Raw genomic sequence first — 144179 nt, forward strand, 5'->3', positions numbered from 1 at the left:
AGTATAGAATATTTAAAAGCATTTTTGAGAAGGGCGTGATAGAATCGGAACAATACACAAGTGGGCTTCGTGGCCGAGCGGTTAGCGGCGTCAGTCGTTTAGGTGTCTCGTAAGCCTCGGAGTGTGGGTTCGATTCCCGCTCCAGTCGGGGAAAACTTTTCGTCGGACGAAAAATTCTCCACTGGGCCACTGGCCACTGGGTGTTATATGTGTTGTCCGTTGCCAAATGTTAGTATTGTTCAGTCTGTAGAGGTCGCAAGATCGAAGACGGTGTAATTGTCTTTTTTTTTAAATACTGTACCATATTTGTAACGCCACACTTCCTCCACTCATAGAATACCATATTTTGTTTTCTCTCATTCTTGAGAACTAGTAAAGGTAATAATAGGCTCCTAAAGTCCTATCGGGATTCTTGTTTTAAACCACAATATATGGTTCAAGAGTACATATTTACTCAATTTTTAACGTTTTTATTAACCGTAGTTGAAAATATATATTTTTTATTTTGTTAGCCTTTTGTCTCGTCCCTAGCTTATAACACATACTTTGAGTGATTTTTTTCACCATGTATGTCAGATAGGAACATTTTTGAAATCCCAGTGCGAAAAATGTCGAGCTCAGTCACACAAGGTTGACCTCAAATGTCAAAGTAGAACTATTTACCATTTTACTTATTTCAAATTTTCTCATTATTCCTTTGTTTTTCAAGTTCGAGTAAAGCACAATTCCGATTAGAATACCATGCTTGATCGTATTGTTCAATATAAGCGAGATTTCGTCTTTAATTTTAGGACCCTATTTGCGGTATTTATAAGTATACTTATCTTTAAATATTCTTCTTTCAAATTTGTACAGTTCGTCACCATGAGTGTCGACTTGAAGCATAACTTGACAAATATGTTAGTTAAATGGTGATGCTAAAATATCCTTGAAGTTTCAGGCCGTCCGCACTAAAACCGTTTTTATAGTTTTGGGCCTAGGTTGGAACAAGATTGGAGGGCAATAACTAACGAAAAATGCACATATTTCAAATGTCATGTCATATTATAATAGAATATGTTTCTGTACATTCGGGGAAGGGATCATTATACTTTTTTCTCGTTTCAAAGAGCGCTTAAGCCTTGGCTTTGAAGCCAGGACACATGGAGAAACACCTGTGCCCCAGCCCAGGAAGAGAAGCGCCAACTATAACGGAGTGTGCCTTAACCTTCTTAGCAGCACCACTCCCAATGATTTTGTTCAAACACCATTCCCCTAAATGAAACGGTTGGTACGGTTGTCCCCGTTTTTTCCTTCATTCAATTAAAAAACGATTGTCAATCATGTTATTCATAAGTGGATAACCTGATTGCCTTGAATTTTTGAATTATCTACCAACCCATTAGTCTGCACAGTGGGCCTGGCCATTTTAATATTTGTGCCACATCTCTGATATGCTGCAAATATTAATGTTGACAAGAAAATATCAGAAGAAATTTTGATATTTCCAGGATGCTTTTCAATACTGGCTGTGCAAGCACTAGAATAGAATAGAATAGAATTATGGACCTCCGGGTACTCGAGCGGAGTTTTCTAGTCACTAACAGCTGGGAGTGAAGCTCTGTCCTGCTGGACGGGCGATGCGACTCAGGGTGATATCAGAGAGGACAAATTTTTGAAAGCTCCACGGTAATCCTCGCGACCTGCTTCCTCCAGTTCAGCTGTATTCCGGTACGATTTGACCGACTTTTGTTTCTCAGGCGACTGTTCTTCCGCCTGTTCCATCTCGCTTGCCAACTTTCTTACCTCATTGTTTCCTCCTTTTCCGCTTCCAGATGCACCTCCTTCCTTCAGTTCCGCTACATATTTTCTCACCGAAACAGCTTTTCCAGAAAATAATTCGATCAAATGCTATAAAAAATACAGGTGGTAGGGTAGTGGAGGTATTTTGGCCCGGGGCATGTATTTTGGCCCACCCTGGGGTTTTTATTACATTTATTATATAATCTCTACCAAATCTTGGCAAATGATTATTGGAACTTCCAATAGTCCATTTTACGAGCCGATTTTATGAATGAATTTTGACAGGAGCTAGTTAGCGTTAGCGTAGGTACGGTATACTTCGTAGATTGGATACTAACAACATTCATGTACCTTTTGCTAATCTTGCTCGGATTGCTATTCGGAACAAGGCCGGGGAGTTAACTTTGCTCCAATCTTATGCAAGAATACCAAAAGCACAAATGTCATTATTCCCAGCCACGCCCATCTTTACCGTAACTTGGGATAGGGGAAGGAAATGTTGATGAAGCACTTATTTAAGAGGCCTCCGACTCAGTGACACTCCCATAAGTACTACGGAGTGGGTGGTTGGGAGATGTATTATGTAGGGTAAAAGGGTATAATGCGCCCCACCGGGGCAAAACGCCCCCTTCATTTTCTAGCGATTCAAGCGCTTTTTGCATGCGTGAACGATTAGAAATCTCAAATATTGAAGAATAATTGCCATCAAGCAGGTCAGTTAGCGGATTGGTACAGAAAAGCAATGAAAATATCAAAAAGTCTGAAATCGAGGCTTTTGGCGTAATATTTTACCTCTTGTAAGCTGACTTAATTGTAAACGAAGCTAGTTCTGTTCGCTTGTATTACTTTGCAACTTTTATGCAGTTAAACACTTGTTGAAAGACCCTCCTAGGATAAGCATGTGGTGGAATTATCCCCTGGGACAGTTTTATCACGGGGCTGGACGTTTTTCTTTTGATGGGGCGTATTGCCCCGTTTGTTTTGAATAGGCAAATTGTGGAACGTTTTCAAAAAACGTTTCAAAGCTTCCATAGCCACCTCTCCAAAGGCAAAGTTCGCATGCAACACTTCAATAACTTTAGTAACAACGATTTGCAGTAAACAATAGATGGAATAAGGCGCCAGTTTCAGATATATTGCCATTTCTGCTAAGGGGGGGCATATTATACCTGTTTACCCTAGGTCAAGGATTCGCCTGAAAAGCTGGCGATGGGCCCACGGCATTGGTTGTTTACTTGGTTAAAATTTAATCTTTTGAAAGCCGGCAATCAAAAGAGATTTTTTTCTATTTATTGTTTAAATAATTATGTTTCTGCTCAGTGAGAGGCCCAAGCAGAACCGATCCCTCCAGGGTCATCAGAACTTTACAATAAATGTTTGAAACGCGCAATCGAAAGAAAAAAAGTTAGCTATCCAAGAAAAAAAAACACTCAATTCACATAAAAAACGCGAAAACAAAGAAAAAAACATCTCAATTTATTAAAAAAAATCACGTAAAACGAGTTGAACGAAAATGAATCAGAAGATATTTTTTTTCTATTTTTTGTATAAATAAGTATGTTTTTCCTCAGTGCGAGGCCCAAGCAGAAAAAAAAAGATAAAAAAATAGCGACCCGAGTGATAAGAACATCTTAATCTACATTTGAAAATAAACAAAAAAATGTGTTAAACAACAAAAACATCTTAATTTATCTAATAAAAATAATCGCGTGAAACGAGTTAAATGAAAAAACGCGCGAAAAAAAAAAGTTGGCAATAAAAAAAGAAAAACACATCCCCACCCGCGACATTACGAAACTCGGCTCAAAGAAAAACGACGCGGACAACGTGGTCTACCCGCCACCGAATGACATGGCGATCTTGATCCTTCAAAAAAAATAAAAAAAAAAAAAAAATAAAATAAAAAGGGATGTTTCCACGTCCCGACTGCAAGGTTGCCCGCTTGTACATCTGAAATAGAAAATAATATTGAGTGGGTAACAGGCTCACGACAGTTACATAATTTTTGGCAATAAATCTCTTAAGACAGAGCCAAAAATTACCTAATTCCTCCTGAAACAAATGGTGTATTAATAAAAACAAAATACAAAAAATAATAATAAATAAAAACATAAAATACAAACAAGAGTAGACCAAATTTTGATCTTGGAATCTTCCTGCATTTGAATTAACAAAGCTAGAATATTACAAGATCAAATATTTGTCACGGTAGATCTTACGCCGTAACGCACCATTATAAGGTGATCTACCCACGTTACGGGACCCTGAAATGTCATGGTAACTCATACCCAAAACACGAAAAATATTGTCACATTATCCAAATCTTCCTAATTTTTACAACGTGGTCATGAAGAAAGGTCATAAAATAAAGACAATAAACACTAGTAAAGAACCACACAAAACCTCAACTTTGAAAAAATCTACAAGAGTCAATTTTTGACCAAATGACTTGAAAATTTGGGTTTTTCTTAGTTGAAGTATCTATAATGGAAGAAAAATATTAGAAAAAAAATGAAGTAGATTTTTGAGGTTTTGTCCGGTTTCCGGCCACTGTGCTATGAACAGAAATGAAACAGTTATTAACCATCACTATAAGGCGACGAAAACGCTATGCCAAAGACACCGCCCGGATGAGCTTCAGAGAACCCTTAACCCCAGTCCTTTCCAAGTCCATCCTTAAAACATTGTGACTTACTAACCTTGAGCTGCCACGAGTACCCTGGATCCGACCCATACTAACTATGGTACATATATAAGATTGCATTTGTACATATCATACAAAAATTGAACTTTGGCTCCGAAAAGCGTTAAACGCGAATGAGCCGCAAATAAATGAACTAGATAAAAAAAGAAACAGCTATTAAACTTTCAACTTAAAGCTCCCTAACGAACCAAACGAGTATGCTCTATAGAGGTCCGAAACTGGTCCGCTCCTGTGACAACACTCACCGAAACTTTACAGCCGGTACACGGTGTCAAAATATCGATTATTATCGAACTTTCATGTACCTCGGATTTTTCTTCATAGAATGTCAGAACTTTGGCTAAATAGTATAAATGCAAAGTTTGAATATATTCCATCGGGGAAATTTTGATTTAGCTCTGTTTTTGGCTTTTTTTCATACTAAAGCTCAATAAATACTATTTTAGCCTAAAATATATCCCATACAAAATGTATGGAAAAATTTTCGTCGATGAAATATTTTCCAATCTTCCGATGGGCTGAAAGTCTCCTAAATAAAGACAAATCAATCAATAGTCTTCCGATTATGAATATAAAGCCTAAATACTAATCATTTTTGAAGAAAAATACGAGGTACATGAAAGTTCGATAATAATCCAGATTTTGACACCCTGCGGTACGAACGAACAGATAACAACTGAACTCTAAAAAAGCTGCAACTCAATCCAAACCTATGGGGATTATTTTTTATTATCGTACAAAGCGGACCGAAGGGTCTCAGATTTTCATGAATCTTTTTCCAAAGGCAGGGCCCATGGATATATGAACAAAAAAATAATTGAGAAAAATTCAGGGTCGACTATTTTCCCGGAGAACTCAGGTGATTTTTTTTTGTTTTATCCTGACACTACTAACTTTGAAACATTATAACTCAAGAACGAAGCATCGTAGAAACAAAGTTTTTTTTCTAGAAAATGAAAGCAAATGCAGAAAAATATGAATTAGAAAAGTTTTCCACAAAATTTTCCACAGTTGAGAAAATTCGTAAAGAAAAGCCGGAAAAAGTATACCCGAACTCGTAGAAAATAAAAAAAAATTATGAGAACTTTTTTCATAATTTTTGAAATGCACTTTTTTTGTTTTTGAGTTATGGCCAATTTTGATGAATAATGAATAAAAAAATTCCACGATGCTTCGTTCTTGAGTTATGATTTTTCAAAGAAAGCGATAATATGGCACACTTGAACATTTTTGAACAAAATTGGCCATAACTCAAAAACCAAAAAAAAAAAATGCTTTCCAAAAGTTCAGCGATTAAAACTTATGAAATAACCTTCTGATTTTTTTTTTAATTTTCCACGAGTTCGGGCATATATTTTCCGGCTTTTCTTTACGAATTTTCTTAACTGTGGAAAATTTTGTAGAAAACTTTTTCCAGATCATACTTTTTTTCGGATTTCTGAAAAGTAAGTAGTTTCAGGGAAAAACAAAAAATTCCACCTGAGTTTTCCGGAAAAATAGGCGACCCTAATTTTTTCTCAATTTTTGCCTTTCTCGTACACTAAGTGTACTGGAAAGGCTATATGTTCACTCCAAAAATGACTTTTTGATAGAAGGCTCAGAGGGACGTGACACATATACCAATCGACTCAGCTCGACGAATTGGGGTGATGTCTGTATGTGTGTATGTGTGTGTATGTGTGTGTGTGTGTGTGTGTGTGTGTGTGTGTGTGTGTGTGTGTGTGTGTGTGTGTGTGTGTATGTGTGAGTGTGTACAAAAAACTCACATCACTTTTTGGCAGTAAACCTCAACCGATTTTAATGACCGACGGATCATTCGACGCAGAATCTGATCCCATTGTTTCCTATTGAAAATGGTTCGGATCGGTCCAGCCGTTCCGGAGTTATGGTCATTTAGGTGTTCCGGACCGGTACCCCAGGAAGGGGCCGGATATGAAAGCGCTACAAACCCATCCATGCGACACATCACCATTTTCGATAATTTGATGAACGGTAAGCAGAAAAATAGTCTCGGCCATATCTGAACCGGTAGTGTCCCGGAACCGGTTTCGGGTGTCCAGCCGGAAGTGGCCAAACATGAAAGTGGACTAAACCCATGCTAGCGACGATAACCTGATGAGCGGTTAGCAGGAAAACGTTCTCAGACCGTATTGGAACCGGTAGAGTTCCGGAACCGGTTGCAGATGTCCCGCCGGAGGTGGCCAAGTATAATAGTTAACCAAACCCCTGCATGTGACAAATAATGGCTTTTTTGATATCCTGATGAACAGTAAGCAGGAAAATATTCTCAGACCATATCTGAACCGGTTGTGTTTCGGAACCGGTTCCGGGTGTCTGCCGGAAGTGGCCAAATATACAATTAAACCAAAACCATACATGCGACATATCAAACCGCGGCTTTTTAGATAATCTGATTACTGTTGCAGGAAAGCATTCTTAAACCATATCGGAACCGGTAGTGTTCCGGAACCGGTTCCAGATGTCCCGTCGGAGGTGGCCAAGTACAAAAATTAACCAAACCCATACATGCGACATATCAAATAAAGGCTTTTTTGTTATTTTGATGAACAGTAAGCAGGAAAATATTCTCAGAACATATCTGAACCGGTAGTGTCCGGACCCGGTTCTGGGTGTTCCGCCGGACATGGCCAAATATAAAAGTGAACCACACCTATGCATGCAACATATGAAATCGCGGATTTTTAGGTATCTCGATTTGTCAAAAAATAAAAAGTTTCCGGCCATATTTGGGGCAACTGATAGTGTTCCGCAACCGATTACGGGTGCGCCATGACTTTTTAGGTAACCTGATGTAACCGTTCATGAAAAAAAAATCATAGACTGGAATACCAATAGTGTGCCGAAACCGGTTCGAGGTGCCCCAACGAAAGTGGTCAAATGTAGAACGGAACCACAAAAAATACACGCAGCATATTAAATAACGGCTTCACCGATAACGCGAAGCACGGTCAGCAAGAAAATAGTCTCAGGTCCCATTTAAGACTAACGGTAGTGTTCCGGAACCAGTTTCGAGTGTCTCGCAGGAACCGACGAAATGCACAAATGAACCACAACCCATGCATGCATATCATCAATTCGCGACTTTTTAGGAAAACTGATTAACAACTGGCATGAAACTAGTCTAAGACCACTTCAGGGACAAACGGTGAGTGGTAAAATGTGAACCGAAAATGGTTTGGAAATGTGAAATTGAACCACACCCCAGAGATGCATTTTGAACGCACATGTTCTGTGAGCGTGCCGAAAATGTTCACTGATTGCTCTTAAGAGCGTGTTCACATTTCTGAACATAGTCTAGGTAACTTGATTGCTCACGCAACTGTGTGCAAACTAGACAGTCCAGACGGTCCACACTGGGGCAGAACTGAAAATACATGGAAAAAACCTCTAGCTCGTCGAGATGTTGAGATACTCATTTGGTGTCTTCAGAGAAAATATTTCTATGAACATGGTCGATATTCTGAGCGGTAGTCAACTTTTCTTACGTTATTCGCATAAAAGTCCTATAAGTCATTTTGGCCAAATTACATTTTAGCGATATGGTGTCTTCGGCAAAGTTGTTCGGCTATTTATGTTGACAAAGTTTGCTGAAGACATCAAATTTCCAAAGCCTACTATTCTTGAGATATTAACCGATTTATAAAATACCTACCTAAAATCGATTTTTTTCATTAAAATACGTTTTTAAACAAATTTAATGTCCGTTTACGAGTTATAATAATGAAAAATAGTAAAATAAAACATATATTGAGGAAATTTGTTGGAAAAAATAAAATATGCATTGATTTTATATAGAAAGTTCCCGAAAATCAAGCAAAATGTATATAGGACGTTTTTGCTGTCGGGCAACTTCGGGCAAGTTTTTTCATCGGCAATCACCAAAACAATACATTAGCTTTCATGTAAAAAATTTTCACAGACATGATATTAAAGATTTTTTTCTAACATGGGTTTAAAGTTTACTGTTTTGGGTAAATTAGTACACAATTTATGCTAAAAAAATACTACGTTTCAAGATGCCAAGTGAACCATGAAAAGAATAGATGCAATTCAGTCACAGGTTTAGTTGTTTCTAATCTCCAAACAAATTGTAAAGCACAACAATGTCTCAAACGCCAGTGAAAGCATGCTTTGGTTTAATCATTCGTCAATGCGTTATACAGTCACACATCATGAATATGTTTTGATTGTATGATTATTATCTTATTTAATAGAGATATTAAAAAAAAATGTGGAGAGTTATAAGTATAAATTAATGTATTCAATGATCTAAAAACTGAAAAGCATATGATAAAAAAATTTAGAAAAGCTTTTTAATTATTTAAACCTAGTCGTACGTACTAAATAAATAAATATTTTGCGTACTAAGCAAAATTAATAACAATTCATCAGAAATATACCAGTAAATAACTATTCTTTGTTATTTGATTCCTCTATTATTTAGCTGTCTTTCAAATTAGTGGCCATCAAAGGAAGCAAACATATGTCTAGATCTCTACAAAATCTGGATGTGTTGTAAAATAGTCGTTGAATCATCACGCAAATACACCATTACGTGTGAATAAATCATTAACGAATGATAAAATCAAGGCATGCTTTTATTGGCGGCATTTGGGACATTTTTGTGTTTTACAATTTGTTTGGAGATTAGAAACAACTAAATCTATGACTAGATTGTATTTATACCTTTTATGGTTCACTTGGCATCTTAAAACGTAGTATTTTGTGAATATAAATTTTGTACTAATTTACCCAAAACAGTACACTTTGAACTCAATTTATAAAAAACCATTAAATATCATGTCTGTGAAAATTTTTTACATGAAAGCTAATGTATTTTTTAGGTGATTGCAGATGAAAAAACTTGCCCGAACTTGCCCGACTGCAAGAACGTCCTATATACATTTTTCGTGGTTTTTGGGAAACCTTCTATATAAAATCAATGCATATTTTATTTTTTCCAACAAATTTCCTCGATATATGTTTTATTTTAGTATTTTTCATTACTATAACTCGAAAACGAACATTAAATTTGTTTAAAAACGTATTTTAATGAAAAAAAAAACGATTTTAGGTAGGTATTTTATACATCGGTGAATATCTCAAGAATAGTAGGCTTTGGTAATTTGACGTCTTCAGCAAACTTTGTCAGCATAAATAGCCGAACATCTTTGCCGAAGACACCATATCGCTAAAATGTAATTTGGCCAAAATGACTTATAGGATTTTATGCGAATAACGTAAGAAAAATTGACTACCGCTCAGAATATCGACCATGTTCATAAAAATATTTTCTCTGAAGACACCAAATGAGTATCACGACATCTCGACGAGCTAGAGGTTTTTCCATGTATTTTCAGTTCTGCCCCAGTGTGCGGTCCAGACCTAGGGCCAAATATTTCGTCTGTCGTCAGCCGTCCAATTTCTATTTTGTCGATGAGTGCCTAATGGAACCCCCTGCTGGATAGTTACTTAAATGCATCATTTTAATTGATTACCCACCGCATTCATTCGTAATTTTCCAACCGGTTCAACAAACTTTGAGTTGGATGTTGAATTGTTGGGTGTACGACATCGGTGGCCGACAAAAGGACTATCCTTGGGACTATCCCCATTACACCGAGTCGGGAACGGACCAAGTCTCGGACATGGATTTCTTTCCAACGCTGCCAGATGGGCATCACTCGAACAAGCAAAAAGCGTTTCCGGCCCGGGAACTGATTAAGGTTCTACCAAGAATAATGTACCCTACGCCCCTACGTGTTTAGAGATGTATGGAAAGTCAGCGGAAACCTCTAATAAGAGACCAATCCTGACTGCATCCAATCATGGCAGATAGTTTCGTAAAATCAGCAAATATATCGTATCCAACCTATCCGAAAATGCTGCAAACACCTTGTAAAAATCTCGATCGAAAGGCGCTTCTCAGCGATGATGACCGAGAGACAACAAAGTTTTCTGTTGCTATTAGCTACACAGTGCACTGCGTTCACACGTCCATCATTGTTTGAACTTGAACACGGCTCACGTGAGCATAGTTTTTGACTTTTTGACCAGAACGCGTTCAAATGGCACACCCATGCGTGTGGTACCATAAAACCACGCTAGTTCGACAATGATTGCTGTCAAATTACCTGGGTAAACTTTTAATTCGATAAACTAACTATATTTTAATTTTTGGTTAGATTGTAAGATTTGATTTTGAATGCAAATCCTACAGATAGTGTGGTGGTACGAATTGATAGCTTGTTCCTTTTACGATTGTTGGCTTCCGAAGTTCACTGCGGTTGATCACAAAACGGATCAGGTGTAGGAAAGCACCAAACTTGCAACTTGGGGGCCGTACACAAATTACGTCACGCTCTTAGGGGAGAGGGGGGGGGGGGTTTGCTGAACGTGACGACCCTTACAAAAAATATTGAAGTCCCATACAAAAAGTGTGACATAGGGGGGAGGGCGAGTTGGAAAAGGTCGATTTAAGCGTGACATAATTTGTGTATCACCCCTTGGAAGTAGCAGCTGCACGAGGAGCCACTGCGGGTGTGAGCAGCACAATAACGGATCATTCGTATTTACAGTGTATTATTGTGACATTGTCGAATTGAAAATTGTCGTATTAAAGAGTGATCAATACGCAGGGTTTGACATTACATGAAACAGCAGCTTTTTTTGATAACACAATGATCGATTTGTAAGAACATAGCCTCAGATCATATTTTAGACAACCGGTAGAGTCCCGAAACCAGTTCTGGGTGTCCCACTGGAAGTGGTCAAATGTAGAAGTGATCTATGCTCATGTATGAGATAAAGCTAATCGTGTTTTTAGGTAACCGAATGCTCGTTAGCAATGAAATAGTCTCAGACTATATTTGGGAGACCCGGTAGTGCTCCGGAACCTGTTCCGGTACCGCATCGAAAGTTACTAAGTGTACCATGCGATACATTACATCACGGCTTATTTAATACCCTGAGGAACGGTTAACCCTCGAGCAGTCGCATTTTCGACTACGTGCAGCGACACCGCGCTCACGCTGTGTACCACAGGCGTGCATTTTTCATGGTGCGTGTACTCAATACACAACGCGACCGCTCCCGGGTTAACTAGAAAATAGGCTCATACCACATTAGAGACTGCCGGTAGAGTTGCACAACCTGCGTTTGGTACTTGGCCGGAACTACGAAAGTAAATAAAATCAATGGAAGCGATAAATATGTGTAAGAGAACAAATTCTTGACAAATTAAACCCACATACAAACAGACGCCTCACTATACTTACTACCTATCGTTCTTGTTATCAACAGTCAATAAAATATAGCCTAAAATGTACAGAAAAAACTTTATCGAAGACCGCAAAGTGATCTGTTATTATGTAAAAAGTTATATCTTAGCTTGTTAGTATCGTCTTGATATAGATCAGATATAGATGTTGGTAAAGGTGCTCAAGCAGTCAACTGAGAAGTCTGCTATTATGTATTCAGCTCTGCTTATACGTTGAACATAACGTCGGACTATGTGCCATCAATAAGTTTTAAGACAATTCAATGATGGCTTTGATGAAATGCTTGCTTTTTTAAAAAAAAATATCAGGATTCAGGAACACTTTGACTTACGTCGACGGAAAGATCGTGAGAACATATTCGACGAGAAAGGTACTATCACCACTAGGTGGATTAATTTGGGTTTTTTTATTTATCAAGGTCACTAGTAAACCTAGCTAGATCGCCGTACAATTTTTTTTTGCGAATTCCACGATTTTGTGGACGCAGGAGCTGATTTTGTGAATGTGCAAGGGTTACACATTTTTGGTGTAGTCTGGAAATTATGCAGTTTAGTGCTGATCGGTTTTCGGGTGTACATGTACTACACCCATCATCGTGAGAAAATTACGTTTCAATCAAATGTCCAAATAGCAGAAGCGAACACATTATATTAGAACTGTTTTAAAACTGTACCTCAATTCAAACGTATCTTACATTCGAGCCACTGCGTCCCTCCACGAGACAATGCCTATACGGACGATTCTTTTGCCACTTCCCTACTAGGTCAAACAGACCGGTTCTTCTGTTGGTATTGGTGCATCCGGATGTGCTTGCTTGTTTATTCCGCAAAAAGGCGACGCACTTGTGCCGCTTGGATTCGCCTCTCCTTCTCTAGGACACCGCAGGCTACTATTCAATACCATAGAAAAACCAACCACCGACAACGACGACGACGGCGGTGACGCCGGTCGCTGCCGATGCCGACGACTGACTGTCGGTCCTATGAATCGAGGATATCCCCCGATTGATGGGAAAGGAGAGGGCGAAGGATGAGACCAGACAACTGGGATCCAACGGCGAAGCGGCGAAGCGGCAGCTTCGTAAAGCTCCCCATATCGTCCGTCGAGGGATTGCATTCTGTGGGGTTTCCGATCAACAGCTTGCCAACGCTGGATTCAGTTCAGTCCGTGAGCTCGACGCGTTCGGTTTCGTCGTCCCTTTTCTCTGGGGTCTCTTGCTCCCTGTGTCTCTCGGTGGTAGTCCCCAGTATCCAAGCCGCGTGCGTGCGGTGTGGTCTGCCAATCTGTGTCGCGCCACATCGGTTCGGTTGATTTGTGGTCCATTTGAAGGTGGGCGCCCATCGCGACGCCCGAGTTTACTACCTGTGGCTGCGGCGATTACGGTGGCGGCGGTGGTGAGTGAAATAGACCGTTCCTGACTGATTTGAGGTCCATAAATTTGTGTTTCGAGTTGAAAAAAAATATTGCTTACAATTGCTACTGGTTTAAGTTATCAATCCAATTTATCCTTGATCTCTTATATAATTTTTTTTTATATTAACTTAATATATGTTACAGTAAAAATCCACAGTTCGAAAACCTATAAGATTTCTGATGTTTTCTGAATACCATCATAAAACCTCAATTATTTCAAAATGGTTTCTGAAAAGCTTTAAGATGTTTTATTTTTTACTTTTTAAATATTTTTCAACTCATTATATTAACATTCTAAACAACAATCCAAATTTGATTAAGATTTATGTTACGTTCTGAGTACTGTCATAAAACCTATTTTAAACGGTTTTATGATGGTTTATCATTTTTCACGAAACAACTCAAGAGATCCGATTTGGCGGGAACGATCTATTCCAGTAGTCCGACGACTGAAGTGATTCCAGCAGTGGATTTGGCTGTCACTCTGTCTCTGGAGGTGGCAACGCAACAACGAACGGTGCGTGGTGAATCTAGTGGATTAACATATCGGCAGTAGTAGCAGCAGCAGCGGTGGTGGCCACATCAGGTTATTAAAGTTCAATTTTGATAGGCTGTTGGCGTTGAGAGGTATGTACCTAATTTTTTGGGGCCGGGTAAGGGGGGTTTAATTGGAAAAATTTATAATAATTGATGGGGCGGCTCATTGAAAAGCCGGGTACTCGTCGTCGCAAATTAACGGAAAACTGATTTGGTGGTGTTTCTGTCGGGTGTTTGTGCGTGGTATATGGAGTCGCATGGTTGTTCGTTTCATTAGGGAATCCGATACTTTGAACTAGACGAGATTGATGGATACCGTGTTTAATGGTAATTGGGTTCGTCGAATTATCGAATCGGCTCTTCTTTATAACGAATATGTATTTTTGCAGGTCCATCATTTAAATTTTTATTTGATTAATATTTTTTTTTCATTATTACAAAGGTTTCTAAAAGGCCGTGTAGCTGTCAGCTCAGAATAGCACTATGAAGCACCTGTTGCGGGGGTAAAAGTGCACTAAACTATGAACCCGATCCCAAGGTTTAACGGACTCGTGCTGGAAGATAAATAGTTGAGGGGACTTAAAAGATGTTCTATCGTGAACGAAACCCGTAACGTGAGTAAATTACCTTTTCATGTTACGTTAGGTGCCGTCCACAAATTACGTAATGCTCTAGGAGGAGAGGAGGTGAGTATGACCAAGCATTACGGCTCATACAAAAATATTAGGATTTTCATACAAAAAAGGGTTACGTTGGAGGGAGGGGGGTCCAAAATTTAAGCGTTGCGTAATAAATGGGTGCTGAGCTTCTTTCTCTTTCTTCTTATTCTTCTTCTGAGGGAAAGTTTGCTTATCAGATTAGCTACCTATGAGCACTTCCATAGTTGTCATTTTTTGTCCTTTCCAAACCAACTGGAAGTTACAATATTGAAAATGCTTTGACAATCATGTGCACACAACAGAAACATGTGCTCCATGAACAAATTGAGATTAGACTTATGAAAAAGAAATCCACGTACTCCGGAGCGAATCAGACCCACGACTCCGAATTAACCAGACTGGCGCTTCTATTCTTTCAAGCTACGGAGTCAATTGACCATCTCCGTCGCCGTCAAAAGAATAGTCGAAAAATCTGAAAATGTAATTGCCGAATCCATTTCCAAAAGAATTCTAGCAGGAACTGTCACAGAATAAAAATGTAGAAATTTGCATAATGTACCTGAGCAATTGCCAATAGAATTGCCGAAGGAATTTGCATAGAAGTTGCCAAAGAAAATTTCAAAGAAATTACCAAAGGAATTTCTTTGAGAATTAACAGAAGAATTCCTAAAGCAATTGCTGAAACAGATTCCTGTAGAGTTGACGAAGACATTTAAACAGAATTTTTTGCAAGAATCACCAAATAAATTACCGAAGAACTTCTCAAAAAGTATGCTGAAGGAATTCCCAAAATAATTGCTTGAGAAATTTCCGAAAGAATAACTGAATATCTTCCATCGACAATGCCAGAGGAAATCCTATAGAATTTCATGAGTGATTCCTCGAAGGAATTCCGGGTAAAAACTCAAAGGAATAGCCAAAGGTATTGCTTAAGGAATTGTGAAACGAATTCTGAAAAAATTGCTGAAAATTTTCTCTAAGAAATTCCCGAAAAAACCTCAAAGATATTTGCCTGAGAAGCTGTCAAAAACATTTCTAACGATTCCCGCTAATTTTTGAACGGTTCACGCCGGAAATCAAATTTTAAAATTATCTGTTACAAATTTTTCAAATTTCTATTTTTATGTCTCAAGAGAGTTTTATACAGGTTCCGAAGGGATTATGAGGTGTACCAGGGGTTCATTAGGGCTTCTAAGCGATTTTCAAGGGTGTTTAAGAGCACTTTCAAGGATTTTGATGGGGTTTCTGGATGGGTTTACGGGGTTTCATGGAGAATTTATATATATATATATATATATATATATATATATATATATATATATATATATATATATATATATATATATACAGTGTGGGACAAAACAATAAGACCACCAGCCATTTTTCATACAAAATAGCCAAGTTTAACGATGTGATGCTCGGTTTCTAGTGGATCGATTTGGCTGAAATTTTGGCAGTCGCCATGGAGTTACGTGAATTTCGATATGTATTTAATTGACTCAGTTCTGTTCACTACATCAAAAGTTACTGATATACGAAACGGCAAAATAATAGGACCATTTTCAGATTGCCATGATCAAAGGACATATGAGATTATCTGATACTTGATGATTGATAAACAAGTACTAACATTAAGGATGCCTTTTAAATTTGGGGACATTTTTATTGATTTGACCACAAATAATCATCATGAAAATCTGGTATTAGAATTTTGTCGCCCCGTATATCTGTAACTTTGGAAGTAGTGAACAGAACTCAATCAATTTGATACAAATTAAAATTCCGGTTATTCAAAGTCGGCTGTCAAAATTTCAGCCAAATCGGTTTACTAGGAACCGAGTACCATATCTTCAAACTTAACCATTTTGTATGAAATAGGACCGGTGGTCTAATTGTTTTGTCCGACACTGTATATATCTAAACTAGCATTACCAAGGCATAACAATCATTTTGAATTTCTGCATCACAAGCATCCTTCTGAGCGTATGTCCCATTATTCGTGTAATCTCTGACCAGGAACAGGTAGAGCAGACTCCTCTCTATCTGATAAAAAGCTGAGTTTGCATATATAAATTGAAATACGCCTAGGAGGCACGAAAGAAGTTGAGGGGTGCAAAGGTTGTTCCGTCCTTTTCACATGTTGGTCTAGATCCCTTGCAATGCCTTTGAAACCCCATGAACAATTCTAGGACGTTCCTGAAACCCCATGAAGCACAGTCAAAACCCTGAAAGGTGCCTGAAACCCCATGAATCATCCCTGAAACCCTCGCAACCCTCTGGTATGTCCCTGGAATTCCTTTGGGACTCCCTGAAACCCTTAGGAACAGCCCTGAAACTCCCAGGAATGTCCCTGAAACCTCTTGAATACCACTGTAACTTTCATGAAATTCGCTGAAACACTCTGGAAATACCCTGAAATTCCATGGACCGTTCCTGCCACCCCCCCTGCAATCCTTAGAAACCTCCAGAACCCCCTAAAATTACTCTGAAACCTCCCAGAAACTCTCTGGAATACCCCTGAAATCCTTTCAAAGTTTCTGGAACGCACCTGACCCGCTGGAATACCCTGGAAGTCTCTGCAACCTCCTTGAATGCCCCTGAAACATCTTGAACGCCGTTAGAATGCTCATGAAACTCCCTAAAATCCACTGAAACACTTTGAAACGTCCCTGAAACACCATGAAACGCCCCTGAAGACCCCTGGAAAGCCTCTGAACGCCCCAGAAACCCCCTTAAGCCCCTTAACACATTTGAAACTTTCTGAAACGCTGCTGAAACCCCTTAAACCCCCTAAAACGCTCTTGAAAGCGCAGAAACTCACCGGAACACTTTGGGACGCCCCTGATATATCATGGAACGAAACTGCAACACCCCTGGAACGCCCCTGAATTCTCACGAACGCTCCTGAATACATTTGAAACCTCTTGGAATGCTTATGAAATCCCCTGAAAAACGCTGGAACACCTCTGTCAATTTATGAATTTCCATGGAACACCCCTGAACCCCCTTCAACATCCATGAAACTCCCTAGAATGCTACCAATTCTCCCTTCAATACACATGAAATGCTACGAAATCCGCTGAAACTCGCTGGAACATCCATGAAACGCCCATAAAACCCTATGGGATGCTCCTGAAACCCTCTGGAATACCTCTGGAACGTCTCAGGGACTCTCAAAACCTCTTGAAACATCCCTGGAACACCTCTGAAAGTTCTGTTTATTTTCATTGAATATAAGAGTGACGCATATGAAACTTTCATTGCTCGGAACGACGACGCTCTCAAGAATGGCACACTTCCTGTAATGTTCAATCTCCCGGAACGTGATTTTGATATGTTGGCAAAGAAGGACATGTTTTCTCATTTTAGGAAGGCTTTCCTTCGAGAGTATCGTCTGAGATTCCTCTTCTCTTCATGGATTGCTTTAGAAGTTTCCTCTGGAATACTTATTAGGAAATCTTGTGAAATTTGTCTATGCAATCACTTGAAGCTTTACAGAATTACTTTTAGTATTCCCAAAGATGTTCCTTCTGGGATTCCTCTGGTTATTTCGTATCTTTATGTTTTTTTTAGATTTGAGAATTTTTCGAAGAAAGAGCTTCTGATCTCCGGGGTTCTCTCAGGAATTTCTTCTTGGATTAACCACAGATGTCTCTTTTTAAATTTCTTCTGGAGTTTTATTGGGAATTCCTGCAGCAATTCCACCATTTAGAAAATGATTCACTGTTTCAACCAAAACATCCTCTTAAAATAGCCCCAAGAGTTGCTTTTATGATTCACCAAGATCTAGGAACGCACTTCTGGAATTCCTTCAGGAGTTCCACCAAGAATTCCATCAATTTTTTAATGTCTTACGGGAATTCTACCATGGTTGTTTGCTGAAATCCCTCTAGAAATTGTTTTTTATATCCCTTTAGCAAGAGGAATGCTGTAGCTCCCCATACTTTTTTTTTATCTTGAATTCCTTCTTAAGCATTCCTAGAATTTCAGGTAATTCCGTCTGGGATTCTTTGAAGAGGTTTTTCTGATACTGTTTCTAAAAACGTATCCAAAAATTTCTCCAGGAGTTCTTTGTAGGATTTCTGCAGGAGTTATTTTTGGTATGTAGAACTTAGTTTTTTTTTCGAAGGAAAGTGAGCTTTTTCAAACGTGTTTCAAAGCATACAACAGCGCGACTACTTACTGAAGGCATGACTGAAGGGTTAAGGGTTTTCAGGAGGTTAGTCATAATATCATTAAAAAAAAACAATTAATTTGTGCGAAAGCACTCGAGGATTTGAGCCATTTTTTGTTAGTGAAATATTGTTTCCTGTTCTAAAATGATGTTCCAAGTTTCGTGAGAATTGACTTATTTTCTTCCGATCCTTGGTGTGGAATCAGATGCAAGTGGAAAACTAGGTGCAACACAATTAATACTGTTACACTTTGCGTCCTGCTCAAGCTAAACGTTTTATATAAACTTTTGGAAACTGCTTTGGAAGTATTTCCACTTCGATACACTTGTTGCACCCTTTTCCTATCCAGTTACTCAAGTCCATGGCTCCAAATCTGATGCTCGTAAATTTATTCATTATCCTTTCCATCATCAACGCTGATCCCATGGCATGTCCTCAGAAATCCCCAATAAACTCGTTGCTTTATGGGGCGACGTCAGGCATGCAAGGAAGAAAGGAAGGAAAGGTGAAAGTGAGCTGCTGTAACTTACGAAAATCGAACGAGACGAAAATTTATTCACAAAATTGGAAGTGAAGCACTTGCCGAGTATAAAACATACTTCATGTCTCACAGCCCCCTATATACAGGTTAGCGTTGCGTTGCTCCTAACCGTATTACACCGATCATGATGGGGGGAGTGATACATTTTTAGATCCTGGCATCTAATAATAATGGATGAGGGGATGGAGATGTAAGGGCGAGAAAAAATTATCTTTCGTCTTTTGTTGTGTGTGAACGACCACCTGTTACAGGTAGGTTTAGAAAACAAGAGCTATTGTGTCGGTCGTTGGGGGTGATAAATCGTTCATAATCGCCGAGTTGCTTTCGAAGCAGTGATGCCAGATGCTTTTCCTAATGTTTTCACTTAGTGGAAAAACTTGTAATTAGATTCGTGCCTTCTAATTGGTAATTGACAAATTGAGAGATGAAATTTGTGAAAAAAAACGCTTTCTGGTGGGATTTGAACCGACGACTGCGTATTCGCTAGACCAGCGCTTTAACCAACTAAGCCACAGAACAAGTAATGATACAGCGGAATAGAAAGCCAAATTGAGATCTATTCGGAGTGCAAGAGTAAGTCTTGGCTTCATAAAAATTAATCGCTGTCATTTGTAGTTAGTGGGCACAAACGGGATTGTGTTATGGATTGGCATCTATGCCAAAAGAGTGATAAGTTTGTGAAATAGGAGTGTTCACGGTGCGGATTCGGAGTCAGTTTGGCTTTCTATTCCGCAGAATCATTACTTGTTCTGTGGCTTAGTTGGTTGACGCGCCGGTCTAGCGAATACAGAGTCGTGGGTTCGAATCCCACCAGGAAGCGTTTTTTCACAAATTTCATCTCCCAATTTGTCAATTAGCAACATTTTGTGACTTCTAATTAAAAGTTTTTCCAGTATGTTTCAGACATACCAGCAAATCTGGTAAAATGCCAGTAAAATAGGCAATATGTGTCATTGTTTTCGCTTACGTTAGCGGGATTGGCCGTTCCATGACTTGTCTCAAAACGGTCATAACTATTAAGATTAACATTCTTCAATTTGTCAAGAAAGGTTCTACAACTTTATTGAAGATTCCATAACACTAAAACATAGTTACCCAGGTCCTAGCAGACATGGAATGGAAGGAATGTTAGTTCAACCCATAACAACATAAGGAAGAAAGGAATGAAGGAGGGGGCAAGTGCAAGCATTTAGGTTCAACGCTGGTCATAACATCTTCTACAAGACTAATTGGATTTGAAATAGTTTCATAGGATTATATCTGGCAACTCTGGCACCAACGTGTTCCTCTACAGTGGCAGCAGCAGCAGCCGACAGCCACACCGCTGACTACACCACTATCCACATCCTTTATCATCAATTATTCTGATTAAATTAATATTGATCATAATAATCATCTCTCAGTTACCTGGTCGGGGTGCTGTGGAGCGATGCCGCGACGGACGGTTAAGTTACATGACGGTCTCGTCCAATGTATGTACTTGGGACTATGCTCTATCTACAGCCTGATGGATTGCCCCTTCCGCCGGAGAAGACGCAGTCTCACTTCTCGATATATTATACCGCAATATATGTACTTGCGCCATTAGCGCAATGAACTCTGCAAAATTTATGGATATTATTCAGAAACAGTCAGAAATTTCCTAGAAGCTGCTGATTTAGGAATAACTTTGGTTGCACTAGCGCGCGTGGCCCGCCGCAGTGATTCGAAATGTAGGTAGGCATCCTTGAACAGTTTAAGATTGCGATGCAATCTTCTTATGGCTCGCGTCCCGCATAAACGCCACAATGCTTACGCAATGTTTACAGTCTGCCGGCCGACGCCATCCGAGCCGAACGTAAATCAATCATTCTGCGCCACCCCGGCGATGGTTGTCATATTTCTACGTCTCAGGCACAGAGCTTGGCGTTGTTGAAACTTTTCTCGCTTGTAAAAACGATAGGTATTTACCGTCCGGGTGTTGTCGCCGCCGCCGGCGGCCGGTATCAAAGCAAACAACCACCGAATCGAATGGCTTCGCATGTGGAAAAACGGTTTTCACATTTTCCACACTCGTACATGATACCTTCCTACACTCAGGCGAATAAACCTAAGATTATCATAAGGTCTAACTTATGAAATGGCCTTTTAACAATTCATAATGGCTAGAACGATTTTTATAAGGTCGGTCTATGACGCAGAATCTACTCACAGTTTGGCTTTTATACACATTTAGCAACACGATATTCTCAAGCGTCGATAGCCGCGTGGGTTGGGCACGAGCTCAGTGATCTCGACGTTCATGGATCGATTCCAGTCTGCATCATTTTGTGATTTTTCTGCTCTTTTCATAAGCTTATCTTATGTAATTAGGTCATAATAAGCATGTTCAATTTTCATAAGGTATTCTTATGGCATCCATACTTTACAGTTATGGCTAAATTTCACAAGGTATTTTGATGAATTTCGGTAGTTTACTTCGCTGAGTGTACGTTTCCGCCTACGCTCTACGCTCCAGCAGGATATAGTGCTCCCGGGTGGATCGTACATAGATATTTGCATACAGCACCACGCATGGATAGGATAACAACAAGTGTACCTACAAGTGTCGGTCCCATGCAGCAGATCCTTTCAGTAGTGGAACTCTCGTCTTCTCGGCAGTACGACACAATACGTAATCGCATCAAACAACAACGAGAGGTATCGCTATCGGACGTTACGTAATATCAAGAACGTTTATGAATTGGAGTACAAAGCTACTTGACAACTGTATTTATGAAAGTGGTGAGGAAGATGTTTTGAAACGGATGAATGGATTTACATTGATGTTGTTTGTGAACAGCAGTTAAGTATGTATAGTTTTCATGTTGGATGTCTGTAAACAGGATTCCAAAGAATGCTCCAATGAGTGTCATAATGTGTTTTCCTTTTTCCACACAGATTGCTTGCTTACTTTACTTCCAGTCCTGGGCACCCACGGTGGTGCAGAGGGCCAAATTGAAAGATTTCCATCCTGGGCAGTTGCCAGCCATCGCCTTGACCTGTGGCCAGGTCAAATTTCTGTCGATTTGCTTGATTTCTGGGTCTGCCTCTGCTGCGATGTCCTGTTGGGTTCCAATCTAACGCTTGTTTGCAGATTTCGATTCCGCTCCTGAGTAGAGTGTGGCCGACCCACCTCCACTTTCGTTTTCGAATTTCTGTCGCTATCGGCTTTTGATGACATCGACGTTGGAGATCCAATTGTGAGGTCACCATGCATGAATTAAAAACCGCAGGCATCTATTGATGAAGACCTGCAGCCATTGCGTGTTCTCCACTGTTACACACCGGGTTTCACTGGGCGTATAGCAACACAGATTTCACGTTCGAGTTGAAAATTCGGATTTTGGTGCGCCGACTGATCTGGTTGTTTTTCCATACATTTCTTAAACTCGCAAAAGCAACCCTCGCCTTCTTGATCCGTGCACCTATGTCGATCTTGGTGCCGCCATCGGCCTCCATTTGGCTACCAAGATATTGCAAGCTTTCAACATTCTCCACTGATTTCCCAGCTACCGTAAAGCTGGACGGGTTGACCGTGTTTACATCCAACGATTTGGTCTTGTTGACGTTGATGGTAAGACCTGCCTCTGAGGAGCGATTGGCAAGATCACCGGGCTTGCTCTGCATATCAGAGCGCCGTTGAGCAAGGAGAGCAACGTCATCAGTCAGTTCGAATTCATTTAGGTGCTCCATGGTAATGGGCTGCCAAAGTAATCCACGATTTGGTTCACGGTCAATCGCACCTACCAGAATCTCGTCGATTACGATGAGGAACAGTAGCGGTAGTATACATCCATGCCTCACTCCAGCAACGACCTGGATGGGTTCGGACAAATCACCATTGTTCAGTACTCTGAGCATGAACATGAGCATGAGCATTGGTGACCGTACACTTCGTAGTTGCTATGCTACTCCGTGATTGACCTGAGCTAGCGAAATTGCACAGAGAACCAATTGGTTGGGGCTTGGGATTTGCCACCATCCTCATTGTACACTAGGCCTGTCCAGCTTTTCAAAAATGTTCTCTGATTCTCAAGTCCACCCCCATATTTTGATTGGCATCCTGAAAGAAGTAACTGGTCAAAATTTCAGCCAAATCCATTAAAATTAAGAGGTGCATCAAATCAATTTTGTGTTTTTCGACTATTTTTGAACTTCAAAAAATCATAACTACACTAAAACATGTCAAAACTTAATTCTTCCGGCTGAAATTGAAAGCTATACTTGTTTGCTACAACTTCTCCGAACAACGTGTGCCAATAAAATTGAAGGAAACATGTGTAATTATCATATTTGTAATCAGAAAAACCTTGAAAAGTTGATTTTTTGATAGATTTTGTTCTGGAATACCCTAATATACGTAATAAGTTGGATTTTTCAAAACGGCATCATATTCTCCAATGTTTTTTAATTATTTGCTTCTTTGGCACCAATGCTGTAGGAGTTGAACAAAAATTACTAAAATTCGTGAAAGCCAAATGTGGCCTAAAAACTAGCTTTTCGGGTGCAATCACGCTTTGGCGCGCAAAAAGTGGCATCGCGTCAGCACTGATATGATAGCCAACACCTGTCATCGCGCTTGTTTGTTATCACCCGTGGTAGGGGGTAGCCAAGGCAAACTACTAGGAAGCAAAGCTACTACGTTCAGTACAATTTCGCGCCACAACGTGATTGCCACCAAAAAGCTAGTTTTTAGGCCACATTTGACTTTCACGAATTTTAGTAATTTTTGCTCAACTCCTACAGCATTGGTGTCAAAGAAGCAAATAACCAAAAAACATTGGAGAATATGATGCCGTTTTGAAAAATCCAACTTATTACGTATATTAGGGTGTTCCAGAACGAAATCTATCAAAAAATCAACTTTTTAAGGTTTTTCTGATTACAAATGTGATAATTACACATGTTTCCTTCAATTTTATTGGAACACGTTGTTCAGAGAAGTTGTAGCAGACAAGTATAGCTTTCAATTTCTGCCGAAAGAATTAAGTTTTGACATGTTTTAGAGTAGTTATGATTTTTTGAAGTTCAAAAATAGTCGAAAAACACAAAATTGATTTGATGCACCTCTTAATCTCAACGGATTTGGCTGAAATTTTGACCAGTTACTTCTTTTAGGATGCCAATCAAAATATGGGGTGGACTTGAGAATCAGAGAACATTTTTGAAAAGCTGGACAGGCCTATTGTACACGTTTTGAGAGCTCAAACTTTATTGGGTCAATAACGGCGCTGGCCACGTCCTTACGGTCTACCGGGGAAGGGAAGGAATGTTAGTTTGACAACTGTTGCTACTAGAGGTTGTATGTACTACTGGACCCTCCACAGTTGTCACGGGAAGGAGTTTTGTTAGTAGGGAGGGATTGATAGTTACATAGATCAGGGACACACTTTGGTAAGCGATGCGATCCATGCAACCGTACAGTATACACACAAATGTGTCACCTCACAATTTGAAAGAATGGTGAGACCATGAAAATTTCAAATGAAAATTTATGGAATGAAAAATATTTTGCGTCACCTCGCAATTGAGAGGACTGGTGAACCAATATGCTACTTGCTATGAAATCTATATATTGAAACAAAATATTGTGCCGACACTAACAGTGACGGACCGCACAAACTTAGGCAAAATACTGACGCATAATTACGTATCAAATCAGTGTGGCCAGCACCGTAAGGTGCCGAGCTGTACAAAAATGCAGGAGATTTTTTTTTTAAACACAAATTTAATTGAAAAATTTGGCCAATACCTTGAAGTGACGAACTTTGCGGTTGTTGTTGAGTAAATATCTGAAGGATGATTTTAAACTAACAGATAAATTTACTGCATCTTTCAAGGAAAAACAAGAGCTTGTTCACCGATCATCAATCATTCATTCGAGCACCCGTCGACCTATCGCTAAAACGATACAATTGTGCGACACTATTTCTCGACACTCGCATGCACAGTAAAGAACAACACAATAATGAACATCAAACACCCGCGCATCTATTGTTTTGATTTTCACTCGAGACAATAGCGAACGCGATCGATTATGCTGCCATACTCACCCCTTACAGGAGCGATGCATGCACAGCAAAGAACAACACAATACTCAAATCACCATTGTGCAGTACTCTGCACAAAAAAGCCCTGTACTGTGCTTCAATAAGGCCGATGATTTTCTCAGGGACATCAGCCTGAGGGCTTCCCACATGTTTCCGTGATTGAGACGGTCGAAAGCTTTTTCGTAATCAATGAACACTAGGTAGAGAGACTTTTGCAATTTTTTGATTTGCTCCAGGATGATACGGGGCGTGACAATATGGTCCACACAGGATCGTCTGGCACGAAATCCTACTTGCTGCGTCAATCTTCTCCTGCATCCGGTTAAGGATCACTTTGCAGAGGACTTTGACAACGATACACAGTAACATGATGCCCCGCCAATTATCGCATACAGTCAGGTCACTCTTTTTGAGTATCTTTACTAAGACGCCTTGCATCCAGTCGGCCGGCAATATAGAGGTTTCCCATATGTTGCAGTATAATTGATGCAGTAGTTGTGCGGATACTACGATACGAGGCCAGCTTTGAGGATCTCAGCTGATATGTGATCGACCCCTGGGGCCCTGTTCGATTTCATGCTACGGATGGCTGTTTCTATCTCCTGCACTGATGGATATGGGTTTAAAGGTACATAATCCTGGATAAATTTCTAAGCAAATACATAGAACAGTGTTGGGAGAAATTTCTGGCAAAATCTGTGAATGTCCACTAGGGCAGTTCAGATTTTAAATATGTTTAAAATTCAAAGTTCCCATATATTCATTTCAATCTTTGGTGCAAAACTAGTGTCCTGTCAAATTTTCAGCCATTTCGGTTGTGATTTAATGGTGGCCCAGAAGCAAATTAAGTTTATTTGGGGATTTCTATGAAGAATTTTCAAAAAAAGATTCTCCGTGCTGTTGAGCATTCACACATGGATGAAGTCATAAGGTCAAAATCAAATTGACTTCTTCAGATCTCAATGACGAATGTTGCTAAAGACCGCAACTCGTTTCGACTCATGAGACAGAAGTTATCAATCAATATTCATCCATGCATGCTCGAACAGAAGGCTACAGCTCGATTGGCGATTGACACGTCATCATAGTATGTATGTTACCCTCTTGCACACCTTGCAGGACATCGTGTATGAAGATGCACATTAGCCTGGTACACGGTTTATATGGGAAAATCCAAAAAATGGAAAAAACTCCAACTCCTGTATACTTTTTGAGTTCCATTTTGGTCCCATATAAACTGTGCAAAGTTTCAGATCGATCGAAGAAACTATATTTTAGCGCCCGCCATTCTTAGTTTTTCATACGATTTACTATGGGGAAAATTTACTTCTACAAAGAAAAATCGCTTGAGCTCACCCATTGATGCCTAAAAATAAGTCGTTGAATGATTTCTGTAGATAACTTCACGAGGAATCAGACCTTCGAAGACCGCAAAGCGATGCGACATTCGTGGAAAAAGTTATTAAGCCTTTCCCGATCGATAAAATGACGAGATTTTATTATTTATTGTTATTCCTTACATGTTAAACAGCTTTGGCATGCCATTCGGTTTTCGGTCAATAACTTTTTCCACATGCCTTAGATCGCTTTGCGGTCTTCAGAGGATTTGTTCCTCGTAAAATTTCCAACAAAAATCATTCATCGATATATTTTTAGAGGTTAAGGGGCAACCTGTGGCGATTTTTCTTTGAAAAAGTGATTTTCCCCATAGTAAATCGTATGAAAACTTTAAACGGCTGGCGCTAAAATATAGTTTCTCCGATCGAGCTGAAATTTTGCACAGTTGATATGGGGCCAAAATGGAACTCAAAAAGTGTACAGGAGTAAAATGTCTTTTTGTGTCCCACGCTAATGCACATGCGAGCGAGAATTGGTTCAATATCCCTTTTCCCGATTGCTGCAATAAGTTCCGGTCATCGGAAACATTCTTCATTGAGATCTGAAGAATACACTTTGACTTTGACCTTATGAGTTCATCCATGTGAATCTGTGCTCATCTCCGTACGGGACGGTTTAGTGTGATTTTGGTGGCGAAGTGAAGAGGCCGCTTTTTTTTCATTCGAACCAGCCGCGTCGTCGTCGTCGTCAATTTGAATGTGCACATCGTCGTACCCGTGTATAGTTGTAGCGATTCAGTGTTATTTCGGAGAAGAGGCCAGTTAGTGGAAGATGCTGCAGCACATACGCACTGGACACTTCGAAGGATGTTTATTGATGAGCTCTTTCCATTTTATCATAATAATTAATGGATGTATAAAATTCTGCTCTGGTTTTTGTGTATTTATCAAACAAATATTGAAAAGTTCGTCACGTCATGTGTCGGCGCTAGTTCCCAATGCACATTCAGTTGATAATAAATAATTTTCTTTCATTTTTTGCATTTACACAAAAATTTGAATGGTTCGTCATCTTCGGTTTCGACATTTGTAATATTTTAGTCAAAATGAACAAATGTTTTGACTCAAGTAAAGGTTGCATGAATCACATCACTTACCAAAGTGAATCCAAATCATGTGACTCTCCCCCTCCCCACTAACAAAAACTACTTCCCGTGACAGTCGTGGAAAAGATGAGGCGATCTCGGTCTCTAGTAGCAACGTACGTCACACTAACATTCCTTCCCTTCCTCGATGACCGTAAGGACGTGGCCGGCGCCGTTATTGACTAATAAAGTCTGGAATTCTCGAACTGTGCACATTGAGAGCGGTAGCTACTCCCAAGCTCCGTTTGTTGGTTCCTTGTGCAATTTCGATTGTTCTGGTCAATCACGGAGTAGCAACTACGAATTGTACGGTCATCTATGCTCATGCTCATGCTCATGAGTTCATCCATGTGAAAATGCTTTACAGCGCAGAGAACCTTTTTGAGACTTCTCCATAGTAATTCCCAAATAAACCTATTTAGCTTTTGGGCCACCATTGAATCACCACCGAAATGGCTGAAAATTTTACAGGACTCTAATTTTGGACCAAGGATTTTAATGAACATATGGGAGCTTAGAATTCGTAACATGCTTGAAATCCGAACTGCTCTAATGTCCACTGATAAAAAATACTCAAGAATCGCTGGAGGAATCCCACAGAAAATTCCTGGAGACATTCTTTGGAGAATTTTCTATAGAATCCCAGATAGTATCCCAGAAGAAATTCCGGAAGGAGTACCTACAAGAATTTCTGAAGAAACCATTATGAGAACTTCTAAAAGATTACTTGACAGATCTCTAAAAAAAACCTGAAAGAATTTCTGCCAAAATTTCTGAAGCATCCGTGGGAGGGTTTTCTAATAAAATTTATAGAAGATTCTCAAAGAATCCTTGGAAGATAGGAAGGAATTTGTAATGAGATTCATTTTGGACAGACAATTTTGGAAGAAATTCCATTCATGGCTTCTAAAGAAATTCTTAGAGAAATATTGGGAGGATTTTTCTTGAAGGAATATTTTTAGTTAATACCTACTCGAGGAGTTCCAAATCGTGGAAGATTTTCTAAATGAGTTTTTGGAGAAGTTTCTGGATGAAACTTCTTTTGGAGAAATTCCAGAAGCAATCTCCGAAAGTATTTCTAATGAAATTCCTGAAACATTTTGTAAAAGATTACTTGAAGGGTTTTCTAAAGGAATCTCTGAAAGATTTCTTTAAGGAATTCTTTAAATAGTTTTTAAATTAATTGTTTGTAGATTCTTGTAAGAAGAAAAATTGTGAACGAATTCGTGGATAGTTAAAAAAAACAGTGGTAGGATTTGTGATGGAATTGCTGGAGGATTTTTTAAGGAAAAATAATTGATGCCTATGGAAGTTTTTTTTGTTAGGAGTCGTTGCAGAAAATTCTGATGAAATCTCAAGAGGAACTTCTGTAGAAAGATCCAGTGCAATTTCTGGAGAAACTCATTGAAGGTTTTCTAAAAGAATCGCTCAAGAAATTTCTTAAGGAATTTCTATAGGAATATCAGAAGCAATTCTCGGAAAAATTTCTGAAAAATATCCTGGAAGATTTTCTGTGAAATACCGTGCAGAAAATTTTTAAGGAATCCCTTATTAAGCATGTGGCTTCCATTTTCATCCCACGAAAAACAAAGGATTGAAGCGTTATTTGTTTTGTTTCTTATTTTTGTATTTTTTGTTAGAATTGAGCACGCATGAAAACAAAAAGAATGGAATCAATCGGTGCCGTAATCGCTTTTTTTTTTTTTGAAAAGGATGAATATGGGAGTGTGAGATTACTGATGGTACACATACCCTATTTTCAAAAAAATGGGAAAAATATGTAGACTAGTTTCTGAAGTAATCCTTCCTGAAAGCCTCTCTGGAAGATTTTTTGTAGAATGTGGTATGAGATTCTCTAAAGGAATCCATAGATGAATTTCTAAGGAAATCCTTCGTGAAATTTCTTGATAGTATTTTCTCAAAGAATTTTTGAAAGATTCCTTCGATAAAGTTTTGGAAAAATTCCTGGAGTTCTGTCGCGATCCATGCAAGATTTTCTTAAATATTTTTTCTAGAAATTTCTGGAAAAACCACTTGTAGAATTTCTGAAGGAAAACATGAAAGGATTCCTTAGAATATTTCTGAAGAATACTTCCAAATAATTCTTAGAGGATTCTTTTAAAAAATCCGTGAAGAAATTCCTGTGAAAATTTCTGGATTAATCCTTGGAGAAATTTTTGAAGGAATCTCTAAAGAATTTTCTAAAGGATATCCTGAAGAAATTTCTAAATGAATAACTTGAAAAATTTCTGGAGGAATCCCTTAAGATTTTTGTTTATTAACTTCTAGTAATGTTTTGATATTACCCATGAAAAAATGTTCCTAGAGGAGCCCTTGGAGAGATTTCCGAAGGCATCTCTTGAGGAATTTCTAAAGGAAGTCTTTTCAGAGTGTCTATAAAATAAATCCGAACAAATTTAAAGGATTTTCTTTAAGAATCCTTGAAGAAAACTCTTAGTATATGTATAATAGAATGAATTCTTTGACAAATGTCTGGAAAAAAGCCTGAGGAAATTATTGAAGAACTTCATGGGAGATTTTTTTAGTGAATCCATGAAAGATTCCCAAAAAGAAGGAAATCCAATAAAATAACTGAAGAAAACCTAGGAAGCATTTCTAAAAAAGTTCTGAAAGAAAATTTCCAAACCTATCTTCAGATATTTTTTGTTTTATAAGTAAAGATTAAGCGATAATTTTGTATGGTATGAAGGTACATCATAAAAACAGCATAATATTATACTTGAAACCATGCAGGATTGAAATCATACAGGCTCGTTTGAAACCATGTCACATATAGCCTGAATCATGACGAAATATTCATGAAATCAAAACCTTCATTCATGAAACTAGTATTTATTTTTTTTTTTAATATTATTGTTCCGTTGACAAAAAGAGGAAAGTTGAATCATAATATCATGCTGTATATACTCTAGAATCACAATAATTTTTGAAATTATTAGCCTTATTTATGAAACTTTTGCTTTTTATTTATGGTTTTATATTGATGTACGTGTTTGTTTAACCCGGGAGCGGTCGCGTCGTGCACTGAGTACATGCACCATGGAAAAAGTACGCTAGTGGTTCACAGCGCATGCGTGGTGTCGCTGAGGGTGGCTGAAAACGCGACTGCTCGGGGGTTTTGATTGTAACTGTTAGTAATTTCAATTACTTTTGGGTGAATCTCAACTTGAACCACTCAATTAATGTTGAATGACACGGAAGGAATTCAGATCCACAAAACAGTGATTGAAATTGGGTGCTGTCATGATAGATAGCAGCATAACATGAAAACTTCCACAAATCGTGAATGGTGTTGCAAAGATGAGTAGATTTTTTATTATTGCAGATTTCAGACGTGGCCAAGTCCGAGCAAGAATTTTTGTTTTATAAATCCTATCATCAATTCAGAATGCAACAGAATCTGAAGCAGATCCCAATAGATGATAGGATGATAAAAATAGCGGTTAATAAAAAGATGTAAATGTAAATGTGAACAAATAAAAATAATCGGAAAGATCTCACAAAGTTTCATTTTGTTGGATGATGCCTCAATTGCTTTCCATTGCTATGGCAAACAATCAATACACTTTATTTTCCGAACCAAAAAACGCACTTTCAAACTACTCGCGTGTACACTCATTGTTTACTTTTTGTATCGAACTGATCTGTTCTTCTCAGCTTGTAGAATAATTTCGCCAAATTTTCTTAATTGTCGTTGAGGATAGAATAATAATTTAAAATTATATCCCATGTTTTCAAAAAAAAAAAAACAGTTAGAAAACTCGAAATTTTTATTTTTTGGACAAGCGTCTACTCGTACGAACCGACTACTTTGATGTCATGGTAGAAACATATTTATTTGGAAATATTTGCATACAAAACAAACGAACTTCTCCTGCTGCAGAAGTTACTTAACTGGGTGATTTCTCCACACTGCGTTTTTGACAATTTACACTACATACATATTCCACTGTTAAAAATGTTTTGACATCCATGTGCATAACAGAAACATATGCTCGATGAGCAAATTGAGATTTGAAATATGAAAAGAAATCCACGTACTCCGGTGGGAATCGAACCCACGACTCCCAATTCACTAGACGGTCGCTTCAATTCCTACAAGCTACGAAGTCACTTGACTAATCTCCGTCGCCAGTAGGTGTAGAATTGAACTCGATTCCAAATTAGTCTCACATGATTTTGCTTCTTTTCATATTCCAAATCTCCTACGGATGGGATTAGATGAACATCTAATACAGGGGTTTTCAGGCCTTTTGGCTGGCGGTGCACTTTTTGAAAATAAGTTGATTTGTAAAGCACCTGTCATTATTGTATTGCATTATTGTCAAAGAATGCAATACTGAATTTACTATGCTTCCCAAATCGTTGTTTTTTTTCTACGATGCAGTTATGTTTATATCATTGACCAATATTTTTGTCGGATCCTAGTACAAGTGGTACAGCTACAGTTGTTCAACTTGAAATATTTTTTTTTTGCTGAAGATATTCCTACAAATTTTTGGCATGCTAAGCGAGATCCTGAGCACATTTACATTGAAATACCTGTCTTTTCTTGATGGACTCATAACGAGAACCTCATTAAATTCCAGTGTTCACCACTGGTTGATTTCTAGTATGGTTGTTGACAGAATTTTTCCAAAACCATAACTGGGTTTTTGGAGAAATCAATGGCAAAATCCATACAAGCTTCTTGGAAGCTTCATTTTCAGAGGTCTGGAATACAACTGGCAAGATTCATTGTAAATGGCTTCCCGGTTATTTGGCCAGCTCATTAGAGGAGCGGAAGAAGATTCGTTTGAAATCATAAACACGTTTCCAGTAAAATCCTGGTAAAATAATTTCGAGATCATTGTTTCTTTTCAGATCTCATGTAATACATTTAAGTGTAGAAGTAGCTTTAAGTTAAAATACACATTTATAAAAACAAAAAAATCTTATACAATACCGAAGAAATACTACTTAGCTACATCACTTTTGAGATTTTTGCCATATATCTTGCAGATTATTTAGAGAATTTTTGGTGCTATGGATATCCATACGAATTATAGAGAAAACCGTCAGAAAAATGATTACCTAATCTCTTAAACTTTTTGCCTCCCTTATTCTCATATTTCGATTTGGAATTTTGAAGTGAACATAAAATTGAAGATGTGCCTGCACTTGCGGCTCACTTGTCAAGACTTCCTGGTACAGCAAGTGCACCGCGGTGCACAATCTGAAAACCTCTGATCTAACACATACACTGTTGTGCACATTTATGTCAAAGCGGGAGAGGAAATTATTGTTAATTGTTGGGAGCTTCGGGCATTGCCTCCCAATTACTTATTTGTATGACTTATCAGTGAGCCGTTGGATTCTCGACGGGTTGGTCCTCAGCTGGCCTATGATGGTAAGGGTGACCGTAGCGCTTCCAAAATGTCTATTTCTTGATTTAGCTTTGGCTGACCAAGCCATGTAGAAAATACACTGTTGAAAATGCAAAAAAAAATGTGAATGTGAAAACGTGTTTGGTACATGAAAACAAACATAGGTTTATCGTTGCAAAAGGCACTATGAAAAGGTTGGATAAATATCTATAATAATAACCGTTAACGTCATGATATCATGACTCAGTTTATGCACTTGTCAAGTTGTTTCCACACTACACTTCTTTTCGTGGACCCGAGATGCACTAGCCTCACGCTAAAAATCTTTTAAAAAACATAAAAAGTCAATCCATTCCTATTTTTTTTTCAAATGGATCATGCCAATCATGTAGTACAGAAAAATGTGCTAATTCTTTAGTTAAAAACAGTTAATCTTCACTAAATGAATCTTGCGCAGTTCTACGCCATTGTTTTTTTTTAAATTAGAAATCCCACCAAACATATCTAATTCCCACTAATATTTTAAATCTGCTGGCAGCTAAATCACATGCTCCCAAACAGCCCACCGTACAAAGCGAAACAAGATTGCCGAAACATCGCTCAGTTGTGTTGTTTGCGGTAGGACATCAAACCCCGAACACGAATTCCGCAAACCACAGACCACTACTGACTGATGCGATGGAGGAGTGACGCCGCCGGAAGCGAAAAATGAGAGAAGACAAATACATCAATCATCACCAATTTCCGCCGTGTGACAACTATTTTCGTGTTGGAAGCTTTGCCGCCGAAGGCTTTATTGCTTGGAACTTCTTCGTCTTCTTCGTTTTGACAGAACATCCCAACCGGGGCAGAGCCTGCCTTTCAGCTAAGTCCACATGTTAATCTAATTGGAAGTTTACTATTTTTGCCTTCGTATACCATGTAGCAGACAAGGACAAATCCTATGCGTCAAAAATCAAAAAATATTTCTGTTCTGGACGGATCGGGAATCGAATCCAGATCCTTCAGCATGTTTTTTCTGAATACCTACTCATTTACCACTTCGACTATTTATGTGATGTGAGCCCTTTGCTTCGAATTTAACCGGTCCAAATATAGGGGTTAACAACAATGGCGCCAGTCGGTGGACGGTTTGGTTTTGCTTCGTCGTCGTTGTCGTCAGTTTGATGATGTAGGATTTCATTCTACGCTAAATTTGTTGTTTGTATACCCTAGCCTGAAGTCACATCAACGCCGCTAGTGGATACTAATCGACTGCAACTGACAGAGGCGTGTAATGATTGATACGCGATGTGATTCCATTGGAAGTATGGCAGATCAAATAAAGTTGCGAAAAGGGTGGGTTGATATTTCAACATTGAGAAGATATTGCGGAACCTGGCCAAAAATGCACTGATGAGGTAAAATGACTAAAGTCATAAAATCATTCCTGGATGAGATTTGATCGTTATTAAAGGTGAAAGATGCCAAGAATTATTTGCATAAAACACCCTTCTTTACATTTCCCGATGTGAATTGGTATTTTTTCTTGTTTGCAATTAAGGTTCGCTGGTGATTTTATTGTCAGCCATGAATCCAAGGAAATTGAGAAACACATGGGGGCGCATGGTTATTGTTGCCTACGCTATCCATACTAGGGGTCATTCAATTGTGGCACACCGCATTAGAAAAGCATGGAGTGTGCAGCAAAAGGCGCTTAGCATTAGCATTAGCATTAGCATTAAGCGAGTCGCACAAATTCGTAGGTGGTACAGTCCTAGACCGCTGTTATGAGGGTTGCCTCCTTCCCGTCCGAACCAAAGCACAAAGATTTGGGACTAATCTCTGACTCTTAGACAAGACTGACGCAATCCTCCAATGGTCGAGCACTGTCCTGGCCACGTCCTTGCGACTGCTGAGGGATGGGGAAGGATGGTTAGTTTTGGACACCTATGAAAAATGTAGACAACTCTACAATCTCTCAGGCCTAGGTGTCACGGGACTTTGGGTGTTGTTAGTGGAAGGGTAAACTCCAAAGAATACGCTTGGTCAACGTTCAGGCACACCACGGTAAGTCTTCTTCGAATCAGTTGTCTGCCCGATTCATCATGGCTTCCTCGTCGTCTTGATGGCATTTGGTTGAATTACTAGATTCTTCGGTTGATAATCTGAAATATAAAATAATATTAACAACGTACGTCAAATAAGCTACATATTAGTGATACGCTCGCCACAGTTACATATTTTTACAATATTATTTATATCATGCGATAAATTTTCCTCAAACCTGCTGAAATAAAATGTTGATTAGCAGTACATTTAAACAAAATTAACTACAAAACACAAAAAAGCATCAAACTTTGATCTTGGAATATTTATAAATACGGTAAATATCAAGATCAAAATTTGATTTGGTAGATCTTACACCGCAACGCACCATTCTAAGGTGATCTACCCACGTTACGGGTTTGGAGTGTGCAGCAAAAGGCGCTTAAGCGTAAATTACGGGTAAATGTACCCTATGTTAACGTTACGAATCTTCATTGACAACTTCCTGTTCGACTCGGCGACACTGGTTTGGTTTAGATAAAGATCTTCTGCCACGATAGCTACACACTTGTGTTCAGACTAGTAATAATTTTCTTTATGGATTACCTCTCCTCCTTTTATATTCCAAAGTTACAAACATGTATTCTAACTAATCTTACTAATTCAACCGGAAATTCCCCCCTTATCCTTGATGAAAATCTACAAAACACAATCTCTGTGCTGAGTTTCCAATGTATGCATACTTATATAATTTAATAATGGGAAGTATGTACAGTGGGGACCCGATTTTGTCAGCCCCCGATTTTGTCTACCCTCGATTTTGTCTACCCCCGATTTTGTCAGCTTTTTGACCCGATTTTGTCAGCCTTTTTAAAAGTAAAAAATAAATTTGTATTTTATTCAGAATTTCCTTTTTATAATCATTATTAACGCGGTTGATGTCTTTAGGCGTCATAGAAAAATTACACAACGAACAAAACTCGTGTAACTTTTGAAAACGGCCAAACTTGTTTTGCAAACTAACACATTGAGGCAATTTTAGCATCTAACGCTCGCCAGTGTTTTAAACCGATATTGTTTTAAATTGCCAAAAGATTCCAGCTCTCTCTCTTCTTGGCGTAACTTTCCAACTGTGACACAGCCTGGTCCTCAGCTTAGTATTTTATGAGAACTTTTACAACTTTTAACTGCGATCCCCCACAGCCAATGTTTATTTTGCATTTGTACATATATCGTGTAGTAGTCATGAAGATATTTTATAAACAAGTTAGTTATGGTAATGTCGATTATGAAATGGGTTCTGAGCTAACCGGGAATCAAACTCGTCACCCTCAGCATGGTTTTGCTGATTGCACGTGTGCTTACCACATAGGCTATATGGGATTAAAGACTATTCTTCTTAATTTCCTCTGGAACAGAACAAACAATAAAATAAACGCTGCCTGTTGTTGTGATTACAAGTCAATCCATTTACTTCTTTCCGGCATCTCTGGGATTCCTCTAGGTTTACTTGTTTGGATTGATCCAGATAGGCTAACATTTGAAAAGGGCACAACAGCCATTTCGATTTTTTGCTTCTGCCTTCCTTCTGAGCACATGGCCCATTTTTCATGTAATCTCTGACCAGTAATAGATAGAGCAGAGTCCCTTCTATCTGATAACAAGATAAGTTTGCATAAATAAATTGAAATACGCCTAGACGGAGTAGAAGATGTTGAGACATGCAATGGTTGTTCCGCCCTTTTTTTACATGTTGGTCAAGATTTATTATGAGATTTGTATGGTAGATTTCCTGCTTGGATTGCTTAAAAAATTGCTGTGAGAATTGTATTCATTAGAAACCCTTAAGGAATTAGAGATGGGATTCCCCCAACAATTCTTGCTGCGATTCCCTCAAGAACTTTTGCGTGGTTTCTGTGTGGTTTCTTGTAAGAATTTTTGCTGGTATTTCCCCAAGAATTCCGCCGGAAATTTTAAAAGGAATTCTTCCGGGAATTTTATAACGATTCATTAAAGTGTGTATCTTTAAGATTTTCTCCCAGAGAGACGAACCAACCAAGGGCTGAAAGTCTCTTTAATAAAGACAAATCAATCAATCAATAAGATTTTCTCAGGCATTCCTTCTGTGATTTCCCTAGAAGCTTTTCTTGAGACTTGTTCTGGAACTCCTGCTAGGATTCCTCCAAAAGTTTTGCTGATATTCTGACAGCATTTTTTCTCAAAACTTTTCTACATGAACTCCTATAGCGATGTATCCAGGGGTTTCTCCAATGATTTCTCAAATAATTCCTCCTACGATTGCTACGTGGATTTATCCAGGGATTTTCCTAGCGATTCTGTCAAGACATCCGGCTGGCATTTCTCTATACATATCTGTTTGGACATATCTGTTTGGATAGTGGAACTTGTGCTGGAGTTCCTCCAAGAAATTTTCTGGAAATTTCTATAAGAACCTTTTCAGACATTTCCCTAAGAATTGTTCATGCATTCTTCCTATCATACCCCCAGGTTGACGAACTCCTGTTGAGATTCCTTCTTGCTGGTATTCCTGTAGGACTTTATCCAGTAATTTCTACTGGAACTCCTCTAGTGATGTTTTCAGAGAATTCTGTAGATACTTCTGCATCAATTCCTATATGAATTACTGAGTGCTTTACTGCCGTGAATCGCAAGTCAGTCCCATCTGCATTTTGGGCAAAAATGAGTTAATGACCGTTTTCGAGCTTTCTTCGGATGATCTTTCAGCTGCGTACAAAAAAATATATAGTTTGTTCAGTAAAATCGAAAAACAACACTAAGTCAGATTGTCCCATAATGAAATGTAATCGCAAGTCAATCCCATTACGAACTTGTGCGCCCTCCGGTACAAAACCTAACACTATTTTAGCCAGTTTTATATTTTTCACTGTTACGTATTCACGTTTGAAACAATATGTGAAAGTTTCATGATGATCGCAAAAGTTTTCAATTCATGACGATTTTTTAGAGTTTCGCATGGAAATCGAATTTGAAAACTTCAGAGGCCATTTTCTCAATGCCTACTTTTTACATATGGGACTGACTTGCGATTCACGGCAGTTTAGTCCATGAATAAATCTACGGAAGGCACAAATTTCCCAAATGGAAGAGAGCGTGCCCGTGGAGCCAACATACTTGTGAATAAATCTAGCGATTTTCCTAGGGATTTTTTCAAGAATTCCACTTAGGATTCCTTCAGGGATCCTTCTAAGAATTTCGTAAAATGTTCCTTTATTAATGCCATCAACTCTTACAAGAATTCCTCTAGAGATTTCACTATGATTCCTCTGTTAGATTTCCCAATTAGGCATACTCTATGGATTTCCCGGGTGTCCCGCTTCAGATTTTTCCAGAGTTACCTCTTGGTATTTCTTTACGAAAATCCCTATTGCTTCTGAAATTCCTTTAGAAATTTTTGTTGGAAACTCTTCTGGAATTCATGCTGGAATTTAACAATTCATTTCTGATATGGTTTCTCCTTAAACTGCTCCAGATATTTCCCCAGTTCTTTTTTCCAGAAATTCCTACATGGATTTCTCAAGGAGAGTTCTTCACAGATTGCAATAGGGATTCTTTCAATGATTTTTCAGAAAATGCTAAAGAAATGCCTCTAGAGATTTCTACGGAGATTGCAGTAAGGATTCTTTCAGCAATCACTTAAGGGATTTATCTGGAGCTCCTGTAAAGGTTTTTGCAGAAACTACTTTGGGATCCCTTCGGAGATGTCCGTTCCGTATATCCTCGGGTATTTTCTCTAAAAATTTCCCCGAACATTCAAAGATTCTTTAGAGATAAGGCTCTGGAAATTAAAGTGGAAAGGCAGCGGAAACGTAGCCAATTCGGACAGTATGAATGTCTATACTTGTCAATCCGATGTTGGTTCATTTTCATTCGCTGACAGCTAAAGTTAGATGTTATGATTTAAACTGCGCTTACCAGTGTCAACTGTCTTCTGTAGACCACAATTGCTAAGCTAGGAGAAGGCTGTTTTCCAGTAGGGATGTTATGATAAGAAGAAAAAGGAATAAAAGATTTAATAGTTCTGCTGTAAAAAAGCACTGAACGTTAACTTGACCAAATACCATTTTTTCTGTGCCCAACACCCTTTCAATTTTTTTTTACCACAAAAGTTCGTTCAAATATTACATAACGCAAAATTTTGCAATTTTAGACCCTATCTGCTATCCCTCCACCGCGTAACTATTTTTAAAAGAGAAATTTTAAAATTTTGTTTGAAGCGTAACACAACGCTGGACTCCCCCTCATAGGCGTTACGTAATATTTGAACGAACCCAAAGCAGACCCTCCACACCTATCTCCGTCTCTGACGTGCTCAAAACAATTTTTCATGAATAAAAAAATGATTTTAAAAAATGTCCCGATTTTGTCAGGTACCCGATTTTGTCAGTCCAAAATGCTACCAGGGGCTGACAAAATCGGGTCCTTACTGTATTGCAGTTATCTTAAAACAACACTAAACGACAATTCAATGTTACTCTCAGGCCGCCTCCTCAGGCAAGTATGCGTTTATGTCGAACTGTCTTTCCGTCTTTGAAGTCCTCTGGGTTGCAGCTCGTGTCACTTCAATGGATCTGCCACTCAGCACCAAATACCGCACTCTCCGTCAAATACATTGGTTCACCACCGCACCGATACAACAACACGTCGTAGAGTTCCCAACGGATCAACCGAGTCGCATGCAACAAGACACTACGAGAGCCCCTGCGCACTCTGGCCCGACCAACACACTTCGGCATCGTATCAACACCGCTATCCATCGAATTGCTGACATCCTCGTCGTTTCGGTTGTGTGGTTAGAGTTCGGGCAGGGGTCTCTCTGACCGCCTTCTCAGGCAAGTACCTATGCGTGTATGTCAAACTGTTTTTTGTCCCTGAAATATTTTTAAGTTTTCAGCGCCGCATTCCTTTGAATCATACCCTCTGTCACTGTGTTTTCATACGAGGTACGTGAGCTTTGTGGCAGTGCGGTTAGTGGCGTCGGTTGTGTAGGTGTATTGTCGTTTTTAGGATTGTGGGTACGATTCCCGCCGCAGTCGTTGAAAACTTTTTTCGGTAAATGGAAAATTCCCCTCAGGACCACTGGGTGTTTCGTGTGTTGTCCGTTGTCTCAGGTTTGTGACCGTTTACTCTATGCAACCTCTGGTTGAAGATGGTGTTGCGTCTTTTTTTTGAGAACTGTTGACTTTTAGCTTTTCAATAATTATTTGGTTTTGAAGTGATAAAAAACGTGTAATTCTGCAACCATTCAGCTGAGTATCATCACACTTAAGCTAAGTTTCGTGTTGCCAAGTAGAGCGCTCAAGTAAAATTCCACCTTTTTCCGCAAGTAATTTTGACAACTGATCCAGTATGGGGAGAAACGTTACTTTTCCTTACAGAATAATAGCGCGGAAATTTTTCCCGCAAGGAAAAGTAACAGCTCCATTTGATTTGCACGGGCGGTGTTACGAGTGTTACACTTTTTTCCTTACTTGCCATCTGCGAACTGCACAAGTAATTTTGAAGCGGAATCATTACTTGACCATTACTTGTCCTATCTTTTTGCACAGTACGTACGAAGTGGAAACTAGCCATTACTGTGAGTGAGCATATAGGATGATACCACAGAAAACAGACGTCCAAGCTCATGCAGTGCGGTTGTGTAAAGTATTGCAACGGTTGTTTTGAAATAACTGGGAATGTGGCCTTTACGTGGCGCTGTCATATTTTGAATAGAGGTACAAATTTGCCGTTGTTTTCCCTTTTGGCGTTAGTGTTGCCAGGTGTACACTCCAATATAGTTCCACCGAGAGAATGTGTTGGATTTTTTAGGAAAACAATAAATGAATTGTTGTTTAACTCATTTCTAATTGAAGTGGTGAAATTAATTATCAATGGGTTGCTCAAATTTTGTTGTTGAATATTCATGAAAGTCTTGTTATTTGAACAAATACAACACCGTCTTTGAGTAAGAAAATTTAAAGGTGCGCTAGTGAAATATTTCTTTATTAAGCGCCATCATGATGTCGGAACGAGTTTTTAGGTGGGAATGTCATCGTCGATGTCGCTACTGTGCTTGTTTTTTTTCTTTACACAAGATTTTAGATGAATCTTGTTCGGGCATGTTCGTCTGTTCTATGTGATGATACTTCAAATTTTCGCTTTGGTGGCTAAGGTTTATCGCTTCATTTGAGCGACATATCCAACATGGCTACCGATGCTGATGATGGGCTATTCTGCCTTAAACGTGATAACGTTTGATTGCTCTGACGTTTAGAACACAAACACGTGTTTGATGAACAACATGATATTTTGAATTACGAAAAGAAATCCACGTGCTACGGTGGGAATCAACCCCACGACTACCAATTCGCTAGGCGGGCGCTTCTTTCCTCCAAGCTGCGGAGCCATTTGACAATTTCCGTCCCCTGAAGGCACATGACTGACCTCGATACTAATCCACTAATTTTCGTGAGCTTCAGGCACTGTCTATCCGATGACCAAGCCGATGACTTGTCGGTATGACAATTAGTGTACCGTTATACCATTGTGTATCTGAGGGATAAGCATTCAATCAGCCGTATGTTGGGTCAAAACTTTCATGTATGTAGCATTTAAGGCGAATATACAGCTGATCAATAATTAAGGAACCGCTTCAAAAGCATTGCTTTTTCCGGGATTCCTAGAAGGAAATCCTGGAGAAATGTAATCTCAGACGGAGCTTTTGATGTATACCCAGAACGAACATCTGGAGGAATTTATACAACACTGCTGGAGTTATTCCATAAAAATAATTTTGGGCAATGGAGGTGGAACGCCAGGAAGTGATCCCTAAGTTATTCCGGCAGGAGTTCCTAAAAGAAATAAAAAATAATACGAGGAATCCCCAAGACGTTTTCTGGACGAAATTTTGGAATTCCTGAAAGAATGCCTGGAAGGAACATCCTCAGCCACCCCGGAGGGAACTTCTGGAGAACACCTGGAAAAAATCCAGGAGAAATTCGTGAAAAAAAATCCTCAAGAAACTTTTGGTAAAATCTCCGGAGAAAATCCTGAAGGAATCTCAGAAGAAAGTATGGGAGAAATTCATTAAAGAATTCTAGAAAGAGTTTCTGAAGTGATCCCGTTAAGAGCTTATGAAAAACCCCTCAGGAAAATCTTGATGAAACCCAGGGAAGATCTCCTGGATCAATCCTAGAAAAAACTCTTGGAAACATCCCAAAAGGAACTTCTTGAGAAATCCCAGAAGGAACTCCTTGAAGAACCAAGGTAAAAAATCAAGAAGAAACTTTGGAATTTTCAAAGGAGAATCTCAGAAAAAACTCCTTGAAAATCCCAGAAGACTCTTGAAGAAATCCTAAAAAGAGGGGTGATTTCCGGAAGAAATCACAATTTATTCATTCATTATTCATAGCTTTGCATGCATCAACATGGCCCGTCGGTGTAAAGTTTAGAGAATACTGTCGCAGATCACATGCATGGAATCCCAACCGTTAAGATGTATTCAATGGTATAAATTCGTTATTAAAAAATTGATCAAGCTAATTGTATTTGTATTTGAATGATAACAATGAAGTGTTGGACCTTAAATGTAATGTTTTTGTGAATTGGATTGTTAGATTTTAAGCCAAATGTGTGATTATTCAAAATGTTCATTAATTGTTATGTTGTTTCAAATGTCTGTTAAATTTTGATTGCTATTTTCATAATTATATTTTAAGTTAAGCATCATTGGTCCTGATATGGCCAATATATATTATAAGGTAAGCATCATTGGTTCTGATATGGCCTGTTGATGAAATATAATAAATAAATAAATAAATTTATTTAGTATTACGTCAAATCCAACATAAAACTGAATCAACAATATTTCTCCATAGTACACGGTTCGTGGCTACCGTTCTCCATCCTCGGTCACGCCCGATGTTCGCCAAGTCACGCTTCACTTGATCCGTCCTTCGTGCTCTCTGCGCTCCACGCCTTCTTGTGCCAACCGGATCTGTCGCGAACACCAACTTTGCAGGATTGTTGTCCGGCATTCTTGCAACATGCCCTGCCCATCGTATCCTTCCGGCTTTGGCCACCTTCTGGATACTTGGTTCGCCGTAAAGTGCAGCGAGCTCGTGGTTCATCCTTCTGCACCACACACCGTTCTCCTGCACACCGACGAAGATCGTCCTTAGCACGCGTTGCTCGAAAACTCCGAGTGCTTGCAGGTCCTCCTCGAGCATGGTCCATGTCTCGTGTCCGTAGAGGACCACCGGTCGTATTAGCGTTTTGTACATGGTGCATTTGGTGCGTATGTGATCTTTTCAGACCGAGGCTTCTTCTGGAGCCCGTAGTAGGCCCGACTTCCGCTGATGATGCGCCTTCGAATTTCACGGATCACGTTGTTGTCAGCCGTCTATCGTAACATTACTACCCAGACAGATCCGGTCGTGTTCGGTTCCTCCCTACCAGCATGTACTTTGTTTTTGAGGCATTCACCACCAGTCCGACCTTTGCTGCTTCGCGTTTCAGGCGTATGTACAGCTCTGCCACCGTTCCAAATGATCTGGCAATAATGTCCATGTCGTCCACAAAGCACACTAATTGACCGGATTTTGTGAAAATCGTTCCCCGGCTGTTGAGCCCGGCTCGTCGCATCACATCTTCCAGAGCGATGTTAGAGAGTAGATATGAGAGTTCATCACCTTGTCGCAGTCCCCGGCGAGATTCGAATGAACTGGATAATTCACCCGAAACCCTTTCGCAGTTTTGCACACCGTCCATCGATGAGCAGGTGATGCGTTGGGACCTGGTATTCACGGCATTTCTGGAGGATGCAGGCCGTAGATGAAGCCGGCCTGATAAATTCCCACGAACTCATTAGTTTTAGGTGACAGACGACGGAAGATGATCTGGTATAGCACTTTGTAGGCAGCATTCAAAATAGTGATCGCTCTGAAATTCTCACATTTCAAATGGTTGCCTTTCTTGTGAATCTTGGGCAGATTACCCTTTCCTTCAACTCCTCCGGTACCTGTTCGGTTTCCCAGATCCTGACTGTCAGCCGGTGCAGACAGGTCAACTCTTCTTGGCCCATCTTGATGAGTTCATCTGCGATACCATCCTAACCAACTGCTTTGTTAGTTTTAAGCTGATGAATGGCATCCTTAACTTTCGTCAACATGAGAGTTGGTTCATTTCCGTCCTCCGTTGCACTAGTGTCGTCGTTTTCTCCGTTGCCGTGGTCTCCCGTACCTAGGTTCTCCACGCCATTCAGGTGCTGATCGAAGTGCTGCTTCCACCTTTCGATCACCTTACGTCCGTCCGTCAAGAGGTATCCGTCTTTATCCCTGCATATTTCGGCTCGCAACACGAAGCCGTCATTGGCGTATCTAAGATTTTTTCCTACGGGGTGCCCAAGGGGTGCCAGTTTCAGTGGATTCCAGGTTGTTTTGTTTTTTTTTAAAGGGAAATACCGATCCACTCTCAATTTCTTAGTATAATGATATACTGCGTCACGGGAAAAATTAGCCCGTAAATTTAAACGCGCTGTATCATAAAGAACTTTTTTTTTTTGAAAATCCCAACCATTGTACTGATTTAACACTTTCTCCGCCATGTGAGGTTTGAAAACTTGATTGCGTATAATACATGGAATTTGCATTTTCAGTTTGAGCTTAACAATTATCGCGATAACCTCTTTGCTTTGAGGATAGAAAACATTCAGGTCCGTAAAATATATTTTCAGAGCAATTATTAGAAGTGTATATCTCGGAAACTATTATAAAATATCCACAAATTTGCGTGTAACTTGTATTATAGTTCCGTGCTGAAGCTACACGAACATATTATCAACCCAATTGAAACCTGGAATTTGGTGCGAGCAACCTTCGATTTTTCTCTTCGGGGTTCTGATGCTCACACCAAATTCCAATTTCGACTGGATTGATATTATATCTGGTGAAGGGAATGGTGTATAAAGCTAAAATTTTGACTTACGTTAAACCAACATTGTGGTAATCAGTCAAATTTTTAGCTCCATACATTTCGGATAATTGATTCTGGTTTTTATACGTATAACACAAGAAATTTGTGCTCTCGGCAGAACATTCTTTTGGTAATTCCTTAGGAAATATTTCCGTCAATTTATTTGGAAATTGTTTAGCAATTTATTTCAATCGAGACTTCTTTTGGTAATCTCTCAGTAATTTCTTTGGGTTTTGTAAATTTATTCGGTTATATCTTCGGATCCTCTTCGGCAAATTTTTTAAGAATTTATTTGGTAATATGTTTGGAATTTGAATTTGGTATGAAGCACCTTTCACACCTCCTTTGAAAATTTAATTGGCAATTATTTTGGAAATTTCTTTGGCAATTCCGTTAGGAGTTTATTTTCGTTTTTTTTTATTTCATTCGAAATGTTTTTTCGGGATTTCCTTTGCCAATTTCTTTAGTAGTGTTTCAAGCATTGTTTTGTTAATGTCAGCAATTTTATTGATATTTGCTTCTTTAAAATTCTCAAATTACTCTTCAGGTAATTCCTTTGGGAATTTTTTTAGTGAAGTCTTTGGTAATTCACCCGACAATAACTCTGGGAACTTCCTCACATTTTATGTATATGGAAATGTCTTCGGCAAGTCATTCTACTTTTTTGGTATTTTCGTAAATTTTTTGGACTTTCATTATCTATGCTACTCAGTGTTCCTTCGCCAATTTCTTTGAGAACCCCTTCGGAAACTCTTTTTTATAAATTGCTTCTATAATTTTAATGTTAATTCTTTATACAATTTCTGCAGTTATTATGTAAGGAATTCCTGCAGCAGGTGATTTTGGACTATCTTCGGCAATTCCGATGTTACTTGCATTGATAAATTTATTTGGGAATTTCATCAGCAATTCTATTGGAAATTTAGGAAACTTCGATTATTACTTTGAGAACTTCTTGGATAATTCCTTTGGAAATCCATTCGCGAAATTTCTTAGAGCCTTCCTTCGGGAATTTATTTAAAAAAAAAATCTTTGCCAGTTCTTTAAAAATTCTGCTATGGTGATTCTACGGCGATTACTTTTGGCATTACATTAAAGTTTCTTCAGAAATGCCTTTGATGATTCCGGAAAATTCTTTGACAATTTCTTCGATTTTTTTGTGACTGTTTGTGGATTTTTTTTTAGAATATATTTCGGCAATTTATTTTGAGATTGGATTTGGCCAATTTTATTGAAAAGTTCCAATATTTTCTTCCGAAATTCCTCTGGTAATTCTTATATAAATGCTTTTGGCAACTACTTTGAAAGTTTTAAGGTAATTTTGATGGAATTTTTTCCGGCAATAGGCTCCTAAAGGCCTATCTCAATTTTTGCATAAATCGATCAAGTATTGGTTAATATGACATATTTACTCATTTTTCATGTATTCCTGTCAGGTAAAGCCCATGAAATAACTATTTGAAAAATTTAATATTTTTTAAAACTCTTCTTGTTTAGCACTCAATTTTGAATAAATTTTGTTTACCGTGTTGACATACACGGAACATTTGTTGTCAAAAGTGAGCCAATGTGATTTCTTTTGCAACCCGTCGGTCCACTTTCGTTATACCGTGGGTACACAGTCATGGATCACTTAGTAGTATTTTTGACCTTCAAAATTCAATTAAAAATAAAAGAAAACAAAAACTACGACTTTGAAAGCACCGTTGGCTATGTTTTGATTCGAACTTTTCATTACCGATCCATTTGAAGTATAATCGCAAGTCATTTCCGCGTAAAAAAGGAATATTTTACTGTTTACAAAATGCCTTATTATGGATCAGCTCCACAGAGTCCCACATATTATGGATCAATTTTTGACATATTATGGATCAGTGCAAATTTACTCCAAATTCCAACTCTCATAAAAAAATTGCGTTTGTAAGGCTAAACTACGCAGTGTATTGATTATTTTACTGATGGGGTACCCGACTTTACAACAGGAATAAGGAGAAAACATTAAAAAGTCACGAATCTATTTACTTCGATAAAGGTGCGCCTCTAGGTTTCAGTGATGCTCTCCATTTTAAGTGTTATTATTACAAGGCTTTCAAGGTTACATGTTTTTTAATGATACTTTTGATACTTTAAGGTAAGAATATTGTATCAAGAACGTTGAGTGGAGCAAAAATCTATATTTGTTTGAAATGATCCATAATAGCGTCAAACGATCAGTTTTTGGGTCACATTATGGATCACTGTTGAAAATCACATAATTCTAGTATTTGAATCCCAGAATGAAACAAAACTTCTTTTAATAGATACATACATATCTTATCCAACGTGTACGAGCGATGTTTATATCAAAATTGATGGATTTCGACACTTTTAGGGCTTACCGCTGCAGGAATAGCTTCTTAGGGGCTGTCCATAAACCACGTGGTCATGAGGGGGGGGGGGGGGGGGGGCTCAGCCAATGACCATTTTGTATGGACGAATAAAAAAAATTGTATGGACTAATGACCACGGGGGGGGGGGGGGGGGGGTGGTTGAGAAGTCCCAAAAAAATTTCCACGTGGTTTATGGACAGCCCCTTATGGAATTCGACTGTTTACTGGCAGATGTGAGAGGACAACACTATCGTTGCATTAAAATACATTTTATTTTTATATTGAACTCTTGTAAATGACTTTTTATCTCAGAAAAAAATAGCTTCATGCTACAAAAATGAATATCATGCCGAAATATATGTTTTGAGCAAGATATTCGACTTTAAACATCAAAGTGATCCGTAACTGTGTGTGATCCATAACTGTGTAGGGACGGTACGTCAAGGTTGACCTCGAAAGTCAAACAAGAACTGTTTACCATTATTTTATAGAGCTTGCTGACGTTTATTCACCTCTCTCTTTCAAACATGCAGGCGGAATAGGATTTGTTGTCATCAGGAAAGGTTTCCCGATGAAAACAAATCCTGTCCCGCCTGCATGCTTGAAAGAGAGAGGTGAATAAACGTCAGTAAGCTCTATTTTCGAGTTTATTAGCAATTCTGTTATTGTTTAAGTTCGGAAAAAAATCTATTAAGATCAGAATAGCATGCTTTTTCGTGTTATACAACAAAATCGGAAAAATATTTTTCATTTTAGGAGCCTATTGCTTTGGGAATTTGTCAGGAAGGTTTTCGTGAATTTCATAGGATTTTCTTTGAGCAAGTCCAGTTGAGAATTTCTGAATTTCCAGTTCAGCAATTCACGGAAGCAATATATATGAATACAATAAAATCATAGAGAATGGCAAAAGTAATCACGTTAAAATTGCCTAAGAAAATCGCAAAAAAACTGAAAAATAAATTGATGAAATAATTTCAGAGGAATAGCCATTAAAATTATAGAAATAAAAATCCAAAGAAATTGCTGATTAAAGACTACCACAGAAATTTTCAAAAAAAAAACAACCATGACGAAGGAACCCTCTAAGTCTAGCGAATACGGAGTCGTGGGTTCGAATCCCACCAGAACGCGATTTTTTTTTTTCACAAATTCATCTCTCAATTTGTCAATGAGCAACATTCGGTGCCTTCTAACCAATTAGTTTTTCCCGTTCATTCCTATAGGATTTCACTAGAGATTTGTCTAGTAATACCTCCTAGGATTTCTCTGGAAATTCCAACTACTCTTGAAATTCGTTAAGAAATTCCTACAGAGATTTCTATTGGGATTCCTTCAGTGGAATTCTTTGAAGAAGGCCAAGAGGAGCTCCAGGAGTAAAACCACGATTAATTTCTAGAGTTATCCATGGTTAAAAACTCTAAAGAAATTCTTGGTTGAGTCTTCAGAAAAATCCCTGAAAAAATCAAAGGCATTTCTGGAAGTATCATAGGAAAATTTCCTAGAAGAACCTCAGCAAGAATGCCTGGAGAAATCCCTAGAAGGATTCCTGCAGGTAGTTCAGTAAGAAATTCTGGAGGAGACCTAGGAGGCATGCCTGAAACAGAAGCAGCAGGAATAGCTTATGGAATCCCAGAAGGAGTTCCTGGATGAAAGTCAACAGGAGTTCCTGGAGGAATCCAATGAGAAATATTTGGAGAAATCCCAGGTAAAAAAACTCTTTAGGATTTCTAGGAAGAAACACCGAAGGTACTTCTGCAAGGATCCTAGGAAGATTTCCTTGAATAATTCCAGTAAGTTTTTGTAGGAATCCCTGTAGAAATTCTTAGAAGAATCCCTAGATGATTTCGGAAATGTATTATAGTAAGAATTTCTGGAGCAGTCCTAGGAGAAATTTCTGCAAGAATTACAGCAGAAATAGCTTGAGAAATCCAGCTGAAATTCCTGGAGGAAGGCCAAGAGGAGTTTCCTGGAGAAAATCCATGAGAAAATTATGAGAGAATCCTTGGATAAAATAACTTGAACAAAAAAAACCTGGAGGAATCACCGGAGAGCTTCTGAAGACATCACAGAAAAACCTCAGGAGGTATTCTTAGAAGGATTCTGGGATGTATGATTGTAGATATCTCACACAGAAATCCTAGGAGGAGTTGCTGGAGTTAAATATACAGGAATTTCTAGAGAAACCCCATCAGGAATGCCTGGGGGAAACTAAAGAAAAAATCCTTCGAAAACTAGAGAAGCCCCTGCAAGAACCGGTAGAGGTATTCTGGAAAAATATGTAATGAAGGCCCTGAAGGAATCACAGGAGGAATTCCTGAAAGAATCTCAGGAACATTTCCCAAAAGAATTTCAGCCGTAATGCTAGGATAAATTCATATAGGAAACACTAGAAGAATTTCTGGACATATCATAGTAAGAAATTCCGAAGGAATTGCTGGAAGAACCGCAGGAGGAGTTGTTTGAAAAATTCTTGGAGGAAGGCCAAAAAAAGTTTCTGAAGGAATTCCATGAGGAATTTCTAGAGGAATCTTTGGATAAAATCTCTAAAGGAATAACTGGATGAGTCCTTGGAGAAATCCCTGGTAGAACCATCAAATGAATTTCTGCAAGAACTTCAGGGAGATTACCTGGTAAGATCTCAGCAAAAAAGCCAGGAGAAAGCTTTAGAAGAATCCGTAGCATAATTTCTGAAGTACATACCACAATTAGAATTACTGGAGGAAGAATAGCTGGAAGAACCCTAGGGGCAGGACAGATCTAACGAGAGCAAATCTGTGTTCCAGATGTTGCTCAGAATTCCTCACAGTTCCTCAGAATTTCTCCCATTTATGCCAAAGTGTGATCGAGCAGAGTCTAACAAAAAAATGATAGCAAATTGAAAACTCGATTTGTATTCAGCAGCAAATTGATATCATATTTTGATATCAGTTGGTCTTGACTAAATTTGATTTCAAACTTAGATTTCGTTTTGCTGTCACTTCAAACAATTATAGAAAAAAAAATTAAGTTATTTCAAAACTTCTACGTAACCTTGTATAATAACTCTAAGAATATACCATTGGTGTAATTATCTTATGGCATTTAGAATTTCATATCAATCGAAAAACCCCCATATTTAACGATTTTTCCATTTTTACGTACTGATAGCAAAAACAGTTTTCAATTTGCTATCACTGATAGCAGGAATTGTTTTCAACTAGCTGTTACGGGAACATTTTTCTGCTCTCATTTTTGATATTTTAACCGGTAAAACGACCAAAACGACAACAACCTGAGTTATCATAATTTGCAATATCACAACATCAAAATTAGTTTTCAATTTGCTGTCAGACCTTGCTCGGGACCAATGTCAAACTGCAAAGTGTTGCATGTGCTAAATGAAAATTGCAGTTTTGGGGATGTCTTTCGATAAATTTCGTCGATCATTGCTAAAAAGAGTTACTCAGAAATTCTCAAAGTTGCTCTCGTTTGCACAGTGTCTTGCCCCTAGGAAGAACCCCAGGAATTGCTTGAGAAATCCCAGCTGGAATATCTGGAGGAATTCCTAGAATTTCGGAAGGTATCATAGAAGTAATTTCTAGAGATATTCTTGAATCCGGAATGTCGGGGGTATCCTAAGTTCCTCTAACAAATGCCTGGAGGAATACCTACAGCTCTCCTTGAAATAATCGGTAAAAGTTTACTGGAGGAATCCCTAATGGAATCGCAGGAGGAATTTCTGGAGGAATTACAGGAGGAATGCCAGAAGAAACCCCTAGAAGTATTTCTGAAGGAGTTCTAAAAAGAATTGCTTGAAGAATTCCAGCTGGAATTCATGGAGAAATTAATAGAAGTTTTTGGAGAAATCCCTTGTGGAATTTCTAAAGAATAAATCTTTGAAGAAATCTCGGGAAGAATCATCGAAGGGATCTCTAGATAAATCCTAGGAAGATTTTCCGGAAGAATTTCCAGAAGAACTTCCCTAGTAGAATTCCTAAAGGTACCAGAGTGAGAATTGTTGGAAGCGTTCTAAGAGAAATTGCTGGACGAATCTCAGCAAGAGTTGCTTGGGAAGTTCTAGTCACAATTCCTGAAGGAAGACCAATATAACCTCTTGGAGGAATTCCATGAGAAAGTTCTGGAAGAAACTCTGAATAAAATCTCTGAAGGAATTCCTGGAAGAATAACCGGAGAAATTGCTGGATCTCTCTGCAGAAATTTCTTGTATGTACAACCCCATCAAGGCCGAACCTAAGGGAAGTTTATTGAAGAAATATCGGGAGGAATCCAAAAAGGAGGCCTAGAGAAATCACTGTATAAATAGATAGAGGTATTTTTGGTGGAATCCATGGAGAAGTCTGTTCATTGTTCTTATCAATATCCAAAACGCATATAACAGGTATATAAGTAATTCCAGGTGTGCTTAAGTTTTGTTCAAATGTGACATTAATAAATATTGGAATTTTTGTGTGAAGTTTTAAATTTAAGGTGCCTGTCAAGGAAAAATTCTAGGGGGTGCCAAATTTGGTCTAGGGGGTGCCAGGCACCCCTGGAACCCCCCCTAGCTACGCCAATGGAAGCCGTTGCGGGATGCGTTGAGCTTCTGATAGAACTTTAATGTTTCTTGGAAAATGCACAACAGTTCCATTTTTTCACACTCCGCTTCTTCCAGGCGGCGATTTTTCTCCCGAAAGAGGCGGGTCTGCTGTTTCCGCTTCTGTTTGTAACGTTCCACGTTCTGTCGAGTCCCTTGCTGCAGCATTACCGCCCTCGCTGCGTTCTTCTCTTCCAAAACCCTTCTGCACTCTTCGTCGAATCATTTGTTCCGTCGATTCCGTTCCACGTACCCGACGGTGCTCTCGGCTGCGTCGTTGATGACTGCTTTCACTGTACTCCAGCAGTCTTCTAGAGGTGCCTCATCGAGCTCGTCGTTAAGGAATTGTTGGGAATCCCGATTTTTTTTTTTAATTTGTAAAGAATGGTTAAAGTAATGTTTGAATTTATCTATAGCGAACCTGTTGGAGAAATTTTTGACAGGTTCATCGTTGAAGATCACAGAGAATTTCAGTTTCTTCGATTCGATACTAATTGATGAATTTTTGAAAGGAGAAAATTTCTGATGAACTTCGAGGGAAGTGCTTTTGAAGGAATTTTCGAAGATACTAATAGGGAGAAAATTTAATAGAAACTAATGGGGAAGTTCCCAAGAAAACACCCGGTGGAGCTCCTAGGGATAGAATTGAAAAAAAAAAAACTTAAATTTCCAGAGTAACCTTTTTTAAAAAAATGCTATTCTGAAAGAGCACTTTTTTCAATTAGTAGCACAATTGTATACGCGTTGATGTTATTGTTTGGATGGCCAAATAAACAAAACAAAAGATTTGCTGGAAAAGATGTGGAGGTCCCTAACGAAAATTTAAGAGAATTTTATGGAGGTTGCTTTTGTAGAAACTTGTGAAAGAATTTCCGGAGAAACTTTTGGAGCAATTTTCGGTTGGCCACTGAAAAAACTCGTTGTGGGAACTACTAGAAAAAAAAATCGAAGAAGCTTCGATAGTCGCGAAAAAAAATCTTTGAGTATACCCTATCGGAACTCCCGGATGAACTTCCGAGGAAACTTTTTAAAGAATTCCTAGCGAAATTTCTTGCTAGAGGTCTTAGAGGAACTCTCTGGGAAGCTTCTGGAGGATTTTCAAACAGAACTCCTAGGATTCCCTAATTTGCTAACTAATTGGAATGAATGTTTCCCGAACTTCTGGAATCGATCCCGGAGAATTTCCAGTTGAGCTTCCAGAAGAACACCCGGAGGAAGTTTTAGAATAAAAACTTACAAACAAATTCTCTGAGAAATTTTCGAAACATATTCCAGAGGAAGAAGTTTTAGAATAGTTTATGGAGGAACTTCCAAATTGGCTCCCGGAAGAAATAGTTAACTAGAACGGTAAACTATCCGAAAAGTTATAGAGGAATAGCCGGAGGAGCTCTCAGAGAAATTGGCGGAGAAACTCCAAGAGGAATTCCCGGAAGAACTCCTTACGAAATTCCAGATAGTACTCTCAGAAGAATTCTCGAAAGAGGAAGTCCTGCAAGAGTCTCTAGAGATATTTCCGGAGGAGCTCCTAATGGAATTTCCTGAGGAATTCGTAGAGGAACTCCCGAAGGAACTACTGAAGCAATTCTCTGAGGAAATCCTAGAGATATTCCTGGAGGATTTCATAAAGAAATTGCCAGAGGAACTCCTAGGGAAACTGCTGGAGAACCTTTAAGAGGAAGTCCCGGAAAAATATCAAGAGAATTTTCAGAAAGGAACTCCTAGAGATTCTTGGAGGAAATCCTCAAGAAATTCTTGGAATACTCCTTGAGAAATATCCGGGAGAACTTCAAGAGCAGCTGGCGGGGACGAATTTTCCGTGATACTCCTGGAAGAATTCTTACAGGAATTTCTGGAGGTGCTCCTAAAGAAAATCTCGGAAGAACTCCTGAGGATATGCCAAGAATTCCTACTGGAATTATCGGATGAACTCTTTGAGGAATTCCGGGAGGACTTCCTAGAGAAACTTTCGGAAGAATTTCTACATAAATCACCGGCGGCACTTCTAGGGAAATTCAAGGATGGAACTTCTAGGGGAATTCCCGGAGAAACTGATAGAAAAATTCCTCGAGGAACTGCTAGAGGGATTCCTGGAAGAAACCCTAAAGAGATTCCCGGAGGAACTCTCAGAGGATTTCTTGGAGGAAACTTCTGGTTCTCCCAGAGAAACATTAAGAAGAATTTTTGAAGGATTGAGTAGAGAGATTCCCGTTGGAGTTTTCTAGAGGAAAGTCCAGTGGAACTTCTAGAGAAATTGCCGGGGAACTCAAAGAGGAATGATTGAAATAGTTTTTAGAGGAATGCCCGAAGGAACTCCTGGAGTAATTCCCGGAGGAACTCTTAGAGGAATTTCCGTTGAAACAGCTTGAGTAATTTCCAGAGGAACTCCAAGAGCAATTGCCGGAGAAATATCAAAAAGAATCCTTGCAGGAACTTGTAAAGAAATTGGTGAAGGAACTTCTTAAAAAATTCCCAGATGAACTCATAGATAAGTTATGGGATGAACTTCTTGAGCAATCCCTACATTAATTCCATGAGGAACTGTTAGAGAAATTCCCAGAGGAAACTCGTGGTATCTCCAGAGGGACTTTTAGAAGAACTTCCGTAGGGTATAATAGGGAGCAAAATTTTATTAAACTCCCGAAGAAACTGGTGATGAGTTCCAGGAGGAACTCTTAGATAAATTCCTGGAGGAACTTCTAGAGAAACTCATGGAGAACACCTAAACTATCGCCAAAGAGAACTCTAAGAAGGATTCGCGTTGGAACTCCTAGATGAATTCCAGGAGCAACTTACAGAAACACTCCCAGTGGAATCTCTATAGAAATTCCCGGAGAAGCTCCTAGCGGAATTATTTAAACCAGTCTTTAAAATAAACAGCAGGCACAGTGAATGAAAGCATGCTTCTCAATTGACCCCCAACCTGTTGTGCCAGGTCCCGTGGTGTTGGCTCATGGTCCCGATCAACTGCATCACACTTTGTGAAACTTGAAACACGCCATGAAAACGATGACGATGGTGATGACAATGATGCCCCATCAGAATGGTGCAACAGTCTCTTTGCCGGAGTACTGTCTGTCGTCCATCCATCAATGCGTGGTGTGTATAGTTCATAGCTCAGTGGTGGCCTACATACACGTAGGTGGTCGAGTTGCCCTACCCACCCATTTCTGCTAGTAGGTATGATACGGAGGATCCAGGAAATTCATTGCTGCCATCAACATCGGCGTCATTATTTGCTATTGACTATCGCATTTATTTACTACGGTGAAAGCGAAAACCATTGTCACTCCCAGCCAATGCAGTGTTAGACAAGAGGCATCATCAGGCGATTAAGATGACATTAAGTGCTGAATTATTGGTTGATTAGAGGCTTTGTTGGGCTATGAAACCTCTTCGGAGCTTATTACTTGGGGTGACTTGTTCACAGCAATTGCCTTCATCCGATATCAACACAATGGCGGTCTTTTGAAAATGCGGCAATTACGGTACTTTTATGTTTTATTATTTCATATATTAAACTTTCACTTTACATTTTAGTTTACTTTGCACTAAACTTGTTTCTTCATTGCTAACTTTTCCCCTATTATTGCTTCAACTTTCCTTCGTTTTTGTTTTTTTTTGTTTTATCTTTTATTTTTTTTTTTCATTCCAGTTGTTCTGCTGTTGTTTCTTATTGAAGATTTTTAATATTTTATATATTTTTTGAATTCAAAATTTGTAGAGCGCTATTTTATGTAAATTCTGCTTTCGGTGAAATTAATTGAGATGAACGTAAAATCGTGCAATCAAGATTTATGTGATCATCCAGGACAAGAAATTCTGCTTGAAATCTTCAACCCGTAGCTCTCGCCGCCACGCCTCTCGGATAAATTTTAATTTCACGTTATAAAATGCACATGACATCTCGCCACTACCACCCAACCCATCAATCAATCGATTTGTCCCGGTTGTTTATCTTTCACAATTGCTCTGATACCAACTACGGCCCGATCAGGCTGCACTAAAACACTAAAGTCGTAAAATCCTGTACCGTTAGTTGGTTGGTTGTTGCAGTTTAATTGGAATTTACCGCACCTTAGCACCTCGACACGTGCTGAGGCGTACTAGCGTTATTTTCTTTTCTAATGGAAAATGATACGTAATCCTTGAGGAAAAACCTCATGCATAACAGTCTTATGTTTGTTTTCTAGGTACATTAAAAATCCCTTAAAAATCCCTTAAAAATCCCTTAAAAATAACATGAATGCCATTTTGTTATTTCAGCTTACTGTATGGCTTTAATGGTAAAAGCGCAGATCTTGCACCAAGAAGTCCGGGCTTCTAATCCCACTCCGAACCTTTTTTTGAATATTCTCATATAAATTCTAAAAAAAATAATCCTTGATTCTTCGAACATTTGATGAAAATCATCCTAAGAATGAATCTATAGCCTTTCATCACACCTTTCGATGCACAAGAAAGACAATCCATGGCATCGTATCGGAGGAGAAATCGAATAAATTGAGATAAGTTTTCCCCGCTGTGCGTACCCGGAACGATTCGCACCGGTTGTCGCGTCTTCGTCTTCGTGACCGGTCATCGATTTTCATTTACGGCTGTGAAATCGAGATCAGCCAAAGCGTGATCCCGTGCGGTTGGCGTTGGTATTCCGGTCACATAGGTAGAAAACTAAAACTTTCGCACTATGCAAAGTGTGAAGATTTTTTTTCTGCAAAAAGGAACTAGAGTTTGAGAGGGAAAATCATGAAGTGGAGCACGTAGACGTATTTAATCCAATGAAGGATTTACTGTGTTCTGGGGAGCTTTGTCGTTCTTCGATTCCATCGTCGATGTAGATGGAATGCGGTGAGTTGAGGATGGAAATTTCCAACGCATTGTAGAATTCTAGACTTTCACTTCCCAGTTAACGGGTGCAACTGTTAACCTAATTTGATGTATCCTTGCACGCCCGCGTAGGGCGAGGCTTATTTTGGAAAATCTATCCTGTATATGGTTTTCCAGGTGGAAATGAACGTCTTGTCATAATAAGCGAGCTGTAACATAATCAGATACTTCTCTGTCCCATCTTAAATGCTACGTTTTTATTGGATGGTCCCTAAGTGAATTTTTTGCGTAAAGTGTCACATGTCACTACTACGATATTGTATCTCGATCAAATTAACCATTATAGAACCTATCCAACTTTTGAGTAATTAGATCCCTCTGAAGATTCCTCAAGGTGTCCATTCTAGGTATTCTTTCTAAAGTTTTTCCTAGCATTTACACCAAGACTTTGTCCTTCTCCTCCTCCAGGAGTTCTATCTAAGGGTTCTCCCGAAAAGCCTTTCCTTCTACTTCTGCGAATTCCCCTTGGGTATTCGTCCTAAAGTTTCTTCTGGATATTCCGACGGGAATCCCGTCTGTGAATTCCTCTAGAAATTACTTCTTGGGATTCAAAGACTTCCGTTTACGATTTTTCCCAGGAGTTCCCTTTGGAGCCACCTTCAGAATGAACTCCAAGTGCGATGTCTGAAATGAGCTTCTGAAGGAAACCCCAGATGCAACACTTGGAAAAACTTCCAGAGGAATCTTCTGGAGGATACCCCAAAAAGAAATCCTGGAGAAATCCCACGAAGGTACTTCTGAAGTATTTCCCTGAAGAAACTCCAGAAACGAATGAATCTTCAAACGGATCATCTGAGCAATCCCTTCTATGAATTCCACCAGGAGTTCAATCTAGAGACACCTCCAGGAGTTTCCTCTGGGGATTCCTTTAAGAGTTCACTTTGAATGGGTTGGTGTATTGAAGCTATAGTTTGTTTGATGGGTTGCATCGGTGGTGGTACCACATCACATGGAAACGGTTCCGGAGGGTACCCATCAGAAAATCTTTCATGAATTCCTCCAAGGATTCTTTTAGTAATTCCACGAGACAACAACGGAGTGGACAGATTCGGGTCCGCATGGGTTGATGAGTAACAACTGATCGATTCCAAGATACATTGAACTGGTTATACATTCTATGGCTATTCAGTTGTGTAGTGTGTCAAAATGGTTCAGTTTGGGTTTGTGGCATAACATTTAGTTGTTCTTATTTATTTCGTTGGACGCTACAGACTCCTTTTGGAATTTCTCCAAAACCTCCTGGATACTCCTGGAATCCTTTGAGCAATTTTGGGAAAAATCTCCGGAGGAATTCCATAAGGAATCCCTGGAGAACTTTTGTTAGGTAACCCATGGAAGAATCTATAGAGAGATCTTCTGGAGAAACGCCCGGAGCAATTTCCAGGGGAAGCCCCTGGATGACTCCTCATAGAAGATTCCAAGAGAAATCTCTAGTAAGAACTCCTGCGAAATCCCTAGAAGGAATTCAAGAACAAATCCCCGGAGGGACCTCCTTCAGAAATCTCCAGAGAAGACTGCACGAAAAACTCTTAGCGATATCTCCAAAGGAAGTTTAGATGAATCTCCAGGAATAAATCTAGGAAAAATCCCTAGAAGGAATACCTGATGCTTCCACAGAGAATTTCGAAGGAATTTCTGGAGGAATTTTCAGTCAGATCTGCCATCTGCTAAAGAATTTCCCCAGGAGTTCACAATTGACTTCCTAATTCTGCTGAAACTTCTTGTGGGGATTCCTTCAGGAATCTTTTCCGGGGCATCCTGCAGCAGTTTCATCGGAGATTTCTCTACAAGTTTTTTTCCCATCACAAATACCTTCCATTCCTAGAAATCCTCCAGCCCTGATCGGGATGCGGGGTATCCACCAGCAATCCTTTCCGAGATATCCCCCAGCAAAATGTCTGGGGACTTTCCAGCAATTCCGTCTGAGGAATGTTGTTATCCGTCAATTCCTTCCGAGAAAAGTTTGTTGTTGTTTGCATTTGAAACAAACTAATCAAATTTAGGACAAATGATTCATCTTCTTCTTAATTGGGCTCTTTAGGGGTATCCGGATTATTTTATAATCGGATTCTCCACCCAAAAATTAGTCGAAATCCAAAATTTCATAATTTTTGAAGTCCGGGAACTATTTTTAAAATGCATTTAAAGTTTGTATGAGAAAAACAATTTGTTCGGGTCAAACTGTCATTTTATCGATTGGACTGTCATTCTATCCATGAAAATTAAAACTGTTTTGTTATTTTAACCATCAAAATAAAGCTATTGGAATCCAATAAAATCACGTTATACTCAGAAAAATGAGCTCTATCGATTAGGCTATAGAAAATAGCAATATTTTATTCACTAAACAACCCAATTCTGATTGCCCTTTGTATAGGACAAATGAGCGAAAAATTGCGCAGCGATTTAGCACTATATTACCAGTGAGTTCTTCGTTTATATTCCAGTGGAGTTAACTTTCTGGCAAGCAGGCCGTGAATGTCGATCGTTACAGTCAGTATACAAATGACGCATCAAAATCATTATTATTGGGGAGATTTTCAGTCCGATGCTGGTTCGTCTCCATAAATCATCTTTAGGTGAGTGAGTTGAGAGGAGTTTTTAGGCCCTTTTGAGACACACACATCGCTGTCATTATCTTAAAAATTTGAATAAATAACAAATTTCCCATACATTGGTTACCCAGATCCCCAAGTTGTATCTATAGGTGGTATTGGTTAGATGTTTACTATTGAATGGCACATTATATCGATAGCTACTATTTCCCAACAAATGGGCTTGGAACTGATTTAAGAAATAAATTTAATATGAATACTACTACTAGATAATAAATTCACCAGGTTATATCCGCACTTTCTTTATCGTTGTCTGTTTCTCTTTACAATCAATCCAATCCAACTTCTATCTACAAGCCAAACACATCCATTGTTCTCTTGTCATCAACTCATTGATTGCAGCAGAGGACTGGACTTGAAGTTGTACATCGCAACACTTCCCCGACCCGTATAGTTGATTGAGTTCCTACTAATCAGCTTTACCTAAAGGTAAAGTTACATTCCACGTTATGTCGTGCCATCTTTGCTACCGGTCGTTTAATTGGACCGGCTGTAGTTAGCACTACTGCACTACGAACTTGTCCATCACTTCCATTGTTGACTCTGACAACTTTATCCCGTATCCATCCGTTCCGACTCTTCTCCTCGACGACAATCACTAAGTCGTCAACTCCAACTGATTTTCTATCTTCAAACCATTTGGTTCGACGAGCAGATATTCTCGTATTCACCTTCTCCAAGAATGGACAACCATAGATCGGCAGAGTTCCCAGCTACCTCTTTCAGACCATGTTAAATGAGGATCTTCTGAATTACATTTCGTCTAACAACATAGACATATGCAATAAAGGAAATTCTCCAACTTTTGTTAATGCTATTCAACAGGAAGATTTAGATCTTACGCTTTGTAGCCACCTGCTATCAGATAAGATTGCGAACTGGCATGTTTCTGATGAGGAATCATTGTCAGATCACAAACATATCAGGTTCGATCATAAAGCCGGATCAAATTTAATTGAAAGCTATAGAAACCCAAAGAAAACTAACTGGAACCTCTACAGCTTTTACTTAATGAATGGAAATTCATATAAGGGTGAGCAGATCTTGTCTGTTTCACAGTTAGAAAATGCCTCTGATGAGATTATTGATAAAATGATTTCATCATATCATGCTAGCTGCCCAATCCGACAGAGGTCATCCAACAGGGATGTCCGTTGGTGGAATGATAAGCTGGCAGATCTGAGGAAGAAATCTAGACGGTTGTTCAATAGAGCAACAGTTACATCTGATTGGGTTCAGTATAAACAAGCCCTTACAGAATACAACAGTGAATTGAGACTAGCCAAACGGAAGGACTGGAGACGGGTATGTGAAGACATCAATAACGCTCCTACGGCTGCAAGGCTCCATAAAGTCCTTTCGAAAGACCATTCAAATGGTCTTGGAAGTCTTAAAAAAGAAGATGGGAGTGTTACTGTTGATTCTTCTGAAACATTAGAAGTAATGATGAGAACTCACTTCCCAGGATCGATTCCTTATTCGGATGAAGAACACTCAGATAAGGCAAGACATGCGTGGTCGACCAATGCCTATCAAAAAGCTTGTGAAATCTTCACACATTCTAGGGTCTAATGGACATTGCGTTCTTTTCAACCTTTTAAATCTGCCGGGAAAGATGAAATTTTCCCAGCTTTACTTCAACATGAAAAAGAGGCGATTTGTCCGCTCTTAACCGAAATATTCGGAACCAGTATTACTTTAGCTTATATACCTAAGGCGTGGCGTAAGGTTCGTGTTGTTTTTATCTAAAAAGCTGGCAAACGGGACATAACAACTCCAAAAGCCTTCAGACCCATAAGCCTTTCTTGTGTTCTGTTAAAGACCATGGAGAAAATAGTGGATGACTTTGTCAAGTCTACCAGCTTAGTAGAAATGCCTCTAAGCAAATTTCAATTTGCTTATCAAACAGGCAAATCTACTATAACAGCGCTACAGTCGCTAGTCGGCAAAATTGAGAAATCGTTTCAAGCCAAGGAAATAGCCGTGGTTGCTTTTCTCGACATTGAAGGAGCATTCGATAACGCATCCTACAGCTCAATGCGTTCTGCAATGGAAGCAAGGGGCTTGGATAAATGCATTATTGAATGGATAATATCGATGCTTAGAGATCGAGAGATCTCTTCCGTTCTTGGAGGTGCGCAACTATCAGTAAGATCTGTGAAGGGCTGTCCTCAAGGAGGAGTACTATCGCCCTTATTGTGGTCTTTGGTAGTGGACGAACTCCCTGAAAAACTCATCAATCAAGGCTTTGAGCACAGACAAACAGACGTAACACTCTTCAAAACGGCTTGGCACATAGATTCAACGATCAATTCAAATTTCATTTGATTTGCGCGATCGTTCCATCAGAGGCGCTAGTGTTCTAGCGCTTTGACGTTTGCCAGTGTACACGTTGCTGAATTATTTGGCAATTTGTGTAGGGTAAAAGGGTATAATACGCCCCACCGGGGCAAAATGCCCCCCTTCATTATCTACCGATTCAAGCGCTTTTTGCATGCGGGATCGATTGGAAATCTTAAATATTGAAGAATAATTGCCATCAAGCTGATCCGTTAGTTGATTGGTATAGAAAAGCAATAAAAATATCAAAAAGTCTGAAATCGAGGCTTTTGGCGTAATATTTTACCTCTTGCAAGCTGGCTTCATTGTAAACGAAGCTAGTTCTGTTCGCTTATGTTATTTTGCAACTTTTATGCAGTTAAACACTTGTTAAAAGGCCCTCCTAGGATAAGCATGTGGTAGAATTATCCTCTGGTACAGTTTTATCACGGGGCTGGACGTTTTTCTTTTGATGGGGCGTATTGCCCCGTTTGTTTTGATAAGGTAAATTTTGGAACGTTTTCGGAAAACGTTTCAAAGCTTCCATAGCCGCCCCTCCAGAGGTAAAGTTCTCATGCAACACTTCACTGACTTTAGAAACAACAATTTGCAGTGGACAATAGATTGAATAAGGCGCCAAATTTAGATATATTTCCATTTCTGCTTAGGGGGGGCATATTATACCTGTTTACCCTAGTAGTGAGCGTGTAGGCAAAACGTCAAATCGAAATCCATCATGGCCGACAGTGTCGCGCGCGGTTCTACCAACAGGTGGCAGTGTGCTCATGAAAATGACACCGGGCAAAAGTTTTTGATGAATTTCATCGTAAGAGTTATTTACGTCTGTTTGTCTGTTTGTCGGTCCTCACGAAGCCGGCTGCTGCACGGTAGAAGGGGTCCTCTATGCCGGATCCCCGTAAAAAGGGGGGGGGGTCCGTTTCGTTGGATCGCGCCCTAGCGATCTAGTCGTCCTTTCAGCGGCTTGGCATTTTCGATGCTTCAGCCGCCGGTGGCCTAACCTCTGACTTCGACGGCGGGTATCTCGCCAAGCCCTCACGACTTGGAGTGCTCTTTCCACGTAATCCTGGGAGTTAATTGACCGGTGGTACCGATCGATCTTCGAAATATACTCGCACTAGAGGCATTGCTGTACCGCCGAGCGGGAAAAATTCACCGACAGTGGAAAAATTGGTGGTTTACCACTACACAAATGTTGCCTAAATTGTAGGCTATAGCGCACTAGCTTTTTTTTTTTATCAAACTTTAGTTTTTCGAGTTGTGGTCGCTTTTCTGGCTAAAACTCAAGTGGTTCATAATACCCAGTGCAGAAAAAGCCAGGTCCATTCTGAATCTAAACAAAAGCGATCTCAGGGTAATTACTGGTCTGCTGACTGGCCACTGCCCGAGTAAATATCATCTAAGTAAGATTGGAAAAATCCAATCCTCCGGGTGTCGTTTCTGTCAAACGGAAAACGAAACTGCCGAGCATTTACTCTGCAACTGCGGAGTGCTGTACCATCGCAGATTGGCGATATTTGGTAAAGGGTTTCTAGAGCCCTTGGAAATTTGGAGAAGTAATCCCAACAGGGTAATAAACTTTATAAAATGAGTTGTGCGTAGTTGGGATCAGGTGTTACATTAGGGTGGGGCTCATTTTAAAAAATGTCTCCGGGATATGATTTCCCATGTGGAAAGTGATCCACTAGTCGAAATAAGTGAGCTGTACAAAAATGAGCGATTTCGGTTGACATTTAGGGGTGGCGCAAAGGGTTTAGGTAAAATTTTTACTAGAACAAACCTCCAAAAAAAATTTCAAAATTAATTTTCAAACATAACATTTCTAGACTAAATCGGTGATTTTAGATCCCAATTGGACCAAATTTGTGCTCAAAATTGCGATATCTCCAATGGTTTCCAAGAAATTTGAAAAAAATGTCATATTTTGGTATCTAACCCAAAAAATACCAAAATACGACATATTTTTTCAAATATCTCAGAAACCAGTTGAGATATCGCAATTTTGAGCACAAATTTGGCCCAATTGGGTTCTAAAATCACCGATTTAGTCTAGAAATGTTATGTTTGAAAATTAATTTTGTAATTTTTTTTGGAGGTTTGTTCTAGTTAAAATTTTACCTAAACCCTTTGCGCCACCCCTAAATGTCAACCGAAATCGCTCATTTTTGTACAGCTCAGTTATTTCGACTAGTGGATCACTTTCCACATGGGAAATCATATCCCGGAGACATTTTTTAAAATAAGCCCCACCCTACTGTTACATCAACCATTGTCCATCACAGCTCAATTGTGACAGGATACTTGTCTAGCACCAAATTAAATATGGGTCATACCACAATATTCGTAAATAAAGGCTCTACAGATGAGGAAAAAAAAAACCGGACATTCAAAATGCCCAAAGCAATGTCAGGGTCATTTACTCGAAAGTGGGTTTTTGTCACTTACACCCCTTTGCTTCTAACCCCTCATTTTTTTAAGGCTGCGTCCATTTATTACGTAACGCTAAAACCGACCATTTATTAGCCGTTCCCTCTTCCGTAGAACTTTTATGTCAGAAAATCGTCCTCCCCCCGTTCATACATTTTTTTTTGTATGGACAAAAGCCTACGAGGGGGGAAGAAGGATGTTTTAGATTACCAAAATTTGGTCTACATGGTTTATTAATAGCCCTTTGTTGCGCCCTTGCATTCCGTATTGCGATTGAAATTTGTGTGGGATTTAGTATGGAAAACTCACTTTTTTTGCATTTTTCTCATAAGGGGCTTAACTTTTTCTTCGCTCATATAAAATTATAGTTAAAATATAGTCATAGATGGGTCGAAAGACATTGTCGAAGATTGCAAAGCGATCCGACACTTGTGACAACATATAATGGAATCTCAATTTTTGCCCTAAACTGCTAAGCGTATACAGGGGATAGACAAAATGATCGGGACAGGCAAAATTTTCACTTCTCAAAAAATATTCAAATAGCTGTAACTTTTCGAAAAGTGCATCAAATATTCTCAAATTTTTGCTGTAAGTGGATCAACTAGTTGTGTATCAGTGAACAAAATTTGGAAAAAGATCGGGCTATTCTGCACGAAGTTATAATGATTCTAGAAAAAGGAATATTTATCCGATAGCCAACTTTGAGCTGTTATATCTCCGGATTCAATGAACCAAATGCAATGAAATTTTGACCATTTACGACTTATATAATGAGCTCTGAAAAACGTTTGACTCAATTTGAAATTATTCACAAGAGAAATAGTTATAGCGATTTCATTTATTTTATGATTTTTTAGAAAAATGGTCTATTTTTAATATGCATCCCATTACTTTTTCAATGAATTGTCGGCTATGTTGTGACTTTCTTTCAAAACATATTTATACTCAAGACAATTAGAGGGAATATAAATGAACTATAATTAGCATCTTGAATTTTGAAACGATGTTGAAATTTTAGAAAATTTGGTGTTTTATTAGAAAAATAATCTAATCGTTATAATTTTCTTGCGTGTTAGGAATTTTAAGTTAAGTCAAAAGTTTTTCAAAGCTCATTATATAAGTCATAAATGGTCAAAATTTCATTGCATTCAGTTCATTGAATCCGGAGATATATCAGCTCAAAATTGGCTATCGGATAAATATACCTTTTTCTAGAATCATTATAACTTCGTGTAGAATAGCCCGATCTTTTCCAAATTTTGTCCACTGATACACAACTAGTTGATCCACTTACAGTAAAAATTTGAGAATATTTGATGTACTTTTCGAATAGTTACAGCTATTTGAATATTTTTTGAGAAGGGAAAATTTTGCCTGTCCCGATCATTTTGTCTATCCCCTGTAACTTGTATCACAAGCTTGGTCTTAGACAATTTTTCAACTTATGAGTAAAATGCAAAAAAGTACATTTTCTTTTACAAAATCCCATACAAATTTCAACCACAATGCGGAATACGGGGGTGCAATCAATCGCTTCCAAATTTTGTACAGTTGTTTTGGACTCTAAAAGGAATCGAAAAAAAAATCCAAAAAGTCCAAAGAATCGACCTTGTTGGCCCAGTCTAATGCACACATACAGACATAATCTCAATTCATCGTTCTGAGTTGATTGGTATATGTAACTCGACCCTCCGTGCCTCATATCGAAAACTCATTTTTGCAGTGAACATACGTGGGATTAGCAATTTCAGAACATCAAAATTACTTTCTGTAATTGATAACAACTGAATCGTTTGCCAATACCGCAGTTTGTACAAACCCTCTTGCCGGCTGCTTACTCACCAACAGTTTACTACTACGGCTGCAGTCGTTGCTCTCAGCAGCTACAACAGCACGAACAATAATCCTTTGACAATGAAAAAGAAATTACATCTTTCCCAGGGCATCTTGACTAGCCTAGCACGGGCCCAACCAAGCGACTTGTTTGTGCCAAGGATGGTGCGCCATGCAGCCACCAATAAGGGGCTGTCCATAAACCACGTGGTCATTAGGGGGGGGGTTCGGCCAATGACCATTTTGTATGGACCAATAAAAAATTTTGTATGGACTAATGACCACGGGGGGGGGGGGGGGGGACGGAAAAACTAAACCATACAAATACAAAAAAAACTGCAACAAAAATTATCGGGAATGAACATGCTTCTCTTATATATTTATGATATATTTAATAGAACGAATTAAAAGTAATAGTTATATTACAAATAGAAGGTAATATTTTTATTTCTGCGAAAAGATTCTGTAATTAAATTTTTCTTATCTGTACTCTTGGAACAACCCCTCAGACAATTTCCACCTTTTCTTCTGCACTTACAGTTTCCCACCAACCCACCGACAATGAAGCCCAACAATCTGGCCCACGTGGACAGTGCGTCGATAAAATCGATCAGTTCCGAAGACATCAGCACCGCGGCTGCCGCAAATTGGCACGGCAAGGGATGCTGCAGTGCCGAGGCGAAAAATCCGGCCTTCAAACGCGGCCGTCAAATTCAGCTGATGCAGATGATTGTGCTTCCCTTTATCCCAATTCTGGCCCTCATACTACAAACATCCATCGAAATGATCGACATCGTAAGCTACCGAATGGAGGCCACCGAGATCGAGAGCCAAGTGACCATGGCCACCGATTTGGGTAAGGTAGTTACGAAGCTACAGCTGGAGCGATCCGATGTGGCGTTCTACATCTACACGAACGGCGGCATGCTGCGGCGGAACTTGACCAAGGGATTTCAGGAGACGGACCGAGCGCTGGAGAACATGTCCTCGTGGCCTGATCTGACGATCGCCACGCTGAACGACGGGAAGGTGACATGGTTGAACATGAGCGAGTTCCGAGCGGAGTTGACGGAGTTCAGGGATAACATTTCGTCGGACAATGGGGAGACCACTAGGGTGCGGGACGTTTTGCATTGGTACACGACAGTCAATGGAGCTCTGCTGGAGCATTTGACGAACCAGATCAAAGATGCCAACAAGAGCGGGGTTTGGCGGTACTTGCTGAGCTTCAAGAACATGCTGAAAAGTATCGAGAGTTTGGATATTTCGGCTATGTATGGGATCATTTATTACGGACGAGGTGTGCTAAGGCCTGATGCCTATGTCAACTACATCCAGCATGATATCGTCGGGAAGGAGCTGTTGAACGGGTCGTTGAATTACATTCCCAAGCTTAAGGCGACCTATAAGGAGTTGACGCGGCTTATGAAGGGATATGGGAAGCTGAAACAGTGGGGTTCTACGATCAGGATGAACGTGGAGAAGAAACCAGATATATCGACGGCCACGGAGTACTACGAGGCGATGGCGGCGTATATCGATGAGTTACGGAAGCTGCAGGATCGTATACGTTGGATTATTAGGTATGATAGATACAGTTTTATTTATTTGTTTTCAAACCTCCATTTTTGTAATGGATTGAGGACAATATTGGAATATGCATTTACATATATTCATTGTTTCGAAGTATGTTTTTTTTTCAAGCGTTAGTATCAGTTTTTTCTATACTTTTTATCGTACTTGGAAACATCAAATTGGCACAAAACTGGTGAATGATATTTCTTTTCGGATGTTGTATCTAGGTCAGCCAAAATGTTCAATGACAGCTAACAACATTAGGTCTATGGGGGTAATAATAACTAGGATCGGCTATTTTTTTAATACGTAAATTTAGTAGAGCTCTTAGAATTTCAACAGAGTCTATGAAATGCTTTCGTTTGAGATTTGTTTCAGAGGGATTAAAGCCCTATCAGAGGAGCTGCAAAAGATTTAAGGGGCGTTTCAAAATAGTTCAGGAAGCTCTAGGAATAGTACCTGAAACTTTAAAAAGGTCTGAATACATGTGAAGCCACGTGAGACCCCCAAAACGCCCAACGACGCCCTGAATCCCCAGTGAAAGCCCCCGAGGAACCTTGGAACTCCCTAAAACCCCCTGGCACATTGATGAGACCCCCGAAAACGGCTCTAAGACTCCCTGAAGTTCCCTTGAAACCAGCTAAGATCTCTTTAAACGCCCCTGTGACCTTCTGGTACGCTGTGAAACCCCCTGAAACGCACATGGGACTTCCTCGTACCTCCCTGAAACTTCATGGAATGCCCTGAGATCTTCTGGTGTTACCTGAGATCACATGGGATCTCCTAAAATACCCTTGAGTCCCTCTGGAACTCTCTTTAGACTCATGAATCAGCTCAGAGTCCTCCTGGTACCTATCTGAGACCCTCTGAAAAGCCCCTGAGACCCCCTGGAGCGTCTTAGAGACCTAGAGTCCTCTGAAACCCCCTGAATCTCATCTCATCATTCTTCCTAATATTCCTTCAACATTCTAATTCAGGGTTTTCTCCAGAAAATCCATCAGTAATTCATTCGGAAAATTCTTCAGGGATTACCATAGGAGATCCTTCAGAAATTAGTTTAGAGGAGTTCCTTCAGAGATTCTTTCTGAAGTTCCTTCAGGAATTCCTCTAGAATTCCAATAAAGTATTTATTTTAGCCCTCCTTTAGGGATCCCTCAAGGAGTTTTTTCAGGGATCTCCACAGGAGTTCTATTAAGGCATCAAATTGTTGCTTGAGCAAGGATCCTTCCTGAAATTCGGGTTGATTGATTTATCTTTATTTGAGAGACTTTAAGCCCTTGGCTGGTTCGTGGGTGAAATTCGGGGATTCATCTGGGAATTCCTTTGAGTAGCTTCATGGAGATGTTTTAGAGATTCTTTCAGGTTTTTTTTTAGAAATTTCCTTCAGGTATTTCTACAGAACTTCCTCCAAGGATTAATACAGGACTTCTTTCAGAGATCTCCCTAGTAGCTCCAGGAGGATTCAGAGATGTCTCCTTCCAGTTGTTTCATCAGGTATTCCTATAAAAATTCCTTTATAGGTTCTTTCAAGAAGGCACAGGGATGCCTCCAGGAAATCCCACCAGGAATTCCCCCAGAAGTTCATTCAGGTATTCCTACAGGATGTCCTTTAGAGATTAGTCTTGGAGTTCCTTCAGAGATTTCCTTTGTAATTCTATCAAAAATTCGAGTAATGCAGGGATTAGTCAGAGTTTTCTCCAGGAGATTCAGGAATTCGTGCAGATGTTTCTTCAGAGATTCCTCCTGGAATTTCATCAGAAATTCCTCCAGAAGTTCTTCGGAAGTTCCTTCAGCGATCTCTCCAGGAGTTCTTTCAGTGGTTCAAGAGGAGGATCCAAGGTAACCTACAGGAGAATTCAGGAATTCCCCAGCAGTTTCTTTAGGGATCCCCACAGAAGTTCATTCAGGGATTAGTATAGGAGTTCGTACTAAGCAACCTCCAGAAGTTCCTAAAGGGATTGTTCCAGGAGTTTCTCCAGGGATCGCTCCTGGAATTATCTCGGCGATTTTTCCAGGAGCATTCATGAATGCCTCCAGGAGTAACATACGAGATTCCTCCAGAAGATCCTTCAGGAACTCCTACAGGAGTATCTTCAAGAATTTCTTTAGGACTATAATCAGGCATATCTGCTGGAATTTTTCATGGAATTCCTAAAATAATTCCTCCAGGATTTCTTTCAGGGAAATTTTTTTTCCGGATTTTTTCCGGAGATTCCTCCTGGAAATCATTGGGGAATTCCTTCTGAAATTCCATCGTGGATTCCGCTGAGGTATGCCTCGAAGAATTGCTTCAGATATTCCTCCTGGAAATCCTTCAGGGTTTCTTCCAGGAATTTGATAAAATATAGCAATAAGTTAAAACTCATAAACAAAAAGAAATTTCACCTGGAATTCTTTCGGGACTTTTCCTGACATTCCTCCCTTCAGGGATTCCTGAAATTTCTTTGGGAATACCTCCTTGAATCCCTTTAAGGATTCCTGCTGGAATTCCTTTTGGAATTCTTTTGGGTATTTATTCTGTAATTCCTTCGCGGATTCTTTCTGGATTTCCTTCAGCAGTCCCCCTGGACTTTATTCGGGGATTCCTACTAGAATTCATTTGAGGATTCCAGTTAGGGATGTCCAGGGGAAGTTTCTGCATGGATTCAGAGATTCGGGAACCACCAGGGATTCTTGCAGAAGGTCCTTCAGGGTTTTAAACAGTAGTTCCTATAGGGATTCCTCCACGAGTGCTTTTAGAGATTCCTTTAAGAGTTTCTTCAAGGTTCGTACTGGAATTCCTTCAATGATTTCTCCTTGATTTATTTTCGGGATTCCTAAGTCTGAATAGTGCGACCTTAATATCAAATTTAATAGTCTCTCTAATAAAAAAAAGCAAAAGTTATAACACTCGACAATCACGCCGAGGACCTGGGATCGAATCCCACTCCCGAGAAACTCGCCAAATATGAGTTCTTCCTCCGGAAGGGAAGTTAAGCGTGTGTTCCGAGATGAACTAGCCTAGGGCAAAAAATCTCGTTAATACAGATAAAAAAAGTTATATCAAAATTGATACTTTACTGGTCTTCAATGTCAATGGAGTTATGTGGCATGCATTAGACTAAGGATACAGATAATGTCACAACAGGTCCATAACTGGTCACAGTGACGAATCTTAACAGGAAAAAAAATGGAAGATCAAATGTAATAGATTATGTCATCGGTGGTCATGAAAAAGTTCTTTACAACTAACTTCATTACTTTCCCAATGTTGATTTCATGGTCAGATTTCTGTCACGCCGTTTCATGCGTGACTCCCATAACGCCGCCACAGCCTGCCAAAAATAGCCCTTTCGCCGTCGCCGATCAAAATATAGTCGGCGCACAGGTTTATCTGAGACCCAGTTTCGGAGACCCCCGGGAGCCCTCTGAGACTCCCTAAAACGTTCTTGGAACCTCCTGAATCTTATCTAAGACCTCTTGGTACCCTGAAATCTCATAGAGTCTCCTAAAATGCACCTGAGGAGTTCTGGTACTCCTTCAACATTCTCTGGAGCCCTCTGTAAACCACCTGAAATGCCCTTGAGACCCCCTACAATGTCCCTGAGACCCTCTAAAAGCCCCTGAGACTCCTGGAACCCCCTGATTAGCCATGGGTCTACAAATTAAGTACTCTATAGATTCAGGAGGATATTGTCGAGTTCCAGAAAGATTGCCAGGGTTTCAGTGGCGTTTTATGGGGTTTCAGGAAATTTCCAGGAGCGTTTCATGTGGTGTCAACGAGTTTCGAGAGCGTTTCGGGGGGTTTTGCGTTATTTCAGACGTCTTCAGAGGCATTTGTGGGAATTTAAGTAGGGTTTAAGGGTGTTTCGAAACATTTTGAGGGTTTCCCGGGGGACCTTTCTGTTCTTTTTTATTCTTCAACCACTTAACCTAATTTACAGCTCTTTTGTCCACTAGGGCACGGCGTGATCGATTCCAATTGGCAGCTGCACTTACACTTCCTACAGCGCCTAAATGTATTCTATCCCAATTCTACTATAAGGAACTGGTGCCTTTGCGCTGCTGTTACTTTTCTACCCTGTCCATTGTAGAATGATGAGCACGAGGCTGTTGTTCCTTCTCCAGTCTGATAAGGAGTCCATTACGAGTTGCCGTTAGCCGATTCCAAGTTTCCGGGTCAATTAGAGCATATGCTCAGAAGAGGGTCAGGTGTCAGCCGCTCTCGGGGGGAAGAGCAACTGACGGCACGAGAAAGTGCCGGGGCTGGGTTCGAACCCATGACCATCCACTTATGAAGTGAACATGTAACCACTATGCTACGGGCCCCGACCTTTCTGTTCTTTATAACAGCGGTTTCTAAGGATTCGAAAGCATGTCCAGAGATGCAGTTTAAATGGGATTTCAACAGGAGCTTCAGCGCATTTCAAGAAGTTCAAGGTTCTGTGGGACGTTTCTAAGGAGTTTCAGGGACGTTTCGTTCCAATAAGGGGAGAACGTGTCTCTGGAGTTGACCTTCTGGTAGAGGTTGCACGGAAATTCCAGGTAAATTTCAAAGTTTTTATGTGAATGTTCTGAAACCTCCAGACGGAAACCGAAAACCAACTGAAACGCTCCTTTAATCTCCTGAAATCCGTTGAAACGTCCTCGATGAAACTTGAAATACTCTGGAATGCACTTGACACCTCCTAATTCGCTCTTGAATGACTGTAGAACAGCATATCGTAAGACAGAAGGCAGAAGCACAAAAGGTAGAATGAATAAAACCTTGTAATAGAGCAGGTTGCATGGGGGTGTGTTTCATTTATAAGAAGAATCCTTTGTAGGGCAAGGCCATTGCCCATAAATGCTCTTGCAGAACTTATTTGCATTCATCTCATTTTCTTTGCGTAATGTCCTCACTGAAAAATTACTTTGTTTTCTATAATCATATACGCAGTTATTAGTTGAGAGCTTCCTCAAGCATTATCTATTTTGCACCCATTTTGCATGTGTTGTATATCTTGTGGCAGACAAGAATATACTCTATGCCCAAGGAAATCAAGAAAATTTCTATTAAATTTCCGTAACTCATGCGGTTTGCCATCAACGCCAGCACCCCACCAATACTAAAGTACAAAAAGCGAGATTTTTTCCAACGTGTTGTATAAAAGATAGCAGTGCGATCGCTCGAGGTTTAATAAAAGATCCTGGACCGACCGGGAATCGAACCCGCCATCCTCAGTATTACCTTGCTGAATACCACCCAACCCATGTGCTTACCGCAACGATTATATGGGCCGTGATGTACATAAGCAAACTGATTACTTAGAGAGAGCTGATAGTTTCGGAAAAGTTTCATGATTAGCCATGAGCTTACAAATTATAAACACTATAGTTCCAGGGAACCCCACGGAGGGCTCAGAAGGTAATAGTGGCGCTCCAAAAGGAAAGGTTTCAAAAGGTTTTTGAATAGTTTTGTGAGGTTTTGAAACATTGGATATATTTTAAGGTTGCTTTATTAAGGTTCCCAAGCAACACACATGTTATAATAAAGTTACGACAGCGCAAGTTTTGGTTGTATAGAAGTTTATTTTACGTAATCCTAACATTATGTTGAAATAACGTAAAATAAACTTCTATACAACCAAAACATGCGCTGTCGTAACTTTTATATAACATGTGTGTTACTTGGGTTCCTGGAGAATTCTAGCTTAATTTCAGAAATTTTGTGGGTATTTAAAAGGCCCCATGACCAAGGGGAGTACCCAAATCACCCTTTGAAACACTCATCGAATTTCATGAAACAATCTGGAACCCCTGTGAAACTCTTAGAAACCCTCCTGAAACTCTACGTAACCCCATGAAATGCTCAATTTCCAGACACGCTCCGGAAACCCACTGAGATCAGGTAGGTCGGCTTCAGAGACACGTTCTCCTCCAATTAAACTCACTGAGATGCTCCGGAAGCTTTCTGAAACCCCATGAAATTATTTGAAAAGTACAGAAGCCCCCAAAAAAACTATCCAATCACCCTGGAACCCCTTCAAATGATCCAGACATTCCCCCTAAAACCCTGAAACGCTCCTTGAAATGCCACTGCAACCCCCTGAAAGGCAAACAAAACCCCTTGAAATCTCCTGAAACGTATCTAAAACTATATTGAATACCCTGAAACCCTTCTCAAGTCCTCTAAATTGCTCTCGAAGTTTGCCCGAAACCCCTTCAAACACCTTAGATTGCCACTTAAACTAGCTGAAATTTCTTCAAGCTGCTTGAAACGCTCTTACTTTTTAGAGCAGGATTTTTCTCCACTTGTGCCGCAACCTCGCTGACCTCGAACACGTTAGTTGTGCTTAATGTCATCGCCGAGGTGACCCCTCTGACCTCAAAGGATCATACTCCCCAGAATGTTTCTAAAACCCATTGAAAAACTTCTCAAACCCTTTAGAACGCCCCAGGACGCTCCAGAAACTCCTTGAAACGCTCCTGAAATCCCACGAAACGCTCCTAAAATTCCCCTGAAAGTATTTAAAACGTTCCAGGAGCCCTGTGAAACCCCCTCAAACCACCTGTGATGATTTCCCAAACGTTTCTCAAACCCCTTGAAACTCTTCTTGAACCCTCTAGAACACCCCTGAAACTCCTTCAGTCACTCGCGAAACCCTCTCAAATGTCTCGAAACGATCATGATCAGTTGAAACATCCTGAATCGTACCTGAAAACCCTAGAAAAAGCTTCCCATTGCGATGAAGCTGGCAACACTGAAACAATTTGCAGGCTGAATTAATGAATAGTACATTAGTCTCAAAGTAGAATAGAATGTTAAAAGATGTGTCTAAGGAACACTGCTGTAAAGAAAGTACCTTTTCTCTTGAAGCCGGAGAATTGAGCCCCCAACATCCCCTGAAGTTACACTGAAATATCCCACAATCTCCTTTAGAAGTACCGTTTTGAACGCCTCCTGATTCCCATAATATTATCCTGAAAACATATTTTAACGCTCCTGAAACCCCTCGTACTGGCACCTACTGATACGTCAATGACTGCCCTCAGAATCCACTTTCAATGCCCTAGAAGAACTCTCCCAGACCACCCTACCCTGGAACAGTTCCGGAAATGCACCTGTAACAATCTTGTGTAGAGCCAATTATAGTTCTGTTAGCAGAGCTCGGAACAAGATTCTCAATTATAAATGCTTTCGGTTTCAGAAATATTGCAGGTGGTTTCAGATGTGTTCAAAGCGTAAAAAGGTAAAAGAGTTTAAGGGTTCCGGGTCATTTGGACGAATACCATTTGGCCGAATGCCGTTTGGCCGAAAATGAATTATGAACTCAAGTGATAATGTCTCTGTTTACAACATCAGTATAGCTGGACAGATCAGCCTATGTTTCAAAGACGGATAAATCGCTGAAAAAATAATGCCAGTTTCAGCGCCAAATAATCTCTAAATGGTTAAACTAGAAAGACTAGATTATGATTAAAAGATGGAAATATTACTAATGATTATATTGGCAGCTAGCAGGTCAAAAAGTTCTTCTAAATTCCTAAATTCTAAATTCCTTTGATTTTAATTCAGTCAAACAGCATTCAGCCAAATGACCCATTCGTCCAGATGGCATTCGGCCAAACGGCCAGACACCGAGTTTAAGGGGGAGTGTTGGGGTATCGAGAGGAATGAAAGGTGTTTATGGGAGTTACAGAGCAAAAAATGTGTAAAAGCTGAAAGAGTTTTAGGGAGGCAGTTACGCATGTAGATTCGTTGACCTTTATTCATGGGGGTTCTTGAAGGCCCTTGTACAGTTATTGAACTTATCACATGATGGAACATAGTAGCAAGAAACAGTATTAGCATAAATTTTGTGAATATTTCAAAAAAACACTAGTTGCATTTGTGGATATGATGACTGATGGTGACTTTTGTTGACCCTTGAAACGCCATTGAATATTGAATAAGCTATAGCTTGCTATAGTTTTGCTTGTAGATAGACTGAATTCATTGATATGAAAACTTTGCCAACGAGATCCAACACTTTTAAATTAATTTTTGCTGTTAAAAATTCCTATTACACCTATTGACTTTTCTTACTGTTTCCTTCTTTCCAGAGAAGAAGTCCAGAAAGTCCTCGACACCGCAGACCGGATGGAAACGTTCGGCATTGGCATTCTGATCGTCGTGCTCATCGTGTCACCCATCATAATCATCCTGGTGCGAAATGCCGTTGCCACCATTCAGATGTACGCCGTCAACCTGGCCCAGAAGGCCAAAGAGCTGAAGCGGGAAAAACGCAAATCCGACTCGCTCCTGTTCCAGATGCTCCCGCCCACGGTGGCCACCCAGCTAAAGCAGGCACAAACCGTCCCGGCGGAATACTACTCGGCCGTTACCATCTTCTTCAGTGACATTGTGGGATTCACCGAGATTGCGGCGGAATGTACGCCCCTGGAGGTATGTGATGTGCAGTGCATGCACGTGCGTGAGTTGAATTCGATGGTGGTCGGTAGTGGTTCTAGGCAGAATGGTTTTTGAGGACTTTCGGTATTTTTTTTATTATTGAAAACTTTAACAAATAAGAAATTATTAAAATAAATAACCAGAGATGTTTGCTAGAATCGTAAAACGATCCCAAATCTTACTTTTGGTTTCCAAAGATTACCTTTCAGGAATTTCGAAGAATTCCCTTCAGGAAATCCGAAGCATTTCTTTCAGGAATTCCGGAGAATTTCTATCAGGACTTCCGAGGAATTCCTTTCAAGAACTCCACAGGTTTCCTTTCAGGATTTCCAAAGAATTTGTTTCAGGAATTCCAAAGAATTTCTTTCAGGAATTTCAAAGAATTCGTTTCAGGAATTCCGGAGAATTTTTTTCAGGAAATCCGAAGAATTCCTTTCACGAAATCCGGAGAATTCCTTTCAGGAATTCTGGAGAATTCCTTTCAGGAATTCCGGAGAATTCCTTTCAGGAATTCCGGAGAATTCCTTTCAGGAATTCCGGAGAATTCCTTTCAGGAATTCCGGAGAATTCCTTTCAGGAATTCCGGAGAATTCCTTTCAGGAATTCCGGAGAATTCCTTTCAGGAATTCCGGAGAATTCCTTTCAGGAATTCCGGAGAATTCCTTTCAGGAATTCCGGAGAATTCCTTTCAGGAATTCCGGAGAATTCCTTTCAGGAATTCCGGAGAATTCCTTTCAGGAATTCCGGAGAATTCCTTTCAGGAATTCCGGAGAATTACTTTCAGGAATTCCGGAGAATTCCTTTCAGGAATTCCGGAGAATTCCTTTCAGGAATTCCGGAGAATTCCTTTCAGGAATTCCGGAGAATTCCTTTCAGGAATTCCGGAGAATTCCTTTCAGGAATTCCGGAGAATTCCTTTCAGGAATTCCGGAGAATTCCTTTCAGGAATTCCGGAGAATTCCTTTCAGGAATTCCGGAGAATTCCTTTCAGGAATTCCGGAGAATTCCTTTCAGGAATTCCGGAGAATTCCTTTCAGGAATTCCGGAGAATTCCTTTTAGGAATTCCGAAGAATTCCTTTCAGGAATTCCGAAGAATTCCTTTCAGGAATTCCGAAGAATTCCTTTCAGGAATTCCGAAGAATTCCTTTCAGGAATTCCTAAGAATTCCTTTCTCAGGAATTCCGAAGAATTCCTTTCATGAATTTTAAAGAATTCGTTTCAGAAATTCCGAAGAATTCCTTTCAGGAATTCCGAAGAATTCAATTCCGAAGAGTTGCTTTCAGGAATTCCGAAGAGTTGCTTGCAGGAATTCCAATTTTTCCTTTCAGGAATTCCGAAGGATTCTTTTCAGAAATTTCGAAGAATTCCTTTCAGGAATTCCGAAGAATTTCTTTCAGGAATTCCGAAGAATTCCTTTCAGGAATTCCGAAGAATTCCTTTCAGGAATTTCGAAGATTTCCTTTCAGGAATTCCAAAGAATTCCATTCAGGAATTCCAGAGATTTTTTTTCAGGATTTCCAAAGAATTCGTTTGAGGAATTTTGAAGATTTTTTATCAGGAATTTCGAAGATATTTTTTTTTCAGGAATTCCGAAGAATTCCTTTCAGGAATTCCGAATTATTTTTTTTTCAGAAATTCCGAAGAATTCCTCTCAGGACTTCCAAAGATTTCGTTTAAGGAATTCCAATGAATTCCTTCCAGGAATTACGAACAATTCCTTTCTGGAATTCCAAAGAATTCCTTTCATGAATTTTAAAGAATTCGTTTTAGAAATTCCGAAGAATTCCTTTCAGGAATTCCGAAGAATTCAATTCCGATGAGTTGCTTTCAGGAATTCCGAAGAGTTGCTTGCAGGTATTCCAATTTTTCCTTTCAGGAATTCCGAAGGATTCTTTTCAGAAATTTCGAAGAATTCCTTTCAGGAATTCCGAAGAATTCCTTTCAGGAATTCCGAAGAATTCCTTTCAGGAATTCCGAAGAATTCCTTTCAGGAATTCCGAAGAATTCCTTTCAGGAATTCCGAAGAATTCCTTTCAGGAATTCCGAAGAATTCCTTTCAGGAATTTCGAAGATTTCCTTTCAGGAATTCCAAAGAATTCCATTCAGGAATTCCAGAGATTTTTTTTCAGGATTTCCAAAGAATTCGTTTGAGGAATTTTGAAGATTTTTTATCAGGAATTTCGAAGATATTTTTTTTTCAGGAATTCCGAAGAATTCCTTTCAGGAATTCCGAATTATTTTTTTTCAGAAATTCCGAAGAACTCCTCTCAGGACTTCCAAAGATTTCGTTTAAGGAATTCCAATGAATTCCTTCCAGGAATTACGAACAATTCCTTTCTGGAATTCCAAAGAATTCCTTTCATGAATTTTATAGAATTCGTTTCAGAAATTCCGAAGAATTCCTTTCAGGAATTCCGAAGAATTCAATTCCGAAGAGTTGCTTTCAGGAATTCCGAAGAGTTGCTTGCAGGATTTCCGATTTTTCCTTTCAGGAATTCCGAAGGATTCTTCTCAGAAATTTCGAAGAATTCCTTTCAGGAATTCCGAAGAATTCCTTTCAGGAATTCCGAAGAATTTCTTTCAGGAATTCCGAAGAATTCCTTTCAGGAATTCCGAAATTCCGAAGAATTCCTTTCAGGAATTCCGAAGAATTCCTTTCAGGAATGCCGAAGAATTCCTTTCAGGAATTCCGAAGAATTCCTTTCAGGAATTCCGAAGAATTCCTTTCAGGAATTCCGAAGAATTCCTTTCAGGAATTCCGAAGAATTCCTTTCAGGAATTCCGAAGAATTCCTTTCAGGAATTCCGAAGAATTCCTTTCAGGAATTCCGAAGAATTCCTTTCAGGAATTCCGAAGAATTCCTTTCAGGAATTCCGAAGAATTCCTTTCAGGAATTCCGAAGAATTCCTTTCAGGAATTCCGAAGAATTCCTTTCAGGAATTCCGAAGAATTCCTTTCAGGAATTCCGAAGAATTCCTTTCAGGAATTCCGAAGAATTCCTTTCAGGAATTCCGAAGAATTCCTTTCAGGAATTCCGAAGAATTCCTTTCAGGAATTCCGAAGAATTCCTTTCAGGAATGCCGAAGAATTCCTTTCAGGAATTCCGAAGAATTCCTTTCAGGAATTCCGAAGAATTCCTTTCAGGAATTCCGAAGAATTCCTTTCAGGAATTCCGAAGAATTCCTTTCAGGAATTCCGAAGAATTCCTTTCAGGAATTCCGAAGAATTCCTTTCAGGAATTCCGAAGAATTCCTTTCAGGAATTCCGAAGAATTCCTTTCAGGAATTCCGAAGAATTCCTTTCAGGAATTCCGAAGAATTCCTTTCAGGAATTCCGAAGAACTCCTTTCAGGAATTCCGAAGAATTCCTTTCAGGAATTCCGAAGAATTCCTTTCAGGAATTCCGAAGAATTCCTTTCAGGAATTCCGATGATTTCCTTTCAGGAATTCCGATGAATTTCTTTCAGGAATGCCGAAGAACTCCTTTCAGGAATCCTGAAGAATATCTTTCAGGAATTCCAAAGAATTCCTTTCAGGAATTTCGAAGATTTCCTTTCAGGAATCTCGAAGATTTCCTTACAGGAATTCCAAAGAATTTTTGGAGAGACGAACCAGCCAAGGGCTGAAAGTCTCTTTAATAAAGACAAATCAATCAACCAAAGAATTCCATTCAGGAATTCCAGAGATTTTTTTTCAGGATTGTCGAAGAATTCGTTTTAGGAATTTCGAAGATTTTTTATCAGGAATTTCGAAGATATTATTTTTTTCAAGAATTCCGAAGAATTCCTTTCAGGAATTCCGAAGAATTCCTTTCAGGAATTCCGAAGAATTCCTGTCAGGAATTCCGAAGAATTCCTTTCAGGAATTCTGAAGAATTCCTGTCAGGAATTCTGAAGAATTCCTGTCAGGAATTCCGAAGAATTCCTTTCAGGAATTCCGATGATTTCCTTTCAGGAATTCCGATGAATTTCTTTCAGGAATGCCGAAGAACTCCTTTCAGGAATCCTGAAGAATTTCTTTCAGGAATTCCAAAGAATTCCTTTCAGGAATTTCGAAGATTTCCTTTCAGGAATCTCGAAGATTTCCTTACAGGAATTCCAAAGAATTTTTGGAGAGACGAACCAGCCAAGGGCTGAAAGTCTCTTTAATAAAGACAAATCAATCAACCAAAGAATTCCATTCAGGAATTCCAGAGATTTTTTTTCAGGATTGTCGAAGAATTCGTTTTAGGAATTTCGAAGATTTTTTATCAGGAATTTCGAAGATATTATTTTTTTCAAGAATTCCGAAGAATTCCTTTCAGGAATTCCGAAGAATTCCTTCCAGGAATTCCGAAGAATTCCTTTCAGGAATTCCGAAGGTTTCCTTTCAGGAATTTCGAAGAATTCCTATCTGGAATTCAGGAGAATTCCTCCCAGGAATTCTGAAGAATTCCTTCCAGGAGCTCCGAAGAATTCCTTCCAGGAATTCCGAAGATTTTTTTCAGGAATTCTAAAGATTTTTTTTCAGGAATTCCGAAGAATTCCTTCAGGATTTTCAAAGAATTCGTTTCAGGAATTCCGAAGAATTCCTTTCAGGAATTCCGTAGATTTTTTTCAGGAATTTCGAAGAATTCCTTTCAGGAATTCCAAAGTATATATTTTAGGAAATCCAAAGAATTCCTTTCTGGAATTTTGCAAAGTTTTTATCAGGAATTTTAGAACATTACTTTCTGGAACTTTGGAGATTACCTCTCATAGGATTCCAATCAGAAATGTCTAAGAATTTCGAAGAACTCCAGACTTTTTTCCATGGGAATTTTTAAAAGTTTGAATTTTAAATTTTGGCTGAACTAGGCATCGAGAATTCATGAATTGAAAGTTTTTCTTCGAAGATCCACTCTAGAACCACCATTGCTTTTACACGATGCATCTCAAACGTGAGTTCCATCGTCAATCACTAGACACGTTCATTAATATTTACCCACGTACATACACCTGTTGCTTCTTTCCAATTCTTTCCAAACCCTCCTTCCAGGTGGTATCGTTCCTGAACGCCATTTATCGGATGTTTGACGAGCGCATCGAGTGCTACGACGTGTACAAGATCGAAACCATCGGGGACTCGTACATGGTGGCGTCGGGTCTTCCAGTCAAGAACGGTCGGTGATGATTTATTTCCTGCCCGCGCTCCCCAGCTTTGATCTGGTGGCGCATTTTTTGCCCATACTAATCACACCAATTAACAGGGCTGCCCTGCGTTTGCGGGCTTTTCCACGTTACAGGTAACAAGCACGTGTCGGAGATTGCCACCATGGCGCTGGACCTGCTGAACGCGTCCGGATGCTTTAGCATTCCGCACAAGTAGGTGGACGGGCGGTGAGGGTCGGATGGTGGTCTCGGATGACCAACTCTCTGATTACCCTTTTTAGGTCTGACGAGCCGGTGGAGATACGAGTGGGCATCCATACGGGACCGGTGGTGGCAGGGATCGTTGGTACTAAAATGCCCAGGTACTGCCTGTTTGGAGACACGGTGAACACCGCATCCAGGATGGAATCAACGGGAGAAGGTAAAGTCATCAACTGCGGAAAATGTCATAATGTAATAGTTATTGGTTGTGTTGTTGTTTGGATTCTCGTCTAGAAGCGATCCTTTTGTACCCCCATCTACAAATACAACTTTGGCGACTTAATTAACCCGTAAACACCCAGGACGATCTACTTTTGGTAGAAATGCAATATCTTCTTTGTTTTAAAACATTTTACCCCGGATTTTTTTTTATAGTCAAGGGGAATAGTTGTGCTAAGAAGTGCATGGTACCTCCCCCCTTTGCACCCTCCCCCCTTTTGCGAAGAGCCGAAAATACGCGGCTTTTTTTTGTATTTTTTATAAATTCTGCATGTTTTTGCTCAAATTTCATCGTTCAATAGTTTTCACTGATCCTAGACATGCTATGTATTACTACCCATCATAGTCTGTTGAAGTTTTGATCCCAGAGCTATTCTAAGGCCTCCAAAATACTCCGAAGTTTGTGACACAAAGCTAACATTCTCAATCAAATTTTATGCACGATAAATGATCACAGAACATGGTCTACGGTACTCAAAAAGCCTCAAAACACCCCTAGAAAATTTGCGGTACATGACTTGGGTGATCTAGGTCATCCAAACTACTCTGGAATTTATTTTCTTAAGATCTATATGCATCTACCATCGTTTGTGTTCACTCTGTTCAAGAAATTTAGTCATGTTGATGTCTATTAGATCTCACTATGCTATGAGCAACTTTATATTGTGGTAGTTGGTCATTCCGTGAAATACAAATGGCCTCCAATACTCTTTGAAGTTTGGGTTACGATATCTACATACTGTATCATGCTTTAGTTGTGAAAAATGTTCGTGGAATGTAGTCTATACTGATGATGGAACCTCAGTGCATATCTATAATGCTTTTGGAACACTCATGGGATATTCCAGGCTTTCCAAACTATTCTGGAGTTAGGAACTTCGAGGACTACAGGGGCTACTCTTGTTTTTCTTTACTCTAACGGCATGATTCTTTCACGATTGTGTCTGTTGCACCTTATTATATTACGAGTATCTCCATTTGTTGCTACTTGGGTGTCTACTGGCATACAAATGGGCCCAATGTATTTTGAAGTATGGGTCGCAATATCTGTAAATCTTAGAATATTTTTATTGTAGCGAATGCTCGCGGAATATAATCTACGCTACTCTTAGAACCTCAGAGTGCAATTCTGGTAACTTAGCAACATTCACTTGGTGATCTAGGTCATCCAAACTGTCCTGAATTAAGACCTTCAAGCTCTACAAGCTCTACTCTTGTATCTCTTTACTTTATCGATGTAATTCTTCACCCCTGTTGTAACTCATAACATGTTGAGTATTTCTTTGTGTTCCTTGTGCATTCACTGACATACAAATGATCTTTATGGTATTTGGAAGTGCCGGAAATTACCCAAGAACTCCTCTAGGCGTTCCTCGGAAATTCCTCCAGGAGTCCATCAGAAGTTCATCGTGATGTTCTCCAAGAATACCTGTACGAGTTTCTAGGGAATGTCTCAGGACTTCCCGTGAAATTCTTCTGGAGATTCCCAGCAGTTTCTCGAAAATTTCATGCTGGAATTCCTCCGAACGTTCCTCAGCAATTCCTCTGAAAACTCCCCGAGGATTCCACAGAAGTCCCCTAGAATTCTTCCAAGAATCCTTCCCTAAGAATTTCACCAGAGAACCCTCTAAGATTTATGCCAATAATCCCTTTAAGAATTTCGCCAGAAATTCTTCAAGGGATTCCTCCAGAGTTTCCTCCAGAAATTCTTCCAGGGAATACTCCAGGAATTTCTCTAGGGTAACTTTCCCGGTTAATTTCTCAAGAAGTTCCTCCAGGAATACCTCCAGGAATTTCTTCTGGAATAACTGATAATTAATCTATGAATTCATCAAGGGATTCCTTTAGAAACTCCTCCACGGTGTCCTACAGAAATACTTCCAGGAGTTCCCCCAGGAATACCTCCAGGAATTCCTCCACAAAATTATCCCAGTATACCTCCAGCAATTCCAGCAGGGCTTCTTCCCGGAATTCCTCACAGGGATTCCTCCTTAAAGTCTTTCAGGAATTCTATCAGTCATTCCTCCAGGAATTCCTCCAGAAATTCTTTCTGGATATACTCCAGGATATATTTTAGAAATAACTACAGCAAATACTCCAGGAGTTCCTTCAAGATTTACTCCAGGAATTTCTCTAGGAGTTACTCTACGAATTCCTTCTGGAATAACTACAGTAAATCATCTAGGAATTGTTCCGGAAAACACCTCAAGAATTCCTTCATGGAATATTCTAGGAATTCCTCCAGGAATAACTGCAGGAATTCCTACACGAATTGCTGTAGGAATTTCTACAGGAATTTCTCCAGAAATCCCTTCAATTCCAGTTCTTGTGGGAAATACTTAACGTGAATTCGGAATTACTTGCATGAATTACTCCATGAATTTTTACAGGAAATACATCATAAAATCCTCCAGGAATTCCTCCAGTAAATAAAAATTGATCATAACTTCAAAATTTCCTCGCAGTTCAAGGAAATTCTTCAGGAATTCCTCTAAGAATTTCCCTGGAAAATTCTTTAAAATTTCCTTCACAAATTACTACATGAATTCTTGCAGAAAGTACTCCAGGTATTCCTCCAGAGAATTCTCCAGACATTTCTTCAAGAAACTTTTGAAGACATTCCAGGAAGTATTCTTGTAGGAATTCTGGGAGGAATTCATGAAAAAAAATCTTCAAGGAATTCCTGGAGAAATCCCTAAAGAGATTCTTGGAGGAATTCTTGAAAGATTTCTTGGAGGTATTGCTGAAGGAATTCATGGAAAGGAATTCTAGAAGAGATTGCTGAAGGAGTTCTTGGTGGATGTCTTGGAGAAATTCCTGGACGAATTCTTGGAGGTATTCCTGTAGGCATTTCAGATGGAATTTCTGAAGGTATTTATTGAAAATCCCTGGAGGAATTTCTGGAGAAATTTATAAAGGAATCCCTGGCAAAATTCCGGGACGGATTCTTGGGAGAATTTCGACACAAATATTGGAGAAAGGTCTTGGAGAAATTCTTATTAGAGTTCCTGTTGGACTTCTTAAAAGAATTTCTGGAAAAATTCCTGGACGGATTCTTGAAGGAATATCTGGAGAAATTCCTGGAAATTTTGGAGAAAGTTTTGAAGGAATTCTTGAAGTATTTCCTTGAGAAATATTGGAGGAATTCCTGGAAGAAGTCTCGGAGCAGTTCTTGGAGAAATCCTTGGAGTTTTTCTCGGTGGAATCCCTGCAGTTGTCCCGGGAGTATTTTCTTGAGGAATTTCTGGAGGTTTCCTGAAGAATCTAGGAGGTATTCATAAAGGAATTTCTGAAGGATTTTTTAAATGATTTTTTGAAGGAATTTCTTGAAAAATCCGTGGAGGAATTTCTGGCGAAATTCTTGAATGGATTATTGGCATAAATCTTAGAGGGTTCTCTGGTGAAGTTCTGAGGGAAGGTCCAGTAGGAGCTTTTGAAATTCTTGGAGGGATTCTTGGAAGAATTCTAGGGGACTTCTGTGGAATCCTCGGGGAATTTTCAGAGGAATTGCTGAGGAACGTTCGGAGGAATTCCAGCATGAAATTTTCGAGAAACTGCTGGGAATCTCCAGAAGAATTTCACGGGAAGTCCAGAGACATTCCCTAGAAACTCGTACAGGTATTTTTGGAAAACATCACGATGAACTTCTTAGGGACTCCTGGAGGAATTTCCGAGGAACGCCTAGAGGAGTTCTTGGGTAATTTCCGGCACTTCCAAATACCATAAAGATCATTTGTATGTCAGTGGATGCACAAGGAACACAAAGAAATACTCAACGTGTTATGAGTTACAACAGAGGTGAAGAATTACATCGATAAAGTAAAGAGATACAAGAGTAGAGCTTGTAGAGCTTGATGGTCTTAATTCCAGAACAGTTTGGATGACCTAGATCACCAAGTGAATGTTGCTAAGTTACCAGAATTACACTCTGAGGCTCTAAGAGTAGCGTAGATTATATTCCGCGAGCATTCGCTACAATAAAAATATTCTAAGATTTACAGATATTGCGACCCATACTTCAAAATACATTGGGCCCATTTGTATGCCAGTAGACACCCAAATAGCAACAAATAGAGATACTCGTAATATAATAAGGTGCAACAGACACAATCGTGAAAGAATCATGCAGTTAGAGTAAAGAAAAACAAGAGCAGAGCCTGTAGGCCTTGAAGTTCCTAACTCCAGAATAGTTTGGAAAGCCTGGAATATCCCATGAGTGTACCAAAAGCATTATAGATGTGCACTGAGGTTCCATCATCAGTATAGACTACATTCCACGAACATTTTTCACAACTAAAGCATGATACAGTATGTAGATATCGTAACCCAAATTTCAAAGTGTATTGGAGGCCATTTGTATTTCACGGAATGTCCAACTACCACAATATAAAGTTGCTCATAGCATAGTGAGGCCTAAAGGACATCAACGTGACTAAATTTGTTGAACAGAGTGAACACAAACGATGGTAGATGCATATAGATCTTAAGAAAATAAATTCCAGAGTAGTTTGGATGACCTAGATCACCCAAGTCATGTACCGCAAATTTTCTAGGGGTGCTTTGAGGCTTTTTGAGTACCGTAGACCATGTTCTGTGATCATTCATCGTGCATAAAATTTGGTTGAGAATGTTAGCTTTGTGTCACAAACTTCGGAGTATTTTGGAGGCCTTAGAATAGCTCTGGGATCAAAACTTCAACAGACTATGATGGGTAGTAATACATTGCATGTCTAGGATCAGTAAAAACTATTGATGATTAGCAAAACGATGAAATTTGAGCAAAAACATGCAGAATTTATAAAAAATACAAAAAAAAGCCACGTATTTTCGGCTCCCCGCAAAAGGGGGGAGGGTGCAAAGGGGGGAGGTACCATGCATTTCTTAGCACAACTATTCCCCTTGACTATAAAAAAAAATCCGGGGTAAAATGTTTTAAAACAAAGAAGATATTGCATTTCTACCAAAAGTAGATCGTCCCGGGTGTTTACGGGTTAATGGCAGTGGCGTAGCTAGAGAGGGGGGGGCTGGGTGGTCAACCCCCCCCCCCCCCAGAATCCACCAGGCCCCACCCAGAATTTTTTCATGACTTCATATATGGAAATTAATAAAAAATATGAGAGTTACTGTCTTAATGACAAACATACGGTTTATCAAACAATTGTCCGTACAGCAATTTTTTGGTCAACATAACTTTTCATTTAAATGTTTTTAACTTTTTTATAGTCAATCAAAAATGCTGAAATTTTGACCAATTACGACCCATATTTAATGCTTCATTGGTATAATTTTGAGCGAGATCGAATAAGTTTTCTGAAAGTTATAGAACTTTTAGTAAAACTTTTGAGATTTTTGAACACATTTTCAAAACATTATATCTCAATATGTACTTGATGAAACTTTTTCAATTTTTTTTGTTATACAGCTTATACCTAAGGCTTAAATATGCAACCTCGTTTTAGGTTTTATATCCACTACAAAAACTATGAAAAATATGTATATGTTCAGAATGTCATTTCGAAATTTACCATATTTTCATCAATAAAAGTGTCAAGTGTTTTCAACTTTTTTAAACTCTCTCAATGTAATATTTTTGTACAGGACCTACTAAACTACATATGAAGAGTAGGTCCTATGCATTTATCGTTCAGTTAATGCACTCTTATTGGTGGAAAACGTTTGGCAGATTATATGTGCAAAATATGGTAAATTTTTAAACATCGTCAGTTACATAAGCACATTTTTCATATTTTTTGTAGTGAATATAAAACCCCAAACATAGCTGCATATTAAAGCCTTAGGTTTAAGATGTAACACCAAAAAAATTGAAAAAAAAAAGTCATCGAGTACATATTGAGATAGGGGAAATTACCTATTCTCGGCCGTTTTGTTCTCTTCGTCTTTGGGGTTTTTTTGAAACCTATTGAACTCAAAGTTGGTCTCAAATCCTTCCCAACTAAGCTGAATTATATGGCCAAGTTTCAGGAAATTTGGCTGACAAAAACACCCCATGACGAAGTGAACAAACCGGCCGATAATACCCATTGTAGCCGGGGCACGTGGCGTAGTTGGTCACACGTTCGCTTCATATGCGGATGGTCATGGGTTTGATTCCCAGCCCCGGCACTTGCAATTTTTCGTCAGTTGCTTTTCCCCCGAGAGCAACTGACACTGACCCTCTTCTGATCCCCATGGCTCAAACGGACCCGGATACCTGAACATCGGCGAACTGCTACTCATAATGGACCCCCAATTGGACTGGAAAGGAACAACGGCCATCCATCATAATCCTTGTGCTCATCATTCTACTAGGTATAAAGTAGAAAAAGTGAAAGCAGCAGAAAGGCAACCAGTTCGATAAAGTAGAATAGAATCTAGGCGCTGTACAAAAATGTAAGTGCAGCTGTCAATTGAAATTGCTCACGTAGTGCCCCAGTGGACAATAGAGCTGTAAGGTTAAGTGATTAAGAATAAAAAAAAATACCCATTGTCACCCTATAATGTTTTACAAATGTGTTCAAAAATCTTATGAGTTTTACTAAAAGTTCTATAACTTTCAGAAAACTTATTCTATCCCACTCAAAATTTTACCAAAGGAGCTTTAATATATGATTCATGATTGGTCAAATTTTCAGCGTTTTTGATTGACGTTTAAGAAAGTTATAAACATTTGAATGAAAAATTATTTGACAAAAAAATTGCTGTACGGACAATTGTGTGTATCAAACAGATCTATAATACACATTGATTTTGCATAATATGTGTTTAAATGGATAGTTATTAGAGACTAATCTCAACTTGTCACACTTTATAAGATCATTGTCCAAAATCGTCTATTTACTCTGTTAGTTTTGTTTGGAAATATAACACCAGAAATATGAACCAGAATTATGTTTTGAACGACTTTTTTTTTTAAATACCGAGAAATGAAATCTTAAGTTTGCAAAGGAATTCTTCAAAGGGGTATCCCAAAGAAGCTCTGAAATTTCTAGCAGCATTACTGCCAAATATCGTTGAATGCTTCCTAGTGGAATTGAAATATCATGTGGAATAAAAATCTGTTAGAAATTTAAATGGAATTCAGTAGAAGTTTTTGGACCCCTTCAGAAAATAGATCTCACATATTAAAGGGCCCACCATATAGCTAAGCGTAAACGCGGGTATATTAATTAAAACCATGCTGAAGGTGATTTCTAGTCGGTAACTATAAACTTCCTTGACTTTCTTGGGCATCTAGTTTTTGCGCGTCTGCACAAATCCATATGTTCATTGAGGAAGTTTTAGCATCTTTAAAAGTTCTCATTTAATTCTAAGCTGAGTTTCAGGCGTTATCCTAGTTTCGACGTTATGCCAAAAAGAAGTAGACAGCTATTTGGTTAAGGAGAGGGGTGGGTGTTTTGAGTAGCCTCAGCATATTTATACCAACTACCTTTTATAACTAAACGTAACACGATGAAATTGAAAATAATAACAGTATGTTCTAGAAAAGCATTACTGCACTCTTCAGCAGTCACGCTGTTGTATTTTGTACATTAAGTAGAAAAAAAACCTCGCCTATTCTACACATATCAGCGTGGTGCTGGTAGCGGTTCCAATTTCTGGTTTTTCAGATCATCTCAGAACATAATCTTATAGAAGCGTTGATTGACGTTTTCCCGGAAGGATCATTGGAAGATTTTTTGAAGGTATTCTCGTAAAAGCCCTGAAACTATCACTGGAAGAAATCCTCGAAGTGTCCTTGTAAGAATTTGTGCATGGAGAAATTATTGAAGAATTTCTTAGAGGTATTTCCGGAGAAAAATCCTAGAATTCACCTGAAGGAATTTCTGGACAATCCCTGGGAGAATTTAGAAAGAATTTTCTCTGGGTGAATTCCTGAAGAATTACCTGAAGAAATGTCCTAAAGCACTTCTAGCGTGTAAGTACTTATATTTTTAAAGTAAGCCACAGTGACTGTGTAAAAATTACAATATATATTCCCGAAAGAATCGCAGGACGACTTTATGAATAAACTACTTTGCAGGAACTATAGGGAGTACTCTTGAAGAAATTTATGGATGGATTCCTAAATAAATCTGTGGATGAACTCCATAAAGATATCTCGAAGATAATTTTGAAAGAATACCTGTATGGCTTCTTGGAGAAATTCCTCTAGAAATCCTTCAATTCTTCTAGAAATCCTTCAAGTAATTCAAAAAATCTTCAGGAAATCCAAGATAAATTCTTGACGGATTGCTGAATTTTTTGAACGAACCTTTGAATGCATATCCGAAAAGATCCCGAGAGGAATTTCTGAAGGAATCACTACAGGAATTCCCGGAGCAATCCCTGAAAGGATTCCTGGAGAAATCCCTAGAGGAATTCCTGCAGGTATGCCTGGAGTTAATACCATACGAATCCTTGGAGGACTTCTGAAAGTATACCTTGAGGAATCCTAAAAGCAATTATGGGAGGAATCCCTGGAAAAAAAATCTGAAGAAACCGCATCAGGAATCCCTGTAGGAATTTCTTGAAAAAATTCTGCATGGATTTTTGGAGGAATTTCTGGAGGAATCCCTAAAGAAATTCTCAGAGAAATCACAAAAGAAATTCCTGGAGAAATCCCGGAAGCAATTCCTAGAGGAATCTCTGGAAGATATCATGGAGAATGTCCTGGCGGAATCCGTGGAGAAGTTCCTGAAGGAATTTCTTGGAGGCATCCCTGGATAAATTCCTAGATGAATTCCTGATGGATTCATTGGAGGAACTCTGGGAGGAACCTCCAGAAGAATTCCCGGAGCAATCCCTAGATGAATTCCTATAGAAATCCCTGGAGGAATCACTGGATGAATTCCAAGTGAAATTACTGGACACCCCGGATAATTCCTGTATGAATTCCTGGAGCAAACTCTGGAAGAATTCCAGCAGGAATCCCTGGATGAATTCCTGGAAGATTCCATAGAGGAATTCTAGGAGGACTCCGTGGAGAAATTCCAGAAGGAACCTTTTGAAATTTCTAGAGAAATTCTTGGAAGAATCCCTGGGGGAGTTCTTGGACAAATCCTTGGAGGAATCCCTGAAGCAATTACTAGAAGAACCTCAGAAGGAATGCCTGGAGGAACTTCTGGACAAACTCCTGGCGGAATCCCAGGAAGAATTCCTGGATAAATCCCTAGAGGCATTCTTGGGGAAAATACCTGGAGGGATTGCTTTTTTTTTATCTGTATTAACGAGATTTTTAGCCCTAGGCTAGTTCACCTCGGGACCCACGCTTTACTTCCCTTCCGAAGGAAGAACTCACATTTTGCGAGTTTGTCGGGAGTGGAATTCGATCCCAGGTCCTCGGCGTGATAGTCAAGTGTTCTAACCACCACACCAGGTCCGCTCCAGGGAGGAATTGCTGTAGTTATTCCCGAAGAAATTCATGGAGGAATTCCGGGATCAATTCCTGAACAAATTCCTGGAGGAATTCCTGGCAAAAATACCTGGCGTGATTACTGCAGGAATTCTTGGTGGAACTCCTGAAGGAGTTCCTAGAGAAATGCTTGGATGAAATCCTGGAGGAATGCCAGGAAGAATACCTGCAATAATTTGTCGATAAATTTCGGGACAAATTTCTTAGGAAATACCTGAAGAAAACCCTGGAGGATTGCCTGGAGGATACCTGAAGAAATCCTAGAGAAATCTCAGGAGGAATTCATGCAAGAAATCCTGGAGGAATTCTTGGAATAGTTTCTGGATAAACTCCGGGAAGTTGCGGTTGTAATTCCTGGATCAATTACTGGAGGAATTTCTAAAGGATTTCCTGGTGTAATTCTAAAGAAACTTCTTGAGGAATTCCCGGAGGAAACCTTAGAGAAATTTCCAGAGAAACTCTTGGAATAATCCTTGAGATTTCTGGAGGAACCTCCGGAGGAACTTCTGGAAAAAATCCTGTTAGAAACCTAGGCAGCATTCCTGGACACATCCCTAGAGGAATTCTTGGGGAAATATCCGTAAAATAATTTCTGGAGGAACCCCTGGAGGAGAAACTCCTGGATTAATTCCTGAAGGAAACCCTGGAATAATTTCCGGAGGAATCCCTGGAAATAATCCTGGAGGAGTTGCTGTAGGAATTCCTGAAGAAATACCTCGGGGTAATTCCTGAAGAAATACCTGGGGGTAATTCCTGAAGGAATCCCTACAGGCATTCTTGGGGAAAATACCTGTAGGAATTGCAGAAGTTATTTCAGAAGAAATTCCTGGATCAATTCCTGACAAAAATACCTGGAGTGATATTTCTGCAGGAATTCTTGGTGGAGTTCCTGAAGGAGTTCCTAAAGAAATGTTTGGATGAAATCCTGGAGGAATGCCTGGAGGAATATCTGAAAAAAATTCTGATTGATTGATTGATTTATCTTCATTATAGAGACTTTCAGCCCTTGGCTGGTTCGTCTCTTTATAAAAATTTCTGGATAAATTCCGGGACAAATTTCTGAGGAAATTTTTGAAGAAAACCCTGGAGGATACCTGAAGAAATCCTAGAGGAATCTCAGGAGGAATTCATGCAAGAAATCCTGGAGGAATCCTTGGAATAGTTCCCGGATAAACTCCGGGAAGTTGCGGTAGTAATTCCTGGATCAATTGCTGGAGGAATTTCTGAAAGAATTTCTGGAGTAATTCTAAAGAAACCTCTTGAGGAATTCCCGTACGAAACCATAGAGAAATTTCTAGAGACACTCTTGGAATAATCCTTGGGACTTCTGGAGGAACGTCAGGAGGAAAGCCTGACGGAACTTCTGGAAAAATTCCTGTCAGAAACCTAGAAAGCATTCTTGGACAAATCCCTGGAGGAATTCTTAGGGAAATATCCGTAAAATAATTTCTGGAGGAATCTCCGGAGGAATTCCTGGAGGAGAAATTCCTGGATCAATTCCTGAAGGAATCCCTGGAAGAATTTTCCCGTGGAAAATTCCTGGAGGAATTGCTGTAGGAATTTCCGAAGACCTGGACCAATTCCTGGAGAAATTCTCCCAGAGGAATTCGAGGAGGAATTGCCAGAGGAATTCCAGGAGGAATTTCTGGAGCAAATACTGGAGGAATCATCGGGGGAATTCCTGAAAGAATCCTTAGAGGAATCTCTGGAGGAATTTGTGATATATTCCTGGGGGAATTCCTGGTGCAATTTCTGGAGGAAACCGTGAAAACATTCCTGGAGGAATCTCCAGAGGAATCCCTGGAGAAGCAATTCCCTGGAAAACTTCCTGCAGAAATTCCTGAAAGAATTTCTGAAGGAATTCCTGGAGGATTTCTTGCATAAATTCCAGAATTTTCCTGGGATTATTCCTGGAGGAATTCTTGATGGAATTTCTGGAGGATTCCCCGGAGAAATGCCAGGATGAAGTCCTGGAGGAATGCCTGGAGGAATACCAGGAATAATTTTCGGATAAAATCCCTGGAGGATTTCCTGGTGGATTCCTGAAGAAATCCTTGAAGAAATATCTAGGGGAATCTCAGGAAGAATTCATGTAGGAATGGGGGAATTTTTGAATGAATCCCTGGAGGATTTCCAGGAAAAATTCCCGGATAAATTGCCATAGTAATTTCTGAAGGAATTCCTGGATCAATTGCTGGAGGAACCTCTGAAGGAATTCCTGGAGTAATCCTGGAGGGATCCCTATAAAAATCCCTTGAGGAATGCATTGGGGTATTTCTAAAGGAACTTCTGGAGGAATCCCTAGAGGATTCCCTAAGGGAATCCCTAGAGGAATTCCGGAAGGAATGCCTGGAGGAACTCCTGGAGAAATTCCTGGAGGCATTCCTTGTGGAATTCTTGGATGATTCTCTACAGAAATTCCTTGAGCAATTCCTAGAGGGCTTCCTGGAGGTCTCCTTGCACAAATTCCATGAGGAATCCCTGGCGGAATTACTGGAGGAATCCATAAAAGAATTCCTGGGAATTTCTAAAATAATTCTGGAAGTTGTTCCTGAAAGAATTACGGAACCCGACTAGATGGACATTACAAAATTATAACAAGCTGTGTTATTTTGTTACAATATTTTTCTATAACAAGGGTTGTTATAAAACATGTACCGTTAGTAGGTAAAATAACAGAAATTCTAACAAAGTTGCCATATGAAAAGAATAAAAATATAATAACTTTTGTTATGACCATAACAAAAATATTACTAAACCTGTTCCATGAAATATGGTAGAATTTAACAAAATTATAACAAATTGTGTTATAATTCCTTTGCAACCTTTTAGGGTAAAAACTATATTTTTATACTCATTTTTTGGGTAAATATTTTTAAGTGTGTATTTCTATTTTTAGAAAAAGTAGGTGACATAAAAAAAAGTTTCCAGTACGTTATAAAATTTTCGGATCCGAGCGGGATTTGAACCAAGACACCTACCATCGGTAGCAATCTGACGCCTCTGCCAATGAGGCCATCACAGCACTTGAAGAGGGCGGTGATAGAAGCTTTACTGGTTCTACGTATTGCCAGTTTCTTCATTCAAATGCTTGTTTGTCAGACGCTTACGAGCGGGGTAGTATGACGTCACATTGAACTCGTTGACGTATAATAGACTTGATTTGTCGTTAGTGATTTTGTTTTAATCTATCACCATTATATCATATGCAGATATGATAATAGCTGTAGATATAATTTAGTTATATTCCACATTTTTTTTTTCAATTTTATGTAATGAAATGGAATCTATCACATAAGGGGTCATCCATTAAGTTTATCGTCACGTTCGAAGGAGGCACGGAGGGTTGAAAATTTCCAATTTTAGCGTGACGTACTTAATGAATGCTTTCTAAGGTCGAAACAAAATAGTAGAATAAACAAATTATAATGATTTAGTTCCACTTTTGCTTTCTCCATATTCAATAGCATTCATTACTTGGTATACTTTTTGGCGAAAATAGAACAGCACTACTGTTTTGGTATTTATTGTAATCGATCTATTATTTTCGCGTGTAAAGATACGTCATTTGTGTAAAATCCAACTCAAAAATATTGGAAGGTATACAAAACGTACTTCCATGTAATGTAAACATTGTTCGTCCGGTTGCAAATTGCAGCACATGCAATATTCGTCGAAGACTAAGTTAAAACAATAAACAAACTGAGAATTTACTTTTTTCAAAGTTGTATTTCTTTGTTCTTACTTAGAGTTTATCGATAGAAACAACCCATTATCAGAGATGGAAACACTCTCATCGTGAATCAACTCGCGAGTGTAAAAGCAACAAGCGGTTTACTCACGGTGCCGAGAGTAAGCCGTGTGCGAGTTTATTCGCACCCGGTAGCTTCACGAGTATGAAGCAAAACAAAAACAAAAACACTCATGAATTTTTATTCGCGAAGAACAAGTGGAGATGCGGGAATTGCATTTCAGTGCGATTTTAATAGCAAAACAAGTAATTATCCATCAGATAGTAGTGTATTGTGCTTTATTGTCCCTGAAAAGTTAATCTGTCGGCCGTGTAAATTAGTTTTTTCACAAAATTGAAAAATATTCAGAGCTGCTTCGCGAATCAATCACGAGTGCGACCAGCTTCGTTAGCTCGCGAGTGAAGGAAGTGCGAATATAGTCTGGCTTCTGTTGTTCACGAGTAGGATAGCTTTGCGTTTGTGTCTACTCAGCTACATTCCTCACTGTTTTCCATCACTGCCCATAATCATCATTTCACGTTAGAAACTTCATTCGTTTCTACAAAATGAAGTTCACAATCTTCCTATAACTTTAAAATTGTTCGTCCAATCAAGTGAGTGATGGTTTTTAGGATATACAAATGTGTTGGAAATAACATAATGTTGTTGATGGATCATCAAATAACTTATGAAAATAGCACATCTTCTTACATATTGGGAGACTCATGAAGTTAAATTCCGAATATCTCGGAAACGGTTACTTTCAGAAAGGTTATTACAGCAGACGTTCGGTCAGTGCAAGCGGTTTAGCTGCAATGCTTTTTAACTGCAAGCACCTCCAAATATCAAAATGGTGCGCCATGTTAGCCCAAATGAACAGACGGATGATGTTCTCGTTCATTTAACGTCAGTTGATGGTTTGTTGATACTGTCAGGCGTTCCAGTTATCGGAATTTTGTTCGCTAAGTGAAACGTAAACATGTAACAGTAATCGAACGTCTACTGTATCATTGACTTCCTACTAATATATGAAAACGGTCTGATGAAAAATTCCAAACCTTTTTTCACGTTGTTTACCCGACTACCTATCGCGTAAGAATACAAAACTAAGGTTAAGGTTGAAGGATTCGTCATTGATATAATCGTCATCAATGAAAATTCCAAAGCAGTTTTCTCGTCCAAAACAGAAAATTACGCAGCGAAAATGTATTCACTGTATTGTGGGTGGGGAACGGAGTATAGTGAACACATTTACATAGCAAAATTGTTAGTTTTGAACGAGAAAACTGCGTTTGAATTTTCAATTATGACGATTATATCAATGACGAATCCTTCAACTTTAACAGAGAAGACAGAAAAGCTAATGATCTGATGAAGGGGAAGTTTGTTAATGTTTACTTGTTGTGTTCACAACAGACAAGACTTAACAATTGTGCCAAAAAACTAACCCAGATTCTACAAAAATACTGTGCTGTTGCGTCAACAGGTTCTTCGCCACAGCTTCCAGCAGAAATTATGTTCTTTAAAACGCTACAAAGCACTGCTGGTTTGGGAAGAATTTGACAGATTATAACTAAATGATAACTCTGTTGCAGTTTTTTTTTTTTTAACAGATATGACGCCGTCCCCAAATTACGCGTCGCTCAAGGGAGAGGGAAAGGTACAACCGAGCGTTACGGCCCATACACAAATTTTAGGACTTTCTTACAAAAAAGTGTAACGGAAGAGGAGGGGTTGTTAAAACATGACGATTTTAGCGTTGCGTTCTAAATGAATGCTATAAGTTTTGTTTTATGGCTTTTGGCTCGAGTGGTCAGTATTACAAAAATGGTCAAACTATTTCGCGTCAATATAAAAAACCTAACACATTTTGAAATTATTTTGTTACAAAAAATGTAGCAATTACTACAATAAATGTGTTATGAAATTATGTTATGGGCAATTACTTTAATATGCATAATGTAACAAATGCTGTTATATATCTGTTTAAATAAATAATACAAGTTTTGTTATAGTTTTGTTTTTAAAATAATAACAAATTTTGTTACAATTTTGTTATGGTTATTCACATATACGAATTCTTCCAACAAAATTATATCAAATTGTGTTATTTCTAACAACGGTTGTAATAATTTTGTTATAATCTTGTTATGAGCTTCTGGTCGGGAAGGAATTTCCGGGTGAATCCCCTGAGGGTTTCTGAAGTAACCCCATGAGGAATTCCTTAGGTAATCTCAGGAGAGCTTTCTTAGCGAATTACTGGAAAAATTTCTGTAGGAATCCCTGGATAAAAAAAAATATGAAGAAATTCGTATCTGCAGTAATTTCTGAACGAATTATTGAAGGAATACTTGTATGGACCCTTAAAAGATTTTTGTACAAATTTTTCAAGCAATTCCAGGATTATTTTAAAATAATTTCTAGTAAAATTTTCTGAAAGATTTTTTTTCAATACATTCCTGCAGAAATACTTCGAATCATTCCAGGTGGAATTATTGGAGCATTCTCTAGCAGAATTCTGGAAGGAATATATGGAGAAATCCCTGTAGAAATCTTTGAAGGAAAACCTGCAGAAATATTTTGAAAGATCTCTGGAGAAAGTTCTGAAGGAAACCTCGAAGAGGAGGAACCTTTAGAGATATTCCAGGACAAATCCCCGAAGAAATGTCTGGATGATTTCTTGAAGGAATCTCTGAAGGAATCCAAGATGCAACAAGTTATGGAAAAAATCCTGGAGGAATTGTTCATACTCATATAGTTTACGAAACTTGGAACAAATCTCAGTCATTTTATTTCCTCAAAACTGCAATGCCGATTTGCATATTAACATATCGGGCGTCCATCCCGCTTAAAAGTCATTTCAAGTCAGCCCCCCCCCCCCCCCCCCCTGGACGCCCTCCAGAAAAAAATCCTAGCTACGCTCCTCTTTCAGCCATTCCGATTCTTCTTGGCATAGGAATTCTGGTCCACAGAACCATTTGCTATTCTCGCAAAGGTTTGATCCGTTTTTCCATTTTGTCGCTTCGTCAGCGACATTGAGGCGCAATGGATTCCATCTCTGTTCTTCAAATTTGATTTCGTCCAAGTTTTCGCTTATTCGAAACGCAACAAACCCGACTAGAAGCTCCTAACAAGATTATAACAAAATTATTACAACCGTTGTTAGAAATAACACAAATTGATATAATTTTGTTGTAAGGATTCGTATATGTGAATAACCATAACAAAATTGTAACAAAATTTGTTATCATTCTAAAAACAAAACTATAACAAAACTTGTATTATTCATTCAAACAGATATATAACAGCATTTGTCACATTATGCATATTAAAATCACAGACAAACAGACGTAACACTTCGAACACTTTCCGATTAGAAAAATAGTCACGGTTACATGTTCGCCCAATGCTAAAAAGACTGAGTTTGGCCAACCATGAACTAGGTGGCGGTAGTGCGCAAACGTCAAACTCGAACAAAACCGATGGAAGCGCCACGGGTGGCCCGTCGGCCAACTATCACATTTTAAAATTGGTCGTTTATTGCGCACTTCCCACCCGACTGGACCCCTTTCGCAGTTAGTATAAGTGCGGGATCGTGAATAAAACTGCGATTTTGCATCGAATCGTGTCGGTGTCTTCTGCGCACTTATTCAGCACATTGTAATGCATAAGTGCGCAGAAGACACCGACACGATTCGATGCTAAATCGCAGTTTTATTCACGATCCCGCTCTTATACTAACTACGAAAGGGGTCCAGTGGGGTGGGAAATGCGCAATAATCGGTGTACGATGAGAATGATTAGAGTGATGCGTCTGTTTGTCTGTGTTAAAATAAATGCCTATAACAAAATTTCGTAACACATTTATTGAAGTATTTGCTACATTTTTTGTAACAACGCGACATGGCGAGTGGCGACATGGTTTGATCATTTTTGTAATGTTGACCACTCGAGCCAAAAGCCATAAAACAAAACTTATAGCATTCATTTAGAACGCAACGCTAAAATCGTCATGTTTTAACATCCCCTCCTCTTCCGTTACGCTTTTTTGTATAAAAGTCTTAAAATTTTGATATGGACCGTAACGCTCGGTTGTACTTTACCCTCTCCCTTGGGTGACGCGTACTTTGGAGACGGCGTCATATTTGTTAAAAAAAAAATGCAACAGAACTCTAGCATAACATGTGAAAAGTGCTTTGTTTCGGTCGCTGTAGGGCTTATCTCGATCCACTAAGGCCCTTTTCACATGTTACGCTAACTTGTTATTATTCAGTTATAATCTGCCAAATTCTTCCCAAACTAGCAGTGCTTTGAAGCTACTATCGTTATGCGATATCATTACAGCTGGAAGGTGTAATGAAAAAAAAAAACTGTTGGGCTATCACCATGGCTTGTCGGATGTAAACATTATTATCAATACAAACTGTATACTGGAATATAGCTGGAAATCAAATACTTCACAGCTATTTTTGCCTTTCTCGTACACTAAGTGTACTGGAAAGGCTATATGTTCACTCCAAAAATGACTTTTCGATAGAAGGCCCGGAGGGTCGAGTCACATATACCAATCAACTCAGCTCGACGAATTGAAGTGATGTCTGTGTGTATGTATGTGTGTGTGTATGTATGTGTGTGTGTGTATGTGTGTATGTGTGTGTACAAAAAAAACTCACATCACTTTTTGACAGTAAACCTTAACCGATTCTAATGACCGACGGTTCATTCGACGGGGAATCTGGTCCCATTGTTTCCTATTGAAAATGGTTTGGATCGGTCCAGCTGTTCCGGAGTTATGGCCATTTAGGTGTTCCGGACCGGTACCACAGGAAGGGGCCAGATATGAAAATGCATTTAACACATGCATGCGACACATCAAACCACGGGATTTTCGATAACCTGATGAACGGTAAGCAGGAAAATAGTCTCAGACCATATCTGAACCAGTAGTGTTCCGGAACCGGTTCCGTGTGCCTCGCCGGAAGTGGCCAAATATAAAATTGTACCAAACCCATGCATGCGACACATCAAATCGCGGCTCTTTGGATAACCTGATGAACGGTTAGCAATAAAATGAAATCAGACTATATTTAGGAAAACGCGTAGTATTCCGGAACCGGTTCTGTGTGTTCCGCCGGAAGTGGCCAAATGTAGATGGGAACCAAACCCATGCGTGCGACACATTAAATAGCAGCTTTTTCGATAACCTGAAGAACAGTAAGCATGAGAATAGCCTTAGATCACAGCAGAGACTACCGGTAGTGTTCCGAAACCGGTTCCGGGTGCCCCGCCGGAAATGGCCAAATATAAAAGTGAACCAAACCTTAGACCAAACCGCATGCGACACATCAAATAACGGCTTTTTCGATAACTTGGTGAACGGTAAGCAGGAAAGTAGCCTTAGATCACAGCGAGACTACCGGTAGTGCTCTGGAACCAGTTCCGAATGCCCCTCCGGAAGTGGTCAAATATAAAAGTGAACCAGACCCATGCATGCGACACATCAAATCGCGGCTCTTTAGATAACCTGATGAACGGATAGCAAGAAAATGGTTTCAGACCATATTTGGTACAACCAGCAGTATTCCGGAACCGGTTCCGTTTGTTGCTGGAAATGCATATGAGAGCCAAACCCATGCATGCGACATATTGAATCGCGGCTATTTTGATAACCTAATGAACGGTTTGCAGGAACACAGCCTTTGATCACATCAGAGACTACCGGTAGTGTTCCAGAATCCGTTTTGTATGTTCCGCCAGAATGACCAAAATGTAAAATGAATCAAATCCATGCACATCAATTTTCGGCTTTTCAGAAAACCTGTTGAACAGTTAGCAAGAAACTAGTCTCAGACCATAAGTATTTAAAACAATAGGTACAGTCTTGGAACCGGTTCCAGGTATCTCATAGGAAGTGGTGAAAACAGCGATAAATATGTGTAAGAGAACAAAATCTTTACAAAACTGAAGCAGGCTCAACAAATCACACCTTTTTGCCTTTCTCGTTCACCTAAGTGAACTGAAAGGCTATATGTTCACTCAAAAAAAGAATTTTCGTTAGAAGGCTCGGAGGGTCAAGTCACATATACCAATCAACTCAGTTCGACGAATTGAGATGATGTCTGTATGTGTGTATGTATGTGTGTCTGTGAACAAAATAAGTTCACTCACTTTTAAGGCACTTCCCATTGGCCGATTTTTCGGATTATAGCTCGAATCGAACCGGAATTTTACCGCATTGTTTGCTATTGAAAATGGTTCGGATCGCTCAAGGCGTTCCGGAGTTATGGCGGATTTAGTTATCCGGGCCTGCATTTTTCACGCGAGCGACAGGTGTAAGTAATTTGGTTAGCAGGTGACGACCGCGACGACGGCCGCCGCAACACACTGCACACCAAGAGAACCAGAGTAGGTGAGAATGTGAGAGCAAACGACGACGACGAAAGAGTGGCGCTAACGTGCTAGACGGCGGTTAGGTGCATTGAACGGAAGCTCCATCCCGAAATCGACTGATTTGTCCGATCATCCAGCCCTAATTGTCAAAATCTTGTTTTGGAATGACGAATCAGTACGGCAATCGTTCTAAAATCGAATCACGATCATCTCATTCGCGTGTGAGTCGACGCACGCTGCGTGAATGAACATTGGTTGCAAAGCGAAGGTAACACAGTTTCGTCAAATACAGCCATCGATAGCGTAACCAGTTCCTTGATCGTTACACTCGCGAAGTTGACGTTTGAAATGCACGCTAACTCACACCGACATAACGGCTGTGCTGGTCGCTCTTTACATGCTGCACATTTTGTGTGTTGCATGGGCCTTACTCATTGCTGTGTTGGGGGGGGGTGAAGGTTTCACCATGTGTGGAAAACACACATTCTGTGGAACGCCTGGAATATGGAATCCGCTTCTATATTAGCTTTTGTTTATAGGGAAGTTGAAAAACATGCATTTTTCATGATTTTCGAAGATTTTTTCCATCGAATAGCTGAAGCAGTTAGAAATGCGTCAAAACATTTCCATTTCCATCTGCTTTCCAGCTCTTCGATGGAAAAAATCTCGAAAATCCTCCTCGTGTTTACACGTGCCAAACTGTTTGACTGCGGCTCAGGAGACGATTGACTGTTCCGTTTCCACCGAGCCGCACAAAAATGAGTATGAGGCCGGGAACACATGGAATGTGTGTGGCGCGCACACATTTTAAACACATTCGGTCATTTGTGCATGTGTTGCAGCGCTCTGTGCGTTGCCAACACAGCCGATGAGCGAGAAAAAAAATAGTGTGTGTGAAATTGGAAGGAAAAAATCTGCATAAGATTTCCAGTAGAATTTTAGTAATTTTTCGCATCCAAATCATATAGCCTTCAGTACACGCTTTGCCAAGTGTACAAACTTTTCCGCACGCATCAACCAACATCAAAGCAAACGCTTGACATTTCCGATGTTTTGTCAATGTTGCGACCGCTGTTGGCTTGCTGGGTTAGGGTTATGCGTGCGGAAATATTTGCACACTAGCGTGTACTGAAGGCTTATGAATTTGAAATATTTATTCAGTATAATTGAGCTAGTATTTGCTATTATGGTATAATTTGGCCTATACTCGAAAAGGTGAAATTCTCGCGCTCAGTATCATACGGGCGTATCTACAATGATCGATTTCGCTTCATCGATTTTCTCTTGAATAATAACTTTACCGGCAAATCATGTTCGGTTATTTTTGTTTTGGATGCTAGTCCTAGTTCTCCTTCACCGAAACACACCAAGCAAGAGGTCATCAGAATATTGGTCGTCGTATTTCCCGGGATAATCCGAAGAGAAAATCGATGAAGAGAAATGATCATTGTATTGTTCGTGCAGTTGAAAATCGGAAATTTTGACACGCGAAAATCGATGTATCTCCTAAACCGTAAGTCGGGCACAGTGCGCTGGATAGAGCGCCAGATCCGCTGTCCAGCGCACTACGTCCGACGTAAGGTTGCACATATGGATTTTGAGAAAATTCGATTGTCGGGTGTGGGGAAACTTCGGGTTTCAACCGCGACGCGACGACAATAGCTACGCCTGAATGACAGTGTTGCCACATTTTTTTTCGGTTTTCATCTGTGATTTTGGTCAAAAAAATCTTTTTTATCTGTAGGAAATTTCAGAAAATCTTAGTAATATGTGTGATATGTTAATGTCTCCAAAACCGAATATTTTTGAACAATTTGTTTAAAAAAAACGGAAAAAATGTTCTTAGAATAACGTCGACTAAAACACTCCCAGGTGAAGAGCATCAGAAACCACAAGAACGTTGAAAACAATGCACCTGAGGCTTGGCCTAGGCCATCCAACTAGAAGATTTAATTTCTATTATTTAAATTTGAGTACCTGAAAATTATAATAAAGCTTTTTTTCACAAAAATCATTGTCACTGTTTTAAAAATCTTTTTTATTGCAAAAATCTTTGATCTGTGATCACAGATATCTGTAGGCGAAAATGGGAAAAAATGTGTATAATTCTAGGTAAATCTGTATAATATAAAGGTATGAGTGATACTAAACGCGAGAATTAAAACTTCGGTTAGTCTCAGTGCCATCGGTGACCACCAAACAGTTCCCTTGAAAATGAGGAAACATATTGCCATCATCACATTCATGCATGGATCGCTAGTGATGGATGACAATTACACGATTCGATTTTGCATACTTTCAACTGCAGTAAAACCCACTTGAAATTGAAAACATATATATATGAATCACCTTAATTTTGTACACTATTTATGAATCACCATGTTGATCAAATGAGTGATCCATAAACTGTGGTCATTTTTGCCGATTCATAAATTGTGGGGTCACTGTACAATTTATAATACGATACAGTGCGAAATTTCCAATAACTTTTTTTGGAGTTTCACTATGCTTCCAAGCGAGTTTCACTTACTCCATGGAAATCTCCTGAAAAAATAATTTGCGAACGGTTTCTTGACTTTTTCCAGTGAAATTGAAATGTTATTTCCTCTAATTCATTCATTAATTATTTCATTCTAGTTGCCGGCATCCTAAAGTTCAATGTGTTTTCTTCCAATTATTGAAAACGTTAAATCAAATAACATTGTAGAAGCTATGCTATGATTTTTTTAAATTATTGATCAAAATTTAATATGTGTTTTTCAGTTTTTCGGGGTAAATCACGCCGCCCGTTACGAGAAAAATGCGCCACGAAATGTAACACGCCAAGAAATAACGTGGTTTGAGTGTTGCATGCATCACGGCGTTTACCCGACGTTAGTGCTGCAACTAATAACGCAATTAATGCACATTTGGAAGGTTCTGATTTTCGTCTCTGTGTTACTGTAGTCATAATTCAAACGCCAACGGCTGTTTTGGTGTTACGGCGAAGGCCGGCGCATTTTTCCCCAAAAGTACTCGCGATTTTGGACTACAAAATACGCATTTTTACACTTAAAACGGCCCTTCTTGCACAAATCATAAATTTTGCGAGTTAGCAAAGAGATTTTCACATCAAGTTTTACAACTTTGCTCCATTTCGATCTGCAAATCTGCGAAAAAACTTTTTGCATTCTTACATCAGAAATGGCTGAAATCGGTTTTTAATTTTAACATTATATTAATTACTCACTTGAAGTGCAAATTTTCGGTAATACCAATCCGTGTGGTCAAATTATGAAATTCAAATAACTCAACGTACATATGTACAGATGGGTAAATTATTGGTTAAATTGGGAAAAAATCCACAGCTCAGGTGAGATTTGAACTCACGACCCTTATTATATTAATTGGTAAAATTCCAAGTTTTATTGGTTGAGAAGATAGAAAATGAAAAATGCTATCGATTATTGTAAACATGTCATATGAAAAATTATGTTTTCAGGGAGATATTAAGGTGGGTCGTTGTATCTCGGTAGCGCGTATTAAACTGATTTTAAGCTCTTAACCTTCCTTTTGCATCACGTTGGAAACAGGTCGCTGGCGTGGTGTACGGTTTGGGTCAAAAATGACCCTAATGCCAAAGGAGTGGTAAACCAGGTAATATTGTTACAAAAATATTCTTAAGATACCATATTGTTTAAGCTGCGCATCACTCACGTAGTGATGAAAAAATTACATTCAATGCAGCAAATTAGCCGCCGCCGTTTAGCTATTTCACCGAGTTTGATGGTACACTCTTAGATCGCGTTCTAGCAATCGCTAGAATATAACCAACAGACAATTCATATAGGATGTGTGTTCCATCATTAGTAATATTACGCTCCCATATTCATCTTATTCGAAAATAAGCGAGTAGGGTAGTGGAGGTATTTTGGCCCACCCTGGGTTTTTTTATTATATTTATTATATAATCTCTACCAAATCTTGGCAAATGATTATTGAAACTTTCAATAATCATTTGCCAAGATTTGGTAGAGATAATTATGATAAATGTAATAAAAATCCAGGGTGGGCCAAAATACATGCCCCGGGCCAAATTACCTCCACTACCCTATCTTCTGGAACAGGTTCGTTCACATTTTCCGGTGCTAAACAGGGTGTACATGATGAGTGTGATAATTGTTGGAAAACGACGATATAAACAGGTAAAATTACGTTCGGAAATGCCAAAAATTACGTCAGAGGATATTACAAATTTATCTGCTGTGTATATTTTGCATGGAAAATATGTCAAGATTTAAAAAATGATTACTTGAATATCTATATGATGCCGCAATATTAAATACGGCGATTGTTTTCTAGAATTTCTAGATTGAGTTTAAATAAGGGCGAAAGTAACATGAGAGAGTTCTCTTCATCGATTCTCTCTTCTGCAAATTAAAGTGACAAGATGCAAGTATTGTTGAACTTTTTGGTCACTTTAATTTGCAGAAGAGAGAGTCGATGAAGAGAACTATCTCATGTTACTTTCGCCCTTATTTAAACTCAATCTAGATTTCGACACTGATTTTTCATTTGGGCCTAACTGATATTTTCGAGTTCTCTTCATCGATCCTCTCTTTGTGCTATCACAGAATGTGTATTGAGTTTTCCAAAGATTTTTTGGTTGAAATGCGAAGAAGACGACTACATATTGCTATAGAAACAAAAAGAATAATGATTTTGTTTGTTTTGATCAAGTTATTAGCGAAAGAGAGAGTCGACGAAGAGAAATCGATCAAGTCAGTTAGGCCCTTATGAAAAATCATTGTCGATTTATTCTTTGAAACCAAATAAAATGGTTTTCATTGGATAGTTGAGGAAGATATTCGGAATTATAAAAAATCGATCATGCTCATATAAAATATATCCATATTGAGTGGACTTAATAATTAATTATTAAATTATTTATCACTTGTGTTTTGTTGAAAGGATACTTTATGACACGAGAATGGCACCATCACCGCTAGGTGGATTAATTAGGGTTTTTCTAATTCCTGTTTAAATCGCATCAACTTCGAACAAAATTTTTCAATCCCCTTTTGCGTCTAAAATTACTGCGAAAAATTTTGATCCGACTGGTTGCTCCTCGCGCTCTGTGATATGGTTTAAATTTGAATTGGATTCAGTGTGCAGGAAAAAGTTTATCAAAGACTGTAAAGTGATTTTTTGTTGTGAAAGAAATTATATTTTAGCTTGTTATAAAGTCTTGGTATTGATCGGCCTCCAGTAACAGTAAAGGTGGTCACGCAGTCAACTAAGAGGTCTGATATTTTTCAGCTGTCTATACATTGACCATAACGTTGGAAATATTGGGAAATATGTGCCCAATAAGTTTCCCAACGAGGATGGCTTGGATAAAATTCTTGCTTTTATAAATAAAGTATTCACAGGATTCAGGGTGCTTTCGTCGACGGAAAGATCATGAGTACATATTCGACGAGAAAGGCACTATCACCACTAGGTGGATTAATCCGGGTTTTTTTTCTATTTTTTGCGGTTCTTTTATTGCACTCTTATCCAAAAGCGGAATAGTTCCCCTTTGGAGTCGGAGGGGTCATATATGACCCCAACATAGAAATGGCTGTATAAATTCACCCATTCGATAAAACAGAATACTGTCTTCGGCAAAGTTGTTGCAAATTGAGTCCTCTAAGTATTAGAGAAAAATGGAAATATTTGTATTTGGGCCTTCATTGATAATCTAGAACATCCTGAACACCATGAAATTTGGAAAAACGAAATAATTGACATACCAGTTGTTCTAAAAGCTGAACACGGATGTGGGTTATGTTTATATGTATTCATTTAGCCTTTTTCAAGAATATCAAAATGTTGTTTTATGTTTTGGGATGTTCTAGGTGTTCCAAACTGTCCTATAGTGAAGTCCTTCAAATCTACAAGAATAATTTTATGTATTTTCGCCACAAAAATAGCATTGCATAACCTACTTGTAGTAGGCTGATATAATTGGTATTTTGTAGAGCAAGCCATGATAGGATGTTGAGGAAAAACGTCATTCTTGTTTATCTACTAGTCCAATAAAGATCTGTTTTACTGGCTATTACACTACTGGAATCCGTGAAGCTCTTGACATCCACAATGTCATTTGAAGACACTATAGGGATATTCCAGGTCAGCGAAACTACCTTGGAGTTCAGAACTTTAGGTCTACATTCGTCACAGTAGCCATATCTGTTATACTCAGTAACGCTGCATAATCAACCGCGGTTACTGGAGCAATCTGAAGTCTACCAGTTTATTATAACCCTTTCGGACATTTAGGGTCGTCCAAACTGTTCTATAATGAAGTCCTTCATATCTACAAGAATAACTAAAATAACTTTATGTGTTTTCGCCATAAATAATAGTATTGCATAATCTGCTGGAATCCGTGAAGCTCTTGAAATCTCAAATGTCATTTAAGAGACACTATAGGGATATTTCAGTTCAGCGAAACTACCTTGGAGTTCAGAACTTCAGGTCTACAATCGTAACAGTAGTCATATCTGTTATACTGAGTAAGGCTGCAACTGTGGTTACTGGAGCAATCTGAAGTCTACTTGCTTATTATAATTCTTTGGGATATTCAGCGTCGTCCAAACTGTTCCATAATGAAGTCCTTCAAATCTACAAAAATAACTTTATGTGTTTTCACCACAAATTATAGTATTGCATAATCTGCTGGGATCCATGAAGCTCTGGAAATCTCAAATGTCATTGAGAGACACTATTGGGATATTTCAGGTCAGCCAAACTACTTTGGAGTTTAGAACATCAGGTCTACATTCGTAACAACAGCCATATCTGTAATACTGAGTAACGTTACATAATTATCTGTGGTTACTGGACCAATATGAAGACTACTTGATTATTATTAACCTTTGAGACATTCAGGGTCGTGCAAACTGTTTTAAAATGAAGTCCTTCAAATCTATAAGAAAAACTTTGTGCTTTCGTCATAAATAATGGCATGGCATATTCTGCTGAGATCCGTGAAGCTCTTGAAATCTCAAAAGTTATTTAGAGACACTATGGGAATATTCCAAGTCAGCCGAACTACTTTAGAGTTCAGAACTTTAGGTCTACGCTCGTAACTTGAAAATGGCTCCTTCAGTCTTGACAAAATTCAAATACAGCTATTTAATCTCATTACATCAGGTATATCTGACATACTGAGTAAAGTTTCATGAACAATCGCGGTGACTGGACCAACCTGAGGTCTACTATATATTAAAATGCACCTTTGGGACATTGAGAGTCATTCAAACTATCCCGAAGTTTAGCTCTTGATAGTTATAGTAGTTATTCTCACAATGAACTTCAAACTGTAATCTGTAATCGCCCTGGCATATCATAAGTCATTCCAAAATAATTTTGAGATATTCCAGATCAACAACACTACTCCGGAGACCATTGGTTTTGGTCCATACTTAGATATTAAACACCAGAAAAGTTTGAATGGCCCCAGCTGATCTTGTGATGTACATTGAACTTTCAGAACACTCACTGGGCATGATAGCTTACAAATCGGAGCTTTGTAAAGTGAAAGAAGTTACCGTTACACCCGTAGACTTTAGGATCTTAACTCAAGAACATTCTGGATGGCCTAGGATATCCCGAATGATCTTATATTCACTATTGAACTTTCAGAAGACTTACTGGCCATGATAGATTACAAATCGTAGCTTTGTATAATGAAAGAAGTTACCGTTACACTTGTAGACTTTAGGATCTGAACTCAGGAACAGTTTGGATGATCTAGGATATTCCGACTTATCTTATACTCTTTATTGATCTTTCAGAAGACTTACTGAACATGATAGCTTACAAATCGTAGCTTTATATAATGAAAGAAGTTACCGTTACACCCGTAGACTTAAGGATCTAAACTCAAGAACTCTTTGGATGACCTAGGATGTCCGGAAAAAATATTCTGCAGAATATTTTACCTTTTTTATGCTATGGAGCACCAAAACTACAGAAATATGTAGGATAAACTCCATAATAACGCTTGGAAAAAAAATCTGTCAATTTCTTGATTTTTGCTTTGGCTGACCAAGCCATGTGGGAAATTACACTGTTGAAAATGCTTTGACATTCATGTGCACAACAGAACATGTGCTCGATGAACAAATTGAGATTTGAAATTATGAAAAGAAATCCACGTACTCCGGTGAGACTCGAACTCACGACTCCCAATTCGCTAGACGGGCGCTTCTATTCCTTCAAGCTACGGAGTCACTCGACTATCTCCGTCGCCAGCAGGCCTAGAACTGAACTCGATTCCACAATCGCACATGGTTATCTTCTTTTCACAATCCAAACCCCCTTCGGATGGGATTAGATGAACATCTAACACATTGTCTGTTGTGCTCATGTATGTCAAAGCGGGAGAGGAAGTTATTTTTTTAATTGTCGAGAGCTTCGGGCACTGCCTTCCAATCACTTATTGGTATGGCAATTAGTGTGCAGTCGGACTCTCGACGGGTCGGTCCCAAAGACTCCGTAGCTTGAAGGAATAGAAGCGCCCGTCTAGCGAATTGGGAGTCGTGAGTTCGAGTCTCACCGGAGTACGTGGATTTCTTTTCATAATTTCAAATCTCAATTTGTTCATCGAGCACATGTTCTGTTGTGCACATGAATGTCAAAGCATTTTCAACAGTGTAATTTCCCACATGGCTTGGTCAGCCAAAGCAAAAATCAAGAAATTGACATTTGTAAGGTGCTACGGTCACCCTTACCGTATTCGGTCGGCCGAGGACCGACCCGTCGAGAGTCCGACTGCACACTAATTGCCATACCAATAAGTGATTGGAAGGCAGTGCCCGAAGCTCTCGACAATTAAAAAAAAAAAAAAAAAAAAAAAAAAAAAAAAAAAAAAAAAAAAAAAAAAAAATAACTTCCTCTCCCGCTTTGACATACATGAGCACAACAGACAATGTGTTAGATGTTCATCTAATCCCATCCGAAGGGGGTTTGGATTGTGAAAAGAAGATAACCATGTGCGATTGTGGAATCGAGTTCAGTTCTAGGCCTGCTGGCGACGGAGATAGTCGAGTGACTCCGTAGCTTGAAGGAATAGAAGCGCCCGTCTAGCGAATTGGGAGTCGTGAGTTCGAGTCTCACCGGAGTACGTGGATTTCTTTTCATAATTTCAAATCTCAATTTGTTCATCGAGCACATGTTCTGTTGTGCACATGAATGTCAAAGCATTTTCAACAGTGTAAAAAAATCTGGCTTCAAAGGGTTAAAGAACATTCTTTCTGCTGGAAGCTGTGGTGAAGAACCTGTTGACGCAACAGCACAGTATTTTCTAGATGATGTTGGGTTAGTTTTGTGGCACAATTGTAAAGTGCATTGACAAACTTCCCCTTCATCAGATCATTATCTTTTCTTTCTTCTCTGTTAACCTTAGTTTTGTATTCTTACACGATAGATAGTCGGGTTAACAACGTGAAAAAAGGTTTGGAACTTTTTATCAGACCGTTTTCAAACTTTGCTACACGGAGACAAATTTCGTTCGTTTGAAACAAAAATATTCATGTTTATTCGGTAAACTGATAAAACGTTTAAATCTAAAATTTTAATTTTTAAAACTAACTCAATTACACATTTATTCGGACAACACCCATTGAGGAGCCCCCCGTTCCGCCGTCGAGAACATAAACAAAACTCACAAGTTGCAGCTGCAACATCAAACAAGATTTCCTCCTGCAAAAAAGGTAAGTTTCACCGAAAGTCTCCACGAAATCCCGTTGTTTTCGGGAGCATATGTTATCTAATAGGAAGGAGTCATTGTCTATTTAGATGACGTCATGGTTTCAGGACGCACACAGGAGGAACTTTGGACTCGTTGGACTCACAGGAGGAACATAAATAGAACGCGTCAAAATCTTGTTTCAAATTTGTGCAAAAATAGAACGGGGTCGTATGCCAGCTTCAAATTTTGAAACAAAACTGTTCGAATTTATAGATTTGAAACGCCTGCTGAAGATGGTCAAGATGCAGTTCCAGATGCATTTTACAACTCCCATACATTTTATAACGCTCCTGGAGATGCCCTAATGAAACAAACCATTTTCATTTCATTTCAGCTCTCAAAATCCACATTTCCACCGAGATGAACGACGAGCTGGTCAAAATCGGCGGCTTCAAAACCGAACACCGGGGACTGATCGACGTCAAAGGGAAAGGACTGATGGACACCTACTGGCTGGACTGCAAGGAGGGGACAATCCCTAACCACCACGGGGAAGTGGCTTGGTACGCCGATATGCAGCCCGTTTATTTGAAGATCGTTTAAAACCGCACATCGAATGGAGGAACAAGACAAAAAGCACCCAGAATAGATACAAATTTTACAGCTTATTGCAAGACAACAGACGAAACACACGAACAAACCCATATGGCTGGATACAATAGACAGAAACCGAAGCCTTACAGTTTTAGTTGAATAGTGTTTTAGAAGATTTAGAACTGCGCGGTGAGTCATGATTGGGGCTGCAGGTGAATGTAGTAAGGTGTGAAATATTTACACGATAAACTGAAAACTCTAGTCCGGTGAAGTGAAATAGTGTAACCATTACTGTTCAATTAACCAGACAAGCTGACGGAAGACGAAAAATATCTGAATGTTTACTCGTTGATAGTGTATGTGTGTTCTACATGTATATGTGATATAACTAAAAGTTTAACACTAATTATAGGTAAATGTGACTCAGATGGAATGGAAATATACGTAGATATATGCGAATCCGGTATATTTTGCCGAAAATCACGTGTTTCATTTCAATTATATTTGCGAAAGGATAATTAGGTAGGGTGAGTGGGGGTTGTGAATAATGATTACTCGCGGTTACGTGATGCATTCGGGCAAACTTTAGATTTGGTTATGCCAATATGTACTATGATGCCTTGGCATAGTATGATTTGAGTTACATATCATCTAACCACAACTGTAATTTAAAAGCCATAACTGATGACATTGGTCCAATATTAGATAGTGTTAAATGAAACTCACGTGTAGCTAGTCATGCAAAGAAATCGAATTTGATTACCATCACATGCCATACCATTAGACAAACAACTCACTTTCCGAATAGAAATTGTAATGTAGAAAACATCAGCATACATCTATAAAACATTAACATGTAATGTATATCGTTGTTCTCCTAATGTACTCAGACTTCAATGTAACATCTAAGTACACAGTAATACATAAGATTTACATGTGACATTTAAGTCAAACTTCAATGTGATGTTGAATTTAACATCATATAACATCCAAAGACAACATCTTCTAATGTTACATCAAAATCAAATATCATATCGATTTCAATTGTTGCCCACTTGAAACATCAGACTACATCTAACGACAGATAAATGTAATGTAACGTAAGAATCGTACATCATTTTGTTGTCATGTATTGCTCACTTGAAACATCATCACGGCACTAGAATGAAACGTTACATTAGAATTAAATGTCATATTGTTGTTAAGTGTTGCTCACTTGAAACATCAGAATACATCTAACGACACACGATTATAATGTTACAATAGAATTGAACATCATATTTGTGGTGACGAGTGCCTTACTCGTTCATGTGCTTATGCTGAAACAACATTCTTCTCTGCACTCGTATCCATGCGCACCTGAGTAATGGTACGATCGCCCACATACAGGGGATAGACAAAATGATCGGGACAAGCAAAATTTTCACTTTCCAAAAAATGTTTAACTAGCTGTAACTTTTCGAAAAGTGCATCAAATATTCTCAAATTTTTACTGTGAGTGCATCAACTAGTTGTGCATCAGTACACTGAAAAAAGGGACATGGTAACGGTGACCAAATCGAGGGTGAAATTAAAACACTTTTACTACTTGATTTTGGTAGACCATGAATAATTTTTAAAACTACCATGTGCAGGGTTCAATTTACCATGTCGTGTTTCATTTGCATTTTATGGTATTTTTGACTCTCCTTGTATAGTTGATTTTACTATGTGCGTGGTTCATCGCATTGTTGATTTGACCACATAATACGGTATAAATTACTATGCGTGTGGTACCATGGTAGTGTCTCCACCATCTTTGTTTACGTTTCACAATTTTGTGGAAAAAATAAATTAACTTATTTGTGTATTTATTTCAAATATTGTAAGTGCATAAATCACAATAAACAAAAAAAATACAAAAAATAAATAAATTACTTTGAGTTTCTGGGTGATATCCGTTGGAAATCGATGACTTAATCCGGGTATCTAGGCGGCTGGTATCAAGCTGGAATTTAAGAAGTGCCGGAAAACAGTTCTTGGGACCGGAACAGTTATTGCAGGGTTGCACTTCCATAGTCGTGTTGCGTGGCAAAAGGTTCGACTTTTCCGATTTGGCGACGTCACATCCGGTACCGCTGAAGGGGTTTTTGAGGTGGCTCCATCGAAATCGAAAGTGGTTTTCTGACTTCTGCAAGGACGATATGCTGATACCGGAGGAGGTAGTGGAACTCCCGGCTGCTCATGGAATAACATCGTTTCCAACTTTCCACTTCCTTCTCCTACTTCATGTGCATTTTCTTTTGGCACTCATTTGTTCCTTATTGAAGTGGGTTTCAGCTCTCTTTCCGACTTGAATTCACCGGACATCGGTGTCGTTGGTGGCGATGGGGTTACTCTTCCAAAATAGTTGAAGAGCAAGTCCTGCACTTGGTTCTGCATCTGCTGATGAATTGATTGATAAGGTACATAAGTTATTGATTGAGAATGGACAAAGATAACTCACCATGATTCCTCCGATTGACTGAACGACTAAGTTTGAAAAATTAAAATAATTAAATAAGGCGACTGATGATCAAATATTCTTGTTTGGAAATTCCAAGCCTAATGCTGGTTTGCAGAAATATTAAAAAAAAACGCTTGTTTCAACTAAACATTGAACGTGCTGCTTATAAACATGAAAATAGTTACCAGAAACACAAATTGCGTAATTAAATTGACTATACTTAATAGTATCTATTACCATGCGGCTTGCTTTCGGAGCATAGTAACTTTATTGAAAACATGGTCATAAACAAAGATTATTTGGTCATTGTTACTATTTTGGGGAATAGTAAAATTAAACATGGTTGAGTAGTTTCGTTTACCATATATTTTTTCTCAGTGTAGTTCAAATTTGAAAAAGATCGGGTCATTCTCCACAAAGTTATAAAGATTCTTGAAAAAGGTAAAATTATTCGATAGCCAACTTTGAGCTGTTATATCTCCGGATTCAATGAACCGATTGAAATGAAATTTTGACCATTTATGGCTTATATAATGAACTCTGGAAAACATTTGACTTAACTTGAAATTTTTAACAAGAGACAAAATTATAGCGATATTAATTTTTTCACGATTTTTTTAGTAAATTGGTCCATTTTTAATATGCATTCTATAACTTTTTTAATTTATTGGTGGCTATGTTGTTACTTTCCTTCAAAACACATTTATATATAAGTTTGCATGAAGCAGGTTGATTACGGTAGGTAATCAAGGTTTCTTGTCCTTGGATCGTAACGAACGATCTGATATGACAGCGAAGTGTCATAACCGCTACACGTACCCCAGATGAAACATTTTGGTAGGGGAATGATGGACCCCAACTCAACTCCTTCACTTCGTGTACATCACCGAAGTGACGTAGATAAACAGCTATATCTTCGTTGCTTACACACTCGGAGAGGTCATGAACTTTGACCTCCGTACAACCGCGGTCAATCGTCAATCGCACTGGATATTTGCAGCCTTCCACTTCGAGCTCGTGTCGTCCGTTGTGTTCTCGCACTATTTTTTCGGCCATCGCAAGATCGGCACATTTAACATGCGCGCATTTCAAAGAATGATTAATCTGCAAGCGTTTCACTTGGCTGGGCAGTAGACCAAGGGTTTGATTAATGAACCCGTGGATTTGCTCAAAACTTGGCCGTCGCGGAAAGTTCGCTAGGTCTACTTTGAACGTGTTCTCTCGTGAATTGAGAGCCATCACAGCGAACTGATGGAACAGCTTCTCGCAATTAAAACACGTCCAACCGATACGAAGACGGATTTTCATAGCTCATTATATAAGTCATAAATGGTCAAAGTTTCATTTCTATCGGTTCATTGAATCCGGAGATATAACAGCTCAAAGTTGGCTATCGGATAATTTTACCTTTTTCTAGAATCTTTATAACTTTGTAAAAAATTGTCCGATCTTTTCCAAATTTTGTTCACCGATACACAACTAGTTGAAGAACTTACAGTAAAAATTTGAGAATATTTGATGCTTTTTTCGAAAAGTTACAGCAAATTGAACATTTTTTAAAAAGTGAAAATTTTGCCTGTCCCGATCATTTTGTCTATCCCCTGTACACTCAGCAACGTGGCAGTACAGCGCTTAGTCTTTGACGCACGCTCAAGCTTATCACACGCGGTTACCACAAGTGGCGACGAGGATAAAAAAAAATGACGCGGAAAATGTGAATGATAATTAATTTATGGATTGTTCTTAAATAAATTGTTCTGGGGAAAAAATGAGTGCACAGTGAAGATAATAAATTAGTGATTGCAATTGCATTTGGAAGAAAATGGAAAAAATGTGATGGCCAACGCTGCTCTTGTCGAGACATGTTTGCGCGTCTGTGCAGAGAGAAAAGAAAATAAAAGTGAAAGAAAAGCAGTAATGATTACGTTGTGTGAAAATGCTTCAAAGCGAAGAATTTATTGAAAATGTGCAGTTGTTGAATTTGATGTGGTTTGCGTCCATTTGGACACTTCGCTCTCATGCGGTTACCGATGGTGACCTTGAAAAGGCGAGCGGGAGGGAATCGTTTATGTGAAAAGGCATATTCGCTGCAGCGCTTCAAAGATCGGTGGTGGCGAAGCACTATACATGTAAACAATTCTGCTTTTCAAAGGTATGTACGTTGCTAGTATGTATGTTAAACTGTGGTATGGTGACAACAACGCTTTTATAAATGATGCTGTTCCTCTGTTCTGTTAGAATGGTTTGGTACGATTTGAGATATGATCAAATCATAGTTGATGAATTAAATGTTTGATGATACAGCTTTAATTGACAATTTGCATCATCATTGTGGCTTAGGATGCTTTATTATAAATTTGTCGAAATTCTGCTTGTTGTAGATTGTGTACACGGATTTGTAATAAAGTTTAAATTCGTTTGTGAGACGACATGATTAGTTCGTGGAAGATGGTGGGATCAACATGATACAAGCAGACATGCTGAACAGAACTAAGTTGTCAGCCTAATACTTTCGGCATTGTGCGCCTGACGAGTCGTCTCTCAAAAATATTCATCGTGATCAATATTGTCGTGATATTTTGAACAATATTGAGTCGAAAAAAAAACTTCATGTCAGAGAAAGCAGCTAAAACGTTGATGGAAAGAAATTAGAAGATGAGAAATCAATTGATTATACAATGTGTGTGAGCTGTGATTAAATTCACTTTGTGGAAAGTGATTTGAGAGTTTTCGTGAAATAAAAACAATCACTACTGATTTGCAAATAGGGTAAACGGGAGTCTTGTGACGGAGTCAGCTCAGAGATATCACTGGTATAATTCGTTACGGTGCTAAAGTTTTCTTCAATTTCTTCTTCATATTTTGTTCTAATTGAATCTTACAGCATCATTTTTGCAAGGCAAACCCATCTGTACAAAGCTAATATCCAGCCTTCTCCAAAAATGCCCTGCCCACCATAGGCTGTTAATTTGCCCCACTCGCAGGCTGTTTGACAGTGACACGTATTGGAATTGAGCGAGCGCGTGTATTCAGATACCTCTCTCTTGCATACCACCAAGGTAGAATCGAGGCATGCGGTGTTTGTCTAGATCCTCCTCGAACATGGTTTATGTCTTTTGTCACTTAAAAAAAATATTCATCGCAAGGGTTGTATATATTCGAAATTATTTCATGTTTTGTTCAGTTCTTCCACAGCTCTATTTATCCGATTCACATTACCCATGTTAGCAAGGTACATCAACTAGGCTGATCAGTATTAGATCAATGAGAGCATGATAATTCGTCATCGTGGAAAAAAAACTCCGACAACATTTGAAATGATTTCATTTCTTGCTCGAAATCTTCAATTAGATGGGTATCGCTAGTTTGATCAGTCTTATAAATTATACTCATTGGTTGTCTTGACAGTAATGGAGGTTTGACAAGAAAACTTATAGAGAGTTAATTCGTGGAGTTGGGATTATATAACTGAGAATACAAAAAGTATTGTGATTGAATTCGCTTGGAGAGCACTCAGATCGCTGTGATTAAATTCACTCATAGTAATATCACCGAGAGATAATTTACTTCACTGAAGGTCGATAGGTGTCAGACCATATACTAATTTCTAGACCTCGATGTACCAAAGAAAACCATTAAATTTTGTTTGTCAAGTCCGGTACCCAATAATATTCATTACCGTGTAAATTGCATTTTGTGTTAATTATATTTAGCGTGTTACATCGATCCAACAGTAAAGGACTAATCATAAATTACGTAATTGGGTACCGATGATTGCTCACATTCTGCAAACTTGACTGGCGGAAACAAATCGTGACCATGACGCTGCTGTTGATACTGAGGAGATTGTGATTGAATTCACTAATGCTGGAAGAGCCGTGCTTAAATTCACTGACGAAAAACGATGCTGATCGAGTTGTGATTAAATACACTGAGAATATCGGAGTACAGTTTCAAAGAGAATGTGTAGACGATTCTTGATTGGATTTAATTGAAAACACGAAAACAATTGTGATTAAATTCACTGAAAATAGAAGGAACTGATACTGAGGAAATTGTGATTAAATTCACTGAGTGCAGAGCAAACGAATGCCGAAAGAACTGTGATTAAATTCACTGAGTACACAAAAAGATGATACTGAGAGGATTATGATTAAATCCATTGAAAGGGGCTGTCCATAAACCACGTGGTCATGAGGGGGGGGGGGGTTCAGCCTATGACCATTTTGTATGGACGAATAAAAAAATTTGTATGGACAAATGACCACGCGGGGGGGGGGGTTGGAAAGTCCCAAAAAAATGACCACGTGGTTTATGGACAGCCCCAAAAAGGCGAAAAATGTTTGTGAGAGTGTGTGAAAGTTTCGTGATTAGGTTCAGTTGGAAACACGAAGGCAAATGTGATTAAATTCACTGATACCATAGCGTGAGTTGAACTAAGCACATATTTGGCAGTTCCTTAGATAGAGCTGAAGATATTATCGGCTTGAAGAAAAAAGCAGCTTCGGTGTTGTAGTATGGTGGTATCTACTTGCAGTCGGTCTAGGATAAATATGCCGGCATTTCTGAAACAAACATCTTTGACGCCATTGTATTATTCCTAGAAAAAAACGTTTGCCCTGGCTCATGTAAGGTGATTTGTTCAATAAGGCTTCTTGTCAATGTTATTTTTTTTTTTCCTTTTGGGTACATTTTCCATTGCGACCAGTTTTTTGATCTATTGTGGACGACACAATATTATTACGGGATTAAAAAAAAAATCGGTGCAAGTGTATCTGTATAAGGGCCCACATGGCCGTGCTGGTGAACGCGCGGTTATTCAGCGGGACGTGTTAAATTCAGCAATGACGGTTCGATTCCTGGTTGATAACTTATTGTAAGTACGATTTCCTTGGAAATAGAGTGCCTTCGTGCCTGGCGCATGGCACGACATAAATATACAAATACATAATGGTCAATGTCAAAACGGCATCACAGTTGATAGCAGCGGGAGTGTGCTCATGTAGCACTATGCTAGGAAACAAGCGTTATCTTTGTAGAGACGTGGCCTCGAGAAGAAAAGGAAAGAGTATCAGTGAATCATTTTAATGACAGACTTGTTAGAATCCCAAAATGACCGCCACAATGGCCGACTTTGGCACCTACTCATGATTTGGAGCGCACAAATCTCTTCGTAAATGAAACCAGCGCACCTGATCTTCATATTTTAAGCTTATTACAAGTGAACCAGAACAGAATAATAATATGCACTGTTCTTTGAAGCTTGCTTCTTGAGATTTGTGCGTCTGATGTTCTGATGCACTGCTGAAGCGGGATTACAAGACGTTTGTCCTTAAATGGAGGATCTTCTTTAACCACCGCCGAAGGGAAATAATATGGAAGGCACCATCAAAGGGAATCTCAAGAATGACAAGTATGAGACTTTGTTGTTATAAAGTATGGCAACATCGTGCACGCTTATCTTCATTATTATTTTATGTCAATGAAATTACCATTCTACCAATTTGCTACTTGAACCTGAGAAATACAACTATATAACTGTTGCTATTTCAATAACTTCATCATCAAACTGTGATGAAAAATACACATGGTCGATATTTCCACCCTGTGAAAATGCTTGTTTTCTAAACTTCATGTGTTATCATTATCGTTACGATAACCATTACAGCATAGCTATGATGGTTTTCCCACTGGTGGATTAATGAGAATCAACTCAGGTTTCCAAATACTGTAATGCATCTTGTAAGTGGAATTGTTTGATTGCGTATCTTTTAGGTAGCGTTTGTTTGAGCTGTGATTAAATTCACTTAGATCGTACGAAAGGTACCGCAATTAAATTTGCTGAAAAAGTTATCAATATACCTGGGAGGATTTTCGGCGTGGCAGTCGCAATTGCAATCAAACGATCAGATATTGGCCGTTAGTAGTGTTGTTAGAAGTGCGAACCGAATTCGGCAAAAACATAACTAGTGTTCAAGAAGTCGATTCTAACGTTTTTTAAATAGTTTTTCGGACGGATTATGCTTCCACAAAGCCTTTCAAAACGAAAGCGATTAACACCCCTAATTCCCTGAAGAAGATGTAATACACATCGAAACGTCGGATGAAGGAGAATATCTGATCGTTTGATTGCAATTGCGACTGCCACGCCGAAAATCCTCCCAGGTGTCCAGATACCTCAGTCGAAAGCTGCCTCCAAAAAAAAAAAAGTTATCAATATACTGTTCATGTTTACGTGCACACTCAAGACAGATTACCGGTAGATCAGCACTTCTTTCAAACTTTTGTCGAGATCCACATAGCCAAGCAATCAGCAAACAACCATTTTGTCGGGATCTCAGCAAATTCGGCAGTTCTTGGCCGACATTCGGAAGTCGTTCCGCTATACTTTTTGCTGAGATACCACTTAGAGATTTATCTGAGCTTACGGCTGTGCACGATATTGCCGAACCCGCGAACTTGTTTCAAAAGTGCAGGATGTGAGTGAGAAAACATTTAATTTTGATCCTTGAAAATTGTTGAGGAATTGTTTGTAAATAGGTATGTAAAGAAAGTAATCAAGCACGACACTAGATAACATACTGTTATGTAAAGGCGACTGGTCCACACTATATACATCCCGTAACATTTATGAACATATTTCCATAATGTCTTAGAGTTATCGACGGAAAAGCGTCCAAGAAAATAAAGTCGAATTGATTGTAGAAAATATGATTCACAACTTTGACAAATCATGAAGAATTATTGCTACACATCTGAATAGTGGTGTTTTTCTCTTTGACTGTTGAAGCGAGGTGATTGAACAATTAGTTAAAGCTTTGAGGCACGAAATATGCACAATTTGTCTATTGTTCCACAATGAAGTAGTAAGAAGAAATGACGGTAATATTGAGATTCTGATGCTCGATATCTGAATTCATAAGAGTGTGAGAACAGTTGAGTGTTTTGCATGTCCGAGTTTTCTAGAGATGATATTTAATTATTGCATTAAACTGCTGAATAGTGACAGTTGAATATTGGTTTCTATAGAAATGAGGTAATAGAGCATATAGGATTAGGCGGTGGACGTGGAAGTATTTCAGGCAAATATCAAACAACTATATGCATGAGCAAATGTAGATTAAAGAAAGGGGATGTGGTGACGAGTGCCGTACTCGTTCATGTGCTTATGCTGAAACAACATTCTTCTCTGCACTCGTATCCATGCGCACCTGAGTAAGGCTGTGACCATAGTGGGTAAGGTGAGATGCGATCGGATGCGATAAGTTATGAGATGAGAAGAGGGAAGTTTGATAGGCCATAGTGCATGAGGTTTTCAATGAGGGTGCGCATGTTGTTTTCACATCCTTTTTCGCCTATTTCGTGCGCATCAACGACTCGCGTGATTTGATCGATGAAGTCGCTTGTATGTTGAAGCGCTTCTTTGGATGTGGGTAGTGAAATGATCGTTTCATCTGTAAGAGCGGAAAGATAAAATGCACCTGCTTTTTGTTTTGCGCGGGCCGTTTTTTTTTTGCTATAACTTAGTTTTGATCCTGTTGCAATAGCAAAAACCGACCAGTTCAAAAAACAAATCTGGTGTAACTGTACAAGATTGAGATTATTGAATTAATTATTTGATAAAAGAATGTATAAAATGTAATTATATCCGCGTGAGGGATGTCTTTATGTATACACATATTATAACTTTCCGGACTGAGCTATCTGAGTGTTGATTTCAATTTAAATCAATATGAGACTGTTATACTGATTTTCGGCATTAAAACATTACTTTATTGTGCTGATCTCGGCAAAAAGAAACAAAAATTCGGCAAGTATGTATTATTTAAGGGTATAGATTTTTTTTTATTACAAAATTTTCGGCGACATCTACGAGAAAAGATCGCCGAGGACCTGGGATCGAATCCCACTCCCGACATACTCACAAAATGTGGGTTCTTCCTTCGGAAGGGAAGTAAAGCGTGGGTCCCGAGATGAACTAGCCTAGGGTTAAAAATCTCGTTAATACAGACAAAAAAAAAATACGAGAAAAGATGTCTCTAATCAGGGTGTCTACTACCTGGAAAAACCTGGAGAACCGGGAATCCTCAGGGAATTTTATTTAACAGGGAAAAACCTGGAGTACTCAGGGAATTTCTTGAGTACTCAGGGAAATTTTACTCCGAAAAAAAAAATCATTGGGTCGTATGAACCTGGTAGTAAAAATCCATATAGAAATTTCGCTATAAGGATTTTTTTTTCCAGAAATTCCGTCAGAATTTCTTTCTGGAACTTCTTTAACAATATCTCCTGGAATGTCTCCCAGGATTTCTTATAAAACTCCATTCCGCATTTTTGACGCTATTTTTCTTGCTATTCCTTTTTGTTTTTTTTTCGGAAAGGTATACTTCCGGATTCCTTCCAGGATTCCTGAATTCCAACCGATTTCTCCTGGAGTTTTTCACGGGGATGCTATTTCTTCTCAGAGTTCCTCCAGTGTTTTGCTCAAAGAAATCTTCGTAGGATTTCTACCAGAAGTTATTCCGAATACTCTATAAGAATGTCTGTCGGGATAAATCGTGGAATTTCTTTCGGCACTCCTCACGAAAATTTTACCCGATTCCTTCCGGTGTTCCTCTTGGGGCTTCCCCAGAAGATCTTCACAGAACGTTTTTCAGAGTTGCTAAAGAAGTTATTCCTGTGGTTCCTACTAAAGTTTCTCCAAGGATTTCTGAAGGAGTTTTCACGAATTTACTGCAAGAGTTCCTCAAGAGATTTCTTTTATTTTTTCTTGTGATATCTTCAAACCATTGCTTTGGGCTTTCTTCGAGATGTTTTTCCTGGTCTCCTACAGGAATTTGTTAAAAGTTTTTGCGATGTTTATTTTGAAGTTTTACCTGCGATTTTTCTCGGAGTACCTCCTGGAACTTCTCTCAGAAGATTCCTTCCGATGTTGGTCATGAGATGTCTCTCAGAGCTTTTCTTAATTAAAATACCCTGGATTTTCCCCTAGGATTTTTTTTCCAGAGTGCCTTCTGGGATTTCTACAGGAGTTATTGCTGATATTTCTCATTGAATTCTTCTCTTGCATATTTTCAGAGCCAGGCTGTTTCTTGTAGTTGTACCGGATTTCTTATAGTGATCCACCTGAGAGTTTTTACAGATATTCTGTGCATTATTCCCAAAATTCTTCTCGGAATCTTTACCAGAAATTGTCCCGAGATTCTGGATATTCCTTCAGGAATTTCTCCCAAAGTAATTGCAGGGATTCTTCTACGGGTTTTCCTCAGAATGTCTCCTGAGATAACTTACGAAGTACCTTATAGGAAATTCATGGAGAAATATTCGAGGGAATTCAAATAAAATCTTGCGAGAAACTCCGCAAAGTGTTATTGAAGAAATCTCGACAGGAACTTCAGGAAAAACCTGAGAAAAAATGAGACATCTCGAAAAAAGTTCGAGATAATAGTAATCCCGAGAAAAAATATTAAGGACATCCAAGGAGGAATTCTGAAAACCATATGGAATCTTGAAAGCAGCTGCGGACGAAGTTCCGCGAAGAAAACAAGAGGAATATCGGAAAACTATCGGTAAAAATCCAATAGTTTATGGATAGCTGTCCCGGAAAACCGTTAAAAAAGGCATGGACACTGGCTTCAGCCGGCGGCTGTACCGATTTAACGAAACTTAACACGGAGTGGCTACGGATTAGAAGCTATTCTCGTGAAAATTTTCATCGGTCGGAGCGGGAATCAAACCCTCATCCACCCGGACTCTAACCGCAAGGCTACGACATTCTTGAAGAAACTTTGAATAGTTTTGGATGGATCTTCAGGAAGAATCCAGCGAGAATTTCTAGTATATCGGAAAACCTTTGCAAGAAATATCGGGACGTACTCAAACAGATATCTCGTGTGAAAGAATCTTGCGGAAAGCCAGGAAGATACTTTGGAAGAAATTCCAGGAATAATGCTCAGAAATATTGAAAGAATTTTTGAAGAGTAGGGGAAGTTACGTATTTTCGGCAGTTTTGTTCTCTTCGTCATGGGGGGTTTTTTGAAACCTGTTGAACTCAGTGTTGGCATCAAATCCTTCCCAACCAAATTCAATATGATCAAGTTTCAGGCAATTTGACCGGCATAAATCCCTCATGACGAAGAGAACAAACCTGGCGATGATACCCTAAGTCACCCTTTATAATTTTTAGAAAATTTGGGTTATTTTTTTAATTATAAACTTTCAACATTTCATCTGGAACACCTGGAAAACTCAGGGAATTTTATTTTGAGTTATGAGTAGACACCCAAGTACAAAATATTCATCATATATTAGGTAAAAGAGTATCAATCGAAATCGATGTCACACTCTTTTCTAGTTTTGCCTGACAAAGAAAAAAGCAGAACCTTTCAATCAGAATCCTTTTAGCAATTGAGTTGAATACCATAAAACCCTTAAACTTTCTAACTTGCACATGAATAGCATGCACTGAACAAACGACCATATCAAACATTGATCACTTCATTTAAATCCCGAACATAGAAAATAAAATGTTTTTTTATACACATATAATAACAAAAATATGCTGTAAAAAACTTACACGATTTATTATTTTACATGGCTATCGATAGACAGTATGATAAATTTTTATTACGTCTGGTTCATCAAAATGCAAGTCATGTGAAAAAGCATTGAGTTATATTGAAAAACAACAACATATTAACGCATTTTATATTACCTACTAGCATTCCCAACACATTAAATCCGCATTGCTTTACATACACAACTAGCGCAATCATAAAATCCATACCCGACAAGCATTCTCTTGCGTTCACATGCGTCGAAGCAGCTCTATCGCATCTCCGCACTCATCGCAACTCATCTACTATGTACGGTTCATGCGTTCTGCATATAGTTTCCACAGAGTGTGCTTCGACGCTTATCCGATCTCTTATCTCTTTGCATCGCACCTTACCCACTATGTGCTCAACGTAATGGTACGGTCGCCCACATACACACAGCAACGTGGCAGTACAGCGCTTAGTCTTTGACGCACGCTCAAGCTTATCACACGCGGTTACCACAATATTGATGTCGAGTGTTGCTCACTTGAAACATCAGAAAACATGTAACGACACCAGAATAAAACGTTACATTGGAAATAAACTTCATATTAATGTCAAGTGTTCCCCATTTGAAATCTTGGAACATCAGCATACAACAGATGAACGACAGATGAAAGTAATATGTTACATTAGAATGAAACATAACCGCTAATCTCACTGATTTGACGTTTGAGTGGTGCCGTGTTTACAGAAAATGAACTTGTTTCCATAGCCTACTAAATAACACGACGCCACTCAAAAGTCAAACAAGTAAACACATGAATTTGCGCAACGAAAGATAACTTTCCCCACACGTGTAAAATTCATAACACAGAAATGCATGATACCTACACAAAATCAGCCTAATTCCGTTGGACTTTCTGTAAAGACACAAATTTAAAATCAGCTCGTCCATCCGCATAAGCCTGCACTGAGGAGATTTTCCGTTTAACTATTATGTGTGAAACTACATAATATTTTTGCAATTTGGCATCACCTTTAAAAAGTATGTTCGCAAGCATAATTTTTATTAGACTTCTCGCAAAAAAAAATATATGTTTAGAAGTTATTGAAATTTATAAGACCTTGGTGAATAAAAAATATGTGTGAGGTTTATAATATTTATGCATGGATGTTATTTAATAGTTACATATGTAAAAATTCCACATAAAAGTCCCTCCTCCTTTTAATTAGCATATTGCCTCAGTCCGGATTTCCTTGAATAGGGTATCGGGATGCTTCGTTGGCATAGTCCTCTCGTTCGGCCTATCTCAACGTAATCCAAAAACTCAATCAATCACGCATAACTGGATATCGGAAAAGCTATGCGCCAAACAACCGTAACATTTCGTTTCAATTTTAGCACTTTGGAACATTAAAATTGAATGAAAATGTCACTTTGAACCCGTAACGTGGGTAGATCACCTTGGAATGGTGCGTTACGGTGTAAGATCTACCATTTCAAGTTTTGATCTTGCTATTTTCCAGCCTGGTTTATTTAAATGCAGGAACATTCCAGGATCAAGATTTTTTATTCTATTTATTTTTCACTGCTAATATACCGTTTGTTTCAGAGGGATGGAGGTAAATTTAAACTATATATAAATAACAATTTACAAAAATATAACAGTGGAGAACGTATCACAATTTTATACTTTTTTCTATTTCAGATTTACAAGCAGGCAATCAGCGATCAAAACGGCGAAGTATCTCTTTCTTTAGAAAGGTCAAGATTACCGTACGATACAGTTACAGGTAGACCACGTTTTCCGCGTCGATTTATTCGTGCCGAGTTCCATAATTTCGATTTCTTTTTCGAACATTTACGATAAATGTATTTCTGTTCATCACACCTTCAACTTATATTACGCGTTGCGAACATTTGCGGATAATAAATATGTACAACGGTTTTATTATCCGCAATCTTATTAACACGGGAACGCGAAAAAAAGTAATACAAGAACATAGATGAAACTCAAAACAAGCAACGATTCTAGTTGTTTAGTTGTCCAGTTTTCTCGTAAAGCTACGGCGCGGGTTCCGGTTTTTCAGCATTGGCAGTAACACTAAACGGAATTGCATGCAGTTTATTTTCTGACTGAGAAACGATAAGTAAATTCTTGAATATTTACGTTAGTTTACTTCCAATTGGTGAAACATGCATTGCCTAGAGTGTGTAATAGGGTCAACATATTATTTCTAGTGCTATTAGTTCATGAGTTATGGTCAAAATTGTCAAAGCGGCTTGCAAATTAGGCCAAGGAATGGTACAAATACCCTACGTAGAGGCCGGAAAGTGCAGCGCCTGATCGGCCTTAATGATCGGGTCATCTTCCGGTTTCTGCTCTTCCTCCTCCTCATGCGATTCACTCTACCGTTCGTCCTGCGCCTCCTTAAAAAAATCGTATTTTTTATTTGCATGCCAAGTTTTAGTGGTGGCCACGAAAAATGACTAGAAATCGGTATATTTGATAAAAAGGCATACTGTAGTATACAATTTGCGTAACTATCTTGAACATCCCTAGCTACAAATGAACTTGATTCCCAACCGGCATGTACTCTAGTGCTCTTGATAAGCATCCTAGAAGGTTCACGTCTTCAGCAAAGAGTTTTATATTGATAGGTACTACATTTTCACGTATTCTATATTGATCTAGATCTGCTGTAACTGATCTAGATAAGTTTGATTATTTGTATGACTCTCTAGAATACTCGAAATGCATCCTTTTGTTTTTCTATATGATTTTATAGAATCCACGATAAGCATCCTATAGAGTTGCAGTCTTCGGCAAAGTTCTTTCGATTGGTTATTACTTCACTTTTTCATCTGTAGCGTTGACCTAGTTCTGCTGTAATTTATCTAGATAGGTTTTATTTTTCTACATGACTTTCTGGAGCTCTAGCCATGCATCCTAGAGGATTGCAGTCTTCGGCAAAGTTCTCTGCGTTGGTTAGTACTTCACTTTTACCTAATCGGTTTTGATCTAGACCTGCTGTACATACATTTATTTGTTCAACATCATTAAGACAAGACATAATCAACAATAGTACGCCACAATACTCGGTTCGTGGCTGCCGCTCTCCATCCTCGATCGCGCCCGATGCACGCCAAGTCACGCTCCACCTGGTCCGCCCATCGTGCTCTCTGCGCTCCACGCCTTCTTGTGCCAACCGGATCCGTTGCAAACACCAGCTTTGCAGGGTTGCTGTCCGGCATTCTTGCAACATGCCCTGCCCACCGTATCCTTCCGGCTTTGGCCACCTTCTGGATGCTGGGTTCGCCGTAAAGTGCAGCGAGCTCGTGGTTCATCCTTCTCCGCCACACACCGTTCTCCTGCACACCGCCGAAGATCGTTCTTAGCACGCGTCGCTCGAAAACTCCGAGTGCTTGTAGGTCCTCCTCGAGCATGGTCCATGTCTCGTGCCCGTAGAGGATCACCGGTCTTATTAGCGTTTTGTACATGGTGCATTTGGTGCGTGGGTGAATCTTTTTCGACCGCAGTTTCTTCTGGAGCCCGTAGTAGGCCCGACTTCCGCTGATGATGCGCCTCCGAATTTCACGGCTCACGTTGTTGTCAGCCGTCAGTAAGGATCCGAGGTAGATGAATTCCTCCACCACCTCGAAAGTATCCCCGTCTATCGTAACATTACTACCCAGACGGATCCGGTCGTGTTCGGTTCCGCCTACCAGCATGTACTTTGTTTTTGAGGCATTCACCACCAATCCGACCTTTGCTGCTTCGCGTTTCAGGCGGGTGTACAGTTCTGCCACCGTTCCAAATGTTCTAGCTATAATGTCCATGTCGTCCGCAAAGCACACAAATTGACCGGATTTTGTGAAAATCGTTCCCCGGCTGTTGAGCCCGGCTCGTCGCATAACACCTTCCAGAGCGATGTTGAAGAGTAGACAAGAGAGTCCGTCACCTTGTCGCAGTCCCCGGCGAGATTCGAATGAGCTGGATAGTTCACCCGAAACCCTTACGCAGTTTTGCACACCGTCCATCGTTGCTTTAATCAGTCTAGTCAGCTTCCCAGGAAAGCCGTTTTCGTCCATGATTCTCCATAGCTCTGCGCGGTCGATACTGTCGTATGCCGCTTTGAAATCGATGAACAGGTGATGCGTTGGGACCTGGTATTCACGGCATTTCTGGAGGATTTGCCGTACGGTAAAGATCTGGTCCGTTGTCGACCGGCCGTCGATGAAACCGGCTTGATAACTTCCCACGAACTCAGTTGTTTTAGGTGACAGACGACGGAAGATGATCTGGGATAGCACTTTGTAGGCAGCATTCAAAATAGTGATCGCCCTGAAGTTCTCACATTCCAAATGGTCGCCTTTCTTGTGAATGGGGCAGATTACCCCTTCCTTCCACTCCTCCGGTAGCTGTTCGGTTTCCCAGATCCTGACTATCAGCCGATGCAGACAGGTGGCCAACTTTTCTGGGCCCATCTTGATGAGTTCAGCTGCGATACCATCCTTACCAGCTGCTTTGTTGGTTTTGAGCTGGTGAATGGCATCCTTAACTTCCCTCAGCGTGGGAGTTGGTTCATTTCCGTCCTCCGCTGCACTGGCGTCGTCGTTTCTTCCGTTGCCCTGGGCTCCCGTGCCTACGTTCTCCACGCCGTTCAGGTGCTGATCGAAGTGCTGCTTCCACCTTTCGATCACCTCACGTCCGTCCGTCAAAAGGCCTCCGTCTTTATCCCTGCATATTTCGGCTCGCGGCACGAAGCCGTTGCGGGATGCGTTGAGCTTCTGATAGAACTTCCGTGTTTCTTGGGAACGGCACAGCAGTTCCATTTCTTCACACTCCGCTTCTTCCAGGCGGCGCTTTTTGTCCCGAAAGAGGCGGGTCTGCTGTTTCCGCTTCTGTTTGTAACGTTCCTCGTTCTGTCGAGTCCCTTGCTGCAGCATTACCGCCCTCGCTGCGTTCTTCTCCTCCAAAACCGTCCTGCACTCTTCGTCGAACCATTCGTTCCGTCGATTCCGTTCCACGTACCCGATGGTGCTCTCGGCTGCGTCGTTGATGGCTGCTTTCACTGTACTCCAGCAGTCCTCTAGAGGAGCCTCATCGAGCTCGCCCTCGTCTGGCAACGCGGCTTCGAGATTCTGCGCGTATGCTGAGGCGACATCCGGTTGTTTCAGTCGCTCTAGGTTGTACCGTGGCGGTCGCCGGTACCGTACATTGTTGATGACGGAGAGTTTTGGGCGCAGTTTGACCATCACCAGATAGGGGTCGGAGTCGATGTTGGCGCCACGATAGGTCCTAACGTCGATAATGTCGGAGAAGTGCCGTCCGTCAATCAGAACGTGGTCGATTTGAGATTCCGTCTGTTGTGGTGATCTCCAGGTGTAACGATAAGGGAGGCTGTGTTGGAAAAAGGTGCTACGTATGGCCATATTTTTGGAGGCGGCGAAATCAATGAGTCGTAGGCCGTTTTCGTTCGTTTGCTGGTGGGCGCTAAACTTACCAATCGTCGGTCTGAATTCCTCCTCCTGGCCTACCTGAGCGTTCAAATCACCTATGATGATCTTGACGTCGTGGCTTGGGCAGCGATCGTACTCGCGTTCGAGCTGCGCGTAAAATGCGTCCTTATCATCATCAGTACTTCCGGAGTGTGGGCTGTGCACGTTTATTATGCTGAAGTTGAAGAATCGGCCCTTGATCCTCAACCTGCACATTCTTTCGTCGATCGGCCACCAACCGATCACGCGCCTCTGCATATCACCCATCACGATGAAAGCTGTTCCCAGCTCGCGTGTGTTGCCGCAGCTCTGGTAGATGGTATGATTACCTCTAAACGTTCGCACCATGGATCCTGTCCAACACACCTCCTGCAGCGCTACGATGCCGAACCCGCGGTCCTTCAGTAGATCGGCGAGTATGCGGGTGCTCCCAATGAAGTTGAGAGATCGGCAGTTCCACGTACCGAGTTTCCAATCGCAAGTCCTTTTTGTTCGCTGGGGTCGTTGCCGTTGGTCTCGGTTCGTATTATTCTGTTGCTGATTTTCCGTTACAATGGTTTTTTACGGCTGGCTCGTAGGGCCTGACACCAACCCCCTACTTTCCGGAGGACCATAGTGCACAGTTGAGCTTAGAGTTCCTTCCGACCTGCTGTATTTTATCTAGATAAGTATTATTTTTTTAACTCACTCTCTACAATTCTCTGCATGCATCCTAGAGGGTTTCTGTCTTCGGCAAAGTTTTCGGGACCGATTGGTACTACACTTTCACGTCTCCGGTTTTGGTCTAGATCTGCTGTAAATGATCTAGATAAGTTTTATTTTCTATATGACGAAAAGTTCACTGGATTGGTTGGTACAAAAATTTCACGCTTTTGATTTTGATCTAGATCTGCTATAGGGTAAAAGCTCCCTTAGTGGAGGTAGTACCAATAGGGGTGGTAGTGGCAATTTAGCACTATTTCGACCAAAAAGCTTGCAAATGACATTTTTAATAGTTGCATCATACCTAATTAAAAAAATTAATTCAGTTTTGTGTTCAGGATTTGCCGAAAAACCTATTTTAAACAATTATTTTCCTTAACTTTTTTGCTCAATTGCACCTATAGTGGTGGGTCCCATAAGAATTCAATGGGATGCGCCACTATAGGAATCAAAGTTAAATTTTACCTCCATAATAGGAACCGTGTACCTATAGTTGGTGCAAGTGATTTATTAGAAAAAAACTGAAATAAACAATGGTTTTTACATTTTTCCTAGCAAATTTAAGAGAAAAACTACCAATTAGCCTTTTCAGACTTTTTATTTTGAGGTTTTATTAATTTTATTAAATTATTTTACTTCAAGGAGCTACTAATAGCACCACTATTGGTACATCTATCCTAGTTGAAAAAAATAGATTATTTTTGTATATGATTTTCTATAATTCTTTATATGCAAAGGGTTGCAATCTTGCACAAATTCAGCACTGAGATAATTGTTACCATACTTCTATGACTCCAGTTTTGATATAGATCTGAAGTATTTGATCTAGATCAATTTTATTTTTCAATACGATACTGTGAGGCTCTAAACATGCATCCTGGAAGAGAAGTGCAGAGAAGAACTCAGAGAATCATAGCATGATGCGCACACGTGGTTGATAGCAAGAACTTTTTGAGTTGCGTGTTTTCGTTGATGTCCTGTATAATTTAATTTGATCGGTGGAACTACGGCACCCGGCTAGAACATGTTTGGTAAAATAAATAGTTGTGTGATTCAGGAATGGGAACACTCACTTTCAAAGAGTTACACTCACTTGTTATTTTCTCAGCTCAGAAGCGTGTAATCAAGAAATTATGTATGGACGACTTTTGCATTGTGGTTTTGTCTAAAACTTTGCCGAATAGAGTAGGGGTCGCACACGCATACCAAAGTCGTGACAGAGTTGCCTTTGCAACTCGCTCACGACTTCGGCATGCGTGTGCGACCCCTACTCTATTCGGCAAAGTTTTAGACAAAACCACAATGCAAAAGTCATCCATACATCATTTCTTGATTGCACGCTTCTGAGCTGAGCAAATATCAAGTGAATGTAACTCTTTGCAAGTGAGTGTTCCCATCCCTGGTGTGATTATATGTAGTGGAAATTCTGCGGTTGGGTTGCGTTTTTCGCACGTTAGTCCTTCTATGGCGGACATGGTTGTAATGCATCACCGATGCACTTCAAGGGTTAATAATGACAATAAAGATGATAAAAGTAGTCAATTCAAGATTCTTTCAATGAATGGCTGTGTATGTGTAGACTAGACTAGCCTAAACTAGAATCTTCACTGTTTTGAATATGCATCCCTTTTAGATGAACATGGCACTACACTCTTACTTCTTGGATTGTGGTATTGTTCTGATGGCACTGATCTAAAAGGGTTTCATAATTTGGAATGTATCTTCAATGCTCTTGTAGGTTTATAGTTTTGGACGAAGTTGCTAGGATTGACTGGTTACATGTGTAAATCTGAAATGAGTTCTTTCCACCGAAATATAGGGTTGCTTGGGTCAAGCCAATTTGGTGTTGATGGGATCGATGTTTATGTTGGGTTGTTCCCGTTTGCTCCCATGTGAAAAAAAAACTTTATTTGTGTATAATATATACAAGTTATAGACAAATTGATCGAAACAGCCAAAATTTTCACTCCTCAAAAAAAAATGGTCAACTAGCTGTAACTTTTTGAAAAAAAGCATCATTTAAACTGCCGTTCTACGCATAATTGTCCTATGTTCTAGGGGGATCCATATATACATGGGTCAATTATGCGTAGAACGGCAGTAAAGTTGTTCAGCTAGTTGTCCATAAATGGCCCAAATTAAGAAAATTTTGAGCTACTCCATTTAAAGTTAGAAAGATTCTCATAAATGGCATAACTATTCGATGGCCTACTTTGAACTGTTGTTTCCGGATTTAAAGAACCAAATGCAATGAAATTTTGAGTGTTTACGACTTATACAATAAGCTTTGGAAAACTTTTGACTCGACCTTCAATTGTTAATACGGAAAAAAATACTGTGGTAGTAACTAAAGTTTGGGTTAACGCAAACAAAAAAAACCCTTGAAAAAGGCTTAATAAAAAGCCGAAACGTCGGGAAAAGCAAAACTTGCGCTTTGATTTACCCAAGACTGAGAAAGCCAGCATACCGGAAACTAGAGTTACTCATTTTCAAAAAAAAAAGCCCCATGCCGCTCAAAGCATGAATACGCACACATTTATTAAACTTGCTCGTACGCTAACATTTTTGTAAAATTTCAATATTTATTGTATACAAAAGAGGCCACAATAATAATAAATAAATAAATAATAAATTTGTCGAAGACTACAATCATTTAAACTATATCAAAATCAAACCCTTGAAAGACATTAGGGGCTGTCCATTAATTACGTAAGGGAATTTTAGCTATTTTCCGACACCCCCTCCCCCCCTTGTAAGATTTTTTGTATGAGAACCCAAATATTTTTGTATGGCGTGTAAGATTTCTCAAACCCTCCCTCTCCCCATAAACCCTTACGTAATTAATGGACATCCCCTTAAGGGAAAAAATACAGATCAGTTATTCTAGATCAAAATCAAAACTGCAAATATAAAATTGTGATACTAACCAATTTAATACACTTTGCCAAAGGCTCTGAAGTTATATCGTAAGATAAAACTGATCTAGATCAGTCACAGCATACCAAAACCAAACCCGAAGCCGTTAAAGTTTAGTAGAAACAAATCTAAAGGCCGATGACTGAAACCCTCTAGGATGCATATCGAGAATTCAAAAACAGTCATATAGAAAAATAAAGCTTATCTGGATCAGCTACAGCATATATAGACTAAAACCGATGAGGTAAAAGTGAAATACTAACCAATACAGAGAACTTTGCCAAAGACTGCAACCCACTAGGATACAAATCTAGAAATCCAGAAAGTCTTGTAGGAAATAAATCCTATCTAGATCATTTACAGCAGATCTAGATGAAAACCTGAGACGTAAAAGCGTTGTACCAATCATTTCAATGAACTTTGTCGAAGACAGTAACCCTCTGCATGTAGTGAATTCCAGAGAGTAATTAAGAAAAATAATACTTATCTAGATAAAGCGCAACAGATCTAGATCAAAACCGAAGTCTTAAAAGTGAAGTAGTAATCAGTCCAGAGAACATTGCCGAAGACTGCAACCCTCTCGGATGCATAGCTATAATTCTAGAGAGTCATGTTGAAAAATAAAACTTATCTAGATCATTTACAGCAAATCTAGATGAAAACCTGAGAGGTAAAAGTATAGTACCAATCAATTCAGTGATCTTTGTCGAAGACAGAAACCCTCTAGAATGCATGTAGAGAATTCTAGATACTTATTTAGAAAAAATAATACTTATCAAGATAAAATACAGCAGATCTAGATCAAAACCGATGAGATAAAAGTGAAGTACTAACCAACGCAGAGAACTTTGCCGAAGACTGCAACCCTCTAGGATGCCTATCGAGGATTCTAGAAAATCATATAGAAAAATAAAACTTATCCAGATCAATTACAGCAGATCTATATCAAAACTGAAGACGTCAAAGTGAACTGTGACGAAGACTGCAACCTTCCAGAATGCATATCGAGTATTCTAGAGAGCCATATGAATAATTAAACTTATCTAGATCAGTTACAGCAGATCAAGATCAATATAGAATACATGAAAGTGTAACTCCAGAAAGTCATGTAGAAAACTCAACCTTATCTAGATAAATTACAGCAGATCTAGGTTAAAACCACAGATGAAAAAGTGAAGTAATAACCAATCCAGAGAACTTTGCCGAAGACTGCAACTCTATAGGATGCCTATCGAGGATTCTAGAAAATCATATAGAAAAATAAAACTTATCTAGATCAATTACAGCAGATCTAGATCAAAACTGCAGACGTCAAAGTGAAGTATTAACCAATCCAAAGAACTTTGCCGAAGACTTCAACCTTCCAGAATGCATATCGAGTATTCTAGAGAGCCATATAAATAATTAAACTTATCTAGATCAGTTGCAGCAGATCTAGATCAATATAGAATACATGAAAGTGTAGTACCAATTAATATAAAACACTTTGCTGAAGACTCGAACCTTCTAGGATGCTTATCAAGAGCACTAGAATACATGCCGGTCGGGAGCCGTGTTCATTTGTAGCTAGGGATGTTCAAGATAGCTACGCAAATAGTTTGCTGCCTCTATATCATGTCTTTTTTGCCAAGTATACCGATTTCTAGTCATTTTTCGTAATCAATCTTAAAATTTGGAACGCCAATCAAAAATAGTGAGGTTTTTTAAAAATGTTCCTTACTCACGCAAAAATGAGCATCCCTAGAAACATATTTTTACAGAACACAAAAATAGAAGAGTTGGGTAGAAGATCCCTGAAAAAAAATTTTTGAATCTTACCACAGACGGCTGACAACGAGCTGCTCAAAGTAAAAGTTCCAACTTTTTTCTGATCACGGTATTCCGCGTGAGTTTTTTTATCACGGTATTTGGAGTGTTAATAAGCCTTAGCAGTGCTGAAAAATTCATTTCGTTATATCTAAATTCAATCACTTACAGCGCATTTTAGAAGCTGAACCTGAGAATATGATATATGAAAAACTTGTGCGGCTAGTCCAGTTCTGCAAGAAAGTCACGGAAAAACCGCCATTTTTAGAATATTTAAGGTAAATGTCACGGGCTGCCTTTGAAAAATGCCAAATGATATTCACCGTGAATATCATTGGCATTTTTCGAAGGTAGTCCGTGACATTTACCTTAAATATTAAAAAACGGCGGTTTTTCCGTGACTTTCTTGCAGAACTGGACTAGCCGCACAAGTTTTTCATATACCATATTCTCAGGTTCAGCTTCTAAAATGCGCTGTAGGTGATCGAATTTAGATATGACGAAATGAATTTTTCAGCACTGAGCCTTAGGCTTTGATGTAGATTAGCTGTTACTGCTCTAGATTACTTATTCGAACGAAAATTTTGGAAGTCTGTCTAGTGTTCGGGATATGCATCATAAACGGTTTCAGTCTCTGGCAAACTGCTTTAGGTTGAAACATGCTACATTTTAACGTCTTCGGTTTTGATCTAGATCTGCTTTAACTGGTCTAGATCAGTTGTATCTCTTGATATGTTTATCTTATGTTCTGGATATGCATCCTGGAGGGCTGGTGTCTTCGAAAAAGTGTACAGTCAGGTTTTTTTTTACGCGGGGGATTCGTACCGCGTAAAAAAAAACTCAGTTCAAAATTCAAAAAACCGCGTAAAAAAAGTCTCACCATTTCTCGACGAATCATGCAAGAATAAGACGATGATTTTTTTTTTTGTATGTAGTTTTCATACAGGCGTAAAAAAAGACCTGACTGTATTAGATTGTTTGGTACCTCATTTATAAGCCTTCAGGTCTGATCTAGATTAACTGTAATTGTTTTATATCAGTTTTTTTTCTTCGATTGAACTCTCCAGAGCACTGAATGTGCATCGTGGAGGGTTGCAGTCTCCGGCAAGGTGCTTTGTATTAGTTGGTTGGCACCATATTCTTACGATTTCGGTTTTGATCTATATTTGCTATAATTGATCTAGATCTGTTTTGTTTTCGGTGTGTTTCTCCGTGTTATAATTATGCATCCTTAAGGTTTGAATGCTTCAACAAAGTGACTTGGATTGATCGAAATGGTACCACATTTGAAAGTGAATATTGCCTTATATTCATCTAATTCCGTTTGTTCTAAGTTCGTCGAAAACCGATGGTGCACTAGAGCAACCATGGAAAGTAGAGGGTTAAGAAGTCCTTGGTCGGTGCAGTGAATACCAGGCTGGTTTTTACGAGGGCCGATCAACGACTGATCAAATGTTTACACTGCGGTAATCCTAGACACATTTCTGTGGGGTGTGAACAACGATAGTGTCATTTCCCTTGCCTGCCCTTCCCCTAGCAAACTACAGTAGAATCACTTGGCATTGTACGGGACTCACGATCTAGGCGACTTACTCCGCCAAAGCTCCACTCCTCAATGAGGCAGCATCACACTGACAACCTCGGCATGATGCTTGCTGCCACTGATGCTGGCTAGGGGAAGGTCAGGCAAGGGGAATGACACTATCGTTGTTCACACCCCACAAATTCTGACGTACAACTTGCAGACTCACCATCTTAAGCATCAGCATTAAGCAAGTCGCACAAATTCGTAGGTGGTTCAGTTCCAGACCGCTGCTATGAGAATTGCCTCCTTCCCGGCCGTTATCAAAGCACAGCGATTCGAGGCTATTCACTGACTCGAAGACAAGATTGCCGAAATCATCCAACGGCTGAAAGCTGAGGGGTGGGAAAGGAAGATTAGGGGCTGTCCATAAACCACGTGGTCATGAGGGGGGGGGGGTTCCGCCGATGACCATTTTGTATGGACAAATAAAAAATTTAGTATGGACAAATGACCACGCGGGGGGGGGGGGGGGGGTTGAAAAGTCCCAAAAAAATGACCACGTGGTTTATGGACAGCCCCTTAGTTGGACACTTAAGAAAGGTATGTAGAGACCTCTACGTCCTCTTAGGCCGGCCATAATCAACACAACGCGGAGCAAATAAAACAAGTGACAATTTTGAAAACGCAGCTGCTTGCTCGCACGCAGCTGGCGGCGATCCATCCGTTGAAGTATAGCCTAGTAGGAACTGGCAGACTCACCATGTGTTCATTCATTTTAAACCAGTGTACGACTCGGTGAAACGAAATAAACTTCAGCAGATAATGTCGGAGCATGGTTTTCCAAAAAAAAAACTAATTAGGCTGATACGTGCAACGCTGAATGAATCAAAATCGAGTGTTCGGATCGTTAATTAACATTTTTCACAGTCATCCGATCGTAGAATGTTGCAGTGTTCATATATTTTGTGTTTTAGATCGGAATTGATGCGGTAGTGGACGAAGCACGACGAACGAGAACTAACGCGAAGTTTTATACCGTGAAACCGGGGTTTTCCGAATATTCCGAATATACCGTGAAACCGGAATCAAAACTCTCGCAAACCAAGATATCTACTCTAACCAACTTTTATTGCGAACGAAAGAATACTAATAACAAAGGATCAATGGCATGGTATATGAATGATAGGTTGAATTCCTCTTTATGAGAATCCCTCTCTTGCCGCAACTATTCTGCAACCCTCTCCACCAGGGTTGAACTCGATTTCAATCACACCGTAAACATTTTGGGCTAGTTCTGTTTTAGAAATAATTCTACATAAAGCAAATAAATTAATTGAAAATTTTCTGAAAACCTTTCGCAAACTGTTGGGCAGACTTCCCAGCTATGTTTGGAATTTCAAAGAACAATAGTATGCCTGTCAAAAGTGAACTAGTTTCTAGCTCCCGAACCATACACTCACCATGAGGCTTTAAGCATTTCGAGAATCCTGGCATCGCTGCGAAGACACAGTCAGCTTGCTTCCTTCAAGAAGGGCACGCCATCAGTTTTCAAATGCTTTAGCCCTAGCAATGGAACGCTTCATTAGTGAACCAGCGAAGGCAGGACATCATGAAAAGCTATGTTCTTCTAATGAAGCGATTGCATTCCAGCGAATCTTACAGCGAGAATAACAAATCGAGATAAATTAGATTAACAGTTCATCAATCTGCTTCAATAATGGGTGTCATTTGATACGCAAAATATTTGTCATCAAATCGCAAGCGTATATATGAACTGTTTCAAGTCTGTGGAGAAAGGTACAAACTAGCTTACAAAATAGTGTGACCATTTTCATCAATTTTTTTTTAAACTAAAACTAAACTAAAACTAAACTAAAACTAAACTAAAACTAAACTAAAACTAAACTAAAACTAAACTAAAACTAAACTAAAACTAAACTAAAACTAAACTAAAACTAAACTAAAACTAAACTAAAACTAAACTAAAACTAAACTAAAACTAAACTAAAACTAAACTAAAACTAAACTAAAACTAAACTAAAACTAAACTAAAACTAAACTAAAACTAAACTAAAACTAAACTAAAACTAAACTAAAACTAAACTAAAACTAAACTAAAACTAAAACTAAACTAAAACTAAACTAAAACTAAACTAAAACTAAACTAAAACTAAACTAAAACTTAACTAAAACTAAACTAAAACTAAACTAAAACTAAACTAAAACTAAACTAAAACTAAACTAAAACTAAACTAAAACTAAACTAAAACTAAACTAAAACTAAACTAAAACTAAACTAAAACTAAACTAAAACTAAACTAAAACTAAACTAAAACTAAACTAAAACTAAACTAAAACTAAACTAAAACTAAACTAAAACTAAACTAAAACTAAACTAAAACTAAACTAAAACTAAACTAAAACTAAACTAAAACTAAACTAAAACTAAACTAAAACTAAACTAAAACTAAACTAAAACTAAACTAAAACTAAACTAAAACTAAACTAAAACTAAACTAAAACTAAACTAAAACTAAACTAAAACTAAACTAAAACTAAACTAAAACTAAACTAAAACTAAACTAAAACTAAACTAAAACTAAACTAAAACTAAACTAAAACTAAACTAAAACTAAACTAAAACTAAACTAAAACTAAACTAAAACTAAACTAAAACTAAACTAAAACTAAACTAAAACTAAACTAAAACTAAACTAAAACTAAACTAAAACTAAACTAAAACTAAACTAAAACTAAACTAAAACTAAACTAAAACTAAACTAAAACTAAACTAAAACTAAACTAAAACTAAACTAAAACTAAACTAAAACTAAACTAAAACTAAACTAAAACTAAACTAAAACTAAACTAAAACTAAACTAAAACTAAACTAAAACTAAACTAAAACTAAACTAAAACTAAACTAAAACTAAACTAAAACTAAACTAAAACTAAACTAAAACTAAACTAAAACTAAACTAAAACTAAACTAAAACTAAACTAAAACTAAACTAAAACTAAACTAAAACTAAACTAAAACTAAACTAAAACTAAACTAAAACTAAACTAAAACTAAACTAAAACTAAACTAAAACTAAACTAAAACTAAACTAAAACTAAACTAAAACTAAACTAAAACTAAACTAAAACTAAACTAAAACTAAACTAAAACTAAACTAAAACTAAACTAAAACTAAACTAAAACTAAACTAAAACTAAACTAAAACTAAACTAAAACTAAACTAAAACTAAACTAAAACTAAACTAAAACTAAACTAAAACTAAACTAAAACTAAACTAAAACTAAACTAAAACTAAACTAAAACTAAACTAAAACTAAACTAAAACTAAACTAAAACTAAACTAAAACTAAACTAAAACTAAACTAAAACTAAACTAAAACTAAACTAAAACTAAACTAAAACTAAACTAAAACTAAACTAAAACTAAACTAAAACTAAACTAAAACTAAACTAAAACTAAACTAAAACTAAACTAAAACTAAACTAAAACTAAACTAAAACTAAACTAAAACTAAACTAAAACTAAACTAAAACTAAACTAAAACTAAACTAAAACTAAACTAAAACTAAACTAAAACTAAACTAAAACTAAACTAAAACTAAACTAAAACTAAACTAAAACTAAACTAAATCAAAAATCAATCGTACTGGTCCTAACATTGTTCAATACAGTGAAAAAAAAAAGCAAACGTATGCTCTGCAATCTTATTCCTATTTGATGTTTCCAAGAATAAACTAATGAGCCTGGAGAATGCTTTTCGTGTCCTTTCTGTCGACGCACACACCTGGTATCGGACCAAATCCACCATGCTGCGACAAGCCAGAAGGATTACGTGAAACCCTTCCACCAACGCTAGCTTTGAATTTGTATAATCCTTTCGGGACGGATCACAAGTGACTGATTATCTCAACTTCTCCCCAATAAAGTTAAAAATCCTACAGAACAAAACTTTCTTCTTATCGGCTACTGTATCTGCCCATGGCGGTTTTGGGGTCACATTCAGTAGTCGCACAATTCAGTAGTTGAAAAATAAATTCGTCGTAATTAAAGCCTAACCGAGTACAATTGGGCTGGTTCATCCCGAAAGGGATAATCCAATGTCAAGTCAACCACCGCCGCATTGCTGCAGAGAAGCCGAGAAGGCTTTTCGGATCGAGAACATCAGAACAAAAGGACCTCACTCTCACTCTGCATGCATCCCCCAAACTGATGGGCTGATTCCATGAACCGACAGTGCGAACCTCAACCGGCAATAATGTTTTCATTTTGCGTTTTTCTACACCACCCCCAACTTCTGAATCCCTCGTCGTCACTTCGAATGCTACTGGGCTACTCGTCGTATGTGTCGAGATCTTCATTAGCGCACGAGATGCGATGAGAGTCATCTGAAACGAAATTGGCAATGACGACGAGAGAGTGAGATCCTTTGCGCCAAAAAGGCACGTGGTAACATTCGATACTGCCACGGTCGTCTTCGTTTACAAACTCGTGGGTGGGCGGGCTTCATCATTGCTGTTGGTTGCTCTTGAATCGGGAAAGGAAAGACGACAACTGGCGAAAGTCACTGGCGTGCACCAGTTGGGGTCGGAAGGAAGTGACTTTTACGGGGCGAGTTTTACTGAGCTTCATTGTCATATCGGAAGTAATAACTCACGATACGATTGCGGTTCGGGCTGCAAAACGGAGAGTCGATAAGGAGAGCGTCCAACATAGCTCTGGTCCTCACAAGTTCCTACCTCATGAACCTCAAGAAATTCATCCAGTAATTCCTTCAAGAATGCCTCTAGAAATTCCTCCAGCAGTTCCCACAGGAATACCTCCAGGAATTCGTGCAGGCATTCCTCCAGGATTCTATCTAGGAATTTCTCCAGGAAATACCTCAGGAATTTCATCAGGAATTCCTCCAGGAATTTCGAGAGTCATATATTTGTATACTAGCTGCTCTTGTATTGCTTTTTTGAGTGATTCCTGGTCTTTTTTGGAATCCATACATGTAAAAGGATTTAAAATATAATCAAATAAAAAAATTTTTCGTATGGGAAAATTTGGCCTTTCAGAAAATCATATCTCAAAAACTAAAAACCCAAATTAATCCACCTAGTGGTGATAGTGCCTTTCTCGTCGAATATGTTCTCACGATCTTTCCGTCGATGTAAGTCAAAGTGTTCCTGAATCCTGATATTTTTTAGGAAAAGCAAGCATTTTATCAAAGCCATCATTTAATTCAAAACTTATGATGGCACATAGTCCGACGTTATGTTCAACGTATAAGCAGAGCTAAATAATATCAAACTTCTCAGTTGACTGTTTGAACCCCTTCACTAGCACTGGAGACCAGGGCGCAAAATTTTCGAGCAGACGAGTTTAAGTTCACTGTTCGGCAATTTTCATTCACTTGCCTGCATATTCATATTCAGCTGTTCGATACTCGTTTGTCAACTGAATGAAAGTCAATGAATATTTGTAAACATTTTACAAAGTGTTAAATTGCTGATAAAATAATAACGTTTCGATTACATTTAACGGTGCTTTACACAGATCTTTTCCCATTTAATTGTTGTGGAGTATTTTTGGAAGGAATCGTAGCCATAAACGTAGGTAATTATGAAGATGTTTCTCGATCGGCTTCATATTCAATGACTACGAATTGACTGACTGTGTGAAGAGGGAGAGCGAAAATGAATTTGAATGTTCAGTGAAGAATCATTCAAATTCGTGCTGTTTTCAGTCAATGACTATGAACATGAACATGAACATGAAAAACCCTGCTGGAGACTGATCAATATCAAGACGATACTAACAAGCTAAGATATAGCTTTTTACACAATCACAGATCACTTTGCGGTCTTCGACAAAGTAGTTTCTGCACATTTTAGGCTATATTTTAATGACAGTTGAAAACAAGAACGATAGGTAGTGAGTATAGTGAGACGTCTGTTTGAATGTGCATTTAATTTGTCAAGATTTTGTTCTCTTACGCATTTTTATCGCTTGCATTGATTTTATTAACTTTCGTTGTTCTGGCGAAGCACCAAACACTGGTTGTGAAACTCTACCGGTAGTTCTAATGTGGTATGAGCTTATTTTCTAGTTAATCGTTTCTCAGGTTATTAAAAAAAGCCGAAATGTGATGTGTCGCATGGTACATTTGGTTACTTTCGATGCGATACCGGTACAGGTTTCGGAGCACTACCGAGTCTCCCAAATATAGTCGGAGACTATTTTATTGCTAAAGTTCATATGGTTACCTAAAAACCACGATTTGATTTATCTCATGCATCGGTACAGATCACTTTTACATTTAACCACTTCCAGTGCGACACCCAGAACCGGTTTTGAGGCACTACCGGTTGTCTAAAATATAGTCTGAGTCTATGTTCTTACGAATCGATCATCGTGTTAACAAAAAAGCTGCTATTTGATGTACTGTCAAACACCACGTATTCATCATTCTTTAATACGACACTTTTTTTTATTCGTACCCCGCTCATCCGACATTTGTCAAATTAAAAAATGATCAAATGTCACAGTGTAAATACGCATGATCCGATAATGTGCTGTTACCATGGCTGTTACTCACACTCGCAGCGGCTGCTCGTGCATCTGTTATTTCCGGAAGTTCAAATTTGATGCTTTCCGATTCGTTTGGTGATCAACCGCAGTGAACTTCGGAAGCCAACAATCGTAAAATGAACAAGTTATTAATTCGTACCACCACAGTACCAGTAGGATTCGTATTCAAAAAGAAATCCTACAATCTAAACAAAAACTAAAATAGAGTTCGTTTATCGAATTAAAAGTTTACACAGGTAATTTGACTGCAATCATTGTCGAATTAGCGTGGTTTTTTGATACCACACGCATGGGTTTGTTTCAATTTCATATTTTATTACTTTTGGTTCACATTTTACCACTTACCGATTGTCCCTGATGTGGTCTTAGACTAATTTTATGCAAATTGTTAATCAGTTTTCCTGAAAAGTCGCGAATTGATGTACCACATGCATGGGTGTGGTTCATTTGGGCATTTCGCCAGTTCCGGCGAGACACTCGAAACTGGTTCCGAAATATTTTGGTTTTTGATTTTCCATAAAATATCGAAGCAATATTTTCAAAATTGGTTTTCGTGCACATGTAGA

General features: G+C 39.0%; 1 protein-coding gene and 1 long non-coding RNA gene across 3 annotated transcripts; one reads left to right on the forward strand and one right to left on the reverse strand.

Annotated features, from left to right (window-relative positions):
• The first annotated feature begins 13584 nt into the window (after positions 1 to 13584).
• On the forward strand, positions 13585 to 112107 carry LOC109405405 (uncharacterized). 2 transcript variants are annotated; one of them, XM_062847108.1, is made up of 7 exons: positions 13585 to 13827; positions 66655 to 67697; positions 75754 to 76096; positions 81119 to 81242; positions 81330 to 81444; positions 81513 to 81652; positions 111339 to 112107. In XM_062847108.1, exons 2-7 carry the CDS (start codon positions 66676 to 66678, stop codon positions 111545 to 111547), a joined length of 1953 nt encoding a protein of 650 aa, XP_062703092.1. In that variant the 5' UTR covers positions 13585 to 13827; positions 66655 to 66675; the 3' UTR covers positions 111548 to 112107. The 2 variants fall into 2 exon arrangements, with proteins under 2 accessions (XP_062703092.1, XP_062703093.1); XM_062847109.1 differs by having other exon boundaries at positions 81366 to 81444; positions 111339 to 112104.
• Positions 112108 to 113371: 1264 nt separating this feature from the next.
• Positions 113372 to 114408, reverse strand: LOC134287673 (uncharacterized). The gene is made up of 2 exons (XR_009997441.1): positions 114024 to 114408; positions 113372 to 113962 (listed from the first exon to the last, which is right to left on the reverse strand). It is a non-coding gene; the product is annotated as an uncharacterized LOC134287673 (long non-coding RNA).
• Positions 114409 to 144179: the final 29771 nt, after the last annotated feature.

The sequence above is a fragment of the Aedes albopictus genome, chromosome 1, assembly GCF_035046485.1.
Source record: "Aedes albopictus strain Foshan chromosome 1, AalbF5, whole genome shotgun sequence".
In the NCBI taxonomy this organism is placed as follows: Eukaryota; Metazoa; Arthropoda; class Insecta; order Diptera; family Culicidae; genus Aedes; species Aedes albopictus.

Excerpts from the sequence above, each read along its gene's own strand:
- LOC109405405 (XM_062847108.1), top strand. The coding sequence starts at position 66,676 with ATGAAGCCCAACAATCTGGCCCACGTGGACAGTGCGTCGATAAAATCG. Across the intron at positions 67,698-75,753 it reads CGTATACGTTGGATTATTAG|AGAAGAAGTCCAGAAAGTCC; the intron begins GTATGATAGATA and ends CCTTCTTTCCAG. Across the intron at positions 81,243-81,329 it reads GGGTCTTCCAGTCAAGAACG|GGCTGCCCTGCGTTTGCGGG; the intron begins GTCGGTGATGAT and ends ACCAATTAACAG.